Source organism: Lissotriton helveticus, chromosome 6 (genome assembly GCF_964261635.1).
Source record: "Lissotriton helveticus chromosome 6, aLisHel1.1, whole genome shotgun sequence".
Classification (NCBI taxonomy): Eukaryota; Metazoa; Chordata; class Amphibia; order Caudata; family Salamandridae; genus Lissotriton; species Lissotriton helveticus.
The window spans coordinates 256,132,059-256,276,237 of record NC_136067.1 but is presented as its reverse complement, the minus strand read 5'-3'; the positions used below and the strand labels follow the sequence as shown (position 1 = coordinate 256,276,237).

At 45.5% G+C, this 144,179-nt stretch overlaps 1 protein-coding gene across 1 annotated transcript; it reads right to left on the bottom strand.

Moving 5' to 3' along the window:
- Window positions 1-36,382: 36,382 nt before the first annotated feature.
- Window positions 36,383-128,497, bottom strand: TP53I3 (tumor protein p53 inducible protein 3). Its single transcript, XM_078647707.1, has 7 exons — window positions 128,365-128,497; window positions 128,160-128,259; window positions 75,357-75,499; window positions 73,290-73,557; window positions 67,466-67,678; window positions 41,069-41,265; window positions 36,383-37,188 (listed from the first exon to the last, which is right to left on the bottom strand). Exons 2-7 carry the CDS (start codon window positions 128,164-128,166, stop codon window positions 37,000-37,002), a joined length of 1,017 nt encoding a protein of 338 aa, XP_078503833.1. The 5' UTR covers window positions 128,167-128,259; window positions 128,365-128,497; the 3' UTR covers window positions 36,383-36,999.
- Between the last annotated feature and the right edge of the window lie 15,682 nt (window positions 128,498-144,179).

Below are 144,179 nucleotides of genomic sequence, written 5' to 3'. Positions count from 1 at the left end.
GCATAACAAGCACGGTATACCCTTGTACCTAATACTCGTAGTATGTATGATAAGAGAGTCTTTCATGCAACAAACTTAGGTTACCTGGAGGGTAGTAAGAGTAGGCTTTGCCTGGCCATCAAAGTGTAGAAAGAAACAGCACAGTCCTACAATTGCAAAATGCATACGTTATTCACAGCATACACTACAGTATCTCAATACAGTCCTAACTATTGTTCACATACCTATGGTGCTAAAGGCAGGGCTTCAACAGAGGGCAGAATGGGAAATAGCCAGCCAGGCGAAGCTCATTATACCCCTGTTGTGTAGAAGAAAAGCAAAAACAGCAGAGACAAGGTCTATGCTTAGTTAGGACAACGCAAAGAAAAAGACTTCAGTGTTACTGTCACACAAAGCCTTATAATCATGAAATGTTGCCTTTTGTAGAATCATGAATCACTGTAATTCAGTACCATTATATCCACACGTGACGAAGTTGCAGTGAAGGACCTGATACGTAAGACCAGGAATCAATATGACAGTTCTCGCTGTGTTGCAGGTTCAATCAAATAAGAAAACAGAAAAAACGCTCCCACAGCCCGTGGGTTAACCACTCAGTCCAAAGTACATGCGGCAAGGATGACTTCTCCCCGCCGACTCAGAGCTCAAAAACGGAGTCTCTTACAAGTTACACAAAGTCTCTAGGCATAGGAATGGAGGTCCAAACATAACGGAGCACAGTCAACGAGGCTCCGGAACCCGCCCAGCGGAGCCCTCACAATGAGCAGGACTTCCGCAAAGCGGACACAAGGAATAGTCTGTGCAAGAATACTAGTCACCAGAAAAGGATACGCTGCTCAACTCGCAGTGCTCGATCCTACCTGAACTGCCACCAGGAACCAGAATAATCGGCGAGGCGGTGCCGGATCTGCTCCGTCTTGAGGCGTCCGTGCAGTGACGTCATAACCAGACGCGTCGCTCGCCTCCAGGAATCATGGGATTTGTAGTCTTGAGATGTCAACCATGGCTCTAAGCAGTGTTCACGGTATCCCACCGCCGTGGGTCATAACAGTACATCCCTCCCCAGAAGAACACTGACAGAGACATGGTTTGTGAGGAAAACGTTTGTGAAACATCCGTACATATTTGGGAGCATGTACAACCGAAGCAGGTTCCCATGAATTTTCTTCATTTCCGTACCCCTTCCACGCCACCAGATACCACAGTCTGGTGCGGTAAATCTTGGAATCCACAATACCCCTCACCTCATGTTCCTCCTCACCATTGACCTCAACAGGTGTCGGCTTGACCTTTTTTTTTTTTTTTTTTGAAGACCTTTATTGATAGCATAGCCGTACATCAACATAGACATTTCGTGCAGTTCCACATTAGTTGGCGAATACGTCTGAAGGACCAGGTGGTCTATACTCAGGGAACACCATACACAGCCAGAATGCCGGCATCCCGGAGGCCCGGCGGCGAAATGCAGTGGAATCTAGGCAACATCTACTATGCATAATGCCCACTGTAAGCTTTAAGTATTATTATATAACCGTCGGCCGTCTCAATCACAGTCAGAGCATGTCGGTCTTATAACATATGAACAAGAAAAGTAAACTACCCTCAAAAACCCCCCCCCCAACTTCCCCCCGTTTGCTGTCGAGTGTATACGTGGAAACCAAACCAATCCCCCATTACTAACACCCCTGGGTGCGCCCCCCGAGTGTGCTGTACTATCCCTCCACCCGTGCCGCCCCGTACCCCAAATCCCTCCCTGCCAACCTCCCCTGAAGAGCATTCACCCACTCTGCCCCACCTACTCACAAACTCCAAACGCTACTCCACCCCCCGGGGTGAGGCTTCCAAACCCAAACCACAGTCCACCCCCTGATCCTGAAGCTCACCACTCTCAGAAGAGTCAGAGCCTCCCTCCTCCCCCCTGCTCAGGTGTTCCTTGTAAAGGTCCCAGAAGTTTTTCGGCCTACTTCTTGGTGGCAGCAAGTCACTGTACAATTCCGTTTGGGTACAACAGTATTGTAAGTCCCTAAGCCACCTCGTTTTGGCAGGTAGTGGCCCGCGCATCCAGCAGGAAGCGACCACTCTCCTGGCCAACAGCAACGCCATGTCCACAAGCTTGCGCAGTGAGGGGGCTAGCGGTTTGGAGAAACCAAGGAGTGCAAGTGCCGGAGATCTCTGCAGCGGCTCCCCCAGAATCCGGTCGAGCTCCGAAAATACCTCCTCCCAGAAGGACCGAACCCCAGGGCAGAGCCAAGCCAGATGGAAGAAATCTGCGACCTGAGCGCCGCAACGCTCACACTCCGCGGAAGCGCGAAGACCGTAACGCTGCAGCCGCTCGGGGGTGTAATACACCCGCTGCAAGTACTTAAAGTGCACCAGCCGGTGCCTGCCGTTTAGAGAAATTCTTCGAGTGCTGGAGCAGCAGTATCGCCACATCGCGTCATCTATGGGAGCCTGGAGATCCTGTTCCCACGCCACCCTAGCTTTAGAGGATGGTAGCGTCTGATGTGACACCCCCAACTTGTTAACCTGTGAAACCAGTTTGGTAGGCGCTTTAGTCTTAATAATATACGTCAGTTCAGGGATTTCCTCCGGTTCCTCCAGTGCAGGTCCCAGAATCTCCCGGAAAGCTGAGCGGAGTCTATGGAACTGGAATTTTTGTAGCAGGGAGGGGCCCGTAGTAGTGAGGGGGAGTTGTTCCCAGGTTTTTAGTGTGCCCTCCAAGAACAAGTCCTCCATTTTTACTATGCCTAGTGTTCGCAGGGCCTCTATCACGCCTTTCTCATTGAGCGGGTCCAGCCAGAGGGCCCAGGCCACAGGCATCAGCGGGGAATACATCAGTTCACAGCCTCGTGCTCTTGCCAGAGCGCGCCAGGCGTGGTTGGTCGCCTTGAGTGAGTCCATCCGCCCGACGGAGCGGTCCGTAGGAAGGCAGATCGTCGCAGGCAGGGGGAGCGGATCGGCAAACAGCCTCTCTAGTATGAGATGTGGCGTGCGTGCGTCACCGTGGATCCAGGAGTGTAAGTGAGTCGCCTGTGCCACTCGATAGTAGCGTTCCAGATCTGGGGCCCCCAAACCCCCCATCTCACACGGGAGAGTCAGGGTCGCCCATTTGACTCGGGGTTGTTTCCCCCCCCAGGCCAGTCTGATCAAGGCCTGCGTGAGTCGTCTGAAGAACTCCCTCGATAGGACCACCGGAATGTTAATGAAGAGAAAGAGGAATCGGGGCAGCACTATCATCTTCATGATGGCAATCCTGCCAAGTAACGAAAGAGGGAGTTTGATCCAGGCCTCTATGTCGTCTGTCAGTTTACTAAATGCAATTCCATAGTTGTCCCGGATCAGAATCTCTGGGTCAGTGTGCAGGCGTATGCCCAAATATCTGACCGAGTCGTCTGTCCACTGCAGAGGGTATTCCATGTCAAAGGGCCGTGTCACTGGAGTCAGGGGGAAGGCTATAGACTTGTCCCAGTTCACCTGGAGTCCAGAAAGCGAACCGAAGCGGACTACTTCTCTGAGAATCGGCGATAGATTGGTCTCTGGATCACGGACGTAAAGCAATGTGTCGTCTGCGTATGTTGAGATACCTATTTTATAGGTGGGGAAGCTGATACCTTCAAGGCTGTGGTATTCACGCATGGCACAGGCTAGCGGCTCCGCTACCAGCGCATAGAGCAGAGGTGACAGGGGGCACCCCTGTCGTGTCCCTCTGCTGATGTATATCGGCTCCGACACCCTATCTCCCAGCCGCAGCCGAGCCGAGGGGCGATGGTACAGTGCCCCTATCATCTGCAAGAACGGTTCTCCCAGGCCCAGTTTCCGCAGCACTCTAACCATGAACGGCCATTCGACAGAGTCGAACGCCTTTTCCATGTCCAGGAAAAGTGCCAGCGCGCGGTTTTCCTGTTTAACATGTTGCACCGTGCCCAGCACTGTGCGGATGTTATAGGTTAAGTTCCTGCTTGGGACAAATCCAGATTGCTCCGGCGCTACCAGCTCAGGGACCAGCAAAGCCAGTCTATTGGCCAGTATTTTGGCATATAATTTTGCATCTACGTTCAGTAAGCTGAGTGGCCTGTACGAGCCGCAGCGGTCTGGGGGTTTCCCCGGCTTCGGGATCGTTATCAGCAGGGCTTCCCTCATGGAGAGGGGCATCTCACCATTCTCGGAAACAGTGTCAAAGAGGGTAACCAGGTGCGGAAGCAGAAGATCCTTGAAGGCTTTGTAAAAGCCCACAGTAAGACCGTCGGAACCCGGGGCACTGCCCGTCTTCATGCCTCCCAAGGCCTCTAATATTTCGTCTTCGTGGAATGGGGCCGTCAGAAATTCCCTATCTGAATTCTTGAGGAATGACATGGAAATGTGATCCAGGTAATCGTCTATTTCAGCTACCGCCCCCCCTGCTTTGGAACGATAGAGTTCCGCATAATAGCACCTGAAGGTCTCCAGTATTTGACCCTCCTCAGCCACTCCATCTCCCTCCGGAGTCTGCAGTTCGTCTATCACCAAAGGCCTCCGGGAGCCCTTGACCATACGAGCTAGTAACGCCCCTGGTCTTTCCCCTTCGCCATATGCCCGAGCTGTGGCGTACTTGCCCATGTAAAGAACTTCTCTGTCCGCCAGCGTGTTATATTCCGACAGCAGTTGCGTCAGCGCTGAACCATCATCGCCACCGGGAGCCGCCAGCTCGCGGTTTTCTAGGTCTGCCAATTTCGTTTCCAAGTTGGAAAGGTCTCTCCTAATGGAGCGCAGCACACTAGAGTGTTTGGACATGGCCATTCCCCTGATGTACACTTTAAAAGCCTCCCAGACCGTAAAGAAGTCGTCTACCGAGCTAATATTAGAAGCGAAGTAATGCTCTATGTCCTCCGCCAATTCCCCGCGGAAGGCATCGTCCAGTAACGCGAAGGGGGGGAACCGCCAGGTATAGGGCGGAATCCCCCTCCTAGTGGTAGAAAGGTGAAGCAGCACAGGGGAGTGGTCAGAGAGGGTGCGTGGAAGAACCTCACAGGAGCTGACATCACTAAGGATCGGTGGGGAGGCCAGCCAGTAGTCTATCCTCGTATGTATGTCGTGGTATGCCGAGTAGTGTGTGTACCCTCCCTGCGTGGGGTGCTTGTCCCTCCAGACATCCAGCAGATTCAATTTGGTCATCTCCGCCTTCATATAGGCCGCAGATGCGACCGGTCTCCGGGCTGGGCCCGCGGAACGGTCCCTAGTAGGGTCAAACACGAAGTTGAAGTCCCCTCCCCACAACATTCTCGGTTGAGCGTGTGATCTGCATACCGCTGACAGGGTCGCGTAAAAGTCCGGACTATCATAATTGGGGCCATAGACATTCACTAACAACAGGTCTAGTCCTCTCCCCACACATCGAGCAAGGACATATCTACCCTCCAAATCCACCTGAACCGGGGTCAACTTCAGTCTCGAGGAGGGGTTGGCCCACGTAAGCACCCCACGGGCGTGGGTAGTGAATCCCGCTGCCACAATATTACCCACCAACCCTCTAGTTTGCAGCATCTTACTGTTGGTAGGCAGGTGGGTCTCCTGCAATAGGGCCACGTCCACGTGATGCCTGTGGAGATAGCTAAGGACCTTTCGCACCTTACGATAGTCATTCAATCCACGCACATTCCAGGTCAGGAGCTTTAGTGTGTTGTGGGTTTGTGTGCGGGCAGACATTACAGCATTAGACATTTCATCATGTTACAGACCACTGTGATATCCGAGGTAGGGAAAGCGCACCATTGTAGTGGGACATTATCAGACGCGGCTGGCCAGCCGCCCCATACATCGAAAATTCCACAGTTCCAAACACTCGCAGCAAACATCGGGCTCTCCAACAGTTCACAACAAACAACTTCGATCAACCTATCTTTTGTTCCCATCCCTCGAACCCACACCCCCCCACAGCTGACCACCCCCAACCCGGTCAGACAGGTCCCCACAGTGATCCCCATCAACCAGAAATAATAAAAGAACCAGAAACAATTAGTCAGTTCAAAACTCAACTCCCTAGGGAGTATATCAGCCAAAAGCACTGGGGCAGAGCGTGCCTAAGTTGCTCAGAACCACCAACGGTCACAAAATATACCTTCAGTTCGGTGCCTCAGACCAGCCCCAAGAACTCTTCAGTGCCTATAACGACTTGCCTTCAACGTTAAACCAGGGGGGGGAGAGAAGGATCTTCCCCACCCCCAATGCCCCCTAGCCCCAACCTTCCGTGTAAGTGTCCTTGCATCACGGCACCCCGTGCCGTAGTCCCCAGAATCCTTGCAAGGAAGAAGCTATACAGTGCTGTCGCTTCCCCCTCCCACCCACAACCCACAGACCCCGGATATACCGGACTTACTGCCCCCACCGGGGGAGGTGTATCACAGTTATGGCGGGGAATCAAGACATGGCCTCCGGGAGGAGGGCAACCCCTTCCAGCAGTGTCGCCTCAGTCCTGCTCCTCCATGTTCGATGCCGAGCCCGCCTCCTCATTTTGTTGCTGTCTTTGCTCCTTACGTTCCCGGGCCCACACCTTTAGAGATTTTTGTAGTTCCTTAGGGTCTGTAAAGAAGTATGACTTCCCACCCGTGTTAATTCTCAGTTTGGCAGGGTAGAGCATCGCGTAATCAAGCCCCAGGTCGCGTAGCTGCTTTTTATGTGGTGCAAACTGCCGGCGCTCCTCCTGTACCTTGGCAGTGAAGTCCGGGTATAATGAGATGTCCATGCCCTCCATCTGTAGCCTGCCCTTCTCCCTTGCCAGGCGCAAAGCAACGTCCCTGTCCCGGTAGTTCAGGAGCTTCGCAATGATGGGGCGAGGAGGTGCGCCGGGCTTCGGTTGAGGACCCAGCGTGCGGTGTGCGCGTTCTACGATGAACATCGGGGAGAAGGCTTCCTCTCCGAGCAGTACCTTCAGCAAGTTTTCAACATAGAGCTCCATCTTGCCAGTCCGAGTCGACTCTGCAACCCCCGTTATACGAATGTTCGATCTGCGGGAGCGTGCTTCCAAGTCCTCAGCCTTGTCACGGATTACTTGCAGCAGCCTGCCGAACTGCGTCCTGTCTTTGTCCCATTCGGTTTGAGCCTCCTCGGCCTCCGTGAGGCGGCGTTCCGCCATATCCAGGCGTTCCGCATGCTTATCTACTCGCTCCGCCATGCGGTCCATGCGGTATGATAAAGCGTCAATCTTGGAACCCACCGCCTCAATGCTGTTTTGGATGCCCTGTTCCATGGAAGCCAACAGATCCCTAAGTTCTGTAGTGGCCGGGGTCGCCGTCGCTGGTCCTTTAGGAGAGATCTCCGGAGCTGGCGCCTCGGACCCCTTTGGCCTGCGGCGGTCAAATGAGAGCTTCGCCTGGGTAGCATCGTTCTTCCCCATGTTCCCTCTTGCGCACAGTGGGGCGTGATTTCGAAGGGAGCCCCCTCGTTCCAGGACAGTTGGGGTCGCAGGAATGTAGTGTTAGTCGCCGACTCACCGCCACCAGTGGTCTTGCGTGGGCAGCAGGAGCGAGCTAGCCAAGATGGCGTCCCCCAGGAATATGTCGCCGCTGCTAAGGGTGCCGTACAAACCCCCTCGCTTCACTGAGCAGTCTTAGCCCCCCCGGTTCGCTGCAACCTGAGTCCGCTATCTCCTGCGCCGATGCTCTGTGGGTCCCAAACGTGGTGGGGTCCGCCTCTGCTCTCGGTCGCCTCAAAGTCACTGCGCTCCGCGCCGGTATGCCAGTGTACTCACAGTGCTCCGCCACGGGACTTCTGGGTGGGGGGCGCAGTGGGGGTGCTGATTTGGCCGCTGCGGGGTGTCTGGGGAGAGTGGAGGGATGTCCCGGCGGCAAAGCGTCTTGACGCGCGTCCACTCGCGGAGCCCCCGGCTCTTCCAACGTCCTGGGGCCGCACGTCGGGTGACGCCACTCGGTCCGTCCCGCAGGGCAGACCGCGGCTTCAGGCCTGGTCCGCTGCCTCGCCGAGTCGCAGACCTCCGCTGCCGCCTCTCAGAGCCGAGCGCTCGCCCAAGTCCGCCGGGCTTCGTGGTCGGGGCCGGTGGTGCCGGGGGGCGCAGGGACCTCACACACGGCAAATCTGGCACTTTTCCGGATACTTTAGACGGATATTGTGGGGCTTTGGTGAGGAGCCGAAAGCTCACACGTCCGACATCGACGCCGGCTAGCTCCGCCCCCGTCGGCTTGACCTTTTTACCCACATGTGTCGGTTTGACTAGGGAAACATGAAATGCTGGATGAATTCTCAAAGATGACGGTAAGGCCAGTTTCACCACCACAGGGTTCACCAATTTAAGCACTTTGTAAGGCCCAATATATTTTGGGTTGAATATACTGTACCTTCTAAATCTTATGTTCTTCGTGGATAACCATACATAATCACCCTTTTTGTACACTGGACCAGTTTGTCTGTGCTTATCTGCGTAGGCCTTGTACCTTGCCTTGGTTTGCACTAGGTGTCCCTTAACCTCCCGCCAAGTCTTCTGGAGGTTTTGTACTCTTTCCTGAACTTCGGGGACAGGGGAAGCAGAAGCCGGGTGATGGAATGGAGTGAAATTAGGATGAAAACCGTAAGTGCAAAAAAAGGGGGCATACTTCGTGGACCCATGAACAGCGCTATTATAAGCTATTTCTGCCAACCATAACCTATTCACCCAATCCTCATTGATAACATCCACGTAGCATCTTAAATACTGCTTCAGAGTTTGATTGGCCCTTTCTGTCTGCCCGTCAGTTTGTGGATGAAAGCTCGTGGAAGTGCTGGTTGTTATACCCAATGCCTTACACCAAGTTTTCCAGAATTTGGCGGTAAATTGACTGCCCCTGTCGGATATGATAACCCTGGGTAACCCATGCAATCTCACTATGTTTTGGAGGATCAGATGCGCCAACCTACTAGCTGAGGGTACCTTCTTGCATGCGATAAAATGCGCCATCTTAGTCAGATAGTCCACTACCACTAAGATGTGGTAGTGGACTAAAGCCCGGTGGCAGAGGGCTGAGGGCTTCGCGCTGAGCGTGGGGATTTGATCTCTGCTTTTAAAGACTATTTTACTCATGCTGCTGACTGCTAGCTGCTTCGCTTCACTGCTCTTCCTACCACCGGCCCGCTGATTACAAGCGGGGACCGGCTACCTGTGTGTTTTTTTTAAAAATCTTACGTCGTCCACCCCGCCCTCCTGACCCCTCCCCCTACCTGTCCTTGTCCATTTAGCCTGCTTTCTCCCCCTCGCGCGCTGACTAAAGCCCGGTGGCAGAGGGCTGAGGGCTTCGCGCTGAGCGTGGGGATTTGATCTCTGCTTTTAAAGACTATTTTACTCGTGCTGCTGACTGCTAGCTGCTTCGCTTCACTGCTCTTCCTACCACCGGCCCGCTGATTACAAGCGGGGACCGGCTACCTGTGTGTTTTTTTTTTTTAAATCTTACGTCGTCCACCCCGCCCTCCTGACCCCTCCCCCTACCTGTCCTTGTCCATTTAGCCTGCTTTCTCCCCCTCGCGCGCTGTCTAAAGCCCGGTGGCAGAGGGCTGAGGGCTTCGCGCTGAGCGTGGGGATTTGATCTCTGCTTTTAAAGACTATTTTACTCGTGCTGCTGACTGCTAGCTGCTTCGCTTCACTGCTCTTCCTACCACCGGCCCGCTGATTACAAGCGGGGACCGGCTACCTGTGTGTTTTTTTTAAAAATCTTACGTCGTCCACCCCGCCCTCCTGACCCCTCCCCCTACGCGCCACCACCTATTTAGCCGCCCATTATGTGTCAGCGCAGCGGACGAGCGCAGCGGGCGCGACGCAGGCGCGCCGGAGTTGCGCCAGAGTTAAGCCCGTCTGCGCCCGTCCGCGGCAGACCGGGGCTAGGGGCCACTACCTCTGGCTCTCACTTCCAGTATTCTGCCGCGACTTTGCTCCGACTGCGGGGTCATTGGCCCCTTGATCCCTGCACTATTCAGCAGATTGCTCTGCTGGGCTGTAACTCTCGCTGTCACGCCTGTCCATCTGGTTGCCCGCCCCCTCATGTATCATCGCCCTCTCCCGCCCCACTCATTACCGGTGATTCTTATCCTTCCTCATTATCCATCATACTACTCAACACTAGATCTGCTGTCAAACATCACCTTGAACTTTTCACTCTTTTAGATACTGTTAAACCTGACCTTCTACTGCTTACAGAAACATGGTTTACTGAAGCCTCCCTCCCTTCCCTTCTGGCTACCCTCCCTTCGACTTATTATGCCATCCGCGCCGACCGCCCTGGCGGGAAAACGGGTGGAGGCGTTGCTCTTATCGCCCGCTCAGATCTCCTGTTTCAAGTCCTTCCTTCCCCCCCCCCTGGCCGGAATCGACTATTTGGTGGTCCGCTCTTCCTCCCTTTCCCCCCACCTAGCTATAGTGCTTGTTTATCGCCCTCCTCAATTGACTCCCTCTTTTCTCCCGGTCTTTCAAGACCTACTTGGCACCCTGTCGGTCAACTATGCCTCGGTTTTAGTCCTCGGGGATTTTAATTACTGGCCTTCGGACCCTAAGGAGTGCGTGTCTTCCAAGGAATTTTCAGAAACCCTCCTTTCCCTTAACTTTGTTTCTTTTGTCCACTCTCCTACTCACACTCACGGGCACATCCTCGACCAGGTCTGGTCTCTTAACTGCACCCTCTCCACGCTGGTTGTTGCCCCCTGTACCTGGTCCGATCACTTTATCATTTCATTCGCCTTTAGTCTTTTAGTATCTAAGTCCCCTGTGCACATTAAAAACTCTTGGGCCCGCAACTGGGGCAAGGTCGACCTGCCCGAGCTTTCGGCCACACTCCTGGCCTCTCTTCCCCCCCTATCAGGACTTGATTCCGCAGCCCAAGCCTCAGCTATTGACTCGTGGCTCACGGAGGGAAGCGATCGTTTAGCTCCCCTCCGGCGTACCTCGATTAGGCGCCCTAAAGACGCCAATCGGTGGTTTAACACCGAGCTGAAGGAATTGAAGCTTACCGTCCGAAGGGCTGAACGCAAGTGGAGACTGGATTATTCCCCGAATACCAGGACCCACTACGTTCACCTCCTGGGGACCTATAAACAAAAAATCATTGAGGCCAAGAAAGCGTATTTCTCGGCGAAAATCTTAGCGGCCGAGAACCAACCAAAGGAGATTTTTACCATCACTCATGATTTGGCGTTCTCGGACCGGACCACACTTAAGCCCCCCCCCTCCCAGAAACTCTGCGATTCATTGAACCGGTATTTTGTCGATAAAATCGCGACAATTAAATCTAATATCCCTCCCCCTTCTCCCTCTTATGTTGACCCCACTCTTCACCCGTCCCCAGCCACTTTCAATTCCTTTCCTCCACTCTCCGAGGAACTTTTTCTGTCCCTCCTTCCGAAAATCAAGTCCGGCTCCCCATCTGACATATGTCCGGCTCATATTCTACGGCAGATTTACACGGTCTGCCCGTCGCCTCCCCTGAGCTTCCTTAACGATTCGCTAGCCCGAGGGGTTGTTACCCCATCGTTAAAAGCCGCTTCCATTGTTCCCATCCTGAAGAAGCCGGGAGCTGACCCCTCTGTGATGGCTAACTATCGCCCCATCTCCCTTCTCCCTTTCTTGGCGAAGGTGCAGGAGCGGCATGTGACATCTGCACTCAGCGCCTTCGCCGAGGAGAATGGGAGGTTGGCCCCTTGCCAGGCGGGTTTTCGGCCAAGGCACTCGACTGAGTCAGTGGTGGTGTCAGTATCAGACACCCTCAGAGAGGGCATGGACTCCGGTAGACCTCAGGCGCTGGTCCTTCTTGACTTGTCCGCCGCCTTTGACACGGTGGACCATTCCATCTTGCTCTCCCGTGTCAGGGCGGCGGGCATAGGAGGATCAGCCCTCATCTGGCTCTCGTCCTTTCTGAGGGACCGGACCCAGGCAGTCCATCTTGGGGAGTTTTCAGCTACCCCCTGCCAGGTCCAGTGCGGTGTTCCCCAGGGTTCCTCTCTCTCTCCTTTACTTTTTAATCTTTACATTGCTCCGCTCATCTTTTCTCTACAGCACCTGGAGGTCTCGGTATTTAATTATGCCGATGACCTCCAGCTTATCTTTAATCTCTCTTCCACACCTGATTCTATCTCTAATTTCCAATCTACTCTATCTTTCATCAGGGACTGGATGAACCTCAACCACCTGAAACTCAATCCCGATAAAACGGAACTTGTGGTGACGGGTGGTTGTTCCAGTCCCTGGAATTCACTTTTCTGGCCCCCCTCGTTTGGTCTTTCTCCTACCCCGGTTTCCTCTGTCAAGACTCTTGGTATTAAGCTCAATAATCAACTCACTATGCACTCCCAGATTGGTTCCGTGGTTTCTTCCTGCTTTCTCACTCTTCGCACTATTCGTTCTATCTCTCGCTTCTTCTCCTTTCCGGCACTCAAGTTAATTATGTCCGCACTGGTCCTGTCCCGCCTGGACTACGGGAACATTCTGTATAATGGTATCCCTCAGTACAGCCTCCGTAAATTGCAATTAGTGCAAAACCAGGCTGCTCGCCTTGCCTTTGGTCTCCCTAAATTCCATCACTCCTCCCCCCTCCTAAGAACTCTTCACTGGCTCCCGGTGCGGGAACGTGCCTTGTTTAAACTAGGCTGCATGGTGTTCCAGGCCAGGACTGGCCTGGCCCCCCTGTTCATATCATCGGCCATCAAGGCTTATGTCCCTGGCAGAGACCTCCGTTCCTCAACCCAACTTCTCCTAGCGGTGCCCCGCTACCGGAGAAAGAAACAGGGTGGTTCTAAATTTTCCACTCTTGCCCCCTTGTTTTGGAACTCGCTCCCTTTTTACCTTAGGTCCCTCACTGATTATTCCGCCTTCCGTAAAGCTTTGAAGACCTTTTTATTTCCTCAGGCTCTTCCTTAGGTTATTGTTTAGCTTCCAGCCATTGCTTCAGTGACTGTCCCCGTTCAGTGGGTTGTTCCCCTACTCTAGCGCCAAGAAACCGTCTAGGTGTATGTCGCGCTCAATAAATATTTTAAACTTAAACTTAAGATAACAGTACACCCCTGATCGACAGGCATGCCTACCACAAAGTCCATTGAAATGTTTTCCCACGGAACGTCAGGCGTGGGGAGAGGCTGCAATAAACCTGACTGTTTGGTATGGCTTGTCTTCATTTGGCTACAAATCGGGCACTCCGCCACCCAGTTTGTGACATCTTGTTTGATGTTCGGCCACCAGAATTGTCTCTGTATTCGCTCGAGAGTCTTGCAGTTGCCGTTATGTCCTGCACAAGGGGCAGTGTGACACCACTGGAAAACTTGCTTCCGAAGGGCCTGAATGGGCAATAACAACTGTTTCTTTCGCATAGGAAGGCCCTGCACCAATGTCCACTCTTTGTGTGCTTGTAACCATTTCTTCCAGTCCTCTCGCTGAATGTTTCTAAGGACACTGCGCAGAAACATCTGGGTACAGGTGACGCCTATGACCTTCTCTGGGCTGATGATGGCCTCCTCCTTTCTGTCTGTAGGATCGGTCCTAGTGTTCTGTCGAGACAATGCATCTGCCTTTCTGTTATCTTTTCCCGGCCTGTAGGTTACAATAAAGTCAAATTCTGCAAAATGCATCATCCACCGCATCTGTCTAGGCGTCAAATGACGAGCCGCAGCCATGTACTGTAAGTTGCGATGGTCTGTATATACAGTTACAGCATGTCTAGCCCCCATGAGATGATGCCTCCATTCCAGAAAGGCGGTTCTTATCGCTAGCAGCTCCTTCTCTGCTATCACGTAGTTTCGCTCCGCCTGATTCAATGTACGTGACAGATAAGCCACTGGATGTAACTGGCCCGTGTTGGTATGGCGTTGAGAAAGCACCGCTCCCACAGCTACATCAGAGGCATCAGCTTCCACTATAAAAGGCTTGCTGGGGTCAGCATGCACCAGCACAGGAGCCGACACAAAGGCATTCTTAAGCTCCTCAAAACTTCTTTGGGCTTCTTCGGTCCAAACAAAGGCTACCTTCTTCTTTAAAAGTCTTGTCATTGGGCAGGCTATAGCAGAGAAGTTTTCAATAAACCTGCGATAAAAGTTCGCAAACCCAATGAAGCACTGGATGTCTCTTACTGTTTTGGGTGTAGGCCATTCTTTTACAGCCACTATTTTCCTTTCGGACATTTCCTGGCCCCTTGGTGTGAGCATAACTCCCAAAAATTCCACTGAGGTGGTGTTAAACTCGCACTTACTGAGCTTGCAGTATAGATGATGCTCCAACAAGGTACGCAGCACAGCCCTCACATGACCCGTATGTTGTTCCGTGGTGGAGGAGTATATTAAAATGTCGTCAATATATACAACGACGAAGCGATCCAGATACTCCTTAAGAACATCATCCAAAAAAAACTGAAAGGCTGCCGGCGCGTTACACAGCCCAAAGGGCATCACTAAATATTCGTATAGGCCAAAACGGGTTTTGATGGCTGTCTTCCACTCATCCCCGGATCTCATTCGGACTAAGTGGTAAGCCCCTTTTAGGTCTAGCCTCGTGTAAATCACTGCATCCTTCACCTGCTCTAGTAGTACGTTGATTAACGGAAGGGGGTATTTGTTCTTCACCGTAATGGCGTTTAACGCTCTGTAGTCCGCACAAGCGCGAAGATCGCCATTGGCCTTCGGGATAAAAAATAACGGAGAGGCCCGCAGGAGATTTGGATTCCCTGATGAATCCGAGGTCTAACAGTTTATCCAAGTATAAACGGAGATGCAGGGTCTCTGGTTCCGTTAACGCATATACCCGCCCGGCTGGTATTTTAGCCCCAGGAATTAGGTCTATTTGGCAATCATACTGCCTGTGGGGTGGTAACGTTTCCGCTTTAGCCTCACTAAACGCCTCAGCCAAGTCGTGGTATTCGGCCGGTAGTTCCACATCATGCTCGACTGCCGTGGCAATATGATGGGTGCTTGCCAACGCCGTAGCAGGACTGTTTTTCGGAGGATAACAATTCTTTTGGCAGTACTCCGATGAAAAGTGTACTACTTGACTTTCCCAATCTATAGCGGGATTGTGCTTCCTCAGCCAAGGCAGTCCAAGAATCACCCCATACTGTGGTGCTTGTATAATGTTAAAAAACAACCTTTCCTGATGATCCAAACCCATTGACATACCTAGTTCCTTGGTTTGTAGCCTGATAGGTCCAGAATCCAACCTTCTCCCATCCACTGCAAAAACGGCTTCGGGAATTTCCTTTTCTTGCAGTACCAGACCGAGGCTACTGGCCTGGGCATGATCCATGAAGCAACCAGTTGCTCCTGAGTCCAACATAGCTCTAATCCATATTTTTTCCTCGTGTATGTCCAGACCTATATCCACGTAGAAATGTATGGCTTCTTTTTTCTCCACAGAAGGGATAAACAACTTACTTGAAGGGCACCCTTCATTCCTCTTCAAGCCTTCTCGTTTCCCGACTTCTGTTCGGCTGATATCACCGACACCTTCCGATTTTCATACCGGGTTTTTGTTCTCGTCGGACATTCCCTTATAAAATGCCCCTTTCTGCCACAATATAAGCACAATCCTCTTTTTCTTCGATATTCTCTTTCCTCTGCCGTTAGAGGGGATCGCACGGCCCCTATTTCCATGGGTTCGGGTCTGGTTGAGGATGTTACCTCTGTTGTCTTGGAGTGCTCATAACTGGGCGTGGTTTTGTCCTTTCGTCGAGTATCTCCCCTTCTATCGCTTAGGCGATGATCCAACCTCAATACCAGGCTAATCATGTCTTCGCAGGTACTGGGCTGAGGGTCTATTTGGGCCAGGACATCTTTCATCTCGCCCGTCAATCCTGTGTAAAAGATGGCTAAACGCTTGTCTTCGGGCCATTCTGTTTCAGCTATTAGCCTCCTAAAGTCATTCAAATAGGCTATCAAATCCCTGTTTCCTTGTCTTAACCCCAGCAGTTCCCTATCAGCAGACAAGGTGGCTGACCGGCGGTTAAAGGTTTTCTCAAAATCTGCCCGAAATGCCACCCAATCCCTTAACAAAGGATCATCTCTCTTTACTAGGGGGACTGCCCATTGAGCTGCATCCCCCGCCAAGTAGGATATGAGAAAGGCCACCCTGGCATGATTAGTGTTAAAGACCTTAGGCTTGCAGGAAAAGTGTAAAAGGACTTGAGTGAGAAATACTTGTACTTTATCACTTTCCCCGTGGAATCGCTCCGGAGGGGCCAAGGGTATCGGGGCGGGAACTTCCACCACCACGGAGGAAGCGGCCTGGGTACCTGCATTGAAGGGGTTTCTACTCAATCTATCCACCTGTGCCTGCAACGTGGCTGTTTCAGTCCTGGAAGCCTGCAACTCAGCCTGTACTAGGGCCAAAGCGGCCATGACATCTTCGAGGGTGGACATTGTATCGTACTACCGGGAGGACTTAATTCTTGGGCCGATTATTCTGTTACGTCCCAATTGTCCTCAGGATGGTACGATGCAAAAAGGGTTCCACCTCTCGACAACCCCTGGGTCTGATCAACAACAGACACACAGTGGTGATCAAGCGAGGGATAACAGGAACAGCAGGACTGCAAGGCTGGAACGGGAGGGCGGAGAAGCTGTAAGTAGAGCAAGATTATATAAGCATAACAAGCACGGTATACCCTTGTACCTAATACTCGTAGTATGTATGATAAGAGAGTCTTTCATGCAACAAACTTAGGTTACCTGGAGGGTAGTAAGAGTAGGCTTTGCCTGGCCATCAAAGTGTAGAAAGAAACAGCACAGTCCTACAATTGCAAAATGCATACGTTATTCACAGCATACACTACAGTATCTCAATACAGTCCTAACTATTGTTCACATACCTATGGTGCTAAAGGCAGGGCTTCAACAGAGGGCAGAATGGGAAATAGCCAGCCAGGCGAAGCTCATTATACCCCTGTTGTGTAGAAGAAAAGCAAAAACAGCAGAGACAAGGTCTATGCTTAGTTAGGACAACGCAAAGAAAAAGACTTCAGTGTTACTGTCACACAAAGCCTTATAATCATGAAATGTTGCCTTTTGTAGAATCATGAATCACTGTAATTCAGTACCATTATATCCACACGTGACGAAGTTGCAGTGAAGGACCTGATACGTAAGACCAGGAATCAATATGACAGTTCTCGCTGTGTTGCAGGTTCAATCAAATAAGAAAACAGAAAAAACGCTCCCACAGCCCGTGGGTTAACCACTCAGTCCAAAGTACATGCGGCAAGGATGACTTCTCCCCGCCGACTCAGAGCTCAAAAACGGAGTCTCTTACAAGTTACACAAAGTCTCTAGGCATAGGAATGGAGGTCCAAACATAACGGAGCACAGTCAACGAGGCTCCGGAACCCGCCCAGCGGAGCCCTCACAATGAGCAGGACTTCCGCAAAGCGGACACAAGGAATAGTCTGTGCAAGAATACTAGTCACCAGAAAAGGATACGCTGCTCAACTCGCAGTGCTCGATCCTACCTGAACTGCCACCAGGAACCAGAATAATCGGCGAGGCGGTGCCGGATCTGCTCCGTCTTGAGGCGTCCGTGCAGTGACGTCATAACCAGACGCGTCGCTCGCCTCCAGGAATCATGGGATTTGTAGTCTTGAGATGTCAACCATGGCTCTAAGCAGTGTTCACGGTATCCCACCGCCGTGGGTCATAACATGTACTACGTGGGTAGCCTCTGGAAATAAATCTCTTTTTCATGGCATCTAGGTTCGTTTGAAAGTCTCGGTCAGTGCTACAATTACGCCTCGCCCTTGTAAACTCTCCAAAGGGGATAGCTCTGATTTGATGGTCAGGGTGTGCACTGGCTGCATGAAGCCCCGAGTTACACGCAGTGGGTTTGCGATATAACCTGCCGTGTATTGTGTCATCTTTTACAAAAATTTCTACGTCCAAAAAGACGATACCACTTCTACTCCAATTATGTGTCATCTGTACACCCAAAGTGTTTGTATTGAGATATACAAAGAATTCCTGCAGTTTTTGCTCTGTGCCTGACCATAAAAGTAGGCAATCATCAATAAATCGCCCCCAGTACAGTATGTATTGACTGAATCCACTACCTCTCTCACTCCAGATCCACTTGGCTTCAAAGTAACCCATGAAGAGGTTCGCGAACGATGGAGAGAATTTAGAACCCATTGCCACTCCCCTCACTTGTTTATACCATTTACCTTCGAATGTGAAGCAATTATTGCTGAGTATTAGCTCTATCATTGTAATCAGAATCCTGCTGCGTTTCCAATGTCCTGCTGGTTTTTTACCAAAATGCCATTCCATGGCTGTCATGCCTAAGATGGGGTCAATATTAGTGTATAACGAGACCACGTCCAGGGAGGCTAAAATAATGTCATCATCCCAGGTGATGTCTGTTAGTAGGCCTAGAATATGCTTAGTGTCTTTGATGTAAGTGGGGAGATTTTGCACAATTGGTTGTAGAAACAGGTCTACATACTCTGCCACTCTTTCAGATGGCCCACCTATACTGGATACGATGGGCCTACCAGGCGGAAAGGGGAGATTTTTGTGCACCTTCGGAAGTGTGTACAGCACCAGGTATCTTGGTTTATGCACTTTCAAATAGAGATGTTCTTCAGTACTTAGAAGACCCTCATCATGCCACTGTTTAAGATGTTTATTAAAGAGCAGGGTAAGTGCGCTGATAGGATTGGCTTTGAGTGACTCGTAGCAAGAGGTATCTGCCAGTTGCCCCAAGATCTCATTGTTATAATCTACCCTATTCATGATAACAATGTTTCCCCCTTGGCACCGTCAGAATAGTGATTTGAGAGAACAGAATAACGTTACACACAGTAGGCGCCATTTTTGATCAACAACGAAAAACATGTTCCGTTGTCTTTTAGTATCACAGTGCGATTGTACAATCAGGAGCAAGTGTCCATGTAAACTGGGTTGATGCACCCATCTCCTGGTCCAAGTTAGTGCACCTCAAATGCGGCGCTGTCGGGTCGGAGCCCCTGGCTGGGGGTGCACAGTACCCTCCTCACCTGTCCCAGTAGCCCTACTTTGACGCCCACTACGGCGCCTATCCGGGGGGAGCAGGGGGTGATGCTGCTCCTGCCAGATTGTGCGTCCTCATCTGTTGGAGTGAGGACTCCTGGGCCAGTAGTGCGAGCTGCCCGCAGCTCATCCACAGCAGATGTGTCCTGTACCGGGTCCCTTGCCACGCCCTGGCTGTTGTGTGCCACCTCACACTGCATACAGATGCTGTGCCTTGACGGCACATTTGTTGCTGAGGACAGGCGGTTAACTGCCCGGGTGTAGAGATCTAGGCGCTGCATCTCCCTGCGCCTAGCAGCACGATCTGCCTTTAGTTCCCCACAGAGTGCCTCCAGGGCACCCGTCATACCCATGAAGCCAACCCTGATTTGCCTCTGTAATGACTTGATGTGTTTTGCCTGCAGGCGGTGTACTTCCAACATGTGTCCCTCCAGCCCGCCGAAGACTGTATCCTCTCCTGGGGCTGCTGCACTGGTGGATGCACGTGCCCTGCGCCTGGATGGAACTGGCGCGATCGGATCAGCACATGCTCGAGCACGGTGTTGTGGCTCTGGCTGTGCTGGGACTGGTTGGACATCGCCCTCGCAATCCTGGCCTTCATCCTCCAATAGGGGCAGTGGTGGCACTACAATCCGCCTGCGGCGTTTTGGAGGGATTACTGGGCTGTCCTCCTCCTCCTCCGTTTCCTCTTCTTGCCCTGTTTCCTCTGGGTTAGGAGATTCGTCCTCTCCTCCACTGACTGCTTCCTGTGTTTCTGATGGTGCTGTGGACGTAAAAGCACATATTAATTTTCTGTCCTGACTTGCACTTGTCATGCATTAAATTTCACTGTTTGGAATTACATGGCTCCTGTCTGTCTGTATTTTGCCTTTCCTGATGCGCACATGCTGGTAGGGACTGGATGGGTGTAAATGCACCACTGTAATGTGCATGTGACTGCATTGCTGTGTGTGCTTGTGTACCTGCACTGGACATTTTGCTTTGTTCTGCCCCTGGGTCACTCCTGGGTGTGTGGGGGTAGTTGGGGGGTATCAGGGGTGTGATGCCATGCTTCTTACCTTGTCTTGGTACCGGGGAGGGTCGGAGCTGTACAGGTCTGCCACGCCCATTACACTCTCTGGAAGCAGGGTCCCCTCAACCAGTTCCTCTAGTGGTGTGGAGTCAGTGGCAGTGAAGATACCAGCACCAGTCTTCTTGGCCTTCTCCAACCTGGCAGCTACCTTCTCTTTGGAGCGCTGGCTCATATCGTACCAGCGCTTCCTTAGATCTTTTTTTTAAATTCTTTTTCTTTTTTTTTTGTCCTCATTAGCCTTTACGCCACCCATTTCTAACCAAACGATACCGCCCATGTTTTTTTTATCTCATATACCGAGACCGTTGACAACCACACTGGTAGTGCCACTCAATGACCACCTCTCTACATATGCCACCCTTTGTAAGAGAATGGTGCATAGGTGAACTCCACCGTCACGTTGAAAAACACCACCGGCGAGATAGGCCAAGACCTTAATCATTGGACTGAATTATTTACAAATCCACCTATCCCCTATCCTTAAAAAGGAAAGACAAAACACTCTTCACCCAAAATGTGCCAAAAATAATGTAAAAAATTTACATTTATCTTTTGTCGGACCCAAAGTATCCATTTTAGCTGTGAATCTCATAGCTCACAACCAGTCTGAGATCCCTGGAGATAACGGGGACACCCACAGTTTACATATCTCTCTGCGACCCAAAAGTATCCCGTAAAATACAAGTTTAACTTTATCATCCATGTTTCTTATCTGCAAATTCAACCTTCCAGTTATAATAAGTTCAGGGCTTACCTTAATAGTATGGTCAATAGCTTGAGATATACAGCTACTTACTTCCTCCCAAAGCACTTTAATATTTGGACACTCCACGAACATGTGTATATCCTTCTCGTTGGGACTTCTACACTTTGGGCATTCCACCAACCCTCCAGACTTGAACTTTGAAAGTCTATGTGGAGACCAATATGCTCTGTGGAGTGTAAAAAGATGATTTTGCCTTAAATTTGCGGGTTTGACAATTTTATACAAAATAGCCATAGTTACTTGCCATTGAATGTCAGATGCGATGTCCGGCAAGCAATCCCACCACAGAGTTTCTGGCAGTGAGAACTGGCCGTCCGCCGTCTCCAACATTGACCAGTACCAAAGTCCTACTTCCTTTTTGTACACTTGACTTGAGTAGATCTTCTCTTCCAATTCATTCTGAAGTCCCACGATGGTTTCAGCTTTACCGGCCCAACTATGTATTTGCAGATATTTGAATTTCCGATATAGCCTGGCCCCAAATGGCCGCTCCCTGACTCCACTCAACCAGCTTTCCATCCGGAAAAAGATGCCCCCATATTTCTACCCCTGCTGATCCTAGAGGAATAGCCAGAGCATCTTTAGTCCATGCAGGAGATCCTGGGCTGTCCCAGATAGAAGTATAATATCCATAATACGGGATTTTTAGTAACCTCCTAATCCCGTACCAAAGTTCTGCTGCTTCCCGCAATACCTTAAGGCGCACTTTTTTAAAATACTTTGGATCCGCAAATTTATATAAAAAAACAGATTCCTTATGTTGGCAGCTTTTTAGCATTGCTGCCAACAATACACCAATACCCGAGGTCGGTGGAGTGTTCAAAAGAATTCTAAAGTTTTTTAACTGAAAAGCCCAACAGTATAACTGAAAATCCGGGGCTGACAACCCCCCTTTAAGCAGTTTTCGCCTTATCTTAGTCCATGAGAGACGAGATCCTTTTGCAGCCCATATAAATGTACTAACCTCACTCTGAAGCTTCTTAAACCATTCTCCTTTAAATGCAAGAGGGATTGTCTCAAATAAAAAAGTTAGTTTGGGAAGAACCATCATTTTTATCAAGTTTGTGCAGCCATATAGATTAAGAGACAAATGACTCCATCCTCTAAGCATTCCTCCAATTTCTCTTTTGATTCTTACAAAATTAGTTTTTGCTAGGTCATCCAAGTTCTGAGTAATCCTAACCCCCAAATATCTCATTTCTAATTTGCGTTTTATAGGGCCAGGATCCAAATTCCAGCTCATAATTTCCGTTTTATCTTCGTTGATTTTATACCCTGAAACAGCTCCGAATTCTTTAGTTATTACTGATATATTTTCCAGTGTCTGCTGAAGATTAGAAGTATAGATTATAATGTCGTCAGCGTATAGACCTATTTTCTTGGACCAGGCTTCTACTGAGAAAGGGAGGATCTTATCAGAACCCCTAATCCTACAGGCCAAAGGCTCTATATAAAGGTCAAACAATAAAGGGGATAAGGGACATCCCTGCCTGGTGCCCCGCATTACTTTAATCGAATTAGTTAGAATCCCATTAATCAGTACTCTAGAGGTGGGAGAATTATACAGTGATAGAAGTGTATTAGTAAAACATGAACCCAGGTCTAAATGAGTCAAAAGTGCCTTTAAAAAAATCCAGTTTACTCGGTCAAATGCCTTAGCGGCATCCAGTGCTATTACTGCTAGTGGGAGTTTATATGTCGAGGCCAGGTCTATCGTACCTATTAGAGAAAAAGTGAGTTCCTTAAGGAACCTACCTTTAATGAAGCCTTTCTGATCTTCCTGCACTAGTTTAGGGATAACCAAACTAAGCCTATCCGCCATTATCTTTGCAAATACTTTATAATCGCAATTTAACAGCGAGATAGGCCTATACGAATTAGGATCACTTGATGGTTTCCCAGTTTTTGCAATTAAAACAATAGTTGCCTCATTCCACGAGTCCGGCAGCCCCGCCTTTCCTCGAAAAATATCATTAAATAACTGAACCAATAAAGGCACGATGCTTTCCATAAATACTTTATAAACCTCAACTGGTAAACCATCGGGCCCAGGAGCCTTCCCTCTCTTAGCTGATCTTATAGCCTTTTCTACCTCAGTTGAGAGTATATCTCCATTCAATACCTGTTTTAACTCAGTTGGAAGCGGATCCACCAGCCTCAACCATTTCGCTATTTCGAGAGTACCAGGATTCAAATCGTCCTTATACACATTTGAAAAGTACTTAAAGAATGCATCCGCAATGCCCTTGCTCTCACTAATAGGCCCACTCATACCTGGCAAATTCAGTTCCTTAATAAAATTGCGTACAGAATCTTTCTTGGCCTTCCAAGCCAGTAGCTTTCCGCAACCTTCACTATAACTAAAATGGGCCAACTGACTAGATTCCCATTTCTCTCTGATTCTGTTGTTAATAATTGCTATTAGATCCAGTTTTAACATCTCTAGATCTTTCAGCATCTGCTCTTCCCTTATACCTTCACAAGAATTGATGCTAACCTCTAATTCTCGAATTTTCTTTTCCAAATCAGTAATTTTATTAAAGTAGGTTCTTCGTTTTTTTGCTCCATGGGCCCCCAGTCTGCCCCTCAAAAAGGCTTTACAGGTCTCCCATACTGTCTCTATCTTTGCAGTGCCTAAATTTGCATCCAAAAAAACCTCTAACTCTGAACTAATAATTTGCAAACACTCTTGATCTAAAAGTACAGTGCGATCGAGCCTCCAAGTTGTTTCTGCTTCAGATGTTTTAATTTTAATATTAAGTGTAATGGCCGAGTGATCAGAGATATGAACGCCTACATGCCCCACTGCTGTGACTGAGTCTTTTAATCTTAAATCCAACAACACATAATCGATCCGAGATTTATGCTTATATTTCTTATTATAATATGTAAATCCTAACTGTTGTCCGTAATTAAACCTCCAAATATCACACAACCCGAACTGAGTCATCAGCAACCTTATTCTGTTGGACATTTTGGGATTCATAAGCCCATGTGAGTTAACAGATCTATCTAATTTATAATCCAGAACTGCATTGAAATCCCCGGCCATTATAATTTTGCCAGCAAATCCTAGCAATTCTCTTGCCAAAATGTCCAGAGAGTCTACTTCATCAAGATTTGAGCCATAATACCCAACTATGGTTAGTAACTCAGAATCAATTCTTGCACTTAAAATGAGCCATCTACCTTTTGGGTCTGCTAAAAAAATTTCTAAACAAAAATGAACCCCATGTCTAACCAAAACAGCAACACCCTTTGTAACTATAGTCTGCGGAGTGCAAAACCCATGTGCAACCCACCTTTGACCCTGCACGACCTCCTTACACTCTGTTGAGGTCAAATGCGTCTCTTGCAAAATTATGATTTGGGCCTTTGAGTCCTCTAAGTATTTTAATATTACTCGTCTCCTAGATTTTGTACGTAATCTGTTAACATTCCATGACAAGAATTTTAAATCGCCTGAACTAGCCCCACTCATATTGATCTCTAAAAAACATAACACACATTTTGGTGGTCGCTAAGCTTCTTCGGACTTTTTTCCCCCTTTTCCCACCCCTCCCCTCCCCCCTAACAACCCTACCTCCCCAATTACTCCCACCCACCTCTCCCGTGGAAAACCCTACCATCCTCCCTTTGGCCAAGGCCATGTGGGTGCTTTATCGTGGCGGTGCATCATATTTTATTATATCATTTTGTACAAATGAGCACAGGCTTAATAGTAAACATTGTGTCAAAAATTTATCTTATACGGCAGCTTGCCGGGTCATATCTTGACATTGCTCAATAAATGCATCAACCTCCTCTACTACCCGGAAATTGTGCATCTTGTTCCGCCACATTACTTTTAAAAAGGCTGGGAATTTTAATTGAACTGTAGCCCCCAAAGCCCTGAGTGGTTCTATGCGCTTGCCTAGCTCCCACTGCCTGTTAGCTGTGACTGGTGACAGATCAGACCTCACCTCGATTTTTACGCCGTCAACCAAGACATTCTTTTTCTTCAAGGCGACTGACAAAAAATTTTCTTTTAAACTAAATGTCAGAAAATTTATCAAAACTTTTCTTGGCTTGGTGCGGTTAGCATTTAATCTGAAAGGATCTCCGTGGTCCCTCTGTATATCTGCATAGATCGTCTTTTCGTCCTCTTCCAGTTCCAGCTCAGATTTTAACAAATGGGCTACACATTTTTTAATGTCAGCCCCTTCTTTTCCTTCCGGCAATTTCAATATCTTTAAGTTGTTACGTCTCTGCATATTTTCAAGTCTCTCCATTCGCTCTTCCTGCGCCCTTTCTCTGAACTTGATTTCCTCGATCTCTCTATAATTGTCTGCAACAGAATCCCGGAGCTTCTTTGCCTCAACCTCCAAAACTACCAAACGTGAACTCAGCTCGCCAAATTTAGTCTCCAGGCTAGTACACGAAGCACGTATATTCTCCCGAATTGCCTTAGACTCCTCAAACCCTTTATGCATATCCAAGTCCAGTTTTTTCAAAAGGGCAATTATTGCCATATCAGAATTTTCCTCTCTATTCAGGTCTGAGGCAATCAGCTCGTTCACTCCCCCCAAATTCGAATCTGACAAAATCATCTAATTTATTTCCTCAAGTCCTGGCACTGCCGGCACATTGCTCGTATGCACCGGGTCTTCCCCCTCCATATCGGCCGTAAGGAGCTGATATCGATTAGGACTTAAAACACCAGACCAATCTATAGCAGTGGTTTCTATCGGTGGAGCACTGGCCCCCTCGTCCTCCGATGCCGGTGTAACACTCTCAGCAGAATTGACCAAGTTAGGCTTCAGTATTAAAGTTTTAGGGATAACCTTAAAAAAAGAATTAAGTGAGGGCGTTGTCTTGATTTTTTTCTCCAAAATATTGGTTTTCTTGCTGTTATATTTAACTGCTCTTTTCTTTATCGTTTTCTTGGAATTAACCTCGCGTGAGTTTTTATTTTTTCCCTTGCTGGGGGTGAAAGTCTTATTCTCCCCTTGTGCTCCAACAGTATCCGGAACTGTAGTAATTTTTGCCGCACTCCTCAAATTATATTCAGAGACCACAATTCCCGCTAGGTCTGCATCTTGCTTATGTTCTAACAAACCCCCATGCTCCTCATTGAAGTCTAAAGAGCCTCCATTGCTGATGTTATTATTAGGTTTATTAGTCAATAAATTATATTTACCTAAGGCAGTCCCTAATTGAATACCTCTACCAATACCACCTCTCCCTTTATATCCTACTTTTGCTGCTGCTCGGCGTCCCCTCCCAAGTTCATGCGCGGCTCTCCCCCAACACCCAGCTACCTTCAAGGGCTCGACTGAACCCAGACCACGCTCCTCTGCTCCCACTGCTTCCACCAGCACATTCAATCTGTCCTCACACCGAGGGCTATCTGCACCCTCTGCCGCCATGCACCTCACCCACTTTGCTTCTGTGTCCTTATACCGCAGCTGCAATCACCGAAAAGAACCTCCGCTCCCGTAACCTGCTGTCTCTCCTTACCGCCTCGTATTCTGTGGCTACGCGTTCTCCCCAGCGAACGTCGACTCCACCGACTCACTCTTCAGTCTCCGAAGCCACAGCACAGCAACACAATTCAGTTCTGCCTCCCTGTGGGGAGAAGACGGGGAGAAGACTTGGCAGGAGACACCGCCTGCGGTGAACGCCCGCGGTGAAAGCCGAAATCCGCCGGCTCACTCTCCGACCTCTAAAGCCGAAGCCTCAATGCCTCAGTTCAGTTTCCCCCTCCCGGCGGGAAGAAGACGCGGCAGGGGACCCCGCCTACGGTAAACACCCGCGGTGAACGCCGCCCGCGGTGAACGCCGACAGTACCGGCTTAATCTCCAGCCTCAATGCCCGTGACAAAAAGAAAAGAAAAAACGCTCCGAAAACCAATGCCTGTGCTGCCTATGCTGCCTACAGTTGCTCGCACCGCCACTCCAAACCCCCGCGACCCGCTGTTAGCCGGCCGCCATGTTTTCCCTCTCGTGCTTGCCTCTCCGCTTCCTTAGATCTTGACACGCTTCTGTTGGTGACGCCAACTGCGTTTACTTTGCGCGGGATCTCAGCCCAAATCCTCCGCTTGCGTGTCTCAGGCACCCGCAGGGACTTTTTCCCAAGAGGTGCTTGTGGCTTATCACCATTTCCTGGATCAGGACCTCCAGCTCAGTTTCAGAAAACTTTTTTCTTTTCCTCTGTGTTTCCCCCTGCTGCACTTTGTCCTGGCTGGCCATGTCTCCAGTGTCTGCCATTGTTTGTTGCACTGCAGAGTTCCCTCACCTCCACTCCTTCTCTCTCACTGTGCTTCAGAAACTCAGGTGCAGCATGGGTAGTCACACTTCCTGGTCGTGATGTCATCAAGCTGCACCTGAGTTTGCGATTCTCTAATGTGCGAAATTCGCAAAATGTAGATTTTTTGGAATAAGGAAGGGCTATTTGAAATCTCGCAATGAAACTAGCGATTTTTACGGAATCGCTATTTTATCGCGATTTTTTTAATTACATACCGTTTTGTAATTCTCAACTTGCGATTCGCAAAAAATCGCTAATTGAGAATTGCAAAAGGGGCATTTGATACATATGGCCCTTAGTGGTTTGGGGGTTCTACAACAGTTTGAATTGTGAGGTGTTTGCGCCACGTTAGTTAAAAAAGGGCCTGTTGAGCACGATACACCTGGAATTCTATTAATTCTCAGCTTTAATGTATCGGGCAGTCTGAGATATGGTTTGTTTAGGTCTCTTAGTTCCATACTGGAGTAAGCCAGCCTTGCCATTATGGTTACTAATGATTATAAGATACCCAGACAAGAGTTGACACTTAAAAAATGTTTTTAAACCAATAAAAAGACAAAATACAGGGTGGCAGCTGGCACCCTGTTTTTAAACCAATAAAAAGACAAAATACAGGGTCGCAGCTGGCAGCAGTCAGGTCTCCGGCGCGCCGCTGCGCACGTCCGGGCTGTGCCCCAATTTATATAGGTGGATGCTAATGGCGTAAAACTAGAGAGCTGACTGTGGCTTCCGGTCGGGCAGACGGAAGTGGTTTGGCTACCTGTGCGTCCCTCCATACAATCGGCACACGCCGTGACGGACCAGGGACCAGGTAGCAGGTCAGTGTAAGTACAGATATGGCTTTCTCTTTTGCTATTTTCATAGTTTTCTCTTGTAATACTTGTAACCTTTGTCTGAGCTGATCAGTGTCTGTTCTGAGTGAGGTCAGAACCCCAGGCAGTCTCTGATAGGGTGACCACCTCCCTCCAGGTCATTACAGATGTTGTTTCTATTCCTGGACTTTTGCATGATAGCCTAATGCATTATAAGTGTCATGGACTTGTTTTACTTCCATTGAACTAATTAGACTAACACACTTGAAATCAATGATTTGTAGATGAAAGATTCAGGGCTGGAGACAATGTCTGTAATGACCTGACATGAGGTGGTCACCAAGGGCACTGTGGACCACTGCTGGCTCTTGTCTGAGGTCCTCGTTCCATTCTCACATAAGATCCTGCAGGAGACCATTGATATCATTTTTTGTTAGTATTGTGTTTTTCTTTCAATTTGCCATTTTTGCTTTCTCTCCCGATTGGGTGGTGCCAGGAGGAGGCCCTTCACTTGTGTGGTCCCTCTAACAGTGAGAGCCTATGTCTTTTTGACCTCTGTGCACCGGTTAAGGCACAGTCATATATTGCAGGCTAGATGTCACACTAGCAACCTATCAGTTCTTTTCAAATGTATCTAGGTGTATTAACCAGTCTGTTAGTAATGTGCTCACTTTCAGGTTGTTACTTTAAAGTCCCCCCTGTGACCAGTCCTACTTTACTTTTGAAGTAACAAGGTTCAACCTTGTCTACCGTAAATGTTCATAGTACATTCTATTGTCCCCCCTTGTTAGTTCTAGTTGCTTTTGCTTGTTGACCGATCTTTAAGTTGACCCTGGATAAGGTCCTGCAGCTTCCGCTCGGGTATTTTTGCTTTGCGATTATTTTCTGTGCTGTTGCTGTGTAAAAGCGTGCTGCACCCATGCCAAGATCAGGCCACACCTCCACAGCTGTTTTCTGCTCACCTCTGGGTTTCTTTTGCCTTTGGAATTTAAATTACAGGTCACAATAGCATCTTATTTGCTGCACTGTACTGTGTACCATTCTAAGCATACTTACGACTATTAAAGCAACCACGCTCTGCTCATTATTGTTTTTTTTACATTACGGCAGCCACACTTCCTCAAATGTGGAGTTCTTAATAATGACCATCACATATATCTATTCCAAGATAGGTAGCAGTATATTGTTAAGGGAAATAGCTGTGAGATTAGAACAGTAATTCTGTACTTCCTATGTGTGCTTATCTTGAGGATATTTTGGAGTCGATATATGTGTTGATCGATATTCCCATTCTGTGTTTTTGTACTTCGACATACAACCTACTGGCATAGTCTAGTGCTATCAGGACAATAGCTCTGAGCAATGTTACCTTCTTTGTGTTTATAAATGAAGACTATTGCTTAGGGCTATGGCTTATAGCTAAAAATCTTAATTATCTTGGAAACTGAGAACCATTCTGGTCAAGCGAACCCCTCTGTATATTTTTTACTGACAGGCCCAAGGTTGGGGAATTCATTAGTACTTCAATCCAAGCAACAACAAAAACATTTTTGACTATGAAAACACAATCATTTGAACGATCAGCTTTGTCACCGCTCACTCTAAAATGTGCTCTCTTTCATCTACCTAAAATTGTTGACAACATATTTTTGGACTCACTCCACTCCTTCATTCCCTCTTTCCAACCACATCGCTAGCGGGGTGTAATTACAGTACATTTGGAACTCTTTACCACTTCTGCCAGGAGCAGATAACCATTAAAGATGAGGTGCGACAAACGCAAGCCCTGCAATACACTTCAGTTCTGTAATATAACTTCTGAGTAAAGAGACCCCAACTTACATTGCTGGAATTGATCAGTCTACCGGGAGCCTAGTGAGACTTTGGCTATCCAATTATTTCCAATCCCCACCTTTGATTGATCCAGCAGAATGTGCACCTGCACCATGTTGAAGGTAGCTGACACGTCCAATAGAATCATGACTGCTGGATGCTTCTGATCACTAACAAGAAGTATTTCTCTTTTGGAGGAAGGGAGCTATGGCTAGCTACTTCCACAGCTAGCATTAAATTATAGTTTCTTCACTTGAGAAATCATTCAGAGAATTGCATGAGTTATTCTTCCATTGCAGCAGAGGAGGTCACATATGAGCAGCATGGATGAGGTAACTTACAATGATGTGGGAGTAATAATGTCGAATGCCAACATACTGTACTATATGGTTAGGGCAAAGCCCTTGGGTATTTATATGTCCAACTATACTTAGTTTAGGTCATATTTAAAAGTCCTAGCAGTCCCTGCCTAAGAGGCTCTTGTGCACATTAATACATGGGGTGGGCATCAAGGGAGGAGAAAAATAGGATATTGCACCACTTCCCCCAAAAATAAAAATCTGTGATATAGATTTTAAATGTTGTTTTGATAATCTGATTATTTTAATTCTATAGTTTCCAGTAAAAAACAATGTGCAACTCTTCAGAGAGTGGGTAGCCAGTAACTCTCTGCATCAGCATGGCTTTAACCCCTTCCACGCTCATGACGAGCTGGTCTCGCCATGAGGTAGCCTCCTCGCACGCTCATGACGAGACCAGCTCGTCACGTAACATGCGAATCCGCAAAAGTCAGCGTGCGAGCGGAATTCCGCCCGCACGCATGCGGTTAAAAACAAGGGAATCTGTTGAATGTGGCTGCACTGTTTGCCTCTATGAATATCCACAGAGCATATGGCACCAGCAGTAGGGATAGAAGAAACCGCAACAAAAACAACATATAAAGAAACACACAGAAATGTCCTCTGTAAACGAATAGGGCAGTCTTAGTCACTAGGGGCCAGATGTAGGAGCCATTTACCGACCGGTAGCGGCCGATTTCGGCCGTTACCGACCGGTAAATGGGTTTTCGGTATGTAGGGGCACTTTTTTACAGAATCGGTAAATTTACCGATTCGGTAAATTTACTGATTCTGTAAAATACAGAATCGGTATTTTTACCGATTCGGTAAATCTCAGATGTAGGTGGGACTCTTCAGAGTCCCAAAGGCCCTACAAATTCGGTATTTTACCACCCAATCCAATTGGGTGTTAAAATACCGAATTCAGGTGTGCATGCACACCTATGCCATGTGACAGACAGACATGCCCTTAGGGCATGTCTGTGTGCCACATGGCGCACATGTCAATTTTCGGGGTGCCAGAGGGTGTCAAAGTGACACCCCCTGCACCCTTGCTAAAATCGGTATTTACCGATTCTGTAATTACAGAATCGGTATTTCCCATTGATTCCTATGGGCTTCACAGCCCATAGGAATCAATGGGAAATACCGATTCGGTATTTACCGAATCGGTAAATACCGAATTTTAACGATTCGGTAATTCCACATCTGGATTTACCTACATCTCCCCCCCCTCTATTTTACCACTTCTTAAATACCGAATCGGTAAAATTCGGTATTTAAGAAGTGGTAAAATAGATTTACCTACATCTAGCCCTAGGTGTTTTCATAACAGCATTCAGGTTTTGTAGCACTGCTAAAAATAGATGGCTTGCTTGTCAAAAAACACAGAAACCACCGCAGGCATAGGGATGCTCCGCAACTTGTGCAGATTTACTTACGAATTAACAAATTCACAAAACCCCACGGTACACTGCACTGAGAGTTATGGCTGTTATTGCCTCCTTGGAGTTATCCTGGTTTTTCAAATCTTACATTTTACATTGGCCAATCCGCATAACGTCCATGAATAAATTACACGTGCGGAAAATGATTGAGAGTCAATCACAGCAAGTACAGACAAAAGTCCCTGGGTACATATCAGTGCAAAGAGGAGTGTGGTTGTACAGTAACCCATTCGGAATGAATTTGCCAATTTAGGAAACTGCTCCCTGACTTGCAAAAAATGAGATATGGTCATTGGAGTTAAATCATTAATATCTGTTTTGAAAAGTCAATTTCGCAGATTTCAAGGAGATGTTTTTTTAGAAAATGCTTTTTATTTTTTATTTTAATTTTTTAAATTTTATTTAGCCATAAATGCAAATCAATGCACTGAGAGCGAGCACATCAGGAAATCGCGTTGACAAATTTTTAACAGAAATAGAAGGGAAGAACAAGGGAACATAGGAGAGAGAGAAAAACAAAGATAGAAAAAAAAGAGCACAAAGATTAATTATAAACTTGAATACATCTTACTAAATATGAGCCCCAGCAAGGTATGTAAAGCACACAGTTCTAATCCCACTGAGTACCAGACCACATCCGTTCAAATTTTCGCCACGAGCATGGACCTCTAGCTTTCGCGAGAGCCATTTCCATTTCATACATTTCACGAAGCAAAGACCAAAATTCATTGATACTGGGCCCTGTTTTTTGGATCCAAACCCAAGCTATACACAAACGAGCGCATATGATTAGAATTGATACAAATGGGCCCAAGAGACAGCCTCGGTCCTGCATTGCCCCCAGCACAATTTCCTTCTCTGTCAATTGAATACTGTGTCCAGCCAAGATTGAAAGAGCATGATTAACTTTAGTCCAAAATACACTCAACACAGGACACTTAATAAACATATGATATAAATCAGCTGCATGCATTTGACACTTTGGACAATATACTTTAAGTGAAGATGTTTGCCATTTGGAGATTACCTCTGGAGTATAATACTGCATAAAAATGATCCTATGTTGCTGTAGCTTCAAATTAAACTACTGCTGTATCTATAATTGCCATAGATTCCTGTAGTTCGTTACTGGTTATATTGATTTGGAACACCCGACTTAACATTGCTGCAACTTGTATGCCATCGTCACTAGCAGTATCTAACAGCTTCTTATAGGCTTTGCCGATTAGCCTCCGATCACAAGTCTGAAAAAGTACAGAAAGTATCTCTGAGGGACTTGGTAGCTGTGCTAGGCCAAAGCCGCGTAACAAATAGTCCCTTATTTGCAGATACTTAAAAAACGTAGTCTGTGGCAACCCATACTCCTCCTGCAGAGCAGCAACTGACCAGAACCCTTGCCCATCATACAGTTGATCGAGCTGTTCTATACCCCTGCTTTGCCACCTACTTCCAACAGAGTCATGAAATATTTTTGGCAATGCAGGATTCCCCCATAACCTAGTGTATACATGCCAGTATGTGAGGGAATATACTTTAGAGATATCTTGCCATATCTTATCAATATCTCTCACAATCTTAAATCGCACACTTTTGTAGTAGTTGAGATCCATTGTTTTGTACAACAAAAACCATGCATTGGGGCCACTCGCTATTTGATATGAAAGCCAGGTACTGCAGCTATTGGGACCATTAAACAGGCTTTGTATTCGACCAAAAAACGCAGTCCAAAAATATAATTTAAAATCTGGGAGCATAAACCCACCTTGGATATATGGTAGTTTAATAAAAGTAAGGCTCTCCTAGCACGTTGATAGCTCCAAATTAAGATCCCTACAGCACTCTCCAGGCGTTTAAAAAATGCCAGGGGGACCCTGTATGGAATAGTGTGAAATAAATACAAAAACGTCATCAAAATATTCATTTTGACAATTTTACATCTCCCCACAATACTAATGGGGAGCCTATGCCATCTGCGCATGTTTGAGACAACCCTCTTTAACAATGGTTCGTAATTCAGCGCGATTACCATGTCTACTTGGCTATAAATACAAGCTCCTAGATATTTTGCTGTTCGTGTAATCCCCAAAGCCGCTGGAGCTGCATTTGATTGATAGTTCAATATAGTTTGTGTTTTGTTTAAGTTTAATTTGAAACCTGAGAAAGACCCGAAGCACTGGGCTTCTGAGGTGATCTCAGCTATAGAGTCTTCAGGTGTACTAGAAAAGACTGCTACTTTGTCTGCATATGCAGTCAATTTGAGCTCTATGCCATTGAGAAATACTGGTGGAATCCTTGCATTATGTAGCAAGTGTTGTACAAAGGGCTCAATATAAAGAGCAAACAACAACGGGGGTAGGAGACACCCATGTCGCGTGCCCCTTTCGACTGCAAAAAAAGATGATTAGAGGCCATTAACTTTAACTGAAGCTGTCGAGATAAACCTCCGACCAAGACCAAGCGTTGTCATTGTTAGCCACAGTGATCCCCAGACCACTCGGTCGAAAGCCTTCTCAGCATCCCAACACGCTGTTCTGCCCGGCCACATACATCAAACACAGCAATAGCTGTGTTAATGTGGGCTGCCGTATCTCTACCGGGAACAAAACCGTGCAGCTGCTCTGACACCAAAACGTAGATAATCGGGGCGAGACGAGATGCAAGAATTTTTTTACGTTTTTTGGTGTCGGCATTTATCAATGATAACGGCCGATATGAGCTCAGCTCCTCTGTTGGTTTCCCCTTTTTTAAAAACACTACGAAATTAGTAATATTCCAGGAGGGCAGGACATCCCCCTGCATAATCTCGTTACATAGTGCTAGAAAAACCGGTAGGAGCCTATTTTTAAACATCTTGTAAAATTCCAATGGGATTGTATAGCCACCTACAGCTTTACAGGTAGGCAAAGTATTAATAGTGACCTCTATTTCCTCCAAATGGATTTCCCTTTATAAAGGTTAGGAAAGAGAGTAGTTCAAGATAGGCATAGCGCTCTCCTCAATATACCCTGCAGCAGCTTGGTAATTAAAGCAAGTTGAATTGTCGTACAAATTGGCATAATATAGTTTAAATTGTTCAATTATATCCTCTGATTTAGTGTAAACTGATCCGTCTGCCCCTTTAATGCACTTGATACTAGATCTAACCCTCATATGAGCAATTTGATTGGCTAGCACACGCTGAACCCTTTTCCCATACTCGTACTGTTTAGTTTTAAACTTATGATAAATATTTGCTACATTGTCCCTTAAACTTCTTTAAAGTTTGGCTCTGGCATCTATCACCTGATGATAAATCAGCTGTTCTCCGGGGTCTTTTAAAACAATAACCCTAGCATGCTTTTGCTCTAACTCTAGATATGTCTTGTGTCTTTGTTCGAGCACGAATAGCGCCTGTCTATTCTTTTTTAAGATCTGTTGCTGTGTAGCCCCTCTAACAAACGCCTTCATACAATCCCAAACCATTGCTGCTGACGTTGTTCCCTCATTATTTTCAATGAATTCCCCCAGTGTTCCTTGCATACATTTAACGTATTCTGGGCTATGTAGAAGGTATCTGGGGAAGGAAAAATCTCTCCTTGACTCTTTAACTCCCGAATGAAGCTGTAAGGTCAGCATCAGCGGATTATGGTCCGAGGTGATCTTGGGGCAAACCTCAATTTGTGCCCTCTCTAAGAACCTTTTACTAGTGAGAATCATGTCAGTTCTAGAGTATGTGCTATGAGGGTGTGAATAGAACGTATAAGCAGGCACGTATGATTCAATCTACGCCATACGTCCTCTGATAGATGTATGTGAAGAAGTTCAAATATAGCCGCCCGAACCTTACCCATCCTGGACCGAACTGAAATATTAGTGGCATCTATTTTTCAATCCAAGGTACAATTAAAATCTCCCATGAGGATCAGCTCACCGTCCCATTCCAGTAACTCAGTACATAAATATGAAAACAAATCAGGACAGTCAATATTGGGGCCATGTACTACACACAGCATAACTTTGTGCCCATAGACGAGTACCTGAGCTATTGCCCAAATCCCTTTAGAGTCAGCCAATGTACGTAGCACAGTAACCTGCCAATTTTGGGATCTTAGAATAGCCTTCCCCTGAAAAGAGATCGAATGCAACGTGCTAACCAGTACCTCATAACCAAGTTGTTTTAAGTGTGCTCTGTCTTTAAAAGCCAGATGGGTTTCGGAAAGTCCTAATATATGAGGTTTAAATATCCGAAGTTCCTCCGTAACTAACTGATGTTTCCCAGAATTATTGAGACCAGATACTTTCCAACACATATATTTTGTATACAACATTTAGCCATATTGAAAAAGCCCACTCCACTTGTTCCCCCTATATGCATTTCTCTTTCCCTTGTGCTCGATCAGTGTTGCCTTCCCCAAATTGTGGCTAATTACACCCCTCCCTCCCTCCTCCCCTCCTCACCCAACATGTTGTAAGATAAGTTCAAAACATCCAGCTCCAGATCTCACCCCCACCCGCCCAACCCTCCCCGTGTCCATGGAAAAGAATCGCTCCCTTATCTGCTGTCCCACACTGGCAGCATCTTGGGAAGGCGCTCTCCCTGTCTACCCCGCAAGCCCCAGACCACCACTCAATCCCACCATAGCTATCTTGATGCATATTGACTTTCACCCATTTGTTGTGCAAAGAGCCTCCATACCCAAACATTTGTTTTGCTCATGCATCAGCTGGAAAATCCAAGTACTCCTAAACACCGTCCTAGAATTATAACAAATATAGCTGTGCAACATGCTGGATAGTTACCCTCCCTCCCCCCCACTATCAATGAGGTAAATGCGTATTCGAAAATGAACAACACTGCAGTGCACATGTTTGTTATGTCCGCTTGCTGCTTTAATTGAACATACTTAATTAACAGACATAAAAGCAACCAAGTGGCTCTGGGGTGCAATGCAATGGATGACTTGTAAGAATGTCTCTATTTATAATGTAGCACAAGTATATTTAATAACTTGGATTTGTTTATTTTTTTCTGTACTTCAAGATCCCAAAAGCATTTCCCTTTCCCATTTTAGGGATTGCAGGGTATTTTGTATTCAATATCAGTTGCTTGAATCATTAAAGGTCACGAGGCTCCAATCCATCTATTAAGTTATTTCTTTAATTTCTGCTACTTTTTGAGAGGGCTAAGAAGGCAGTGTGGTACAAATAAGAGCATCAAGTATAAATTATAAGTCCAATAATGTGCACTCTTTTTACACTCTTTGATGCCACTATTCAAAAGCGACAGGCTCATCAAAGCAGAGAAAGAGAAACTTGAGATATTGGAGTGAAATGGGTAGTAGCTATTTTTAGGGCTTGTCCAATATCTGTGTTCAGTCACTGTACAAGCACTCTGAATGCAATCCTTATTCTAAACAGCAGGCACTGACTGAAGCACAAGATTCATTTGGATTCCTCGTGTATTATTATTTCTCCATTGCTCGTTTCATGCTGAAGAAGGCATTTCAATGATAATTTTCCCAGTGTTTTTATTTTCTTCCATACGTCTGTGCGCATCCCCAATTTCGTGCAGAGGATAAACGCTGTCCACGACTGTTTGAAGCTGCAGTTGACTGTTTGGAGAGTAGTAGGGCAGGGCTTCCTTCGTAAACGCCGCCACCAGTTCCTCTTTGTACTGCAGCACATAGACACAAGCACAGGTAACATTAGTAAACATGTGAAGGACACATCACAGAAGTCTGCAATGACAACTCTTTCTTTTTGCTCTCAGGAACAGACAGCAGCAAAGCCATCACTCATGTCACAGCTTTCTGCCCAGAGTGAGTACTTACAGTCTGACCTCCCTTCATTTAAAGTCTGTGAACTCTTTGCATTATGACTCGCCTCGTCCATAAAATAATGCATCAACCTGTTGGTTTACCATTCTACTGAGCAGCCTTTTGCACTCCTTCACAGTAGCATGCCTGTCATTCTACCAACTCTTTTCATCTAAACTTTGAGCTCTAAGCTCTAATCAGATTTTATTCATCCACATTATTGACATTCTCTCAAGAAGCTGTATCTCTCCAAACAACTCACTCTACAGGAACTGAGATCTCTGCAGCCTCTCCTTTTAAATTAAACATCTCTTCCTTCTTAAGCATCAGTTATTACATCTGCTCACTTCTAAAGAGCTGCTCTCTGCGTTTTCTCTTTATTGTTCACTCTACTGCCCTTAACACCTCACCACCATCTTTCTCCCTCGCGGTTTCTCACTTCCAGTTCGGTACTTATCTCTTTCATCTTTACCTTTAATGTATACAATTTGTTAAATGGAGCATGTATATATGTATGCCTTCCAGTATTAAGACATATAAAGCAGAATTCTACCTGGGGAAAAAATTATTGTGCACAAAAACTACTGGGAACACAAAGGATGGACTGTCTGTGCATTTCCTTAGAGGGCACAGGGAGCAGGGAGGGTCTTTGAAGAGATGAGCTTTCAGCTTCTTTCAAAACAGGAGGAGTGAAGTGTAGTGTCTGGTGGGTTAGCAATGATGGAACCCTTTTGGCTCCTGATGGACTCTGTAGAGCCGAGACGTAAGTGTTAGAGCGTAATGCAATAAAGGCTGGGTTAGATTGTTGAATTTGCAGTTACACGCAGAAGAATAAAATTGTGTAATACTAGGCTCCGTGTGTGACGTAGTCATTGGCAGGTACACAGGCTGAGGAGGACGCTAAATGAAGGAGACAGTATTTTAGTTCCTTTATTGCTGCACAACTATATTGAAGCCCTGATTATCAAAGATAAGTTACACATGTTAATAAGTTTACACATTGTGAATACGACTCCAAGTGTAAACCTACTATAAAAGTTCAAGTGACCTGTTTTCACCCCAAGAGTAATGCAGTTGGCTTACTCATGTGTGGGTGGGTGACATCCCTCTTTAATCTCCTCCATGACCCTCCCTAAACTCCTTCTACTCCTCCTTAATCCCATCCCCTTTAGTAGTACGTCTGCTCCTTTTCCCACCCTCTCATCTGTATCGCTCATACATATGTATACTTACATGTGCACAGACTCCCCAGTCGGGGGGAAGACCTCCGCATTTATAAGTATAAACAAAACATACACTTTATAGTATGTTTTGTAGTATTACAAAATGTACTACAAAGAGCAGTTTGTGAATCAGCCACAATGTTTTCAGGACAATTTCTGAGGTAGGAAAGGTATTCTTTGCACTCCTCACATCATCCTGACTTTTACCCTAGAATGTGCCTGCAAGTCAATTACTTTCAAACAACCTATTATCTTATTGTCCCATCCCTCAAATGGTGTCCTGTCCCACATTTCATCTACTGTTTACTCGCCTCCCAAACTGCCACCTGCCTACAGTGCCATCTTGCCTTCTACCTGCCCAAAGCCTTCATTAGCATCCCCGATGTTGCTCATGTCTGGCTTGCCACTACCTGCTCCTATTTAACTGCCTTGTCTGCCTTGTACCCTTTGCACGTCTCACATCTTCATCTCTGCATTGTTCATATCCTAAAACGTTTTCTTTACTTTCATCACTAGCTATTATATACAAAGGCTGCACAGACCAAACCCTAACAAATCCTCAACTGATTTAGTTGAACTTGATAGCACTCACTATCTCCCCCTTCTGCAGCTGGTCGTCAGAAGTCGGATTTGCATATGGCTAGGTCGTGGTGAGCTAAAAAACGATGGATTAAACACAGATTATTGACTGGGGGTGAAAGTTTGCATTGTTCAGCATACCGTCCATCATCTGTTTTTTTTGCATAATAGTTTCTCCACTCTCTGCTCAAAAGCCATAGCTTTTCATTCTCTCTAATAAGGACATATCATCCTCTCACTCTCCTCTCTATCACTAATAGCTGCCTATTGTGCCTCATATCCGGTTACTCCACTCATGTCTTCCTCTCTATTCCCTGTCTCCATACAATATCCCTCCCCAGCTTCCACCCTTCATTCATTACAGTCCCCTCTTCTCTCTTCCTGCTTACAGCTTGCAAGCTCAGATACTGGAACTGCTTCTTACGTTCTTCCTGCCTACAAATGATCACCTCTACATGCTTCCCATACAATAAAATTTCTATCGCTTTTCATTGTGGTACCATATACTTTAAAAAGTCCCCTAGCTTATTGATGTTACTGGTATACAAGCTGAATGAAAATTATGTGCATCCTGAAGACATTAACAAGCCCCATGCAGCGCAAAGATGTCGTATTTAACAGCACAAGTCATAGGCGTTATCAATTTTATAAGGATAATGATTCTTTCCAAGTATACTTTTCTATTTTGTCAATCATCACATCTGTCAAGAGGCGGGGCTGGAGTACTGATAACTGCTTAATGTGGCTCATGCACTTGGAGGCAATACTGCAAAACCACCCACGCTAGGTACCTTTTAGTGAAGGAAAGGCCTGCGGTGATCATAGAGTGCCAGACTGAGGCTGCATAAGCAGAGAGAACACACTGTACAGCAGTATGTTAGCAATGAATTAAGATTCTCAGCAAGTAATTCACTCCTGTGTGTTCTGTAGAGATAGCGGCCATGTTGGATTTTTGGTATACCTCCCCTTGTGGTTCAGTGTCCCTTGAAAGGCAATCGTGCAACAAGGATGCTGCAGAAAGGGCCTATATGGATTATGTATTTCCTTTACAAGATCTATTGCTTTCTAAAGGAATATTTTGCCGGTCAATTGGATTACAGAGAGGTGTCCTGAAAGTCGCGTTGCTGATGAAAATTGATGAGAACAGCCCTTGGACTATTCGCTGGATCATTTATTTCAACTATTAAGACCGTGATTGAATATTCTGCTAAATTTTCTAGTAACCACATACATTTGCTAAGATTAGGTAACACAAAAGGTTTAAACAGTAATGTTTTTTTGACGTTCTACTGAAGCGAAGAACAGAGTAGAATTCATCTTCCACGAATAAAGGAGCAGTTCACGAAGCTTGACACATAGGGAGAAATACTAGTACAGATATATATCTGACATACTTATTTCTCGTATGCTTAGGTTATAGAAAATATCAGTTCCTTGCCAAAGTACAGAGTTGGTTGCCCAGAGATAGTTTTCAAGTACTCCCATTCACAATCACAGTTACATTTTTCACACTAAATACGAAGTTACTTAAGATGTGCCGTTGTCTTGTACACTACATCCAGTAGACCCCATTGCATGGCTGAAGTTATTGGGCAGAGAGATGGAGTCCTGCGTCTGTCTAGTCTCTTACCCAGTCCCCTTTCCCAGCTTCAAGCACTAGCATGGTCACAGTTGGTGGTGGGGGGGGGGGCTGAGACATTGAAATGGGCCCGGCTCCCGATGGATCCTGTGCACATGTTAGTGCAACTTTGTAAGATCTTATTCTATGATGATTGTGTGGAGCTGTACATCGGCATTCAAAAGTCTTGCTTCAAATTACAAAAATATGTTATTTATGAATCAATCAGCTAGTCACATATTTTTCTCTGAATTCAGCCCAACAAAGAATGATTTTCAAACACTTCCATGATATGAGGTATTACTGGCATGAGCTTACCTTGTGCGAGCGAGACCTCAACAGACTGCACAACAGGTTTCCTCGTTTGCGAAGCAGCTTCGACAACAGATCACCCTTGATCTCACCGGTGCTCATCAGGCCATACAAAATCCAGCGCCCATCTGTATTCAAGCAGTCAACGTTCTTCTCCCAGTTGGATCCTCCTACACAGTCTAATATAATATCAGCCCCGGCACCTGAAACAGACCATATCGAACCAAGATAAGCTGTACGATATATCACCATTCATAAGTTTCTGAAACACTTGACATTTCAACAGTCATCCCGTCTCATTGTCCAAATTCACTTTACTTTTTAAACTCTTTTTTAAAGAACAATTGCTCAGTATACAGCAAATATGGTGAATGAATCAATCGTACAGTGTACACGTTACTCAGAGCTGACCATATCATGTACATGAAGGTAACAGTTGTCATAAGCAGAATCTTCCTAATTTACTTTTGTTTTTGCTTTTAAATTCTTTATTTTAGACATCCAGCACACACATTATATTTGCAATAAATACACTTAAACAATATACATTTCAATACGTATGTACTAGATGTCAGGTGTTCGTTTTTACACCCTCCCCTCCTTCTAAGCAAAACCACCCCGCCACCCCCTACCGTATCCACCCTTCCCCCCTTCGAACCCAAAGGAATTTTAATTTTGGGTTAAACCTTAAAGTGCCCTTAACCTTGTTGTTTGGTACGTAGTAGAATCTCGTTTCAATCTCTCTTTATTATCTCAATTAATCTCAATGAATCTTATGTCAACAAATCAGATAAATTAAATCAAATCAAATCGTAACCTCATTAGTCATAATAAATATTGGTAACCAAATTTCAAGCCCTCTTTTTTGGGCTTTGAGACCCCTTCGTTTGTATACCGCTTTTTTCCCAACGGTAAGTAGCTAGCAATTTCCCCAGCCAACAGTGTACTGAAGGAGGTTCTTTATCTAACCAAACACTAGCCAGGCATAGCCTGAACACCGCCATAGCTGCGAAAAGCAAAACTCGGTTTGGTTCAGTCATTACTTGATTGCTTACCCCCAACACAGTTACTTGTGGCGTAAGATCCACCTCAACCCCCAGCATAAGCTTGATATAGTTACCCACCTCGGTAACCAAAGATAGTTATCGTGGACAAGTTGCAAACATATGCACACTATCAGTGGCAAGACATCCGCATCGAGAGCAATGTATACCTGTAGAGCCACCCCATTTAAAAATCTGTGCTGGGGAGATGTACAAAATAAGCCAGGCTTTAAAGCATTGTACTAGTAGAATTGCAGAGAAAAATGCAGTCTGACTTAACAGTAAAGAATCCTCGCATTCCCCTACCCCTGCTTGCAACAAATCCAGTGATTGGTATGTTTCATGAAATCATCCCCCATTATATTGTTAAGAAATTTACAAAATTTAGATATTGGTGATGGAGCCCCTAATGCCACATTCAGTAAGGGAACTATGACAGCTAATTGCCTTCTTGGATAAATAATCTCTCACTTGTAAATATTTGAAAAAATTGTTATTTCCTATCCAGAATTTCCTCTTAATGGTATCAAAGGAGTGTGTTTTATTGTGCTCCATAAGATCACCAATATACCTTGCGCCCTTGTCAATCCATATTTTCATATATCAATCTTGAAAATTTCAGGCAATAGATCATTATCAGCCAAGGGGGTATATCTGTGTATCCTGCTTGTTTTAAATGTCTTCCTAACTGCCGTCCATACCTTAAGTGATCCAGGTAAAAAATTTAAATTTCACTCTTTTAAAATAAGCAAAATCTATATGATGCATGAGACAGCCATTGGCCTCCGCCCCTAATACTAGCCTAATACTAGCCTATATATATAGAAGCACTGGATGCTTCCTCTGTTGCTACCATCTCTTTCCCCAATAAGCCAGCCATCTGTTGTAAAGCTGCTGCCCAATAATAAACCTGGAGATTCGGAACAGACCGCCCCCCGATCTCTGGGTAGAGTCATAAATCTTAGCGCTCTACGGGGTCGTTTCCCGGCCCACAAAAATTTCGAGATTATTTGACTGAATTCAGAGAACCACATCTTGTTTATTTCGACTGGAATAGCTCTTAAAATGTATAAAATGTTGGGCAGGAATAGCATCTTAACAACATTACACCTCCCTAGGAGTGTAAGGTACAGGCCATTCATTCTGTTAGAATCTGCTTTAGTCTTTTGTAACAGAGGCTCCAGATTGATTAACACAATTTCGCTGATGTTGGCACAGATCTCAACCCCCAGATATCTAGCATTTTCCACTACCCGTATATCATCCAAGTCTATTCTATAATTTTTGACAATCATCATCTTATTCTCATTAAGATAATACCCTGAGATTTTACCAAAATCTTTTGCTTCCCTTTCTACCTCATTAATAGCCTCTAATGGGTTAGCTGTAATTATGGCAACATAACTAAGTCACGGCCTCCGCCTCAGAGGGCGACCCTACCCTAGATTCTCACACCCGCGACCTCGTTAACATGGCGCTGCGCCTCGCTTCACTTGACAGCCAGTTAGAAATGATATCCCAGGGCCTGAACAAAATCCTCAACAAACTCGGCAAGACCCGAAAGCCCCAACAACCCTCTCCCAAGGCGCCCACTCTGTCCAGCCCCAAGCTCCCTAAGCCCACTTCTAGGCCTGTAGTGACCCCCGCAACACAAACTCAAAGACCTGCCAGATTGGTCGCTAAGAACGCGTCAGAGAAACCCGTAGGAACAAAAGCCCCTTCGCCCAGGCTACAGAGACTCGTAGTGACCCCCGAAACACAAACTCAGAGACCCGTCAGATTGGTCGCTGAGAGCCCATCACAGAAACCCATAGGAACTAAAGCTCCCTCGCCCAGGCTACAGAGACTCCTAAAAACTAACAATGTAATCCTGACATCAAGACCCACAAGAACCAATGCCGCAATGTCCTTTGAAGAAGCGGCCAATCTAGCCTCATCATACGACTCCCCTCTAATCGCACTGTCCGGAGAAGAAGGGACTGATCTAGCCACAGCATTAGACTCTCCCCTATTGACTCCCCTAAATACAAGATCCAAGTGATCACCGGCTTCAGAAGAGACCGTCCCTTCAGAAATCACCCCAGACCCCCAACCCTCCTCACCTCCTCACCAAGGAACCCCCCTGGAAAGACTCATAGTAAAAAAGAGCTTTCCGCAAACTGCATGCTCATTAACTGCAGATCTGCCTCTATGCATGCAACTGAACTAGCAGAAGCCATCCTCTCGCAAGACATAGACATTGCGTTCATCACGGAGACTTGGCTCAATGATCTCTCCACTCCGTGCTTAGATATGCTTGCCCCCCGGGGTTTTACCATCATTAACAAAGAAAGAAGAGATCAGCGAGGGGGAGGGGTAGCTATCATTCATAAGGACAACATAGCCATCAAAGAAATGGATTCTTGTAAATACAACTCCTTTGAATGTCTTACCATCAACATCAAAACGAAGGATAATGGATCATTACTCTGCCATCTTCTCAATCACCCTCTAGGCAACACCACTGCATTCGGGGAACATTTGGCCGACTTGATTGCCCACTGTGCACTAAGGGAAGCTAACAACGTAATCCTTTGCGACCTAAACCTACGTTGGAATAAAACAAACAACCTGTTAATTCGAACGCTATCCAACCTTCTCCGTGACAACAACTTATCCCAGCACTGCTCAGAGGCAACGCACTATAAAGGAGCAACCTTGGATGCCATTATTGCTAAACAAGAGACTATTACGATCGACCACATTCTCCCCGTGGACTGGTCGGATCATCACTTGATCCTATTCCACATTAACCAAAAAACGCTTTCTCAACCACCCACGCAAGACCCCCAAATGGACTAGAAACCTCTCCCCGATTCCCATGGCTGCTATAGAAAACAGGTTAAGCTCGCTCCTTCCCAGCGCCATCGGCCACCTCACCATAACCGAATTCACCTCACTCTTCAACTCAAATTTGGAGGCCATGCTTGACTAACTAGACCCCATGAAGCTAAACAAAAGCAGAACCATTCCGTCCAGATCATGGTTCAACAATGACATTAACTCTGAAAGGAGAGAACTATGAGCCACAGAAAGACGCTGGAGGAACAATCCTACAACCACACTCCGAGAACAACTCAGAACAGCTCGCAGGAAATATATCAACCACATAAAGAACAAAAAATCATCGTTCTTCCGTGCCACGCTGGATACCGCAAAAAACAGGCCCAAAGAGCTATACAAGGTCATCAGGCAACAAACCTCCAAGCCCGCTACTTCTTCAATACAAGCGTCCAAAGAACTTTGCAACACTTTCGCCTACTTCTTTAATGACAAGATCACTAAGATTGAATTCTCACTAGACAGCAACATCACCCCGGCACAAAGAACAACTCGTCGGAGGTAGATGAGTTGGCCCCCCCCTCCCTCTACCACACCCTGGATACTCTTATGCCCCATGCAGGAAACCGAGATAATCAATCTCATCTCCACCGCCAAACCCTCATCTCATATCCTAGACCCCATACCACCCCAACTGACCAATAAGCTGAAGCTCTCCCTTGAACCGCTCTGGTGCACAATCATAAACAGCTCCATGAAAAATTGAGTTGTGCCAGACTGCCTTAATGTTGGGCAAGTCATGCCGCTGTTGAAAAAACCTGGCCTTGACACAGAGGATCTAAATAACTTCAGACCGGTCTCTAGCCTACCTCTTCTGTCCAAAACCCTAGAAAGATGCGTACTCCAACAACTAACCCAACACTTAGACAATATCAAACTTCTCGACTCCCATCAGTCTGGCTTCAGAAAAGGCTGCAGCACGGAAACCGCGATTCTTAATGTCATCGACGACATCCACAATTCACTCGACTCAGACCAATGCTGCCTTTTCATTCTCCTTGACCTATCGGCAGCATTCGACACGGTAGACCACAAACTTCTCATTAGAACTCTTCAAGAAAGAGCCGGTCTTGGCGAAGTGGTCCTCCAATGGTTCTACTCTTTCCTACACAACCGCACCCAAAAAATCAAAATCAAGAACTTTACGTCCAACCTGCATCCAGTCAATAAGGGAGTCCCACAAGGTTCAGTGCTCTCCGCAACTTTTCAACATCTACATGGAATGCCTCACCAAACTACTTAAAAAAGCCAACATCCGCCTCCATCTTTATGCAGACGATTCCCAGATCTACTTGGAAACCGCATCCATAAGGGACATTCAACTACTCAATGATGTACTGAGAGATGTCCAACAGTGGCTGTCAAGTAACCACCTTAAACTAAATCCCGACAAAACCGAAGTACTCCTCATCTCAAACAAAGAGGAGAACCCCCAAATTGCTGAATGGTTACAAGCTATTGATGCGCTCAGCGGCGTCCTCACCCTGGCCGGATCAGTCAAATCTCTAGGCATCACGCTAGACCCAAAACTCGGCATGTCCATACATATCAAGAACTCAGCTAAAAGCGCCTTCCTTAACCTAAAACTACTGAACAAAATAAAAACTTTCATCCCGCCCAATGATCTCAAACAGGCCACCAAAACATTGGTACTATCAAGACTGGACTACGGAAAAGCAGTCCTCTCACGAATAGCGAAATCACATCTTGCTCCTCTCAAAGCAACGCTTAACGCGGCAGCCAGAATGGTCACCGAAATCAAGAAATTCGACCACATCTCTCCTGCACTCAGAGAACTCAAGTGGCTCTCAGTGGAAATGAGGGCTAGTTTTAGAACAGCCTGTCTCACTCACAAAGCCTTGCACACGGGAAAATCCGAATATTTGGCGGCTAAACTCAAAAAAACTGGTCAGACCAGAAACCTCAGAAGCTTGAACTCTTCTACTCATCCCGCTGAAAACTCAAAAACAAAAAACTGCGGCTCGATCCTTCACCAGGAGTGCGCCCAAAATCTGGAACTCCATTCCCCCACACATCAGAACTATCCCCTCATTTATAAAATGCAAGAGTCAACTCAAAGCCTTGTTCCTAAACCGCTCCCTAGGGAACCGTTAGGAGCAGTTGGAACCCGAAAACAGGTCCGAAGTCAGCAAGACATCGAAGCAGAACTTGCCACCGCTGACCTCCCTATTATTGTTCTTTGTGATTACCTGCATTGTATCTTATGTAAAGCGCTCCAATACGCCCGGGTCTGGCCAGCGCTATATAAAATAAATAAATAATTAAATAACATGGCTTGGTCATCCGCATATGCTAGAATCTTAGTATCTCCTCCAATAGAGTGGATGGCCTGTATCTTGTCATTCTCCAATTTTTTTTTAAATTAAAGGATCTATATAAAGTGCAAATAATAGTGGGGAGCAGGGGCACCCTTGCAGCGTACCTCGAGTAATTTTAATTAGATCAAATGTGAAGCCCATCATAGCTATTCTAGCCACGTGTTCCTGATACATACATCTGATTGCTCCCATAAAACCCTTGCCCAAACCTTTCCTTTCCATAGTTGCTCATAGAAAGTGCCAGGAGACCCTATTGAACGCTTTTTCAGCATCAAGTAGTATTGCAGCCATAGGGTCTCCTTAAACCTTAGTATAATCAAATAGCGTGATTATACGCCGAATGTGTTCTGTCGAGCCCCTTCCCGGGACAAACCCATGTTGAAAAGGAGATACTAGCTTCTTAATAACTACGGCTAGCCTATTTGCCAAAATGTTAGATTTTTTTTTTACATCGCTATTAACCAACGTAATTGGCGGGTACAATCCCAATTCCTTGGTGGATTTATCTTTTTTAGGGACGACTATAATATTAGCAATTTTCCAGGAATCGGGGCCCACAGATCTGATTGTGCTCTACAAAATACCTCCAGCATGAGTGTCATAATCTGTGTCCTAAACTTTTTATAGAATTCTCCAGGTATTAAATCGGTACCCACAGCTTTACCTAATGGTATAGAATCTATTGCTGCTTTTAATTCGTCCATTGTAAATGGCAATTCTAAACTATCTCTCTCCTCAGGAGATACCTGATCAAAAATTTGCCCCCTTAGATAATCTTCAATTTCTGGATCCCTATACCGAATATCCTCAGTATATAATCTATGATAAAAATTTTGAAATACAGTGAGGATGGCATCAGGCTCACTTACCATACCTATGCTAGGATCTCTAATTTCACTGATCCGAGTTTGTAATATTTTCTCCCTAGTACGTACAGCAAGTAGATGACCCACCCTCTCATTATTCTCAAAAACCCTACTCCGCCACGCCATATACTTTCCAGCCGATTTCTTGATAGATATCTTGGTAATGGCAGATCGAGCAATAATAATCTTTGATTGGGCCATCTCCGGTTCTGCCCCTTCAGACAATACCTCTATTAATTCGGCTTCTGCCTTAACCAAATCCTCATACAGGGTTTGTAACAGGGCTTTATCCTTCCGTTGTGCCTCCCAGCCATACTTAGATGTTTCTCCTCTGACCCCTGCTTTTAATGTATCCCACACTATGCTTATATTAGTGCTCCCTAAATTCTCTCCAATGAACCTAGGAATCCATTCCTCAAAGTGCTGTATATACTCTTCTTCGCTTACTAGAGCCCTATTAAATGTTCATCGTGTCTGTGAGAATTCTAGCCTAATATGTATTTCTATCTCCAGAGGATTGTGATTAGATATAACTTTGAGATACTTTCTTATCTTGCAACCTTGTAAAAGCTCCTGTGACACAAAAATAATCTAATCTTGCATGCACTTGATGTAGTGCAGAGAAGTACATGAAGCCAGGATCATTCCTCTTTTGTTCTGCCCATACATCTAATAGCCCATGCAAAGATCTAAGTTGTGACAGTGATTTAAAAACTTTTGGTTTCTGACCTTGGTATGTCCCTCCTTTGTGGATGGCTTTGTGGATGGAAACATGTTAATATTCACATCTCCGAAAAAAATAAGAGGGAGAGGCCAACCAACGTGCTCATTATTCAGCCATTCAAATAATGCAGGATCAACCAACACTGAACCATATACTGAGCAGAGAGTAAACATATTATTATCAAAGCAGCATTACGTAATTACGCATCTACCTGTTTTATCTACAGATGAGCGCGGAAAACTACCCATTCCCTTCCATGCCAGTACCGCCACCCCTCTTGTCCTAGTTTCCTGTGTAGTGCTAGCAATAACTTCATAACCAGCCATCTCCAGAACCCCCTAGAATCTTCCTAATTTGCAAAGATGTCAGTCTCCCCCCAGGTGGGATTCAACAAAGGCAATTCTCCCTCCCCTATTCATCTCTAGCTATTTAATAGACTTGGTAAGTGCGCCAACTACCCCACACCTTATCCCATTTCTTTGATAGAGTACTTTCTCTGGTCGCTGGCACCAGTCCATATTATTTTCCCAGTCTTCAATACAGGGGGCATCCCTACTCCCCAGACACACGTTATGTTGCGTTTTGTTAGCCTTGCAACCACAACCAATCATCAGGAGGTGCCTTTAGCAACTAGGGGAACTGCTAGACCAGTGACTTGGGCCTTTATCTAAACTACTCCCGTCCACTACCATTACATTTCTGGGCATTCCCATATTATGTGAAAAAAGGAGCCCACCTGCACACAGTCCCTGAAAGACAGGACAGAGACACTCTTCTCCAATCGATGTAGAAGTACTCTAGAGTAGTATGATCTCCCTAGTATAAGTAATTGGACTAAGTAAAAATGGGCTCATATTGCCAGTTCTCTAGGACTCTGCACTGCCTCACCCAGTCATCGTCTTCAATTGTCCCAATAGTCCATTCCCATGCTTCTCTCAAAGCTGTCAATGGGTCAGGAGAATTAGTCACTAGTTTCTTGTATATGATTGAGATAGCCTTGTCCATCAAGGGGTCTAGTAGGAAATGATCCTCCAGCATTGCCGCTTCTGGCAGCTGCACTCTTTCTAAAATATGCCATCGGAGGGCGTGCCCAAGCTGTAGGTGTCTGAAAAGTTCAAACTTTGCCAGCTTATGTTCATGCTGCAGGGCCTCAAAGGTCACCAAGGCCTGTCCTCTCCATACGTCTTCCAAGTGCTCTACTCCAATCACTGCCCATCTGGAGAAGCCCTCCAAGCTTCTGACTTCATGCAGGAGATCACTATTTCACAAAGAGGTTCTGTTTGTCAGCCTTCCCTCCCATCTCAGATACCTAGTAGCCTTGCCCCACACTCTCACCACATTTTGCGTATGTGTTGGCAGATCGCACTCTCACCCCTGCCTATAGAGAACCTGCGGATACCCCTTGCTCCCCATAGCCTCTCTGTCCACTTGATATGCTGGCTCAGTTCAGTATGCATACACCTAGTCTTGAACCACCACTAATTGTGCAGCCAAATAGTATTTGAACATCTGCCAGATCCTTATCATAGACATGTTTCTAAAACTTACAAAGTGCTATGCGCGAGCTGCCCACTTCCCATAACAATAGCCGTACCTCATTGTCAACCTTTCTGGAAATGTTTGGGGGGAATCATGAAGGGAGTGTTTTGTAGAACTCAGTGCAGACAGTCATCATTTTTAGAGGGCTGCTCTACCAGTCAAGGATAATGGGAGTGTCCGCCAATGCGCAAAATCCTTATGGAGTCGGTCTAACTGTGGGAGCAGGTTTTTATTTAGAAATTCTCCTAGGTCTCGGGTGACATAGATGATAAGATATTTAAAACCAGTGCAAAAACTGTGCATCTCGAGGGGAGCTACGGGATCTCCCCTCCAGTGGAAATATTTAGGACTTTTCTCAGTTGTTACAAAACCCAGAATCGTCCTAAATTTTCTTTTTTTAAAATTGCAATATTCTGTGGACAGAGAGGACAGGCTTTATGGTGTAGAGAAGTATATCATCCGCGTTTAGGTAAATCCGCTCTCCCCATTCCCCATCAGTAAGAATCCGCTGACAAGGGGATCTTGTTGAACCCAGATTGCTAAGGGATTGAGCACCAACGCAAAAATCAAAGGGGATAAGGGATACCCTTCATCGTGAGCTTCTGCAGAGCGAAGACTCGGGACAATGCATTGTTGACCTGTACTCACGCTAGTGGGTACCGGTTTAGCCGTTTGACCCAGCCACAAAACTTGGGGCCGAAGCCCACTTTGTTAAGGCCATTCTGCCGTCCAATGATAGGAGCCCAGCCCACTCAGTGTGCGGTGCTTTGATCATGTGCAACAGCCCAGAGAGATGCTACAGGTTAAGATGTGTTTCTCTATGTGGCATAAAGTCTGATTGGTCTGGATGGACCACTTTGGTGATTCCTCCCCCTCCCGCAGCCTGTTCGCCAGAGCTTTCGGTAAGACCTTAGCTACCAAAGCTCCCCTCCTCTTGTGCCATTTGGAATATATCTAGCATCTGCTCTGCTGCCACCTTATTGGCCATGCATTTGTATAATTCCACTTGCAGACCGTTGGGGCCCACGACTTTCCCTGACTGCATGTCCGTATTGCCCATGCTATTAACTCTACTGTCAAATCTTGAGCTAGGGTGCCCCTATCGTCATCTGTGAGCATAGGGAGAGTTAGGTGCTTAAGGAGTTCGGCACAGTCCTCCACAGATATGGTAGTCGTGCAGGGGCTATCCCCTCATAGTATGTACGTAGGATCTCCAGGACCCAATTCCACCCCTTATCTCTCTTGTCCAACCACGCTAACAATTTGTTAGCTCTATCACCTGCATCATACATTCGGTGCTGGGTCGCCAATGCATTAGCATGTGCCCTATCTTCCTCCAGTTCCGGCAACTCATGCTGCTTGAGGCGTAGTTGGTGGTGGAGTTAGAGGTCGATCGTCTCTCCAGCTAGTAGACAGGTCTCTAAAGAGTCAATGTCTCACTCAAGCACCTCACATTTATTTCCCCGTTCTTTCCTTTTCCCTCCTATCACGGTCTGTGCAAGACCGTGGATGACAGCCTTAAAGGCTTCCCATAATAGAAAAGCAGAATTAACAGTTCACTTGTTTTCCTGGAAGTAGTGGTCTGCCCGTTCCCTTAATTTATCTTTGAGGGCTCTGTCCTTTAAGGGCAAAGGATACATTCTAGGAGGGGCCACAGAGACCACCTCCAGTGGGGAATGATTCTCAATTCCGCACGCTTAATGCTCTATGTTCCTAAATTTGTCCGCATGTAGCTGCTCAGTAAAGATGTGGTCTAAGCGGGAAAAAGCTGCTGATAAATAATTAAACTGTCTTATCCTGGGGTTATGTTCATGCCATAAATCCACCAAGCCCATTGCTTCCATAAAGGCTTGCAAGCCCATGGTTGCAAACTTAGTTCCTCCATCTATACAAGGAGCTGATACAGAAGTCATGTCCACCCCTAATTCGAGGATCCCCAATGGGATATCTAAGAGTAAGGCGCTGAGGGCGGGGAATATCGCTGTACGTAGTTGGGTGGTGTATATATAAAAAGAGCAGATGTTCAGCGTCTGACCCTCCCAGCTCCCGAACTGTGCCACAGATCTAACTAGTTGGTTACTCCACATGCGAATAGGCACCAGGGCACTGATTTTTGATTTAGAATGCCCTTTCTCCTCGAATCCATTGTGTAGCCAGCGTGTGCCAAGTGGGTGTATCAAAATCAATCCAGAGCTTCGTATTGGCTGCATTTAAGGTGAGTCTTTTGCAGGAGAAGCAACTCTGGGGCATACCTTAGGAGATATTGAAGCACTATAGTGCACTTCATTTTACTGTCCAGTCCAGTTTAAATTCACTATAGATTCTAAAATTATGTGGATTTGTACTTTCTGAGCTTTAAAAGTGATATGCACAGATCTCTTAACTAGATAGGAAAGTAAAAGAAAATGTTTTTAGAAGACTAGCCTCCCAAGATTGGCCTTTTATACGTCTCAATTGATTAGTCAAAAGGATTAATAAATCAAAAGGCACTTTTATCATCAAAATTTGCAATTGCTAACATTCTATTTGGCTGCCCTCACAGAGGAACGTGCTAATCTATCTATACTAATATAATAAGGAGAGAGCCCAAACCTTTGAGGCGGGTAATCTCAGGAACCACAGCACCAATCACAACACCCAATACAGCGTTGGAAAGGGCAGTTGCAGCAGAAGGACATAGGCTATGCAGACGCCCACCATTTACATTTAAAAGGTAAAAGAAGCATGCCAGCAAAGTAGTCCCTTATGGGCGTGGCTGCGTTGTGCTGTGGGCGAGTGCTGGGGGCGTGTGGTACGTTCCGCCCTTCATGCCATGTCTCATATCGTGTGCTAATCCCACCCTGCTCCCTTTAAATACCCCTGCACCCCATAATCATAACCCACCCATACTCCTTAAAATATCCCAACACCCTTAAACACTAACCCATCTTAACCCTATAAATATACCCTGTACACCAAAACCCAAACCTATCCCTAAACCCTAAAAATACCCCTGTACCCCAAAACCCAAACCTAGCCCTGAACCCCTTAAATACCCCTGTACCTCAAAACCCAAACCTACTCCTGAACCCTAAAAATACCCCTGTACCCCAAAATCCAAACCTACCCCTGAACCCTAAAAATACCCCTGTACCCCAAAACCAGCCCTGAACCCTAAAAATAACCCTGTACCCCAAAACCCAAACCTACCCCTGAACCCTAAAATACCCCTGTACCCCAAAATCCAAACCTAGCCCTGAACCCTAAAAATACCCCTATACCCCAAAACCCAAACCTAGCCCTGAACCCTAAAAATACCCCTGTACCCCAAAACCCATACCTATCCCTAAACCCTAAAACTACCCCTGTACCCCATAACCCAAAACTATATCTGAACCCTTAAAATACCCAAACACCCCAAAACATATACCTCAGTACCCCAAAACATATACCCATATACCCATACTTACCTTATCCAAACATTAAAAAAAAGGAATATGTACTTACCAGTATGCATCTGTTCTTGACATGTAGGGCTGCTGACATTTATATCTATGCATAGATCGCCACCTAGTGTTGGGTCCGGATGATTGCACATTGTTGTCCTGGAAGAGTCTTCGAAGTATCACGAGATAGGTGGCTCCTCCCTTGGACTACAGTGCGAATGGGCATCCTCTCCATCTTCAGATTGTTTTTCGCCATTGCGGCAGAGATGGAGTGTAATACAGTAAGTGATGACCATGCCTGAGAATGATTCTGAGTGCTACAGCTGCGACAGGCACCGGGGAGGAGGGCGGGCGATATAAATGTCAGCAGCCCTACATGCCAAGAACAGATGCATACTGGTAAGTAGCATATTCCGTTCGAGGCATGTGGGCTGCTGAATTTATATCTATGCATAGAATAAATAGCAGTATCCTCCTTAGCGGCGGTTGCCCGTGCCAGCTGCGGCAGTCTGAAAAAAAGTTCTGAGAACAGCCTGACCAACAGCAGCTTTCTGTTTGGAGTGTACATCCACGCAGTAGTGTTTGGTGAATGTGTGTATGGTGGTCCATGTGGCTGCTCTACATATATCCTCTAGAGGAATGTTACCTAGGAAAGCCATGGATGCCCCTAACTTGCGTGTAGAATGCGCTCTTGGGGGAACTGTTAATGTGCGTTTTGCTTTTTGATAACAGATTTGTATGCACTTAACGATCCATCTGGCTATACCTGACTTTGAAATGGGGTTGCCTTTGTGTTGTGGAGAGAAGGCAACAAACAGTTGCTTAGTCTTCCTGAAATCCTTTGTCCTGTCTATGTAATACAGGAGAGCTCTTTTGACATCTAGCGTGTGCAGGGCTCTGTCTGCTACCGAGTCTGGATGTGGGAAGAAAACGGGCAGTTCTATGGTTTGGTTGATGTGAACTGCGACACCACCTTAGGCATGAATTTCGGGTTGGTACGCAGCACCACCTGATTAGCATGAATTTGTATGAATGGCTCTTGGATAGTTAGGGCTTGAAGCTCACTAACTCTCCTTAGCGATGCGATTGCCACTAGAAAAGCCACTTTCCATGTTAGAAACTGTATCTCACAAGAGTGAAGAGGTTCAAAGGGTGGTCCCATTAGTCTGGTGAGAACTATGTTTAGATTCCAGACAGGGGAAGGAGGGTGTCTGGGAGGAATCACTCTTTTGAGTCCTTCCATAAAAGCTTTAATGGCCGGCACTCTAAAAAGAGAAAGATGCTGTCTGTTCTGAAGATAAGCTGCCATTGCAGCCAAATGTATCCTAATGGAACTATATGCCAGATTACATTTGTATAGGTGCAACAAATAACATATAATGTTGTGCGTGGATGCATCTAGTGGATTTATGTCATTAGTAGAACAGTAAATGACAAATCGCTTCCATTTGGCCGCGTAGCACGCCCTGGTTGTAGGCCGTCTTGCCTCTTTGATGATGTCCATACAGTCAGGGGGCAAGTTGAGATAGCCAAACTCTATGACCTCAGGAGCCATATCGCAAGGTTTAACTTTTGCGGATTTGGGTGCTGAATGTCTCCACGGTTCTGAGTGAGGAGACTGGGCTTGAGGTGCAGCCGTTGGTGAGGCACCACTGAAACTTCTAGGAACGTGGTGTACCACGCTTGCCGTGCCCACGTTGGAGCAACTAGGATGAGCGTCATGGAGTGCTGCCGCAGTTTGCGTGCCACTAGCTGTATGAGCGGTGCTGGAGGAAAAGCGTACGAAAATCTGCCTGACCAGTTCATCCATATCGCATTGCCCTGAGACTGCGGGTGTGGGAACCTGGCGGCGAAGGTTTGGCATTTTGCGTTTTCCTTTGTGGCGAATAGGTCTATCTCTGGATGACCCCACTGCTGGAAATATGGTTGGAGCACTGAGGGGTGTATCTCCCACTCGTGCATCTGGTGGCTGTGCCTGCTGAGCAGGTCCGCCATCTGGTTGTCTTTGCCTGGGAGATGTTCCGCCATGAGGAACATGTTCCTTTGAATGGCCCACTTCCACATGCTCTGGGCTAGATGAGACAATTGTGGAGAGTGCGTGCCTCCCTGCTTCTGGATGTAATACATGGCAGTCATGTTGTCCGTCCGGATCAGCACGACTTTGTTGCACAGATGCAGCCTGAAGGCCTTCAGTGCCATGAAAATTGCCATGAGCTCCAACAGGTTGATGTGCATCTTTTGCTGTTGCGCTGTCCATAGTCCCTGCACTGTATAATGGAGGACATGCGCTCCCCAACCCTGGAGAGATGCGTCCGTTGTCAGCACTATCTGTGGAACAGGCTCTTGGAACGGTCGTCCCCTGCAAAGGTTTTGTGTGTTCCACCAATGCAGAGAGTTGTATGCACGACCGGTTACCAACACTAGGTGTTTTAGATGCCCTTGAGCCTGGTTCCACTGTCGTGCCAGGCATTCCTGAAGCGGACGCATGTGTAGCCTTGCGTGAGGGACTATAAAGATGCAGGAGGCCATCATACCTATCAGCCGAAGGAAAACCTGAGCTGGGAGCGAGTGTTGTGGCTTGAACTTCTGAACGAGCAATTGCATGCGGTTGACTCTGGCTGCGTTTGGGTGCGCTGTCGCTGTTAGTGTTGAGTGTCGCACCCAAGTATTGTTGCACATGTGCGGGTTGAAGGTGTGATTTTGGGTAATTGAGCGAAAATCCTAGACTGTGTAGGAGGTGAATTGTGCGGGACACGTGGCTGGCACATTGCTGGGCTGACTTTGCTTGAACAAGCCAGTTGTCCAGATAAGGATAGACGTGGATGTGTTGTCTCCGAAGGTGCGCCGCCACTGTTGCTAAGCACTTTGTGAACACCCTGGGGGCAGTAGTGACCCCGAAAGGCAGGACCTTGAACTTGTAATGCTGGTTGTTTATGGTGAACCTGAGATATTTCCTGTGTCCTGGGTGAATGGGAATGTGGAAATATGCGTCTTTTAGGTCTAGGGTTGCTAGGAAGTCTCCCTGATTGAGCAATGGTAGAACTTGTTGTAAAGTCAGCATGTGAAAATGTTCTGACAAGATGTACCGGTTCAGGGGTCTGAGGTCTAGAATGGGCCTGAGAGACCCATCCTTTTTTGGGATTAAGAAGTACAGTGAGTACACCCCTGTACCCTGCTGATTTAAAGGCACGAGTTCTATGGCACCTTTTTTCAGCATGCAGAGGACTTCTTGCTACAATAAGTGCATGTGCTCTGCGGACATAGGACGGTGCCTTGGGGGTATGTTGGGTGGAGTGGAGGTTAGTTCTAGACAATAGCCGTGTTGTATAATGTCTCTCACCCACCTGTCTGTGGTTATGCCTTCCCAGACTGGCAGGAACTGCTGGAGTCTTCCCCAGACTGGTGTTATATGGTCGGGGCAGTGACAAGACGTCACTGTTTATTGGTGGAGGAGGATCTGGTATTATTATTTCCGCGTCCTCTGCCTTTGGTGCTGTTCCCACGATAGCCACCCCTATTGTTTTTGTTATATGTGGTCTGCGAGCCCCCTCTGTTGTATTGGGCTTGCTGTGATGCTTGACCTCTGGAGGCTCCCCTGTTACCGGAGCGATGAAAGGAACTGCCCCTGAACTGTTGTGACTGTAGAGCCCCCATGGATTTTTCTGTCTGTGTGTCTTTTTTAATTTTCTCAAGGGTTGTGTCTACCTCAGGGCCAAGGAGAAAATCAGGGTTAACCAGCTGGTTGAGTAAAGTAGTTTGTATCTCCGGCTTAAAACCAGAGATGCATAGCCAGGCATGCCTTCTAAGCATCACACTTGTGTTTATGGCCCTAGCTGCCGTGTCTGCTGCCTCTAGCGCACACTTGATGGATGCATTGGAAATTAATTTCCCCTCCTGTATCAGCATTTCTGCTCCCTCCTTATAAGCCTCAGGCAGGTGTTGCAGTAGCTGCTCTAACGTGTCGTAGTGTGCCCTATCGTATCTGGCTAATAGGGCTTGTGTGTTGGAGATCCTCCAAATATTTGCTGCTTGAGCCGCTACTTGCTTGCCAGACGCCTCAAAGATTTTGGATTCTTTGTCCGGAGGGGGAGCATCACCACTGGTTTGAGAGTTTGCCCGTTTACGAGCATTAGCCACTACGAGGGAGTCCAACGGGAGCTGGCCTTTGATGTACATAGGGTCCACAGGTGCAGGCCGGTACTTCTTTTCAATCCTTGGGTTTACAACCCGTGCCCTTGTGGTCTCCTTGAAGATGTCAGTAGCGTGTTTAAGGACACCTTTTAGCATAGGCAATGTTTTTACTGATCTTTCTGAAGTTAAGAAAGTATCAAACAAAAAGTCCTCCTCTACTGGGTCAGCATGCATGTCCACATCATGGTTTTTGGCTGCCCTTTCAATCAAAGCATTAAACGCAGCAGTATCTTCAGTAGGCGAGGTTTTGATGGTATAGGACTGAGTGTCAGGTGTGGTCTATGGCTCACCAGGGTCAACAGGGTCAGTCCAGGTTTGCTGTTCATCCTGATCTGTGTCAGCAGGATAATTGAACTCATCTTCATTGTATCCCTCCCCTATATCTTTATAGGTGCTTGTGGGTGAATAGGAATAGTCTTGTTCATAGGACTCCACAGGCTCAGAAAGAGCAGGTGAGGTTGCTGAGTCTCTCTTTCTTTTCAGAGGGTTCTTGAATCACTCCAAAGGTCTTTCTGGAGCTATTTTCCGTTTATAAATGGTGAGTCTACCTGTATCCGAGTCGATGAACAGTTTCGCTTGATTCTCATAGTAGGGTGGTTGGAAAATGACATCCTCTTCAGTGGACTGACGCCTGGAAACTGCTGACACTGTTTTGGTAGTGTCTGTGCTTTTTTGTGGCTCAGCGGTTTTTGGTCGAGCGGTTGGGGGCAGTCCATATTTAATAGGTTGTGAAAGCAGTGGAGACGAGCCGACCGTTTTTGAGGGTGTCGCCGTCTTCGATCCGACAAACTTTTTAGGATCACTTGGCTGCTTGTGGACTTGCGTCGATTCGAGCTGTCGGTGCGCAATAGGTACACCTTTTTGCTTCGACGCGACGTGCTCTTTCGGGTCGGGTGTACTTTTCGACTCGAAGGCCTTGCTGGATATCGGCGCCGAGGCTGGAAGTTTCGGATCGACAGTCTTCCTAGCCTTGAGTCCTTTGCAAGTGTCGCCAGCTTTGGGCGTGGGCGTTGACAGCGTCAGCGTAATGTGCTTGACGGCAGAGACAGGCTTCGGCGTCCTGTGTTTTGGGTCGACGCCCCCTTGGGACCCCGAAGGGTTAACAACACTTTTAGATGGTGTTGGAGCCGACGACTCCGAAGCTGTCGATCCGAGGACTGACGTAAGCAGTTTCGGTTTCGATACAGTTCCTGCCGGTTTCGGTTTCGATTTTGCAGTCGAAAGTGGCTGATGGACCGATGGCTCTGTAGAAGTATTCTTAGCCGGGCCTGGACGCGGGGCTATAGAATGCGGGTAAAGATCTTGGCTAAGGCCTTCCGGCGATGCCTCGACCTGAGCCGTAGAGAGTATAGTGTCAGTATCGGGCCCTGCGATTGCGGATGGGCCTTGCTCATCGCTTGAGTCGTCATCAACGGCTCCGATGGCGTCTGCGTCGTCTCCTACCTCGACGATGTCTTCTTCATGGACGTAGTCTTGTTCTTCGTCCACACTATATTGTGAGTCGTGCTCCGATGCAGGGTCCGACTGCCGGTCTAGATCCTCTTGATCGGCGCCCTCGATGACGTCTGCCTCGAAGATATTTTCTGGGTCTGGCGCTGTTTGCTGGGCCGACTGCCTCGCGGCGCGTCGAAGCGAAGTGTTTTTTTTCGACCGGAACTTGGAACAGGCCATGCGGCTGGCCTCGTCGTGGTCCGGGGATAGGCACTTGTGGCACACCGGGTGCACATTGATGTGAGGGTATTTGGAGTTGCAGACGGGGCATCTCTTGAACGGGCTCCATTCCATCGTCGATGCTAGTTGGGGCCTAGCTGTCGAAAGGCAATACGGCCTTCGACGTCCTGTTCGAAGAACTGGATGAAGTATTGGGCACCGAACGAGAGACAATACCGACGCCCCGAAGGCCTTTTGGCCTCGCAAAACTATTTAAAGTATATTCCGAACTGGAGTCAAGAAGGTACATCCGAACCCAATGGCGGAAAAAAACAATCTGAAGATGGAGAGGATGCCCATGCGCACTGTAGTCCAAGGGAGGAGCCACCTATCTCGTGATACTTCGAAGACTCTTCCAGGACAACAATGTGCAATCATCCGGACCCAACACTAGGCGGCGATCTATGCATAGATATAAATTCAGCAGCCCACATGCCTCGAACACATGCTTTTACATTCATGCATTTACAACGAATTTCGTTGTAAATGTATGCGTGGTAAAAGCTTATAAAATGTAATGCCATGCGTTATAATGGCATTGCGGAGTCATGGTACTTTCGTAATGAAAGTATAAGGAGTGATGGTATGCGGAAAGAAAGTTGCGGAATAATGGGTGTTTACCCTCCAGTAAGTACATTGGTGGCACGGCGGCCCACATCTCCAGCAACATACTCATATTTTTTCACCACCCATTTGAAAAATGCACACATCTCTCTCATTGATGGCCAGCACCGACATACACTTTTAGACACACCTCCCGCCACAAGTTCTAGAATTGCGAACTTTAGAGCTGGGGAGCTACGTTTGAATCTCGGCATCAGCTCAACATCCTGTGATTCCAGGCAAATCACGGTGTCTCCCCGTGCCTACCACAAATGAATGTGTTCTTCTGTAATGTAAATTGTGCTCATGCCATGTTGTCGAGTTCACGCTATATAATATTGCAAGGAAAAATAAAGTAGAGAAACTCGAGTTCACACACTACTGAACGCGCACTCCTTAGTGCATCAGCAGTGCAGTGTGTATCGGAGCGTTTCACAGGCCTGTCACAGATAAGAAATGCTATCAAAACGAAATCCTACAAAACAATATACTACTGGCCGGCAGCAATTCATACCTGGACAACGACGGGACGGGCTGCTAGTTAAACATATAGATAAGTAAGCATATTGTACCTAGACTCTAAATTCTAGGGCGATCAGGCATTTACAAGTTTGTGTACGAGTTCTGGAATTTGCCTGTGCAAAAATAAGAATACCTCACAATACACAATGACTCCTGGGATGGAATTGTTTAAAAAAACGGGTATTTTCTGTTTCTGTTCTGCATAAGGAATAAAGTATGCAATACATGTTAGTGATTATGATTGGCACTAGGAATCTTTACTGAATTGAGCGACTTGGGTTTTAAGCTTTCCAAAGGAGTTGTAATTCTATTTTGCCTTATTTGCACAGGTCAGTGTCAGTCTAACATATGTATACAAGAATGTATTCTACTTTGGACTTCATGTAAAGAGTGTTGACTGATTTGAGGATATACCACGATTCAGGTGGCAATGCTATCCCAATTGTTAAATATGAAACGAATACACATTTAGAAATCGATGACGAATACTTGCACATGCATACTTTTTCTTGTACTAGTTACACCAATAAGCAGTCTTCACTAATGGGCATCACACAAGAACGATGCCCGGGGTCAAATATACACCACAGGGGTGTCATGACCCCGATCCCTCCTCCCCCGCTAACCATTTTTGCGATTCAGTAATAGGTTACCGAATCGAAAAATGGGTTTGATGCCTAGGAAAATAAATGTTCCCAGTCGCAAACAGCCTAATTCTAAGAATCAGGCTGTTTGCAACCTAAAAAAACCTACGTACATGTGGCCCCTGGTTCAAAGTGGGGGTATTTTAATTTTCTGGCTACTCCCTGGATACACCATCTAGAAATAACTGCGTAACTCTGTTTTTACTCTGCGTACACCATTGAGCAGTGGTTCCTAACCTTTTAACTTCTGTGGACCCCTGCTTAACCGTTACTGGAATCTGGGTAGCCCCCTATGGGTTAGGGAACAAAGCTGTCACATGAAAGTTACTCTTCGTTAGTTTGTTTAGTCACCCTGGAAAGTGTTGCTGCAGTCTATGGTGCAGGTGGTGTCCACCCACTAAGGAGCTCTAAACATTGAACATTTTGGTTTTCTTCTGCAATTCATTTAATTTGATTTCTCCATGGACTGATTCAAAACACCATCAGTATTATTGCAGTTGTGATCATAAACACGTTATTTGTTACCAAAAGATAAACAGGGTCATTTAGAACCAGCTTGCTCAGTCCACCCATAATATTATGACATGCCCACCTCTCTGGTGAGGATCTCACTGCCTTCAGAGCATCTCCAGATGTGGTGGATGCACTGAAGTCACATGAGTGGCTTGTCTTTTGGCCTCAGTGTGCATACTTTTTTGTTTTAGTAAAACAACTTCCCAAAGTAGAAGTGTGTTGCACTAAAACAAAAGAAATCAGTGCCCTTGGCACAAAGGGAGCTTTCTTGTGGGCCGTTATGAGTTTTCACTGCTTGGGGCTGCCATGGCTCACATGAAGAACACACGCAGGAAAAACAAATGATGGCCACCCCACTTTATATAGGATGGGGTGACAACCATTGCGATCTCGCCATCCACTGGAAAGCAGGCTGTCAAGTAAGTAAATTGTTTCTAGCAGAGGAGCCAGCTGAACCTCTGCAGTCAAAAGCCCTCGAGGCACCCCTACATCTAATTCAGGCATGGAAACTATGAGTTTGGTGGGGCCCACCCTACCTAACTATAAAACAAAATATTGAATTAAAGTTGCCCAGGGCTAATGCACCATGTATCCAACTTGTTGCCCCCATTTGTTTTAACCATATTCCTACAAGAATACGGCAAAGGGCTTCCTGGCCACAACACAGCAACAAAGCACTGGTTCTTCAGGTCTATCACAGAGTTTCAAGTGGGCAACGTCATGGTAGAGGTGGCTAATTCTACTCATGCTGAGCTAGTCAGGGAATATGCCGGTCCATTAATGGAAGTCATGTTAGAAGCACTCTTTAGCACAGATAGCAATTGATGGTCTAGAGGACTGTTAACCACAGAAAGACCAAAGTTTGTTGCTTGGAGTTGGTAAAGTACAGAATATGGCCATTGAATTGGTTCTCCAAATAGCCTAGAGTCAAACACAATCAGCCAACTGGAAGGCTCAATTAAGTGTGGACATGGGAGACTAATTTAATAAATAATCCTCTTATATACTGTTTTTGCCCTTAATGGTTTCCTGGAGTGGAAACTGCACTTTTTCTGGGCATCTTGGCAAATTGTAGATGTGTTGTTCCTATTAATGAATCCCCTGGAAAACAGGTTGTACCTCCTTATAAATCAAATGTAATCTATTCAATCTGAGAGGCAGGCTGCAGAGTCTCAGTATTTTAAACAACTCAGTTGTACCTTTCACCATACTGTCAGGAGATTATCCTCTGGTATTCAACTAAAACACAGTGAGGCTCATTTCCACTATCAGTTTGTGTGTCACCTTGTTAGCCTTTCTTTTGACTGGCCAGGTCTGACCTGAGGCCAAATGAGAGGTCCCTGGAAGAGAAAAGCTTAAGGATGTACCATAAACTGGTGGGAATCAATAAAGCAGCGCCCTACTTCTTAAGAAATACTACAGACACTGCCAAATAATGAATACAGGCCTGTACATTTCACAACCTGAGCCTTCCACCCCTGCTGGAACTCCTCACTCCCACTGGGTGCTAGACATGTTGCCTGGCCATAGGTCATGGGCCACCCTCCTTTGCCAGCTAAGGCTGTGCACAAATTGGACACGTGCATTGTCTCTAAATAACCAGGGGGTCAAAGTGGCTAATTTGTGTTTCTTAAAGCTGAAAATCCTGGCAATTAGGCTATCTTTCCTTAAGTCCCAGTGGTCAATGACCTTGATCAATGGCCTTATTTAGACTCTGCTGGGGTATTGTAGCGACATATATCTTCAAGCACCAGTAAACCTTCAGCACTGTCGTCAGCTGGTGCAGAGGGAAGCAACTCGCTTGGATACAGAACATTCCAGACATGAGTACATTACGTATGTACGGAACCTACATTGGTTGTCAATTTGCAGCAATGTCTTTTCTAAGGTCATGATTATCATGGACCAAACAACCTACTAGAAAATTACTGATTTCCGAGACCTGAAGTTCAACCCGCACACTCTAGGATAGCTTTTATGATGTACCCATCAAACCCTTTTCTCTCTGCCAAAAGCTAGAGCCATACATATGGCCATGCGGCTTTTTACATCATCCCTGACAGATTTTCAAACTATATTCTCCCTTTTCTTCCATGGGCAATCCAATGCAATATGCCAAAAAGTAAGGTAATATCTGAACAATTTCTCTAATAGCCCAGTTAATCCTGATTTTCCTGGCAATTGTCATTGGGTTTGCTATTGCTACTTGAAAACCAACCTTTTCAAAGCTAGCACTCGGAAAGACATCCCCTCATAAAAAGGCATGATTGGGGCCTATTCCACACATCTGGCTCTTGGAAAACATTACACGAGGTCAGCCTGAGTTAGGCACTCGGTCGAAAGCATGGGTGGCCAATTCAGCAGTGCGAGCAGGGAAAAGACCCTAATCCAGAGAGCACTCCAAATCTCATGTACCAGATACCAAAGAATGACTTACTCAAGTCTTGTAGCACGGATGCATTGATACTCTCAATTATTCATCACCAGTGCTAATGAATAGACTATTTATGTTCTCCTCGCTTTTCTGTTGATACCTCATTCTCAGAAGGACCATGATGCTACTCTCCTCCACACAGGAAGGTCTTAAAAGTGCCAACAGAATAGTCACGGCCATTCATTCTAATGCAGACCATGGCACACTACCATCACGTTCATTCTTACAAATTCCTAAAGGTTCTCATCTTTTGCTTTGGTTTACCCCAGTCATTGTGGTTCTTTAGGATAGGCTTAGTAGTTGATGTTTCAATAGTTGTAGATCTGTGAGTGTCAATTTCTTGCCACCAACAATTTGCTTCTACTAATTTCGTTCTACAGCCAAGGGGTCAGTGTGGTGACAGATTAATGTATGCTCCAATATTCTCTCTGCTCAAGCTCAAAGAATCATCCTATTTCGCTGCTCTACAACGTATTGGTGCACCCTCCATATAGCAACAGGCTTATCAGCTTAAAAACCAGCTGGGACTTTGGCATCAGTGTTCAGGACAGAGTAGTGTGAGCCCCTTTGCCTACTAGGTGGTCCATGGAACCATCAATGATTCAGGTGCTTTTCTGCTATTGTGGATTAGGAGGGAAACATTCTTGTGGTATTCAGGGGCGGCTCCACCGTTGGGAGCAGAGGGGCGTCGCCCCACTTAAATGGCCCTCAAAAATGACAAATAAAATGGTAATTTTATTTTTCATCCTCTCGTCCTGAACCGAGAATCAGGGCTGGGGCATGGCCATGGCTGAATGACAGGAGCAGGGAGGAGGGTAGGCTGTTTGTGCTCTTTTCAAAGTGCGCATGTCTCTGACCGGCCGTCTTGCGATGGCCAGCCAGACATACACAATTTGAAACCTCTAACTCAACTGTCTTAAGACAGCTAAGTTAGAGTAAGTGCAGGCCTCTGGGGCTGGGGAGCGCCGAGTGAGGCTACTTGCTCCAATCAGGGCACGGCTCACAGCTTGAGAGCAGCGCCAGGAATGGTGCCCACCCAGCAGAATGCAATTCATCCGAAGAGATCCGGAGCTTACATACCGGCACAGTACATGCCAGCCACCACTGCTCTTGGGCCAACATAGAGCAAGCAGCTTGGGCTGAAGGTTGTTTGGCACACATCCATCCTTCTTATGGAATAGCTGTGTGCCACAGAGGTAGCTTCTGCCGGCCTTGCAGCGGATACTACAGTAAACCTATGAAAAATATCCCTCTTGCTCAATCTCAAAGCACCCACAACCATACACATTCTAAGAAAGCATGGAATAAGGGAAATTAAATCGGAGGAAACGGATGAGATGTAAAGCCCAGCACAATATGTCTGCATGCCAGACGACTGAAAACCCTCTTTCACGGATATGCCGGTCATTAACGTGGCTGACAGAAGAAGATGCTTGACAAGAAATATCAAAGTTGAGCAACAAAACATGCTTAGGCAGTTCAAGCAAGCATTAGGAATACTGAGCGGAATCACCTCTTTTCATATTTGCATTTAAATGGTGTCCTTCCTTGAAGAAAAATGTATTATATTCTCTTCTAAATATTATTGTATATGTGAATACAAGTATTGCATTTAAAGTTAGTTTGTAGTTGTCCATGCATGTGAGAGTTGCACAAATAAATTACATTCAGGAACACTGGTTATATCATCAATTAAATGCATTTCATGAAGATGATTATTTTAACCAGGTTCACATTTTTGACCACTGTGATAGGCTAACCATTGTTTTAATGTTCTAGATTACGTGATACCCAGGCTTTCATGAAAGGGTCTTCCTTGCCTTATTGTCTTGATATAAATAGAGGGGGGAATGTTACACTGCGCACACCCAACTCCCTTGGAAGTAGAGGGTCACAAGTCTCCACCTGCATCAAATGATGGCAAGCATCCAACAGGAAAGATTTAACATTATCCTGCATAAAAAAGTGTGTTGAAAACAATATCTGACGCAGTTGTATTTGCACCAGTTTTAAAAAATAAAAATCACCTTTGTCATCATGTGTACCCGTACTTTTCTGATGTTGACATTTACAAGTCAGCAGTCAGTTCTCTTGAGAAAATGTTTCCTATGTATGCGCAGACAGGAGGCCTGTGGTTTTCTACACCCGAGGAACATTGTGCATTATTCTGGTTCCAGGGGTTTAATTGAGGCTCACTGTTGTGCACCCGACTGCCTCATGCAAGGTCTCCTTGGTGAGTATGGGCACTAACACCATACAAATCAAGGCAATGACCATTTATGTAGCACAAACCACCCTGCCTGCTGCGAGGCTAACACAAATAAATAAAATGGCATGTCAATGCCATTTTATTTTGCCACCAGATTACACTGTGCAGCGCGAGCGTGAGGCTCAATCCTGCAATTGCAGGATTACTGCTGCCCCTGACAAAGTGCATGTCAGATTAGCTGGCTGTCTACAGCCCTCCTATCTGTCATGTGCACTGTAGACCCAGCAATCTAAGGGCTGTAAAACAGCCGGAAGATTGCTGGCACAGGCCTCAGCCTCAAAATGAGCGCTGGGTTAGCCTGCTCCAACCAATCCTGGAGCTGCTCTCTTGCTGAAAACAACAAGAAAGCAGCTCCAGGGTTGGTTGGATTCGCATTCCACGAGCAGGAAGGAAGTCTTTTCCTTTCCTGCTCGTGGACACAAAGATCTCCAGGAAAGAAGTCCTGCACCGGGCAGGAGTCGCCACCGCCACGTTTATGGTGAGTTGTGTGCCATCGCGTCCCACTACATTTTCTTACTGCTAGCCGCCACTGTCAGAAGGATAGCCACAGATTAATTTGAACCTCGTAAGTCCCTCACAGGGCAATCCAGTTTACTAAGCAATGTTCTTCGTAGGGTACACACCTAAATGCCATGGGAAATAATACTTGGAGCCCTTGTTCCTTTCTAAATGTAATATTGTAATATGTATTTTAATCTTACCTTTGGTGAATTCCTGAACCTTTTTACTAAAGTCCTCCTCCTTGTAGTTGAAGCCTGCAGCCGCCCCAAGCTTTGCAGTCATCCCAAGTTTTTCCTTAGCGCCTGCTGTAACAATGGGGATCGCGCCTGCCAATCGGGTCAGCTGAATTGCCGCTGTCCCTACACCACTGGCTCCAGCATGGATCAGCACAGTCTCTCCCTTTTGTACTTTGCCTGAATCAAAAGGTATGAATAATATTAAATACAGTTATCTACTATGTGATATCAGAGTGAATCCTAATGTAGTAGAGCAGTACAGTATAACAGCTAGGCACTATTAGACACTATTTGTTGAGTTGAAGTAATCACTGTGTCTAGAGACACCCAGCAGATGCCTCCATACACTCACTAAGGGAGGGCCAGATGTATCGATAAAATAGTGAGAAATTTAACAATTCACACCACAATGCTTTGTATGCTGCAATCTGCTTAAGCCCATCAGGCCGCTGGCCTCTCTTGATTGCATTTGACATCAAACATCCTATCCAGCCTTTGGTTTTCCCTTATGGATTTTGTTGGCACTTCTAACCTACGACATAGTACATGATGTGTACTATACACCTAAGAATTTCTGCTCTAGAAAGCTGGAGGAGATGGGTGGTGCCCAATGCTCCTCAGAAAGGTATGCACATTTAGTCCTTACCATGGAGAGAAAATCATTTGCGATTTTAAAAGACCCGAGAGAGAATAACATGGGGTAAAATGAAGGCAGCAATGAAAATACAAACATATTTAATAGTGGAACCACTAAAAATAGAAAATAATATAAAAGGGGTACAAGGCCAGGACACAGGCTGAGCCTGACATGGGGCATCACATGCAGGGTACAGGGTACCACTAGAATGGATAAGAGAATGATAGCTCATACTTTGACCTGCAGGATAGTACTAAATTAAAAAGGTGTGAGCACAGATAAGAGGAGATCAGCTTATGGAACTCTTGTACAATTAAGGAAAGAAGCATTGTAATAGCGGGGGTATTAGGCTATACCGGGCAGACACTCACCAGACGATCAGAGAAGGTAGGTAGTGCTGTCACTGCATTATGAGGTATTATATGGTGGTAACAAGTATGACCTACAACAAGGTTTGTTAGTATGTCCTAATAAAAGGAGGCATTTAATGTAAAAAGTGTAGTGCTGTGATGCATGATCAGTAGTTTTCAGTAGTGAGTAAGCGCCCTTGATAATCCAAGAAGCCAAACAGAGCTACGATTGACTTTTTGATCTTTATCGATAAGCTCCAAATATATCAGCATGATTTCCTAGATTTACTTAAGTCAATGCTACAGCTGTAAATGCTTACTTGCCAGCCTCAGAACAGAAACCCCCTTCTATATGGTAGTCTTCATAGCCAGAAAGAGGTCATTGGGGTCACTGTTTCCTAACCCACACTTCCAGCTGATTGCCAGTGCTCCATAGTATGCCTTCTAAAAATATGCAATCGACTAAAGAGAGCAGCATTGAATCTAAACTCTTCGTCTGCAATGTTTAAGCTGGAGAAGGCGCACTCTGTTGTGGCAGTTCATCTTTGCTTTCAAGAGGGTCTCTAGCTTCCTTACTTTACATGGCTGGCTGGTGAAACCTATTCAGAAGAATGTTTAGACAGCTCTGGAAAGTGTGCCGCTCTATACCCAACTTGGGGTTCCCCATCTATGCCTGTAAATCCCATCTGGTTTCATTCCACACATACATGGGGGCAGCAAAACAGTTCATTTGTGACAAAGTCAGTGTCAGAATGGAGACCGCAGGCCCCATCGCCTATTGAACTCATGTTGTTCCTTTGGTAAGTTTGCAAATGAGAACTCTTCAGCAGCATCAAGCTCTAAACAACTGCCGTCCAGTTGTCAAGAGGAGTGAAGAGGTCAGCCTTGTGTTGGAGTGTCTCCTGTCATGGAGACCATCCAGGGTCTGTCTTTTTCCTACTGTGTCAATTCACGACGACTCAATTTATCTTGGTAAAACTAAGCTGAAATGCATATTAACTGAAGCATGTGATACACTGTTCTTGAGCTATTCAGGACAAGCTCCTCACATCAGCCAACTAGAACTTTATTCCATTTTCCTGGAACTCACATCCTTAATTTCTCTACTCTGGGGAAAAGTATTTTCAAGTCCTTATGGAAAACTGAGCAGCAATAGTTTTGCTGAAAAAGCATTGACGGGCAATGCCTCATCCCGTTTGTCATCTAGAAGATACTTTGAGCAGATTCTATCATGCATCGCAGAAACGGGTGTTAAGTCACATTGCGTTAGTTTTCAAGAACAGTAGCTTTCCTTTGTTGTCACTGCTTGCCGGAAGTTTGCCATTTGTTTTCAAACAGAAGTGGAAAAGTCTTGATGCTTTTCAACAGATTCCTCTCATGCATCTAACCAGCTCGATATTGAAGAGCAACAATTCAAAAATTACCGTGCTTGTCCCATTTGGGCCTTGCTAATTTTGGGTCACTCTTGCTCCTATTGCAGGACAACTTTCCAGATCTGCATCAGATTCAAGATCTCCCAATTCACTAAAGGGGTCTGACATTTCACTTCTCCATTCAGTTGTCAACCTGACAGCCTGTCCATGCCATTTCTGAATTTAAGATCCTGGTTACTAGTTTTCAGACATTTAGGAGCTACAGAAGAAAATACTGACATCATATGTTCTGCTAGATAAACATCAACTGAGATGCAGTATTGAAGCAAGTGGATTAACGTCTGCTACTGGGCTTTGGATGAGACTTGAATCCTCCGTAAACTGCACGTCTAGCAAAATAATAAGCATATTCTTGCAACAATTATCTGTAAGCTACTGTAGCCCTCTTAAGCACACCAGATAATACATTTTGAAATAAAAATGAGACAGCAATCCATTGGTTCAAAGGATTGTTGCATCTTCATAATCTTATTAAAGAGGCTGCACCTCAAGCCGGATTTAAATCTGGTCCTAGTCATTTCCATGCATAAATTGTTTGAGCCAACAGCTTCCAGCAACGCAAAATTACTAACATCAAAGACAGCTTCTCTGGAGACAATCTTCTCTGCCACCGCGATCACTGATTTTCATACTCTGTGCAATAAAAGCTTTTGTTGGACAAGGAAATTGTGATTATTCAGGTGACTGCTTCTTTGATTCAAAAAGTGCTAACAGAATTTAATTGAAATCTCCCTTCATTCCAGCCTAGACCTGATGCATCCTCTTTTGAGGAAACTGCGCACATTTAGCATTTCATAAGCACCGAAATGTTAACGTAAGAGAACACATTCATTTATACATCTTTCATGTGACCATTATACAATCATACAGCAGCTCAGTTATCTTAGGAGGCTTCATGCAAATTTCACTAAAACAAAGGTGGGTATGCTGGTCTTTAAAAGACAGGTACCTACTGTAGACAACTGTAATACAGCAACATGCATTGCTACTCATGCTTTCAGTAATTATTTTTTCTGGACACATCTTCCAGGAAAAGGGCACCTCTCATCCAGAAAGTTCTGCACATCCGATCGGATTCAAGTGTGGTCGGACATATGTGGTCCTCTACCCCAGAACTGTTTGGGCATTAATTAAGATTCTCAACCAGTTAGAAAGAAAGGCAACAGAGTAAGCAAAATGTTCAAAATGTAGATCGCAGTATTTTACAAGCTTGCGAGTTCGAAAAAGAAAGTAGGATAGGGCAGTTGGTGCACAGGTGGGACTAGGGTTCAGGCAAACTGAAAGACACTTAAACCCTCAAAGAATAGTGACAGTGTTCTCCGGAGATTTAATTTCTTGTAGTACTTGCCTTGTAAAAATGCCAACCTACTGTGAAAGATTCAGAACAAGAATTAAGAGTATCAGTATTATAATGGCTGTCATTTTCATTAACTGTGGGTATCAAGGGTGTGCTTAACAGCACATGTAAGATGTTTGTATTCACACAATGTGTCTGAAAGTGAATGTTGGGCTACAACAAATTGAAGCAAACAAGAGAGAGACATCAGTCAAGAAGGCAAGAATGAATGGCTCATTGACCTTTGGACCTCAGACAGGAAGGCTGCCAAATGTATTTGGGAATAGGGAGGGGTCTGGGCTAATTACTGACAGGTTAGAGAGGAGTGCTGAGGGTACAGCAGCTGAACATGAGAGAGCATTTTGCCAGCCAACCCAAGCCCTTAAAGTTCAGTTTCTGCATATGTATGTGTATTTTCTGTGTTTGGGTGTTAATTCTCTAATCTGAATCACTGTGACACATGTTGATGTATATTGAGCCTAATAAATAATTTATTAAAAGTAAACTACTAACAATACTATTTAATTTTTCTGATCAGGGATTTATGATCCGGTGCACATGGAAGAGAGATAGCTAATCCTAGTTTAAATTTACTGAGTCTGCACAAGTTAATAATGTACACTTCAAAAGTAAAGCACAACATGAAAGGAACACCAACCCCATGACCCGGACAGCATACAATTTCCAGTGTGCCATGATCCGATAGGTGCCGAAAGGATGTGAATATGCTAAGCAAGGAGAGAATTCAATTACTATTTTACAAATACAAGTACTCAGTTGCCTCTGGAGCACTATAAGAAGGCAACTCGGTGAAGGGGAAATAATGTTAGCCTAAGAACTATACAGATAAAGTGCAGGGGAAGAGCAATGCCCAGATAAGCTGTTTTTATTTGGCTCTTTCTTAATTTATTTGGATGTTTATTAAAAACGAGCGTAAACAAGGCTTCTCCAACAGAGTAGCTCGTGAGCCACTGGTAGCCTTCCCGCTACCTGCAAGTTGCTCTCATGTATGGAGCCCAGCTTACTAAATCAGAAGCTTTGGCTTGGTTCAATCAATATACATATAACAACATCAAGAGGGTTTATTCAAGACAAAAATGTGTTTATTTTGAGAACTCATACGCTGATATTTGAAGAAAAATGGATGAATTTCCAAAATATATTTAAAGCTGATATTTGCGTGATAACTTTAGTGGCATTGGGAGGCTTTTTTCAAATGTTATTACCTTGGTACCAGAGGCATTACAGCTTTGGCCTATATGTATTACTCATGTAGAGGCCTCCCATATTGACAAAGCCTTTTGAACATTAGTGCTGGATGCACTGATGCACTGAGTTGATCGTTGGTAGTAACCTTGCAATTGATGGCCACTAATGTAATCTTATCTGATGTGGTCACTTTTACAACACTAATAATATTAGTAGTTCTCGATGAGTTTCACTGAACATAAGAAGCTCTCATTACAGAAAAGAATGGAGACCCCTGGCCTACACCAAGGGGCACCAAAGCACTTTCCATAAGGGATCTTTGACTGTTATAAATACAAAATGAGGGATCTACATGTTTACACTGAGTTATTCAATCTCTGATAATTCAACATAGGTGGATTGTGGTTTGAAACCAGAAGGGAGACCCCGTGTTGCTTAGGGTGAAGGAGGACTGGGGACTGAGTGGAGAAATATATGCAACCCTCCTACTGAATACTTTAAGACACAAATATAACTGGAACCCACTGACGCAGTAGCTTGTAGATCAATAGCAGACCTCTGTGGACACTGGATATATTTAACTACAACCGTTTGACAACTGGGTGATTATGCCAATTTAACTTTCTCGGAAGTATGATACACATAACATGGGTATGTGTTGTGCTGATAGACAGATAGACAGATAGACAGATAGACAGATAGACAGATAGACAGACAGACAGACAGACAGACAGACAGACAGACAGACAGACAGACAGACAGACAGACAGACAGACAGTAAACAGTAAACAGGTGCAATTTCCTGGAAGGTCTTGTATCTTACCTACAAAGTGCAGCAGTTGGTAGGCAGTAAGCCATCCTTCAGGGATAGAAGCAGCCTGAGCATAAGTGAGGCCTGCTGGGATAGGCATCACATACCCCTCCTGCACTGCGGCATACTCTGCATTGCCACCTCCGGCCATCAGTGCCATGACCCTATCCCCGCTCTTCCATCGCCCCTCACAGCCAGGCCCAGATCCAGCCACAGTGCCAGCAGCTTCGAGTCCCAAGAGTTCACTGGCTCCTACTGGTGGAGGATACTTCCCCTGCCTCTGTAAAGAATGCACATATTTGGCACACATTTAGTTTTTGTAACTTTATCTGTCATATACAGTCACTCAAACAAAACATAATACACATTAATCCACTTACAACTGCTGGCTCCCCCCACCAAGCGCCTTGAAACCCTCACGGGTGAGTAGTTGCGCTTTTTAAGACTCCGATCGATTGGTTGGTTGATTGGCATGTTTCCAGAGGCACACGTCGATTCCCCTTACAAATGTTTGTGCTGTCATGATATAAAACCTCACTTTCAAAATCGCTTCATCCTTTCAATGTATCCACTAAAATCTTTGTAAAAGTGATTCGCGATTTGCCCACACTGTACTTTGTATATATCTGGCTAAGCTTGAAACTGCACTTGTTTTGCACAAAGCAAAACGTTTCAATGAAACTATCTATTTGTTATTTAATTTTGCCGCACATTCTTTCAAAAGGTAATATCACTTTTATCAGCCCAAAACGAAAACAACTGGATTTTAGTAGGAGGTGAGGGAGCAGAGTAACTGATTGTTATTTAATTTTGCCGCACATTCTTTCAAAAGGCGTGTGCTCAGACCACAAAACTACATTTGAGGATTAAAGTAAAACCAACCGAACTGGGGGCTTATAAGCAACTGAAACAAGCCCCTAAAAAGAAGTGTGTAGTATTCTGTTCTTGTTAATATTCAGCCATTATATCACCACCTGCTCAGACAGTGGGAATGTGCTGTGTGCTGCATGGAATGTTGGAGTGATGATGTGTTTTTGGAATGTTGGGTGCCTGTGAGGTGAAGTGGGCAGTTGAGAATGGGCTGAGCAGCAGGCAGGCTGCTCCTGGTGGGGCTGCTTCACAAGAACCTATCAACTTGCTGTTGAACTACTCTACATGTAACTTAATAAATCTACTTAATCTACATCCTACCTGCGTGGACTTCGTTACTAGAAAGTGGTTATAAGGAAGTACTTGATCCCATAAATGTGGTCAAATTACAAGGTAATGCCATCATTTCAGTTGGAGAATGGGTTAGTTGGGATGTGAAAAAAACCTTAAGATGTAGGGTAGACATGCCAGGCATGCTCTTGACTGTTGCAGTAATGGATTCATGGCATTAAATTGTTATCGTATTATGCGGAGTCACTATGTTGAGCTGTTGTAATCTTGTTTTCTCAAATATGGAAACACTATATATAAGTATTTAAATTAAAGATATAAAATGGCGTCACGAACCGAGCTTGAGGCTGTCTCCTGCTTACATCTTTGACAGGCCTCACAGCTATATCACTCGGTGGGGGAAGGGTGGTGTGGGGCTGTAGAATAACGTTCTCATGACTATGGTGGAAAATTCTATACATTTTCTACTGGGGCGCAATAGTGTTGTATTTTTATCGTGCAGTAGCAAGAACAATTTGGAATGCAAGATGCATATTTATTCACAAGACTTCGAGTTCTTGCTCTAGCAGAAGGCATTTACATTAGGAAATCAATAGAGAGAGGTTGTTTCAGAGTGAAGACAGCTTAATGTATAACTTCTGATTCTCTCAGCCACGCCAATTCTAATAAGGTATTATTCCCTTTATTTGTAGGGAAACACAGTCCAAAACAAATATTTGATATTTGAACAGTACTTTTAATTTCGGGGGACTGTTTACTTTCTAAAGCTAATATCACTTTTATCAGCCCAAAACGAAAACAACTGGATTTTAGTAGGAGGTGAGGGAGCAGAGTAACTGACCAGTAAAAACACACAGTAGCATTACTAATTAACAGCCATATATAGCGCACAGAGTAGCTTTAGAATAATAGCTCTACCTGGAGTAGGTCTGCTCTGTTGAGGGCACTGGCATGCACCTTGATCAGGATTTCACCTTCTTTAAGTTTGGGTTTGGGGACTTCTTTGACGTACAGATTTTCTGGGCCACCTGGAGTGTCAAAGAAAGCTGCCAACATTGACTCTGCAGAAACACAAGGATACATTTTATCTCAACTGGTGGGCCTATGAACAGAGTTTTAAACACACAAGTCAAGTATCTCAGTTGTTAGTGACTGTAGGTTAAAGTGTTGAGAGGAATTCAGAACACTCAGCAATCAGATTTGGTAAACTATTTATTTTTTAGTGAGATCTGACACATTTGTTTTTGGTACATATCCTTAACATATTTATCCATGTGACGACAAGTTGCATCTACCTCAACAATTTCTAATTGTTCATTCACCTGCATCAGCTGTGGCTTGCCCCATCTTCAGGTGCTGAAGCTATCCTTAACCTCCCATCAGATCCCACCGCTTCACAGTTTACTACTGGTAATGCTGGCTTTGAAATGTTATTTTTAATTACTAATACAGCATAAATGTGTTACTGTAGAGGTGTATCCGCGTGAATGGCCAGGAGGTTCCCATGAGAGCACGTACCTTTTGGAAGGGAAGGTTCAATTCCCACTGCAAGACCAATCAGCCTAAACCTGTCTACAACGACACAGTTACCACAGGAATCCAGCAGGCATCACTCTGAAGGCTTCAGGTGCGTTGCAGGTTAGTGAAGAATCAGGCTAATGTCCCCCCAACAGACACTGGTCGACTCTGGCCTTGGTAAAGGCTAGGAGGGGCCCAAGGTCAGCCCATATAGCTGGAAGGAAAAGCCTGGACCATGGTGCGGCTCCAGGTGCCACTCAAGGAGGGCTGAAAACTATCGGCCACCACAGATAATTCTGTAGGTAGGTTAGAAATGACCTGAAGCCAGATCAAGGACATGCGTTATCAAGAAGGAACTATAGACAGAGAAAGGAGACATAGCAGGAGGCCTTGCTTGGCTCCTTACAGATGGTACCATGCCAATAAAATAATCAGGTGAAACACTTCACCAGTGGAAAGGAGCTCTCTGAGGATGACATTTAGCCTATAATACAAAGGAACCAACTTTCCAAGGGGATTGGCGGTCACGGCTCCCATTCTACCCTATGGCTGAGCAGAGCACGTACAGAGCTGTATCTCTCTCTCTCTCTCTCTCTCTCTCTCTCTCTCTCTCTCTCTCTCTCTCTTCCTCTCTCTCTCTTCCTCTCTCCCTCTCTCTCTCTCTCCCTCTCTCTCTCTCTCCCTCTCTCTCACAGCAAGCTGTGCACTGCAGAGCTATTCCTTTCCATTTCCCACTGTGAGTGTGGAAGCCAGAAGGGTGCCTGCACCTTACTAAGTGGAATGGGGTGGTGGCCACTGCACACCTTTCATTTGGGAGACTCCAAGTCTGCCTGTATTCTCATCCAGCACATGCTTCTTTGCATACTTTTGAGTTTTCTAGAAAGGTAGGAAATAAACGTGTGCTACCGATCACACCAATTTAAACGCGCAGGTGTGTCCCAGGTATTATTTATGGGGCAGCACTTTGGGGCATTCGAGATAGCCCAAAACTACAGCTGAAAAAGCATCGTTTCTGTAGGCAACTGCTAGGACTCCCACCATCAAGCACGCACTTCTGCACACCTGAGGAGCTGGGGATACACATGTTGAGGATCACATTAACCTTACTATTGTGGAATAAGCAGGCTCATCTGAATAGTGAGGTCATTGATGACTATCTAGCATCTGATCGGGCCTTTAAATTCCATGGCTGACATATATTAAGGATATAACAGAAGTCCTGAGTAGACCAGACCTGTTTTCATCTCCACTTTTGATTGTTAGGTGATGGAGTAAAGGTTAAACAAATATGATGTCATTCTCCAGGGAGAACCGAGAAGCACATGAACTGAAAAAGCCCAGTCAGCAAGATTAAACCTGTGCTGGTATGGAACCTTACTTACATTTTGTGAAAAACTGTGTGGGAAGTTCTAGCTAGAGACATTCAATCAAATCAAGCTTTATTCGATCATATGCATATAATCATAAAATCAAACATCAAGGTCTATAGAATAAATAAATCACAGTATAAAAATACAGATCTAGCGAGAATGATAAAACTATACATTTTAAAATATTTATACAAATAGGGTTTAAAAGGGAAAAAGCCCATCAGGGTTTAAAAAACATACTTTTCCTCAGCCACACAGCTTTCTTTAAAAAACTAGAAACACTCCAAGCCACATATTCATTCTCTAAATATTGCAATCGCACGAGGGCTGGACGACATTGCCTTAGGCCAAAGGAACTTAAAATGGGAAGTATCCAGAATTTCCTTAATTCATTAAAAATTTACAGAAGAAGAGTAAGTGAATGGTAGACTGTTCCGAGGTAGAGTCACACATACACCGAGGGAGTTCTCTTGACCAGTCATTCATTAACGGGATAGTCAAAATTCTATGGACTATTCCTAATCCGAATCTTATTAATAACATTCTGTCATGGTCTTTGGAAACAAAATTTAAGTACGGTTCCATGTCGACGGTTGTAAGCCTTAGTTAATGGTATATGACTGTGGGTTTTGGGGCTTCGACCGCTAGTCTCGCAGATCCCAATATATCCAAACAAACCTTCTTCAGAGATTTCCTTGACATTTGGGTCATTGAGTTCGGTTTTAAATAATACTCAGGATGGCCAAGGTCTTTGGCAAACTGGAATATGTACCTGAGCCAAGGAATTTTCAATGCTCCATCTAACTTCATGCAATCGTACAAGATCTCACGATTTAATCGGGTCTGTTCGCTAGACCAAATCCTGTGCCAAAGGAGTATGGGCTCGAGTTTAATAAGATCCGTAATATATGAAAGACCCAATTCCTCATGGCAAACATAAGAAGACGTACCTGGTGGAACACCAAGAATATAACGAAGAAAGAGATTTTCTACCTTTTACAGGGAAGAGGGATTAGAAATGCCCCAAACCCCAGCCACGTATACCGCAGCCGATACACACTGAACCTTGTATATATGTGTAAGCTTCCTGGGGGGTTTCCTCCCTAATCTTTTGGTAAAGGTAGTCAAGGCACTAATGGATCTAATAAAGGATAATTTTTTCGGGGCGATTGCTTGGGTCCAAGTATCGTTGTAGCTAAAAAGGATACCAAGATATGAAAAGGTCCTTGTATTAACTATCTTGCTTCCCTCCAGAAAAATATCTTGACCAGTAGTGCTCCGGCACCCAGATACACAATTCATTGTGAAGGTCTTAGAAAGATTTATTTTTAATCCCAGGTCACCCATAAACGCACTAAAAATGGTCAGGACTTTTTGTAGGCCATTACCTGTGCGCGTTATGAGGACCGCATCGTCAGCGTAGTGTAGTGTAGTTCCTATAGTCCCAATAGGCTCTGCGCATTGGAATAATATCTTCAGTAGTGTAGACGTAGGACTGAGGTTAACTAGGTCTCTACTGACTATATTAGACTTAAGTTTTTTGCCAGCTAGCTCAGAGTTCACTAGAAACTTTCTCGAATAAGCGAGGAGGAGTTTAACCTCCCTGGATAGACAAGAAGGGATTTAGTTTCTGACAACCATAAAACATGACAACTTTGCTCTCCCTGATTAAGAGTATATCTCTAGAGTCGTGTGAAAACAAAAGACAGCTATTTCACTCAGTCAAAGGTGCGTACTTAGTTTCACCAGATTGCAGAGAAAAAGAGAGACTGGCGTTTTCAATAAAAGGTGTTATTTATTGAGCAGTCTCTTTCCTCATACAAGAGAAATGAATTGCTACAATTGCAATACTTATAGTTAAGTAAAGTGCATACAGTAAAAGCAGGATTATGAAATAATACTGTAAAAGCATAGATATGGTTTCTTAGCCATATGATACTTTAAAATGGATAAAATAGATACATACATATATACATTGACTAATCGTACTCAACTGGTGCTTCTAACTACGCCTACCCCGGTGTACCTGACCTAAGCCTAATACGTGGGAAGGAGTAAGTAAGTAGCAGTTTAAGTTAAGAATCTGACTCAAGAATTCTCTGTAAGGGTTTAGTCAGTTCAGTCCCTGGGTATTAGAAGGCAGGAGGGCTGGTATCTCTCTCTCAGGACTCGGTATCCCAGTCACCCGCAAGGGTAGGCTGGAAACGCCGGAGGCTGAATTTCTCGGCAAGAGAAAAGACAGCGTCTTTCTCAGCGCGTCAGAGGGGAGGGGCAGCATCCGTGGGCTCTCGCATCAGCTGGGCTCTTCGGAAGTAGATAGCTGCTCTGCTCCAGGATTACCACCGTGTGTTTGCTTAAGGCAACGTTGGTATATTTATACCTGAAAGGTGCCGGGTTTGACGTAAGGCTGGACATAAGACGTCAATAAAGATGTCACTAAGAACTGGTCGTTCTTACAGTGCTTTACAGGAGTTCTCGGACGAAATCAAAACAAAGCAGCGGGGATTTCCCAGGTTGCTGGAGGCTTGGTTTTGTTTAGAGAACTCGGTGTGCTTTCTAGCAGGCTGGAGGAATAGGCTTGCTTAATGTGACAGCATGCGCTATGACTGAATTATGAAAAGGGTTTCTATGCCGTTGTAGGGATATTATTGATTTATAACCGGACAAGGGCAAAGAATAGGAATATCGATTCAGGTACCTAGATAACACACTACACCCACTCCATGAATTCATGTCCATAATTACTAAACTAAGCAATAGTAAACATATCTAACGGTGCATGTGTATACCGATCCACCCCAAAATACATTAATTTGCATCTGAAATGGTATATGCGAAATACACGAAAAATGAGTATAGGTACAGTATTTCAAGCAGAGTAATCATTCATAAAATAGGATGCATAAATATCAGCGGAATGATTTTGCGAAAATTACACATGAAATGGCTCTTAATACAGAAAAGAAAAGTGCGAGACCATTTCATCACATATAAATACAGTTTTTTGTAAATATGCTAGAGGCTGAGGTAATATATTGTCTCTAGAGTTCCTAAAAATAGAAGCTCTGTTCTCTAAGAATAGTTCTACTTTAAGCAGAGGATGAGTGCCAAAAAAAAGTAAATATTTTGGAATCGGGAAAAAAATAACTTCGCTTTCAGAGAGAAAAAAATATTGTTCCAAACATGTTCAGAAGCTTTTGTTTTTCAAAGCTGAAGGCCAAATTCAGAGTTGAGGGAACGCTGAGTGCTCGTTTGCTTAAAAGTTTATTCTTTTTGTTCAGGGGAAAACATCATTTCAGACAGACTTTCAAAAAAGCAGTTTACCGCTTCAGGTGAAAGTTCGACCAAGTTGGAAAATGCCGCAACTGTGCAGTCGTGAGAATGATTGCTATCATCGATGACAGGTTCAGCAGTGCTCACAGAAGGTCGTACCTGGTTGATGCTGCTCTCATCTTGCACTTCACTACCCTTTAATCGCAGTGGTGAAGTTTCAACGAATGCCGTCATCAGGATGGGTAACCGCTGGGGACAACACGATGCATGAGCCGTTACAGGACTTAGCAAAGTATCTGTATCCAATGGTACTTCTGATTGTAGTGTGAGACAGACGTCTAACACGCATCCTTCTCCGCACAGCATACATCTTAACACAGGTAAGATACAATTCTGCCAGATGGGTCTGAATGAAAGAAACCAGGTCATATTCAGATCTCTTAGCCGGGCTAATCCAAGGACTTTAGTTATGTGGTCCCGATAGCGTATAGCTAGGATCGTTTCTTCCATTGTTGCTGGAGTATTGTCTGTGACATGGCTTGCCATAACGAAGCAAGAGTATCAAAAATAAAATGCCTGCTACGAGTCCCAACAGGAGTGGAAGGCCGCCAAAGATCGAATGGACAAAATTAGGAAAGATGCCCAGGACTGCTTTGAAAGGTGTCAACAGTCACGAAAAAATTGTCTTAAATACACTTGCGATACCATTCGTATCTGAAATGTTTAAGATTTGGTTTAGCATTTCTGCGAAATGTAAGGGGCAATTTGTTGATAATAGTGCATGTATCTCAGTTGTCGTCCTTGCAACCTGGAGATCATACGTTTCTTTTGATTACGTCAAGGGCACAGGCGTCTGTAGAAGAACAGACTTCATTCTGCTTAAAGTATCAATTCGAATAGAAGAGATTTTCAAACTGGGCCAAATTTTTCCCTCCCTGTCTGGAGTGTCGTTCGGATACAATACTTGCATACAGCAAGTGACCATGGAAGAAACGCTTACTAGATAAGCTTTTCCTGGCACCAAGCCACAACATCTGTGGTCCACTATTAGAATGTAGCTCCCGTTCGAAAGCCGTCTAAAGAATGGCTCTATTCGAGTTGCAGGTGTGCCAAGTTGGTGACATGAAAGGTTATTTGAAGTCCCCTCACAGGCCCCATGTAGATTTATACCCTGACACAGAAGTATACCACTTAGTGATTTTTCACATTTATCACCACTAAGAAATACATTCTGTCCTTTTTCACTATAACATGTGTGTGTGTAAGGTAATTTCCATGTTGACTTATTGTATCCTTTACCCAACCTTTCATACTGGCCTGCCTGTATATACTTTTGGCAGTATCGAAATTGGAAAGTTGTTATCGGAATAGCTATGATTCCGTGTATTATCCATTCGATGACAGGTCGTTCTGACATTGTCAATGGTAATCTCTCAAGTTTTTCAATGCTCAGAATTGTATACTCTGCTCCTTTTTGTGCCAAGCTGATTTGTATATCAGTAAGGTTAAAGATAGAGAACAGTGACGTTGTGTTGATTAAACGCCAAGGCACGTAGCCTGAACGCAGATTTTGTAACGTCCAGCCAAGCTGTACAATAGAACGCAATTGGGACTGACCATGTTGTAACATTAGTAAGTCCTGCTCTATTATATCGATTGCAGATGATACAATACTGTCCAGTGAATATATTCTGGAAGACAGAGTCATTAACCCATTGTCCACAACAGAAAGTGATTTTTCCAAATTAATACGGTCAATTTCCCGTATTTTCTCTGCTGTTACAATTTGAGTTTCTTTCCAAGCTTCGTTATAAGCTGCATATATAGAGGCCGCTATAAAACGTTTTTGACGCTGTTTGCGTGGTCCCATATTGAAATCATGCAAGTCAGCACCTTCTTTAAGTAAAGTTAAGTGTTGCTTAATTTCTGCCAGTGTGGATGTCTGTAGCCATTCGAGGCAGAGTTTTCCTACACTGTATGTTGTTACTATCCCTGGATGTTGTCTCTGGGAGTATCTAGGGTCTGGCTTGGTCAATTTGAACCCCTGTATTTTGTTCAGGAATCTATCTTGACAGTTATTTGTGTCTGTGGGCCAGATCAACCATTTCTTCCAATCAGGATGTGTTCTGTTTTGGTTTAAAATATGGGATACGTCTATCTCAACATCTGTAGTGCTATTACTGTCAGGTGTTGGCTTTGGAATAGACGATTTGTATAAGTCTTTAATTTTGGCTTGGCCAAGACAGGTTGTTTGTTGAATTGTGTCATTCAAAAAATAATTTGTTCTGGGATCATGCAGGCTCTGAATAATGATTCTATACCTTGGACTTGCCAATCTTTGGTACCCCAGATTGTTTTTGTTTCAATATTATTTTTCCAAAAAACAAAACCAAATGTATTCATTTTTTCACAAAAAAATTCTGAATATATTAATTTTGTATTTGTCAGCATGGTTTTCATTCCTGTCTTATTTAACAGTTTGAAATAAAACGTTTCTGCTTCACTTGTGTTATACCCTGAGAAGTATGGGAATTTCTCATAAAAAATGTTTTTGAACTACCTTTTGGTGGAGTTGCACAATATTCCCATTGATTATAATTTAAAACATTTCTAGGTTGAGCAGATTTATGCAAATAATGGTTAGCATAGTGGTTGTAGCAGTACATCTGATCATAATTCGATGAACCTTGTAAATAATCATGTTCTGTAAATTTTGCTGACATAACTAAGTCTGACATCATATCATTAATACTTTCAAAATCCCATTCATCAGAGAATGTACTCGGTTTTACAAAGTTACTTAATGAAACCTTAAATTGATAAGGATACTTCAAGAGCTCGACCGGGCCATATATATCGTAATCTGTTTTGTCCCATGCTACCCCACCGGGTATCGGATTGGCTGTGAAGTTTACTGACAAAAGTTCTCTTTTCTCGATGTGTGAAGACTTGTGTGGCTTTAGGACCAAGTTGATATTCTGGCTTGCTGTGTCCATTGTAACATATTTTCCCTCAATGTGGTGTCCCAAGCATAGCACCATGATGAGCCAAAGCAGGAGGAAAAGTACACCTAGCACCACCCAAAATTCAATCCATGGGGAAATCAGATAGGTTTCTAGTAGTTGATGAAAGAGTTCTTTAGTTTTGTCTTTAAAAGTTTTTGTTGTTGTTGGCTGTTCCTCAGGTTCGCTCGGATCCTCAGAAAAGTCATCAAAATTGATGAAGTAGCCTGATGCAGTTCTGTCAATTATTGGAATTGCTTCTGGATTTTTCTTTGTTTCTTTAGAATAGTCTGTGGCTACATCGTTATAGACAGGTGTTTCATGACGAATTGTTGCAATTTGGGTTTCAAGAGGCATAAGTTCCATGGCTTTGTTGCATAGTCCTTGTTGATTCACTGTAGGTTTATCAAATGTGATTAGTCTATCAGTTTGAACCTCTTGATTTGTAGCAAACTTTGGTGTTCTGCTATTTCTTGGGAGTCCACTTGGCCTACTACTTATTATTGGCCACATGATTGTGGTTTAACCAGGTCGATGGATACAACTCGGTTCTCCTTTTTACCAGCAAGGGGCGGTAGTACAACTGATCTTGTTCCGTTGACAGCTAAGACAGGTACTGCTTTTCTGTAAGAAGGCCCAAATTCCTTCTTCACTGCGATTTTCTCTCTGACCAGATCCCCAATCTTTGGAATCCAGACAGGCCTTGCTGGGACAGGTGGTTTCTCTTCAGTGGCTGTTGGCTGTTGTTTCAACTTTATGTTGCTCAGGTCTTTTCTTGTTTCATTTAAGTCCTGTAAAATAGCCAAACGATCTTTGATATCAAAGCATTTTCCTTCTACCACTGAAGTCTGACTATCGAGATCCTGGATATGCATTCTAGTCCCGAACAATAGTCTGTACGGACTGAAACCTTTTAGAGAATTTCTTGGCAGATTGTTAAGACTACGTTGGACACTTATTAGGACACTTATTAAATGTTTGACCCACCCAACCCCCGAACCTAATACCTTTGCCGTTATAGATTGCTTTATGTCTCGGTTTTTTCTTTCCACAATCCCATTTCCCTCAGGAAGGAAGTGATAAGATTACCGCAATGCAATGCCCATGCTGGTCATGGCCTCCTTATAAGCTCGAGAGCTAAAAGCAGGACCCTGGTCAGAGTGTAGCATGCCAATTGCGTTTATGCCGCTATAGACTCGCAAATCTTTTATAACAGTTCAGACGTCAGCCGAGAGCTGGGGTCTACATTTTAAGTGAAACTAGTCTTAAATAATATTAATGGGACGCATTTTCTCTGGGTATTTCGTATTGATATTCTTGTGATATCTAAAAGAAGGGCAATGGTAATACTCCGGGCAGTTCGCCACTGCGATCTCTGTTGCAGTTTTGACAGTAAAATGCAAATGTGTAGTTTTGCAGGCTCATTCCCGGCCACCAGTATATTGATTGTAATTCTTTCAGAGATTCCTTAATCTTAAGGTGTCTTAGACCCTCACCCATATGTGCGTCTGCTATTAATAAGTTTCTCCTGTTCATGTTTGGAATTACCCTATCCCCCACTCCAGGGATTTGAGCAAAAGGAACGGAGTTTGCATCGATTATGTATGTATAATTGAGTGGATAGTTGACGGGTAATGCTGCGCAGTCGCCCTTTGAAGACGTTTTTACCGCCAGCATCGTTTCCCCGTCTACGTATTTTCCTGAACGCTTTTTTGTAGCTACGGAAGCCGGCTTAGTTGCTTCCGATGTGGCTATCTCAGCCAATGAATTCCCTGAAACGTGAACGCCATCACGTTCATGACTCAATGAATGTATCACGTGAGTCTTTGGTAGTTCTTTCTGTAAAAGAACTAGTTGTTCCCAAAGCGAGTTTTGCTTGATTGTGGCACCTTTGTCATCTTTGTAACCATTTTGAACCCATTTCTGCAAGTTGTTATTGTATGATTTGACGCAGTAATATGAATCGCACACTATTAGTGTCGGGAATTCACGATCGGCATTATCTAGCGCCATTTTTAACGCTATTACTTCAGTTTGTTTATCTGAATTATTTTCTACAGAGTGTGATTTTGTTACCAGAGGTCTCAATTTACCTCCGCGCCACACATATTTAACAATCTCGCATGTGGCGTTATAGGCTTGTTTTCCAATTTTTTCATGTTTGGGCCAAAATAGTATTTCACTTTGTCTGTCGCAAGAGAATTTTCCCATTGTATCCATTTTGGATTTAATGCCACGGTAGTTAAATTACATGGGCTTGTTAATGCCTCAAAGGCTGATTCTGCTGTTATAACAGTAATCCGTCTGCCTTCGGCTTGGTCTCTTTCTTTTGCTACAGCTGTTTGAACCGCATGAACAATGTTTTCCTTAATACTGAATGTTTTTTCAGCTTCTGTGTACAAATGTGATTTGTATGCTATTGGTACCGTTTCCCCCTCATTAGAGGTTAGGTATGTGAATCCGCATCTTCCTGGGATGACCCGGATCACAAGGTTGCGTGTGTTATCGCGTGTTTGCAATTTTGTTTTAGCTAACATGTCTGTTTGCAATGATCTCAAAATTTCTGTGTGTTTTTGAGTCCAATTGATTGTTTTAAAATCTGGTTTTATTAGTTCATAGAGAGGTTTAACCCTCTCTGCATAATTTAGAATGTAAGTTCTTCCGAAATTCAGGAAACCTAGAATTGATTGTAAGTTTTTCAGCGTTCTTGGTGCTTGATTACAGCACATTTCTCTAAGAAATTGTCTGCTATGCTTTTGCCTTCACTTGATAATTCATATCCTAAAAACAGGACAGTTAGATGGGCAATTCGTGACTTTTTAAAGTTGAATTTGTAACCCTCTGCTGCGAACCCAAGTATTATGGTGTTCACTCTTTTCAAGTGAGTATCCAAGTCATCATCTGTTAGATAGATGTCATCGACATAAGATAATGCCTCATCATCATACATTTGTAGTAACTCTGTTACTCTTGCTGAGAATAATCCTGGGCTGTTCTTGAACCCCTGTGGGAGTCGACAGAATTTTTTCTGCGAGCCCATTATTGAGAAAGCGGTCAAATACCTGCTTTCAGGTGCAATGTTTTGACAAAAGAATCCATTAGAGATGTCTAATGTTGTTTTGTATTTTTTGCGCACAATGTTATTCATTAGTGCTGCACTATGTGAGTTTTGTACTGCAAAAGTATTGCAACATGAGTTTAGATGTCTGTAGTCCAAAACTAGACGATATGAATCATCTGGCTTGGTGACAGGAAACAAAGGATTGTTCATTTGAGAGGTGCATGTTTCAATCACCCCTTGGTATTCAAGTTGATCTAAGATCTCCCTGACCTGTTTTTTAGCTTTTTGCTTAATTGGGTACTGCCTCTGTGCAGTTGGTTGACATTTTAACTGGATTTTGTGAGAAGGAGAGTCCTCATCCCATCCAACATGGTTTTTATATAATGCAGGAGCTTGGGCTACTGCCCACTTTCTTGCAAGTGTATATTTTTTATGAATTGGAATGTGATTTGAGAAGGCAGGCATAATCATTTCTTCGCCATGAGGGCACTCCCTGACAAACTCCGGTGGCCAGTCTTTTTCAGCTAAAAGGATGTCATAGCCTTTGGAGAGGTTATCCCAAAATAGACCCCTTATTATCCTAGTCTTATCTCCCTCTATACGTAATGTTATTTTGTATATTTTATGAGGTTTGCTAACTCTGGTGTCTGCAGTTTCCACCTGAATGTATTCATTCGTCTCTAGATGATTCATCAGGATCTTGCGAGCTATGCTCACTTCTGCTGCGCTGTCTAGCATTGTCTGAGCCCACTCTCCGTTTTTCAGTTGTGTCCTCAGGATCTTCGGCATGTTTGATTATTTTAATACTGGCTACCTTCTTTTTTGGAAATTGTAGTTCTTTACTTTGATGAACAGGTTCTTTGTCTTTGGACTTGACGTGCTCTTCCCTGTGTTCTGACCGTCCTCTTCTTTCCGATTTCTGCAAGGAAGTCTGAAAAGATCGAGAGGGACGTGTATCAATATCTTGATATCTATCAGGTTTCTTCATATTATCCCTATTTCTAAGGTTGTATCTTTTCTCAGAGGGCTCCCTCTGGGGAGACTTGTGTCCTTGGTCCGGAGATCTTTCTCTCCGCCGAGGAGAATTTCCTCTGGACTGGAATCTTTTTTCTTTGGGAGTGGATTGTTTATTTCCATCCCAGCTCTTTTTTGGAGTGTTTAGATTATTTTTAATAAATATCTTTTCAGGATTTTCAGTTAGTTGGGGTTTTACTGGTTTTCCACCCAAACTATCTCTTCCTAGCTCTTCATAGGATTTTTCTATGATTCTGGCCAGTTCAAATGGTTGTTCTGCTATATCTGTTTCTTTCAATTTCTGGCGGATCGCCACAGATGCTGCTTCTCCTTTTATGTTAGATAATAATAAAGCTGAGACCTGCTTGAAGTCTTTCAGTAATTTCATACCCAGAGTTAAAGCAGGTTCTGGACCGTATTCATTTTGAATCTGTCTTAGCACATCCGGTATTACCGCCATGGACGGAACACCATGTGTTTTTGTGTAAATGGAAGCAAAGACTGTGCCCCAAGTGTCACAGTCCTCCACATGTGGTGTGATCCCCATTGGAAGGCAGATAGTCAGAATTCTGTGTTTCTCAGTAGGGGTAGTATCCGGAAATACTGCCTCTATTTGAGTGATTTTTTGTGCTAACCAGAATGGAATTTGTTCCCGTTTTGCGGGTACTTTACCCAGACATGATTGTATGTTCTGTGGTGTAATTTTGTTTGTGTTCCCCTGATGAGGGGTCAGCTGTGGAATGTTAATAGCTGGTTGGACTGTTGAAGTCCGCAATACATATTGGACTAATTGTCTATGTATTTTAATCAGTTGTTTTAACTGTACTAAAAGTTCTGGTACTGACATTTTTTCGATGTCGGGATGTGGTGTGTAGCTGGCTAGAACCGACCACGTTGCTCCTGGTCTACCTAGTGGACCGAGCCTGGTGATGTGATTATTATGTTTTAGGGCGCCTTTAAACCAGAGCAGGTGCTCTTGGTATTTTAATGGGATTTCCACCTCCTCGAAAGGAGTGTAATCATCCGGTGGTTCCTCTATTTTGTAATAGTGGAATTCATGTGTGACAGCGTTTGCTGCTGGAAAGTTTATCCATGAATAGAATACCTCTGTCTGCCGATATTCATGTGCCTCAATTACGAATATGACTGTACCACCTCTCGATGTTAGTCCATTTTCTATAAGTTTAATAGTTATAGTTTTTCTTATGTTGACCGGGATGAGTATTGCATCCGGGTCAGTCTGCAGGAGACTTGTGTCATCCTCTAGGAGACGAGCTGCTATTCTAGCTGCCTCCCTCTCTTCTTCAGTTTCTGACATTTTTACTGACAGAAAGGTTTTTGTTGCAGATCAGGTTTTCAAGGAAACAAAGATTAGGTGCACAATATTTTGGAACACTGTATCCTTCAACGTTGAATAAACCAAAAACTATACATAGAAATCTCTTCCTACTAAGTTCCGGCGGATTTTTAACCTTTGACCCACTCCAGACGTCTTTGGAGTATTTACGGGAGAAAGGGTCTGTGTGAAAAAGCACGACTGAGTTACTCTAACGTCTTGCGTTAGATTTATCGCCTTACCAAACGTTGGGCGCCATGTAGTGTAGTTCCTATAGTCCCAATAGGCTCTGCGCATTGGAATAATATCTTCAGTAGTGTAGACGTAGGACTGAGGTTAACTAGGTCTCTACTGACTATATTAGACTTAAGTTTTTTGCCAGCTAGCTCAGAGTTCACTAGAAACTTTCTCGAATAAGCGAGGAGGAGTTTAACCTCCCTGGATAGACAAGAAGGGATTTAGTTTCTGACAACCATAAAACATGACAACTTTGCTCTCCCTGATTAAGAGTATATCTCAAGAGTCGTGTGAAAACAAAAGACAGCTATTTCACTCAGTCAAAGGTGCGTACTTAGTTTCACCAGATTGCAGAGAAAAAGAGAGACTGGCGTTTTCAATAAAAGGTGTTATTTATTGAGCAGTCTCTTTCCTCATACAAGAGAAATGAATTGCTACAATTGCAATACTTATAGTTAAGTAAAGTGCATACAGTAAAAGCAGGATTATGAAATAATACTGTAAAAGCATAGATATGGTTTCTTAGCCATATGATACTTTAAAATGGATAAAATAGATACATACATATATACATTGACTAATCGTACTCAACTGGTGCTTCTAACTACGCCTACCCCGGTGTACCTGACCTAAGCCTAATACGTGGGAAGGAGTAAGTAAGTAGCAGTTTAAGTTAAGTTTGTTTTGCCAAGAATCTGACTCAAGAATTCTCTGTAAGGGTTTAGTCAGTTCAGTCCCTGGGTATTAGAAGGCAGGAGGGCTGGTATCTCTCTCTCAGGACTCGGTATCCCAGTCACCCGCAAGGGTAGGCTGGAAACGCCGGAGGCTGAATTTCTCGGCAAGAGAAAAGACAGCGTCTTTCTCAGCGCGTCAGAGGGGAGGGGCGGCGTCCGTGGGCTCTCGCATCAGCTGGGCTCTTCAGAAGTAGATAGCTGCTCTGCTCCAGGATTACCACCGTGTGTTTGCTTAAGGCAACGTTGGTATATTTATACCTGAAAGGTGCCGGGTTTGACGTAAGGCTGGACATAAGACGTCAATAAAGATGTCACTAAGAATTGGTCGTTCTTACAGTGCTTTACAGTTCTCGGACAAAATCAAAACAAAGCAGCGGGGATTTCCCAGGATGCTGGAGGCTTGGTTTTGTTTAGAGAACTCGGTGTGCTTTCTAGGGGGCTGGAGGAATAGGCTTGCTTAATGTGACAGCATGCGCTATGACTGAATTATGAAAAGGGTTTCTATGCCGTTGTAGGGATATTATTGATTTATAACCGGACAAGGGCAAAGAATAGGAATATCGATTCAGGTACCTAGATAACACACTACAGTAGAGGAGAGCAGGGATTCCTCTCCCACCAACCTGCGGAAAATCTGAGCCCCCCTTAAGAAGTGCGTCAGCCATACCATTTATATATAGATTAAAAAGAAAGGGGGCCAGCACGCAGCCCTGGCGCACCCCTCTTCTTACAGGAAATCCCAAAGTGCATTGCCCCTTCGTCCCGAATCTAACGCTGGCTGAAGCTCTCTCATAAAAACGGTGCAGGAAAGCGATTAGACCATGCCAAAATACCAAATCATATCAAAATCAATTTCAAAGGTAGAAGCAGCATCGTTTAGTGTTACTGAAGTAGGTAAAACGATGGCATCTCCACAAAGTGTATCTTGTACGCTGGCAAGGGGTGTGGCCACTATGTAAAGAGATCCAAAGCGAATCAGTAACAGGAAGTAGTGACTAGGTTTACCTGTCCTGGAAACCTAGATCAATGAGGGTCTACAATCAATGAGGCTCCACCCCAAGATCAATGAGGGTCTCCCATAGCCTCGCATGGACAACAGAATCAAAAGCTGCAGTCAAGTCAACGAAAACTAGGTATAGTTTCCCATTTTTTGCTCGTGTGTATTTCCCCACTATCATAGCCAGGTTAAGACTTTGTTCAAGGGTACCCAGGCCCTCCCGGAGCCCATACTGCACATCAGATAAAACATTGGATTTGGTTGCCCAATGCTGTAGCCGTTGCAGGATGACTCGACCAACCACCTTTACCATAGAGTCAAGAAGGGAGATTGGTCTGTAGCAAACAGGATCTTGACGATCTCCCTTCTTGAAGATTGGCATGATGATTGATTCAGACAAAGTCTTAGGGAAGGTGGAGCAGTCACTGGCATTAATCAGCTGTGTTAAAAGAGGGGCTCATAACGTAACATCTGACTTAAACAGGTCAACTGGAACCCCATCGGGACCAGGGGCCTTGCCCCCCTTACTGCGCTCAAGGGCTAACATTGTTTCATCCAGAGTAACATGAAGGTTGCCCTTGTATTTACACAGGGACTGCGGAAGTGGATACTCATTAAAAGATAGACCATTGTAGAGAGCAGAATAATGGGTTATCCAGTCCTTTTCTGAAATGGCCAATTCAATGGTAGGTCTCCCATCCCCTATCGAGGGTGGTGTTCTTCGAATTTTCAGAAGGCCGCAGAATCCTGTTTTTGTGCGGCCTCATGTAGCTTCCCCCACGCTTCTTCCCTCAGTGATCTTTTTCTATCAGCTATTGCCTTCCGATAAGTGGCTCTTGCCCTCATTACCTCCCGTTGGGATCTGGGTTGTTCATGGAGTTCCAGTTTAAGACTGGAATACGCTTTAGAGCAAGCGCTGTCGAACCAACCGCTTGTTTTAGGGGCAGAACCACGTTGGACGGACAGTAGCTTTTTGTCCTCATTAGTTATCTCGTTAAAAGAGGAAGTAATTTCTTCCGGAAAAGAGGACTCACTGATGCAGATATCGAAGGCAGTTTTATGGGTAGAGATTAGCCGCTTGGTCAATACCTTGGGTTCAACATTCGACCAGCGATTAGCATATCCATTGGTTATATTAAATTCCAGTGTGCCCGCCATATTTTTAACATTTTTATTCCTCACAGGCCCAAAAGCTTGCAGGTGGAACTTAAGGCAAAGCGGGTAATGATGACTCAAAACCACAGTCCCTATATCAAAAGATAGCAGACTAGAGGCAAATGTAAATGAAACCAAAATAAAATCAATAATAGAGGATAAACCTCTTCCATTAAAAGTAGCAGACAACGAACAGGAGAAGGAACTAAGTCATTAGCGAAACCCAAATCATAATGAGACATCAAATCATTAAGGTGGTCGCCCAGCTTAGAATGTGTAAAATGACAATTAAAGACTCCCTGATCCATCAGGTACCTGCAGATTTTTTAACTCAATGGTCTACATGATGCGCAATTGAAATCCCCCAGCCATAAAATAGTAGAGTCCACAGTGGTCAGGGTGCAAATAGCATCCAGGGTCTCAGCAATGCGAGAGAACTCAGCCCCCAGATTCACTACATTATGAAAATTCACCATGTGGATTCTTTTTGTGCTTGTGTTAGACCCGGGGTTACCAGTCCACATGGGGTAGCCTGGCACAGAGTAGGAAGACTAATCCCAGAAGCAATCGTGTTATGCTTGCGTCGCACTTATCATAGTAACCCAGCGCCCATCCACTAAAAGAAGACACCACACCTTGTTAGAAAAATAGAAATGCTTTATAAAAATCTTTTGTTAGGTTTACTCCTTCAGTAGTTGAAACTTTTAATACATTAAGCACTTCCACCTTTTTCTTATTCGCACAATGGAACACCACTTGGTTTTGTCTTATATGTTACACTTATTTTCCAGTACATAAAAGTTCAGCAAACTCTTGGCATTTCATTCTTCCAGCAGTTATTTTACATTAACATTTTACTGTTACACTTATGATGTACTTGTCCCTGAGTTTACACCCTATGTTCCAACTCTCATATTTCTAAGACTCTCCCTGTAGCTTTATGTCAGGCTAGTGAGAGAATTTGTCACTACCCATTGCTAAAGCACCATAGCCAGTAAATATTAGCCGTTAGCATACATCAAAGAAAAGCCTTCAATGACATTAGTGGTTTACAGCAACAAAGCATCCAAAATGCCTTTTCCCTTTCAGTTTCACTTTCTTCACACTTCCACATAAGCAAAGGAAGAGGGTTGTCAAAATTTGGCATACATTCAAAGGTGTTAACCCTCCTCCCTTGAAAGCACTGCCACCTTCAGTTCCTTTTCCCTAACTAGCACAGTATATGTTGTTTCCACAGTACTCCCTTAGTTTTCCGGCCTGTTATGCGTGAAGGGAGAGGTTTCAATATCCACTGTATCCCAGCCTGCTACCCTGCTTACTGTTTAACAGATTCACCCGGCCGATGCCAGCAGACTGAAGGAACACGGCGTCAATCCGGGAAGGGTAGGGGTTAATTCTGGCCTGGATTGTTAAAGCGGCCACATCTATGTCGGAAGACTCCGTGGTACTGGAGCGCCTCAGCGTTTGCGCTTCCCTTACTCCCCACGCCCCTCGGAAGTTTGGGCTCCTCCCTTCCTGGCCTCTCCCACTCTTGCCTTTCCCTTCCGGGCTCAATTCCGCAGCGCCAGGCCAGCTTCGATGTCAGGATTTCCCACGGACTTGCAGGCTCACTCCGACGGAGAACAAGTCACGCACGGGGCCGCCTCTCACCCCGCCCTCGGCTACTTCACCTATGGCTCTCACTGGGAGGCGCTGCCGTCCACAATTCCTCAGCGCAGCGCCCCCACCTCACAGGAGCCCTTACGGATCTGGCGATATGACTCACACAGGTGCAGGAAAACGGCCACCGCTGGGAGCTCAGGCCGACCCCGGTAAGTCTACAGCCACGATGGGAGAGGGGGGGGGGGCAGATTCCGGCTAGGCTCACAGTCGCTGTGGGGAATCTTGGTGCCCTGCCACTAGGAACCACCAGGTTGGGAATTGACTTCACGGGAGTTCTTTTTGTGGTAACCCCTGATATACGGCAGTCCCAGCCACGCTTACTTTCCAGATTTACATAAATCTTTCCTAGCGATCTTTATTGGGGGAAAGTCTCTCTTCCCTGATACCTCAAGTATGTCGTGAAGAGACAGCTCTGCCGGGTCAGATCCACAGTTGAGGGGGGGTATCAGACAGTAAAGAGGAAGCAGCCCCCAGAGGCTGTCAGACCCTTCACTGCGCGCCCACCTCCTCGCTCCTCAGCCTGGACTCCAGCTCGCCCTTGACCTGAGTATCACCTCCCTCAGCTCAGCTCTCTCTACAAAATGGCCGCACCACATTCCAATATTTATAGCCCAGGACCAGAGGGTCTAGAGTGGACCAGAAAGTTCTGGAACCCCTCACTTTACCCAATGGCCCCAAGCCCTGAGGTAGCATTTGGCAGTTGGCAGGACTCCATTTTGTGACTCTGTACACGCAATATTGTGAAGGCACCAATGTCACAAAAAGGGGGTTGAGGCACAGTAACACCTAGCCCCAAGGACAACACCATAAAAAAAACTTAGTAGACATAAAAATGAAAGGTACTAGGAGGCAAAAGGGGAAAAAATAAATAAATAATAGGAGGGACCACCCAAAGGGCTGTCAGGTCTAACAGCTTGTTACTGAAAATTGAACAATCTGATGGTAACAATCCCCCCCTTTAGTTAAAATCCTTTCCATACATAATGAGTTGGATACATACGTACACAGTCCTCCCTTGGGCCTACCTCCTAAACCTCTTACTGCCGGAGTATTTAAGGTCAAATAGCCCTGAATGTGAACAGGTTCCAACGCCCAAGTTTCCTGAAGGCAGATGATATCTGTTTTTTCTATATATCCAACCCATACTGGGTTTGTAAACTTTTCACGGAGTGTCAGGTTCACGGAGGGGAGCGAACCGGCCACCCGCTGTATTACTATTCACGAGACAGCCGCTAGCAGAACTACAATCCCCAAGCCCACCGCCGGAAGGACTACCAATCCCAGAGGGCCTAGCGCGGAGCATGCACAGGCCCCTGAACACACAAAAGGAAGTCGGCAGCAGCAACCGGCGACGGAAATTGAGAGTCCGTACGAGTCTGGATTTGCGGTGTTCTACAGGTGAGACGCTTGTTCTCAGGGATTCCTTCTGGTGGAATATAAACAAGGATTCAGATTCTGGCAGCAAGGTGAGCGACTGCTCCCTTGCGGTAGGCGGTAGGGGTTCACTCGAGATTGTGCCAGTCGTGGCATTAGAGTGGAGGACGCCCACCGTATTTACTTTGGAATTACCTAGTACTATCCTTTGCCCACGCGGTCAGTTCTGGGGGGAAGAGGATCGAGTGGCATTTTCGGACACTGCTTAGCACTGTGCCCTCCGTTGGAGAATTGCCGGGACCGGCATTCATGCAGAGGACGGTGTGTCCAGGAAACCTTGTCCCGGTAATGCTAGACTATCCTTAGGACGGAACTCGAGTGGCATTGTCAGCCACTTATTAGCACAGTGCCCTCCGTTGGAGAGTTGCTGGGACCGACACTCATGCTAAAGCTTATACAGAGTTCACAACGAGATTTAATGAAGCTGAAGCAAGAATCTCATGTCTTGAAGATGAACTAGTCGCTCAGAAGTCACTGACTGATTCTCTACACTCTCTAAAAGACGATATACACTGAAAATTAGCCGACATAGAAAATCGCTCCCGTAGGAACAATCTTAGAGTCTTGCAAATTCTAGAGGGAGTGGAAGGACAAGACCTTCGTCAATTCATTATTGACTTGTTCACAGAAGCCTTTCTTGAGCTGGATAAATGAGATTAGGCAAGAGAAGTAGAAAGAGTACATCGCTTTCCATTCAACCTTTGTCCTAGATCTGGTCAAGCTTTAGGCAGACCCAGAGCGATTTTGATATCTTTCAACAGCTTTTTGGCTCGGGAAGATATGTATTCCTTGGCACATCTTGATAAAAAATGGGCAGGGAAAGGGCTGGAGTTCTTTGTTAGGCCTGACTTTTGCCACCTAACTGTGGAAAGGCGCTGGCATTTACGCCTGCTTATCGCACCATTTCAGGCCAAAGGGGCTCAAGTCTTTCTACTAAACCCAGCTATACTTAAAGTTACTGTCAAAGACCAAACCCGATTCTTCTCCTCTGAAATACTTGCAAAATAATTCTTGCAATCTTTATAGAAGATGTCTAACTTGGACACTATAGTTAAAATCAATGCCAGGCTCCGACTTAAGATGTAGTTGTGTAACTATTCCTGTTTCCCATTTATTCCCATTCATTTTGTTCCCTAGTTTTTTCTTCCTTCCTTTATTTCTCTAACTCTCGTACTATCTCACCCTATACTTGATTGGGTAATCCATATAGGTTAATTGACATTGGCAATATGTATATGGTTTCAGAATGCTGTAAATTCTTACTTTCTCTTTTTATTGCCATGATTGATTTATAGGGTGGGGGGGTGTTTTGGGGGTGAGCACCTGGGAGGTGGGAGCGTGTTCTCACAGGGACCATGGGTCCCAAAGCCTTGTTGAAGGGTAGGGGTAGGGTTTGGGGTATCTCGGGGGGGGGGGGGGCAGGGGTTGAGGGAGGTCGGGGGGGGGTGGTTGGCCGTGGTGGGGTAAAATAAGGAAAATAATCCACAGTATTGGTAAAGTCTTCCGCCTAACAGATCTGACGTTATTTTTTAGAGTAATGAGTATTGGTTTGTCCCCCTATTTCTCTAATGGCTAGATCAGGACTGCAAATATGCTCCCTAAATGTATGTGGCCTAAATAGGGATGTATGACATGACAACGCGGGCTTTTACCCCGCGCTGTCATTACGATGCTGCTTTTACAATGCAAGTCGTTACAACCACTTGCGCTGTAGGCGCTGGATAGTGGAATAGTTTAATTTTCTATTCCAACTCCAGCCCATATTACAGTAGGGAAGGTGTTGGAATAGAAAACTAAACTATTCCTTTTCCAACAGCGCCCTCCAGCGCAAGTCGTTGTAACGACTTCCATTGTAAAAGCAGTGTCGTAATGGCAGCGCGGGGTAAAGCCCGTGTTGTCATGGCTGCTTACCCCTAAATAGCTATAATAAGAGACAAAGGGTAGCTGCTGAACTCCGTGTGATTCAACCAGACTTGATCTGTTTACAAGAAACTCATATACCATGGGGAAAGCGGAAAATGTTATCTGAAATGGGCTTTGTGCTCTCAGCCGCCTCTTCACAATCTTCAACGACTCGGGGGGGGGGGTGGTGGTGTTAGCCAAACCTGCTATACAAACCTCATGATGTGTATCAGCTGATACAATTGGGCGTAGGCTTATCATGGAATGTGTGACGGGGAGAAAAAATTCACGTGTTCTACTGTCTATGGCTCCAATCTTGATGAAGCTATGGTTCTGGAACAGCTAAATGTGGAGCTCGCACTTCGGCAACCCCCCAGGTGCTATGTGGGGACTTTAACATTAATTTGTTTAATAAGGAAATTCACCTGGATCCACAAAATTATACGGGTAGGAAACCAAGGGTTTTTAAGGCGTTTTTTCATTTACTGACGGACCACGGGTTGGTCGATGTCTGGGATCATCTCCGCATGGACAATCCTGGTTTCACATTCTAGTCCCACCCCCATCAAAAATTGGTCCGCCGTGATAATTTTTTTGCTTCACCTTTATTATTTAAAGATGTTAAAATTCGAGTCTTCCCAAGAATTACATCAGATCATGCACCAGTAGTCTTGGACATTCCTGCATTAGGTTCCTGTATAAACCCACAAACTTTTACTTTCAATAGGAAACTCCTTCTTGATCACACTTTTGTAGATTATATTAAGAGCTGGATTAAGGGTTTCTTTCAAGACAATCAACATTCAACTTCCGTTGGGGTTCTGTGGGATACTTTTAAGGCTTGCCTTCGAGGGGAGATCTTGAGTTATGGATTGTTCCAGCAAAAGAAAGTTAAATCCCTAATGCTGGAATTGTATACAAAACTTAAGACTGCAGAAGGAAATCTAGCACATGGGATATCGGATAAGAATAATATTGCCGAACTCCAAACTAATGTCGCTAGATATAAGGCTAACATCAACCTATCCTGGAGTAAGGATATTGCAGCAAAATATTTGGTATACAAAAAGGAATGTTATGAGTATGGCGAAGCAGTAGGACCCTGCCTGGCTAACAGGTTACTCTCTAATGAAGCTGCTCATAGAATAGCTGGTATGAAAAATCTGTCTGGCGATACGGTGCATGATCCCCAAGAAATTCTTGGGATTTTCCATAAATTCTACGAAGATCTCTATCTGGGAAAAGAGCCAGAGCTGCATTTTGCGTACTCTGGGATACAACAATTAGTGGATCAGGTCGGTCAGGAGGAGGCAGAGATATTGGGGAGCCCTATTACTATGGAAGAGCTAGAGCTAGCCATAAATAGTATTGCGATTGGTAAGGCAGCGGGCCCCGATAAGCTTCCCTCGGAGGTCTATAGGGCCTTCTTTCAAGACATCAAAATAGACTTGTTGGCCGTCTTCCAAGCAGCTCAGAGGGGGAGGGCACCACAATCGTGGGACGCCACCAATATTGTTATATTTAGGAAAAAAGATAAGCCACCGAACCACCCAGGGTCATATCGCCCAATTTCTCTTGTCAACTGCGATGGGAAGATCTACGCCAAAATTTTGGCGAATCGGCTGGCAAAAGTTATTTCTCCCTTGGTCTCCCCAAAACAACAGGGCTTTATCCCTGGTAGGGGGACCGTGAATCATATTAACAGAATCGTGACGCTTTTCGATATCGCTCATGCTAAATCCAGGGACCTAGGATTGATTTTATTGGATGCCGAGAAGGCATCCAATAAAATCATGTGTAGCATGGGACTTCCTTTGAGGGGTTATGCAACAGATGGGGCTTGGTCAGGGGTTTATCCAGGCTATAAGAGTACTTTATCGCTCTCCTGCGGCTAGGATCTGCTCTATGGGGATTGTATAAGACCCTATTAAAATTTCAAGAGGCACACTGCAGGGGTGTCCATGCTCCCCCCTGCTGTTTGCCCTATACATTAATCCCTTTCTAAGAATGTTAGAAAGCAGCACCCAGATTAAACCCTTTCGCGCTCTGGAATATAATTTCTGCGTTTTTGCATATGCCGACGATATCACCGTTACAACATCGGATCCTGTCACTGCTATATCTGAAGATGAACAGCTAGCATTTGAGTATGGCGCAGTCTCGGGCTATACGATGAATATCTCTAAGACCCAGATCCTCTGTACGAAGGATATTATGGCTAGCGATCCGAGAGCGGTCATGGAGGTCACGTATCTTGGAGTTAACATCCGAGAAAGTTTGAAAGATCTGGTGGACGTTAACTGGGGGGATATTAAAGCAATCATTCGAAAGATGGGAGTGTTTACATCTATCTTTGGTAGGCAGAGCCAATATCCTTAAAATGAATATACTCCATAAGGTGTTATTTATTTTAGATCTGTACCCTTAGAGGTATCTCACGGCCAGCTACAACATCTGCATGCACTCTGTTCAAAATTCTTATGGGCTCGAGGGAAACCTTGAAGGGCTATGCATTTCATGACTCTTCCTAGAGAGGGGGGGGTCTGGTCGGTTGTCGACTTCACAATTTATTATTATTTGTGTCTCTTATCAAATATGTGGATAATGTTAACTGGAGAAAGTGTAAGTAATGCTGCTGAGGCTCCCTCAATTTATCAGATGCTGTTAGGTAAAGAGGGCATGAACTGCCTGTTCAAAAAGCTGGATAGGAGTTACTACAAAAGAATGTGCTTTAAAGTCTTGGCACTAGTAACAAATGGGGTCGGCTCTAATCAGTAAGGCTGAGCCCAGTAACTAAACAACAAAAAGGAGATGCCAATACTGATGCTTAATTTCTAAAACAACTCAATTCCCAATGTAAAGATAACAATTCAATACAGGAAAATGCTAATCAATAGCTGTTTATTTTGATAAGATTTTTGTTTATGCATATTTTTAGAATTAATGCAGTGGTTCAGAAACAATTTCTAGAAGAACAAAAATGAAGACACAACAAGTGAGATAAAAACTTCATACATACCATCACTCATAATTGCTCAACACATATCACAGTCAAACCTCTTACATTCCAACATTCACACAATGTACTCCACATATACTGGAGGGTCAGTGAACCAGTCAGTGAAGTGCTCGATCTGCTTATCCAATTCAAAAATGTTTTCCTATAATTCAAAACAATACACTACAAACAATGCAGTTGTTAAATCAAAAATTGAAATCACAATTTTCAACATTAAAGTGTAAGGATGCTAGTCTAAGTGCGGAACCAATGGGCACCAAGACGCAACAAAGCAGACCAACAGGCCTACGCGTTTCGAATCCTTGAAGATGACAGGATTCTCATCAGGGCCAAAAAGCTCTGTAAAAAAGAAGAGAGACAACAGTCTAATCTCTAGTATAAAAGAATCAAGAATCAAGAATCATAAGGAGCGCTACTACACCTAGGTACCCTATCAGCTTACCACTTAATCCTTTTGCCAAAAGGTGTCCTGTTTCTAGAGTGGGTCTCCTGCAAAGGGAGTGCGGGGGAAGGAAAGGAAAGAAAAGAAGGGGGGCAAGGATTAATCAGACACACATTTAATTAGAGCCCTAAAGTAATAGGTGAGGATGCATGGCGGCAAAACCGGTGCCTTACCTCTCAGGGAGAGCACCCTCCTCTACAGAAGTCGTAATCCTGACTGAGAAGGAATTAGTTGGGTGTATTTCAAAACCTGCGGGTACAAAAGGAGTCACCCTAAGCATACAGGTGAACGGGGACCGGGGTGCTACAAGAAAGCACAAGGCACAAACGGCAACAAAAGATATTTCTTACCGAGTGGATCGGTGAGCCACAATGCAGCGGGGAACCGAAGAATCTGGCGTCATCCGAAAACGGGGTCACCCGGGCAAAGAACTAAACAAAGAAACAGCCAGTTAGCTGGGTCTTTGCAATCAAAGTAGGGTTTAAACGGGGGATAATCGGAGTTGCAGGGACGTGGCACTTGCCTGTACCGGGAGAAGCGACAGCGTCCTGGATTCAATCAAGGTTGGTTGTACTGCGCAGGCGTTCATGCAGTTCATTCTGGGTAATGTAGACTCAGTGGGCTGCGTACGCATTACGTAGTGCGTGGAATCATGGGTGAAGTAGTCCCCCAGATGGCGCAGAGGCAGGGGGGAGGGTCTCAGATGAGAAAAATAACGGTGAGGATGAACCTATAATTGCGGTCACAAATAAATTGGATTAACTGGATTAATGTGAGAAAATTCATACCAACGGGCGTGTTGAAACGCCCTCGCAGATCGCACATGGGGTGGGTTGGATTTGCAGGATCTAATCACAAGACTCGGTCATGATGTGCTATCAGTATTACATAACCATAGGGGTTATGCAGGCTGGCAGGACAGAACAGGCATTCTAATAACATACAGGACTCTATAATTTATAGATCTCAGATAATTCATTTAAGCCTGATACAGCCGTATCAAACTTCACGATCAACAGTGCCTCCCCTTTAGATAGTTTTAGATCATGATCACCTCCACATCCCAACTCAGACCGCATCATTACGGGAGACTTCAACACAAACCTGTTTCAGGGGATTGCAGCAGGGGATTGCAGCAGACACGGAAGGGCCGGACATGACTAATATCATTGAGGCCTTGATTCAATCTAAACCTCCGAAGCAACCCCCAAACATATTAGGTGAGCTCTCTGTGACGAGATTCTATAACGCAGGCTACCTGGTAGTGAATGGAAGGACAACAAGCGACTCACCCCCAAACTGGACCTGGTCGAAAGGAAGAAAAAATCTTATTTAGATTTCACTATCTGCAATTCAGAACTACTTTTTAAACTGAACTGTTTTTGCATCCACCCACGGTCCGAAAGCGACCATAGGCCCCAGGTCATCACTCTCACTACAAACCCGGAACTCCATAAAGCGGCTCCCATAACCTACAAGTGAATCCACACCAAAAACCTCAAGCGCCTGAAATGGAATTAAACCAATAGCCAGAGTGTTTTAAAAGCAAGCAAGGACTACATAACAGGCAGTCTTGAAAAAGAAGCCATCCCGATATGGAAATGGTCGCAGTTGTGCCTCCACCTGATTAACTCATATCCTGCGACTGCACAGAGCTCAAACCATTCGCCCCCAGTAGGGGCCACAACCTCAGCCGCCATTAAACCACTAAAGAGAGCAAGGAACACCGCACTGAGGTTGATTTTAAAATTCCAGCGGAACAGTGCCTTCCTTGCTACATATCATCACGCCCAAAAAGCATTCAGGAGGGCAGTTTCCCAAGAGAAAAATTTGTGTGGGAAAGCAAGCAAAAAAACACAAGGAAATTCTGGTCACTTGTTAACCGCACCACTCTAAACCTAACAAACCTTGGCTCTGCAAACATCCAGGAAGCAGAATGGGTAACATATTTAACAGATCACTTCCAGGCACAAGATAACCACGACAGCTCTAGACCACCTAGGGGATGCGGGACCGCAGACGACGAATCATTGAATATCTCCTTGGATACAAACGGGGGACTTACCCCTGCATACGCACTAACCGAGGAACGAGTCGCCAAAACAGTAACACAAGGGAGACAAGATGGAGCACCAGGCCCGAATGGCCTGCCACAAAGGTTATTCAAATCGGACATCCCTTTTTGGTCCACGGTGTTATTAAACCTTTTTAATTACACCCTGCGAACACTGTCAATCCCGGACTCATGGCGGGGCGCAATAATTCATCCCATCCACAAATCTGGATCACGAGCTACGCCCAACAACTACAGATTAATCGCCCTACTGGACATAGAGGCAAAACATTTTGCAGGACTCATTTTGGAGGATCTAAGGCAATGGGTAAATGACCACGATCTGATTCCTCTAAACCAGACAGGGTTCGTTGCCAATTCAGGAACTATGACAAATTTACTGGCAGTTTCCATTATAATCTACAAAGCTTTATCAACAAGCAGGATGGTTTTCTGCTGCTTTGTCGATTTTAAAGCAGCGTTCGATAGAGTGCCCAGGGCGGCCCTCTGGAAAAAACTGACTCAGTGGGGCATTCCAAATAAAATACTGAACCCAATTATTCAACTCTACTCTGATACATGGGTTCGAGTGAAGCTAGGGTCCGGCTCGCATCTCTCGCGAAAAATCATGACCTCACGCGGTGTCAAGCAGGGATGCGTGCTGGCCCCTCTTCTCTTTAACCTATTCATAGCCGACCTGTCAAGCACTCTAGACAAGGTAAATAGCCATCCACCCAAAATAGGAGGTGCGGCACTATGTAACCTTTTATACGCCGACGACTTGGCCTTGTTTAGCCTCACTAGAGTAGGGTTACAAAGGCTCCCTGCTGCCCTATCGCAATACACGTCTGACAACCAGCTAGAAATTAACATGGAGAAAACCCTGATAGTCCCATTTGGCAAGAAACATTACAGTGGCGGTGGTTGGTCAATTAACAAAACAAGCCTTTCGATTGGCCAATCATACAAATACTTAGGCGTCCATCTGGACGCAAGGGGCAGCTTCTCAAAGCAAAGCAGCGTGATTGCAGCTAAAACAACGGCCCTAGTGGTATCCTTAGCCAAGCTATCGAAGCAACTCTCAGGCCCAACTTTCGCCCCTTTACTAGAAGTCCTTAGAGCTAAAATTGGGCCAACACTATCTTACGGCATACAAATTTTCAAAGGCAAAATAAACACTGCCCTCAAACAAACATACAACTAAAATCTACAGAAAAGTACTTCATCTACCGAGCATTGCTTCCCCGGCACAGATTAGGTTAGAGCTGGGATTAATCAACTATGAAGCCTCTAACGTTGGCACTTACCTTAAGCTATGTCATAAATTAAGACAGGCCGAAGCAGGCACACTAGAATTTCTAACATGGAAAGAAATCAACGAGTCTAATCCAGGGGGAACATTCGGGCGCCTTCTGAACGATTATATCCATCAAATGTCAGCTGCCGACCTTTGGGCTCTTAATCCCAGTCAGACTGTTTTTAAAAACATAATCAAACAAGCATTAGAAATGCAATCGGGCTCGGATTTATTTGAGTTTGAGCTAATGGCATTGTAAATGCCAATGTATTGTTGCTATGTGTTATGGAGTGTGTTCATGTGGTGTGTACTGTACTGCTAGTGATCTCCTTGTGAATGTGCGAATATTGCACCACTTGCCTGTGATGTCCTTCTTATGCACCGCCACTCTGCACCGCCACTCTGCACCGCCACTCTGCACCACTGCACCGCCACTCTGCACTGCCACTCTGCACCGCCACTCTGCACCACTGCACCGCCACTCTGCACCACCACTCTGCACCGCCACTCTGCACCGCCACTCTGCACCGCCACTCTGCACCGCCACTCTGCACCGCCACTCTGCACCGCCACTCTGCACCACCACTCTGCACCACCACTCTGCACCACCACTCTGCACCACCACTCTGCACCACAACTCTGCACCACAACTCTGCACCACAACTCTGCACCACAACTCTGCACCACAACTCTGCACCACAACTCTGCACTCTGCACCGCCACTATGCACCGCCACTCTGCACTCTGCACCGCCACTCTGCACCGCCACTCTGCACCGCCACTCTGCACCACTGCACCGCCACTCTGCACCGCCACTCTGCACCGCCACTCTGCACTCTGCACCGCCACTCTGCACCGCCACTCTGCACTCTGCACCGCCACTCTGCACCGCCACTCTGCCACTCTGCACCGCCACTCTGCACCGCCACTCTGCACCGCCACTCTGCACCGCCACTCTGCACCGCCACTCTGCACCGCCACTCTGCACCGCCACTCTGCACCGCCACTCTGCACCGCCACTCTGCACTCTGCACCGCCACTCTGCACCGCCACTCTGCACTCTGCACTGCCACTCTGCACCGCAACTCTGCACTCTACACCGCCACTCTGCACCGCCACTCTGCACCGCCACTCTGCACCGCCACTCTGCACTCTGCACCGCCACTCTGCACCACCGCACCACCACTCTGCACCTGCACTCTGCACCACCACTCTGCACCGCCACTCTGCACCGCCACTCTGCACCGCCACTCTGCACCGCCACTCTGCACCGCCACTCTGCACCGCCACTCTGCACCGCCACTCTGCACTCTGCACCGCCACTCTGCACCGCCACTCTGCACCGCCACTCTGCACCGCCACTCTGCACCGCCACTCTGCACCACCACTCTGCACCGCCACTCTGCACCACCACTCTGCACTCTGCACCGCCACTCTGCACCGCCACTCTGCACCGCCACTCTGCACCGCCACTCTGCACCGCCACTCTGCACTCTGCACCGCCACTCTGCACCGCCACTCTGCACCGCCACTCTGCACCGCCACTCTGCACCGCCACTCTGCACCGCCACTCTGCACCACCGCACTGCCACTCTGCACCGCCACTCTGCACCGCCACTCTGCACCGCCACTCTGCACTCTGCACCGCCACTCTGCACCGCCACTCTGCTGCACTGCACCGCCACTCTGCACCGCCACTCTGCACCGCCACTCTGCACCGCCACTCTGCACCGCCACTCTGCACCGCCACTCTGCACCGCCACTCTGCACCGCCACTCTGCACCACCGCACTGCCACTCTGCACCGCCACTCTGCACCACCACTCTGCACCACCACTCTGCACCACCACTCTGCACCACCACTCTGCACTCTGGACCGCCACTCTGCACCGCCACTCTGCACCACCGCACCGCCACTCTGCACCTGCACCGCCACTCTGCACCGCCACTCTGCACCGCCACTCTGCACCGCCACTCTGCACCGCCACTCTGCACCTCTGCACCGCCACTCTGCACCGCCACTCTGCACCGCCACTCTGCACCGCCACTCTGCACTCTGCACCACCGCACCGCCACTCTGCACCGCCACTCTGCACCGCCACTCTGCACCGCCACTCTGCACCGCCACTCTGCACCGCCACTCTGCACCGCCACTCTGCACCGCCACTCTGCACCACCGCACCGCCACTCTGCAATGCCACTCTGCACCACCGCACCGCCACTCTGCACCGCCACTCTGCACCGCCACTCTGCACCGCCACTCTGCACCGCCACTCTGCACCACCGCACCGCCACTCTGCACCGCCACTCTGCACCGCCACTCTGCACCGCCACTCTGCACCGCCACTCTGCACCGCCACTCTGCACCGCCACTCTGCACCGCCACTCTGCACCGCCACTCTGCACCGCCACTCTGCACCGCCACTCTGCACCGCCACTCTGCACCGCCACTCTGCACCGCCACTCTGCACCGCCACTCTGCACCGCCACTCTGCACCACCGCACCGCCACTCTGCACCACCGCACCGCCACTCTGCACCGCCACTCTGCACCGCCACTCTGCACCGCCACTCTGCACCGCCACTCTGCACCGCCACTCTGCACCGCCACTCTGCACCGCCACTCTGCACTCTGCACCGCCACTCTGCACCGCCACTCTGCACCGCCACTATGCACCGCCACTATGCACCGCCACTATGCACCACCACTCTGCACCACTGCACCGCCACTCTGCACTGCACCGCCACTCTGCACCGCCACTCTGCACCGCCACTCTGCACCGCCACTCTGCACCGCCACTCTGCACCGCCACTCTGCACCGCCACTCTGCACCGCCACTCTGCACCGCCACTCTGCACCGCCACTCTGCACCGCCACTCTGCACTCTGCACTCTGCACCGCCACTCTGCACTCTGCACCGCCACTCTGCACCGCCACTCTGCACCGCCACTCTGCACCGCCACTCTGCACCGCCACTCTGCACTGCCACTCTGCACCACCGCACCGCCACTCTGCACCGCCACTCTGCACCGCCACTCTGCACCGCCACTCTGCACCGCCACTCTGCACTCTGCACCGCCACTCTGCACCGCCACTCTGCACCGCCACTCTGCACCGCCACTCTGCACTCTGCACCGCCACTCTGCACCGCCACTCTGCACTCTGCACTGCCACTCTGCACCGCAACTCTGCACTCTGCACCGCCACTCTGCACCGCCACTCTGCACCGCCACTCTGCACCGCCACTCTGCACCGCCACTCTGCACCGCCACTCTGCACCGCCACTCTGCACCGCCACTCTGCTGCACTGCACCGCCACTCTGCACCGCCACTCTGCTGCACTGCACCGCCACTCTGCACCGCCACTCTGCACCGCCGCACCACCACTCTGCACCACCACTCTGCACCACCACTCTGCACTCTGCACCGCCACTCTGCACCGCCACTCTGCACCGTCACTCTGCACCGCCACTCTGCACCGCCACAAAACCAACAGATTTTGTATAGGAGAGTCCTATTTGCTTTGCCAATGCTTGTTTAGCCTACCTCAGTCAAAGAGCAGGCGCGGGTTTGCCGGCACGCACACAGAGCTCAAGGGAAAAAAAACACAGCAGTGCACACGCTCCCAGCACCATCTGCCTTCAATTACCGGCACCTCGGACAGCTGGTAATTGAGGATTTATGTATTCTTCTGCGCGTGTCCGAACACTTTATGCAGGAAGTGGACATTGCAAAAATTCCAAAGCCCTATGGCGTGCTGCCTTACTTAAACACAGCCTTGCCTGGACCAATTACCATTCACATGGCAGAATACCACACGCAAAAACCGCGCGCTTTCTGGAATGCGGCAGACCACAGCCCTTTCTGAACTTTTTTTTTTTTTATAACATTAGAGCTCGGAAGCCCCGCCCCACTTCGTGAGACGTAGGCCCGAGCCCTAAAAATGTGTAAGACTGAAATCTCTGGCTTCAGACAAAGCCCTTGTCATGAAACGCAGTCATTCCTGGGCGGTAGTTAACTCCTACAAACGATTGACCCCTGCCGCCTACCTAGCCACGACATTTTCGCTTTATCTAAAACGCGGTCTGATTGCCCTAAGACTGGGAGATTGGCGCTTTCTCCAAAATCTACCCAACTGGCGTCGTAAGAAGGAAGACACAACATGCAGAGGATGCAGGTCAGCAACAGAAACAATCTTGCATGTGCTCTACATCTGCCCCTCATTTAATTTCCAGCGCAGAAGCCTGCTCAAGCCAGAATGGAACAGGCTGGGTATTCGGACCTGCAGGCACGCCATTATCGCTGCTCTGTCCCCAGATAATACTGTTTTAAACATAAACCTGTCAAAATTCCTTCAACAAGCTTACCGCAACCTGGATAAAATGGACATTGTTGAGGCCAGATAGCTGATTGACAAGATTGAACATGTACTTTAACCCCTTCGATGCTGATGACGGAGCGGTTCCGTCATCAGCATCGGTTGGGCTGTGCTGATGACGGAACCGCTCCGTCATCAGTACAGCCCTCGGGGGGAGCGCTGTCGCTCCCCCCCTGGGGCTCCGATCGTGTTTGTTTTTTGGGGGGTGGCAGCGGAAGACTTCGCGCTGCTCCCCCCGAGCCCCCCCGCACTTCCTGGTGACGTCAGCGCGCTGTCGCGCACGCCGACGTCATCAGGAAGTGCTGGATGCTCTGGAAGCCATTTCTTTCCAGTGCGTCCAGCTAGCAGGTAAGGTTTCTGCTCTCCGGTGGGGCGGAGGGGCCATTTCTTGGTGCCTTGAGGCATCGGGGGGGGAGGAAACACTGTTTCCTCTCCCCTGATGTCCCAATGCAGGGTATTCCTGGTTCAGGATCGCGCACAGCGTCGCGATCCTGCACCAGTAATGCCCCCACTAGACACCAGGGATGTTTTTGTCTGAAAAGGAAGCGACCCCTTGGGCAAGGGTCGCTTCCAGGGGCTACATTTTTATAAGTCAGACTTTTCTGCCCCCCCTTGGGTCGACATCGCTCGTTTTAGCGAGCGATCTCGACCCAGGGGTGGGTCAGAAAAGCCCACTAGACACCAGGGATGTTTTTTTTCATAAAAGGAAGCGACCCCTTGGGCAAGGGTCGCTTCCTAGGGCCATAATTTTGTAATTCAGACTTTTCTGCCCCCCCTGGTTCGACATCGCTCGTTTTAGCGAGCGATCTCGACCCGGGGGGGGCAGAAAAGCCCACTAGACACCAGGGATGGTTTTTTTCATAAAAGGAAGCGACCCCTTGGGCAAGGGTCGCTTCCTAGGGCCATAATTTTGTAATTCAGACTTTTCTGCCCCCCCTGGGTCGACATCGCTCGTTTTAGCGAGCGATCTCGACCCAGGGGGGGCAGAAAAGCCCACTAGACACCAGGGATGTTTTTTTTTCATAAAAGGAAGCGACCCCTTGGGCAAGGGTCGCTTCCTAGGGCCATAATTTTGTTATTCAGACTTTTCTGCCCCCCCTGGGTCGAGATCGCTCGTTTTTGCGAGCGATCTCGACCCAGAGGGTCCCCCCTTGGGAAAGTGTCGCTTCCTGTGGCATTTTTTATTCGTTTAGACTTTTCTGCCCCCCCTGGGGGCAGATCAATCGTTTTATTCGGGAATCTGGACCCGGGGGGGCAGGAAAGCCCACTAGAAACCAGGGATTGTGTTTTTATTCGTAAAGGAAGCGACCCCTTGGGCAAGGGTCGCTTTCAGGGCCATCAAAATGTAGTGTAGACTTTTCTGCCCCCCCTGGGGGCAGATCGCCCGTGTTAGCGCGTGATCTGGACCCAGGGGGGGCAGAAAAGCCCACTAGACACCAGGGATTTATTTATAATTGTAAAGGAAGCGACCCCTTGGGGAAGGGTAACTTCCTAGTGGCCCATATTTTTTTTTAATCAGCCGTTTTTTGGGCCACATCTGGACCCAGGGGGGGTAGAAAAGCCCACTAGACACCAGGGATTTTAGTATATTTATAAAGGAAGCGACCCCTTGGGCAAGGGTCGCTTCCAGGGGGCATTATAAATATTGTAGGCTATTCTGCCCCCCCCCACCCCCCGGGGGCAGAGTGGCTGTTTTTTTTTTACAGTTTCTGGTCCCAGGGGGGGATAGAAAAGCCCACTATACTCCAGGGTTTTGTTTTTTATAGGGAACGACCCCTTGGCCAAGGGTTGCTTCCTTGGGCCCATTTGTTTTCTGTATGTTCTGCCGTGTCTTTATTTGGCCTCTCTGCCCTCCGTAGGGTTGCTTCCAGGGGGACCACGTTTATAATGATTTATAATCTTCCCCCCTTGGGGACAGACACCCCATTTGTGACATACCCTGTGACATAGCCTGTTGTAATGTGTGTTGTTTTTGTTTCTTCTAATGTGTATTGTTTTTTTTTCTCTTTAGATTGTTGCAGTGTGCGGTTCTGTTGCTGGTGGTTCTGTTGTTCTGCTGTTTCTGTAGTTGCATGTGTTTGGTAAGAGACCTTTTTTTGTTCAATTGTAATGTAATTGTTTATTTTGCAAAGTGTGTAGTAATACGAGTATGTTTTGTTTCTGTTTGTTGTGATTGTAAAACATGTTTTACATTTGTTTTTGATGTGTCCTTCTGTAGATGTAAGTTTTTTTTCTTCTTTCTAGTGGGATATCGTTGCCTATTTGCTGTGTCTTTGCAGAGTAGGTGCTGGTGAGTGTAGTTGTGTCTTGTAAGTGAATTGTATATTTTTTCTAAATATAGTTTTTTGTGAAAAAGTCTTACATTTTTTATCTTACTTTGCGCAGTGTTGGGGTTGTTGAGTTGTTTGTGCAGACTCCTTTATTTGTAAGGATAATGGCTAGCCGCCGGATTACTGCTCAGCAAGTTGTTGGAATGCTTTTTGATTCTTCCTCTGACCATGGTCCAGAGTCTGACTCTGATTCTGAGCCAGAGGTGGGAGGTGAAGATTCAGGTAGTGAGTTTTCTCTACACATGGCTTCATCTGATGATGAAGACACTTTGAGTGCTGATGAAGCTACTTTTGGTGTGGATGATGTGCCTGTGGTTGAGGAGGACATTGCTGTGGTTGGGGAGGACATTGTTGTGCCTGTGGTTGCGGAGCCAATAGTGCGGCAAGAGACATCTGGGCTGCAGCCTCGGGCTGCTAGACTTCCAGTTGGTGTAGTGAGACAAGAGGCAGCTGGGTGGCGGCCTGCGTCTGCAAGACTTGACGATGAAAGTTCTGACCTCTGGGTTGCACCAGGCATGGTGCAGCCGGCATTGCCTGAATTTACTGGTGTTCCAGGTTGTAGGGTGAACACTGAAAACTTTTTGCCTATTGATTTTTTCAAGTTGTTTATGGATGATGTGTTTTTGGCAGAGATTGTAGAGCAGACTAACTTGTATGCTGAAATTTTTTTGAGGGTGAACAGTGCCAGCCTTAAGCCCCACGCTAGAGCTACCCGGTGGACTCCCACAAATTTGGAGGAGATGAAAAAGTTTTTGGGTTTAACTTTTTTGATGGGCTTGCTTAGGAAACCATCAATGGCTTCATATTGGTCTACTAGTCCCTTGATGGCAACAGCTATATTTCCGGCAGTCATGAGTCGTGATAGGTATTTGCTTCTGCTGCGGATGATGCATTTTGTTGACAATAGTCTTGCTTTGCCACGAGATCACCCTGACTGTGACCGTCTTTTCAAGATTCGGCCTGTCATTGATCATTTGGTTGATCGATTTTCTGAGATCTTTTATCCTGGGAAAGAAATTGCAGTGGATGAGTCTTTGCTGTTGTTCAAGGGCCGCTTGGTATTTTGGCAATACATTCCTAGTAAGAGGGCACGCTATGGAATCAAACTGTATATGCTGTGTGACAGTGAGACTGGATATGTCTCTAATTTCAAGGTGTACACTGGTAAGGAATCCAGGATTAACCCCCCTGGTTGTCCGTCGACTTTTGGAGTGACTGAGAAAATTGTGTGGGAACTTGGTCGTGGATTGTTTAACAAAGGCCATCATTTGTATGTCGATAACTTCTACACTGGTGTGCGGTTGTTCAGGGAATTGGCCAAAGTGGACACTGTTGCTTGTGGCACAATCCGCTCAAACCGTAAAGGTTTCCCAAAAGAACTTGTTTGTCGAAAGCTTGCTCGGGGACAGTGCAGTGCATTGCGTTGTGAGGAGCTTCTAGCTGTGAAGTTTACAGACAGGAGAGATGTCTACATGTTGACTACAATACATGATGAAAGCACTGAACCGCGGACTGTTTGGGGTCAGGTTGCAGAAGTGTGCAAACCTGTGTGCATACTGGACTAAAATAAGTACATGGGTGGTGTTGACAGAGTTGATCAGAGGTTGGAACCGTATGCTGCTCTTTGTAAGGCTTACATTTGGTACAAGAAGTTGGCTATCCATCTTTTCCACTTGGCAACCTTTAATGCTTTTGTTGTGTTCCAGAAATCTTGTCCCCAGTCAAAGATGACTTTTGTAAAGTTTCAGGAGTCTGTAATAGGCAGCCTTGTTTTAGTGGAACAGGCAAGTGTTCCTAGAGTTGGAGTGGTGGAGGATGTTGCCAGATTGAAAGATCGCCACTTTCCTGATACAATTCCTCCTACAACCTCAAAAGACTTTCCCAGTCGGAGATGTAGAGTCTGTTGGCGAAGAGGTTTGCGGAAGGAGGTTCGCATGTACTGCCCCGACTGCCCTTCAAACCCCGGGCTGTGTGTACCTGCTTGTTTTAGATTGTACCATACGCAAAAGAATTTTTGGGAGTATCAATGAGTGGTAAAGTGAACTGGTTGGTCTTTATTCTGTAAAACTTATTGTTCAGTTTCAAAGTTTGTATTTGTGTAGTCTTTTTAGATTTAGTTGTGGAGTTAGTAGATTTGTATCAATTTGCAATTTGTTTTTGTTTCTCTTTTTAAAAAAAACTAAAGTATGATGTTGGTTCGCGTGTAGTGTCCATTGTCTGACTGTGTGCATGGTTTGGCGCTTGGCTGCCGGTGTCTGTGGACTGGTGCTTGTCTGGCGGTGTCTGCGGACTGGTGCTTGACTGGCGGTGTGCGTGGTCTGGTGTTTGGTTGGCGGTGTGCGTGCTCTTGCGCTTGCCTGGTGTTGTGTTTGGATTTGTCTTTGGCTGGTGGTGTTCGTGGAGTGGTGCTTGGCTGGTGGTGTGTGTGGAGGGGCGCTTGGCTGGTGGTGTGCATGGAGTGGTACTTGGCTGTCTGTGCACGGAGTGGTGCTTGGCTGGCGGTGTGTGTGGAGTGGTGCTTGGCTGGCGGTGTGTGTGGAGTGGCGCTTGGCTGGACGGTGTGCGTGGAGTGGTACTTGGCTGTCTGTGCACGGAGTGGTGCTTGGCTGGTGTTGTGTTTGTGGAGTGGCGCTTGGCTGGTGGTGTGCGTGGAGTGATGCTTGGCTGGTGGTGTGTGTGGAGTGGTACTTGGCTGTCGGTGTGCGCTGAGTGGTGTTTGGCTGGCGGTGTGCATGGTCTGGTGCTTGGATGGTGGTGTGGGTGGACTGGCGCTCGGCAGGCGGTGTGTGAGTAGTTACTTTCTGTTGGTCACTACACACACTGCTAGTTGAGTGACACTCCACACAGTCCATCATTTTGTGTAGTTGCAGTGTCAGAAATGTGGGCGTGTGAAAGTGATGGGCCCTTGAATGGCGCTGTTTGCTGGTGTGAGTGTTGAAATGTGATGGGTCCGCGGCTGGCGGTGTGAATGTTTTGTATGTGTGACGCGTACGAAAGGTGTATGAATGGCCTGTAAAGAGGTTGGTGCCTTGACGTGGCTTTACAGCTCACGAGCTGTGAGTCAGTGGTTCCGTTTATCATACTTTCAATTATACACAGTGTATTTCATTTTTGTGAAATTACTTGCGTATACAATTGTATGTACTGAATCATCACTCACCCTCGTGCCAAATCCAACCAGTATGTGTGTGTGCTTGCGGATTAGATGGGTGTGCAGTAATAATGGTTTTTTTCTCTTTCTGCAGTAGGGTGTACCTTGTCCCTTATTGTGATTGTTGTTATGTGTTGCTTTTCCATTCGGATGGTGTCAATGGTCTGGTTTGTATCAGGTATGAAAGGTGCGTGAATGGCCTGTAAAACGGTTGGTGCCTTGTCGTGGCTTTACAGCTCACGAGTTGCGAGTCACTGGTTCAGTTTTTATGCATTTATTTATTGACAGAGCATTTCATTTTTTTGAAGTATCTTGTTAATAAAATTTTATGTACTGAACCATCACTCGCCCTCGTGCCAAATCCAACCTGTATGTGTGTGTCTTTGAGGAATAGATAGCCGTGCTTGAATGTTTTACTTTTGAGTAACTCTGTTAAGGTGTGGTATCATTTTACTCGGGAGAACAAGGGGAACGCTGGGTGGTAGGACATTTTTGCCGGCACGGCGATCCCACGCCAAAAAGTTTTGAAAAGTGCAATTTTTACCTAATTTTAAGGTTTGCAAGGAGTTCTGGGTAGGAAAACATTGGGGGACCCACGCATGCCATACCTCCCTGGACTCTCCCGGGTGTCTAGTTGTCAGAACTGTTTGGGTTTGCTACTTTCCAAAGAATACCACCCAGCCCCGGGCCAAAAACTCAGGTGCCCCCCCCCCAAAAATCAAAGTTATATTGCTTCAGGGTATTTTGAATTCACCACCGTACGATTTGGACCTTTTCCTGTTGCAGCCACTATGGCTACCCACGCAAGTGAGGTACTGTTTTTATCGGGGGACCTGGGGGCACGCTGGGTGGGAGGTAATTTGTGTGAGCCCAGTGATGCCACGCTTTCCCACACTAAAACGTATGAAAAAATTCCTTTTTTCCAGCTAAAAATGAGGTTTGCAAGGGATTCTGGGTAAAGGAACGTTGGAGGATCCACGCAAGCCATACCTCCTTGGAAGCCCCCGGGTGTCTACGTTTCAGAAATGTGTGGGTTTGGTAGGTTTCCATAGATGGCTGTCTCGCACGGGGCCAGAAACCCAGGTAACCCCTCTTGCAAAAGCTGGTGAATTTGACAATTGTGACAATGTCAAGTCCACTAGCTTTTGCAAGAGGGGTTACCTGGGTTTTTGGCCCCGTGCGAGACAGCCATCTAGGGAAACCTACCAAACCCACACATTTCTGAAAAGTAAACACCCGGGGGCTTCCAAGGAGGTATGGCTTGCGTGGATCCTCCAACGTTCCTTTACCAAGAATCCCTTGCAAACCTCATTTTTAGCTGTAAAAAATCAATGTTTTCACACGTTTTAGTGTGGGAAAGCGTGGCATCACTGGGCTCACACAAATTACCTCCCACCCAGCATTCCCCAAGGTCTCCCGATAAAAATGGTACCTCACTTGCGTGGGTAGGCATAGTGGCTGCTTTAGGAAAAGGCCCAATTCTTACTGTGGACACCAAAACATTTCCTTTAGCTAAACAATCTTATTTTTTGAGGGGGTCACCTGAGCTTTTGGCCCAGGGCTTGGCAGGCATCTTTGCAAACTTCCAAACCCAAACAGTTCTGAGAACTAGACACCCGGGGGAGTCCAGGGAGGTATGGCATGCGTGGGTCCCCCAATGTTTTCCTACCCAGAAACCCCTGCAAACCTTAAATTCCGGTCAAAAAACCCACTTTTCCGTACTTTTTTGGGTGGGATCTCACTGCCGGCACAAATGTCCTACCACCCAGCGTTTCCCTTGTTCTCCCGAGTAAAATGATACCTACTTGTGTGGGTGGGCCCAAGGCATGTGACTCAGGCTGGGGGGCTTAATTTGTAAAACTTAAATACTACTAAATACTACTTTTTTCAAAATTCATTTTTGGCGTGTTCTGCTTTGGGGCACCCACACAAGTGAGGTATCCTTTTACTCGGGAGAACAAGGGGAATGCTGGGTGGTAGGACATTTTTGCCGGCACGGCGATCCCACGCCAAAAAGTTTTGAAAAGTGCAATTTTTACCTAATTTTAAGGTTTGCAAGGAGTTCTGGGTAGGAAAACATTGGGGGACCCACGCATGCCATACCTCCCTGGACTCTCCCGGGTGTCTAGTTTTCAGAACTGTTTGGGTTTGCTACTTTGCAAAGAATACCACCGAGCCCCGGGCCACAAACTCAGATGCCCCCCCCCCAAAATCAAGGTAGTTTTGCAATAGGGTAATGTAAATTCACCACCGTACGATTTGAACCGTTTCCTGTTGCAGCCACTATGTCTATCCACGCAAGTGAGGTACCATTTTTTTCAGGAGACCTAGGGGAACGCTGGGAGGGTGGAATTTTGTGGATCCACGCAGATTCCAGAACTTTCCACCACAGAAATGTGAGAAAAATGTGTTTTTTTGGTGAAATATTTCGGTTTGCAAGGGATTCTGGGTAACAAAACCTGGTGAGAGGCAGTTGAGTCACCCCATCCTGAATTCCCCTGGGTGTCTAGTTTTCAAAAATGTATAGGTTTGCTAGGTTTCCCTAGGTGCTGGCAGAGCTACGGCGCAAAAACAAAAGGTAGTCTTTTTGGCCAAAACGTGCTAGATTTCACTAGGAAATTGAGGTGCAGCCATGTTGCATATTGCGCTGTTTCATGTCGCAGCCACTATGCCTACCCACGCAAGTGAGGTAGCATTTTTTTCGGGAGACCTGGGGGCACGCTGGGTGGGTGGAAATTTGTTGATCCACGCAGATTCCAGAACTTTCCACCACAGAAATGTGAGGGAAATGTGTTTTTTTGGTCAAATTTTTAGGTTTGCAAGGGATTCTTGGTAACAAAACCTGGGGGTAGGCAGACGAGTGACCCCATCCTGAATTCCCCTGGGTGTCTAGTTTTCAAAAATGTATAGGTTTGCTAGGTTTCCCTAGGTGCTGGCAGAGCTACGGCGCAAAAACAAAAGGTAGTCTTTTTGTCCAAAACGTGCTAAATTTCACTGGGAAATTGAGGTGCGACCATGCTGCGTTTTGCGCTGTTTCATGTCGCAGCCACTATGCCTACCCACGCAAGTGAGGTACCATTATTTTTGGGAGACCTGGGGGCACGCTGGGTGGGTGGAAATTTGTTCATCCACGCAGATTCCAGAACTTTCCACCACAGAAATGTGAGGAAAATGTGTTTTTTTTGTCAATTTTTTAGGTTTGCAAGGGATTCTGGGTAACAAAACCTGGGGGTAGGCAGACGAGTCACCCCATCCTGAATTACCCTGTTTGTCTAGTTTTCAAAGATGTATAGGTTTGCTAGGTTTCCCTAGGTGCTGGCAGAGCTACGGCACAAAAACAAAAGGTAGTCTTTTTGTCCAAAACGTGCTAAATTTCACTGGGAAATTGAGGTGCGATCATGTTGCGTTTTGCGCTGTTTCGTGTCGCAGCCACTATGCCTACCCATGCAAGTGAGGTACCGTTTTTATCGGGAGACCTGCGGGCACGCTGGGTGGGTGGAAATTTGTTGATCCACACAGATTCCAGAACTTTCCACCACAGAAATGTGAGGAAAATGTGTTTTTTTGTCAAATTTTTATGTTTGCAAGGGATTCTGGGTAACAAAACCTGGGGGTAGGCAGACGAGTCACCCCATCCTAAATTCCCCTGGGTGTCTAGTTTTCAAACATGTATAGGTTTGCTAGGTTTCACTAGGTGCTGGCAGAGCTACGGCGCAAAAACAAAAGGTAGTCTTTTTGTCCAAAACGTGCTAAATTTCACTGGGAAATTGAGGTGCGACCATGCTGCGTTTTGCACTGTTTCATGTCGCAGCCACTATGCCTACCCACGCATGTGAGGTACCATTTTTTTCGGGAGACCTGGGGGCACGCTGGGTGGGTGGAAATTTGTTGATCCACGCAGATTCCAGAACTTTCCACCACAGAAATGTGAGGAAAATGTGTTTTTTTTGTCAAATTTTTATGTTTGCAAGGGATTCTGGGTAACAAAACCTGGGGGTAGGCAGACGAGTCACCCCATCCTGAATTCCCCTGGGTGTCTAGTTTTAAAAAATGTATAGGTTTGCTAGGTTTCCCTAGGTGCTGGCAGAGCTACGGCGCAAAAACAAAAGGTAGTCTTTCTGTCCAAAACGTGCTAAATTTCACTGGGAAATTGAGGTGCGACCATGCTGCGTTTTGCGCTGTTTCATGTCGCAGCCACTATGCCTACCCACGCAAGTGAGGTACCATTTTTTTCGGGAGACCTGGGGGCACGCTGGGTGGGTGGAAATTTGTTGATCCACACAGATTCCAGAACTTTCCACCACAGAAATGTGAGGAAAATGTGTTTTTTTTGTCAAATTTTTAGGTTTGCAAGGGATTCTGGGTAACAAAACCTGGGGGTAGGCAGACGAGTCACCCCATCCTGAATTACCCTGTGTGTCTAGTTTTCAAAGATGTATAGGTTTGCTAGGTTTCCCTAGGTGCTGGCAGAGCTACGGCGCAAAAACAAAAGGTAGTCTTTTTGTCCAAAACGTGCTAAATTTCACTGGGAAATTGAGGTGCGACCATGTTGCGTTTTGCGCTGTTTCGTGTCGCAGCCACTATGCCTACCCACGCAAGTGAGGTACCGTTTTTATCGGGAGACCTGGGGGAACGATGGGTGGGTGGAAATTTGTTGATCCACGCAGATTCCAGAACTTTCCACCACAGAAATGTGAGGAAAATGTGGGTTTTTTGTCAAATTCTTAGCTTTGCAGGGGATTCTGGGTAACAAAACCTGGTGATAGGCAGTCGAGTCACCCCATCCTGAATTCCCCTGTGTGTCTACTTTTCAAAAATATATAGGTTTGCTAGGTTTCCCTAGGTGCCGGCTGAGCTAGGGCTCAAAAACAAAAGGTAGTCTCTTTGTCCAAAGAGCGCAAGATTTCACTGGGAAATTGAGGTGCAACCACGTTGCATTTTGTGCCGTTTCCTGTCGTAGGCACAAGGCCGACCCACACAAGTGAGGTACCGTTTTTATCGGGAGACCTGGGGGAACTCTGGGTGGGTGGAAATTTGTTGATCCACGCAGATTCCAGAACTTTCCACCACAGAAATGTGAGGAAAATGTGTTTTTTTTGTCAAAATCTTAGATTTGCAAGGGATTCTGGGTAACAAAACCTGGTGGTAGGCAGACGAGTCACCCCATCCTGAATTCCCCTGGGTGTCTAGTTTTCAAAAATGTATAGGTTTGCTAGGTTTCCCTAGGTGCTGGCAGAGCTACGGCGCAAAAACAAAAGGTAGTCTTTTTGTCCAAAACGTGCTAAATTTCACTGGGAAATTGAGGTTCGACCATGCTGCGTTTTGCGCTGTTTCATGTCGCAGCCACTATGCCTACCCACGCAAGTGAGGTACCATTTTTTTCGGGAGACCTGGGGGCACGCTGGGTGGGTGGAAATTTGTTTATCCACACAGATTCCAGAACTTTCCACCACAGAAATGTGAGGAAAATGTGTTTTTTTTGTCAAATTTTTAGGTTTGCAAGGGATTCTGGGTAACAAAACCTGGGGGTAGGCAGACGAGTCACCCCATCCTAAATTCCCCTGGGTGTCTAGTTTTCAAAAATGTATAGGTTTGCTAGGTTTCCCTAGGTGCTGGCAGAGCTACGGCGCAAAAACAAAAGGTAGTCTTTTTGTCCAAAACGTGCTAAATTTCACTGGGAAATTGAGGTGCGACCATGCTGTGTTTTGCGCTGTTTCATGTCGCAGCCACTATGCCTACCCACGCAGATTCCAGAACTTTCCACCACAGAAATGTGAGGAAAATGTGTTTTTTTTGTCAAAATCTTAGATTTGCAAGGGATTCTGGGTAACAAAACCTGGTGGTAGGCAGACGAGTCACCCCATCCTGAATTCCCTGGGTGTCTAGTTTTCAAAAATGTATAGGTTTGCTAGGTTTCCCTAGGTGCTGGCAGAGCTACGGCGCAAAAACAAAAGGTAGTCTTTTTGTCCAAAACGTGCTAAATTTCACTGGGAAATTGAGGTGCAATCATGTTGCGTTTTGCGCTGTTTCGTGTCGCAGCCACTATGCCTGCCCACGCAAGTGAGGTACCGTTTTTATCGGGAGACCTGCGGGCACGCTGGGTGGGTGGAAATTTGTTGATCCACACAGATTCCAGAACTTTCCACCCCAGAAATGTGAGGAAAATGTGTTTTTTTGTCACATTTTTATGTTTGCAAGGGATTCTGGGTAACAAACCCTGGGGGTAGGCAGACGAGTCACCCCATCCTGAATTCCCCTGGGTGTCTAGTTTTCAAAAATGTATAGGTTTGCTAGGTTTCCCTAGGTGCTGGCAGAGCTACGGCGCAAAAACAAAAGGTAGTCTTTTTGGCCAAAACGTGCTAAATTTCACTGGGAAATTGAGGTGCGACCATGCTGCGTTTTGCGCTGTTTCATGTCGCAGCCACTATGCCTACCCACACAAGTGAGGTACCATTTTTTTCGGGAGACCTGGGGGCACGCTGGGTGGGTGGAAATTTGTTGATCCACACAGATTCCAGAACTTTCCACCACAGAAATGTGAGGAAAATGTGTTTTTTTTGTCAAATTTTTAGGTTTGCAAGGGATTCTGGGTAACAAAACCTGGGGGTAGGCAGACGAGTCACCCCATCCTGAATTCCCCTGGGTGTCTAGTTTTCAAAAATGTATAGGTTTGCTAGGTTTCCCTAGGTGCTGGCAGAGCTACGGCGCAAAAACAAAAGGTAGTCTTTTTGTCCAAAACGTGCTAAATTTCACTGGGAAATTGAGGTGCGACCATGCTGCTTTTTGCGCTGTTTCATGTCGCAGCCACTATGCCTACCCACACAAGTGAGGTACCATTTTTTTCGGGAGACCTGGGGGCACACTGGGTGGGTGGAAATTTGTTGATCCACGCAGATTCCAGAACTTTCCACCACAGAAATGTGAGGAAAATGTGTTTTTTTTGTCAATTTTTTAGGTTTGCAAGGGATTCTGGGTAACAAAACCTGGGGGTAGGCAGACGAGTCACCCCATCCTGAATTCCCCTGGGTGTCTAGTTTACAAAAATGTATAGGTTTGCTAGGTTTCCCTAGGTGCTGGCAGAGCTACGGCGCAAAAACAAAAGGTAGTCTTTTTGTCCAAAACGTGCTAAATTTCACTGGGAAATTGAGGTGCGACCATGTTGCGTTTTGCGCTGTTTCGTGTCGCAGCCACTATGCCTACCCACGCAAGTGAGGTACCGTTTTTATCGGGAGACCTGGGGGAACGATGGGTGGGTGGAACTTTGTTGATCCACGCAGATTCCAGAACTTTCCACCACAGAAATGTGAGGAAAATGTGTTTTTTTTGTCAAATTCTTAGCTTTGCAGGGGATTCTGGGTAACAAAACCTGGTGATAGGCAGTCGAGTCACCCCATCCTGAATTCCCCTCGGTGTCTACTTTTTAAAAATATATAGGTTTGCTAGGTTTCCCTAGGTGCCGGCTGAGCTAGGGCTCAAAAACAAAAGGTAGTCTCTTTGTCCAAAGAGCGCAAGATTTCACTGGGAAATTGAGGTGCAACCACGTTGCATTTTGTGCCGTTTCCTGTCGTAGGCACAAGGCCGACCCACACAAGTGAGGTACCGTTTTTATCGGGAGACCTGGGGGAACACTGGGTGGGTGGAAATTTGTTGATCCACGCAGATTCCAGAACTTTCCACCACAGAAATGTGAGGAAAATGTGGTTTTTTTGTCAAAATCTAAGATTTGCAAGGGATTCTGGGTAACAAAACCTGGTGGTAGGCAGACGAGTCACCCCATCCTAAATTCCCCTGGGTGTCTAGTTTTCAAAAATGTATAGGTTTGCTAGGTTTCCCTAGGTGCTGGCAGAGCTACGGCGCAAAAACAAAAGGTAGTCTTTTTGTCCAAAACGTGCTAAATTTCACTGGGAAATTGAGGTGGGACCATGTTGCGTTTTGCGCTGTTTCGTGTCGCAGCCACTATGCCTACCCACGCAAGTGAGGTACCGTTTTTATCGGGAGACCTGGGGGAACGATGGGTGGGTGGAAATTTGTTGATCCACGCAGATTCCAGAACTTTCCACCACAGAAATGTGAGGAAAATGTGTTTTTTTTGTCAAATTCTTACCTTTGCAGGGGATTCTGGGTAACAAAACCTGGGGGTAGGCAGACGAGTCACCCCATCCTAAATTCCCCTGGGTGTCTAGTTTTCAAAAATGTATAGGTTTGCTAGGTTTTCCTAGGTGCTGGCAGAGCTACGGCGCAAAAACAAAAGGTAGTCTTTTTGTCCAAAACGTGCTAAATTTCACTGGGAAATTGACGTGCGACCATGCTGTGTTTTGCGCTGTTTCATGTCGCAGCCACTATGCCTACCCACGCAAGTGAGGTACCATTTTTTTCGGGAGACCTGGGGGCACGCTGGGTGGGTGGAAATTTGTTGATCCACGCAGATTCCAGAACTTTCCACCACAGAAATGTGAGGAAAATTTGTTTTTTTTGTCAAATTTTTAGATTTGCAAGGGATTCTGGGTAACAAAACCTGGGGGTAGGCAGACGAGTCACCCCATCCTGAATTCCCCTGGGTGTCTAGTTTTCAAAAATGTATAGCTTTGCTAGGTTTCCCTAGGTGCTGGCAGAGCTACGGCGCAAAAACAAAAGGTAGTGTTTTTGTCCAAAACGTGCTAAATTTCACTGGGAAATTGAGGTGCGACCATGTTGCGTTTTGCGCTGTTTCGTGTCGCAGCCACTATGCCTACCCACGCAAGTGAGGTACCGTTTTTATCGGGAGACCTGGGGGAACGATGGGTGGGTGGAAATTTGTTGATCCACGCAGATTCCAGAACTTTCCACCACAGAAATGTGAGGAAAATGTGTTTTTTTTGTCAAATTCTTAGCTTTACAGGGGATTCTGGGTAACAAAACCTGGTGATAGGCAGTCGAGTCACCCCATCCTGAATTCCCCTGTGTGTCTACTTTTCAAAAATATATAGGTTTGCTAGGTTTCCATAGGTGCCGGCTGAGCTAGGGCTCAAAAACAAAAGGTAGTCTCTTTGTCCAAAGAGCGCAAGATTTCACTGGGAAATTGAGGTGCAACCACGTTGCAATTTGTGCCGTTTCCTGTCGTAGGCACAAGGCCGACCCACACAAGTGAGGTACCGTTTTTATCGGGAGACCTGGGGGAACGCTGGGAGGGTGGAAATTTGTTGATCCACGCAGATTCCAGGACTTTCCACCACAGAAATGTGAGGAAAATGTGTTTTTTTTGTCAAAGTCTTAGCTTTGCAAGGGATTCTGGGTAACAAAACCTGGTGGTAGGCAGTCGAATCACCCCATCCTGAATTCCCCTGGGTGTATACTTTTCAAAAATGTATAGGTTTGCTAGGTTTCCCTAGGTGCCGGCAGAGCTAGGGTGCAAAAACTACAGGTAGGCACTTTGCCAAAAAAGGGTCAATTTGTAACTGCAAAATTTAGGTGTGACCACGTTGCATTTTGCGCCGTTTCCAGTCGCAGGCACAAGGCCGACCCACACAAGTGAGGTACCGTTTTTATCGGGACACTTGGGGTAATTCAGATTTGTAAATCAACTGTTATTACCAATTGAGCTTTTATGCATTTCTCCCTTTCAATGAAAGACATTGTGTAAAAAAAAAAATCTTTTTGAAAAATGACCAATAATTCTCATGCTAGTATGAGTATTCCAAATTTTGAAAATGTGCAATTATATACTGTTTCTGAACTCTATAATTTGTACCCAATTCAGAAATACATAGGTGTCTTTCATACAGATTATTCCATGTATACATTTTCCAAGACAAAGTGCTCTATACCCAGTAAATGAAAAAATACCATTGCAAGTTGCTGCTCAGTTTTTGGATCTGGGTTCGTCGGGTTCTTGGTGAAACTACAAGTCCTATATATCCCCACAAACAGGAAGGTCTAACGGATGTAACGGTAGATTGCTTTCCAAGAGCTGTCAAAATTAGAAAAAGTTATAGGTGAAAACGTTGAGACAAAAGGCTGTTTTTTTCAACAAATTTTCAATTATTCCAATATCTAACTGTTAGTTACTATAACGAAACCTTCATGGATTTAGACTAATGACCCCTTTCTGAATTCAGAATTATGTCTACTTTTCGAAAATGTAAAGCTTTTCAGGATCCATTATTGCTTTCAAACTCATTTCTACCATTAACTGGAAGGAGGTGGAAAGCTCTAAAAATAGCAAAAATAGGCTATGTCCCAGAAAAATGCCAAAACTGAGTGAAAAATTTCGGTTCTCTGACAAAAGACTGTCATTCCCTAAAAGCTGAGAAAATGGAGATTTCAGCCCCACAACCCCTTTTTTGATACCATTTTGAGGGAAAACCCCAGAGGCTTTCATTTGCAGCCCGTTTTTCCCATTTTTCTGAAAAAAACAAAAAAATCACTATATTGTGGTTAATTTCTGGGACCCCTCCAAGGGAATCCACAAACCCTGGGCGCCTTTAGAATCCACATGATGTTGGAAGAAAAGGACGCAAATTTGGCGTGGATACCTTATGTGGTCAAAAAGTTACAAGGGCCTAAGCGCGCACTACTCCAAAACGCCAAAAAAAGCCTTAGCACAGGAGGGGAAAAGGCCTAGCAGCGAAGGGGTTAATAGAACCTGTGATAATGGGGAGAGTTAATTTACAAATTGAAAGGTTTTAACTAGCACGCTTATGGCCACATTTTATTCTTTTATCATCTTTTATTCATAAAATCGTACACAATGTATTTTGTGCAATCTTTTAAAGATATGTTTTTTACATCTAAATAAAGAATTACTACCTACCTCCACGTGGATCTTTTTCAACTTTAGAGATGACTGTCCATTTCAGGTCACTAATTTGGTGTTTTAATCTTGTCCAGTGATTCACCAAAGGTGCTGTTTCCACTTTATTTTTAATTCTGGATTTGTGTTGGGAAATCCGCTGACGGATTTCCTGATTCGTCTTGCCAATATACAGAAACCCACATGGGCACAATACTCCATATACAACATTTTTAGATTTGCAGTTGCTGAAGGCATCATGTTTCCATGAAATTCCTTTGTGTTGAAACAATGGCACCATAGAAGGGCCATTGTTTCAACACAAAGGAATTTCATAAACAGCTATTGATTAGCATTTTCCTGTATTGAATTGTTATCTTTACATTGGGAATTGAGTTGTTTTAGAAATTAAGCATCAGTATTGGCATCTCCTTAAAGTCTTGGCGTCAGCCTTTAAGGTTTGGAGTATGGTACAAAAGAATCTACAAATTCAGGGATTTACTTTCTATACCCCTACCACGGCCATAGGTATATTACCATCAATTTTCCAGGACCAAGTGGCCAGTAGCTGGAGACATAATGGTATCTCCCAAATCGGAGATTTCTATGAGGCTGTGGGACTTTATGGATCCTTTGCAGACTTAGCTAATACATTTCTCCTCCATAAAAAAAGTTTTTGAAATGTTTACAAATTCGTGATTTTTTGAGTAAACAATAATAATAATAATACTGAAGTTTATATAGCGCAAACAGCTACCTCAAAGACAGAGGTATTCCGGCGCTCTAGCAGCAAGTAAAAGTAACGTATGCAGGTAGTTTCGGGAGCTGGGGCCAGACCTAGTTATTGCTAAAAAGCAATGTCTTCAGTGCTTTCCTGTATCAGGTTTCTGTGTTTGCACAGCGGAGGTACCATCCATAATGACGGGACCTCTTAAACTAGTTGAAGCTATTAGGAGACAGGGAAAGATAGGGCTTCTGTATAATATCCTGTTAGCTTCAAGGAGGGATGATTTAGATAACCACAATTGTAAATGGGAACTCAAAGTGGGAGAGCCTAGTCTTTCTATGGTGAAGGCGGTTGCTATTGCTGGGGAAATCTGCTTGTCAGCGAATCTTAAAGCCCACTTTTATAAAACCATATTCAATCTACATCACACGCCTGCTAGAATGATGAAATGGGGGAGGGGGAACGATGGCAAATGTTTCCGATGCGGTATGGACAACGCTGACAGTCTCCACATTTTTTATGTCTGCTCTAAAGTCGCCCCATATATAGAACATATAGAGAAGTTTCTGACGGAGATCTCGGGGGTGGTTGTCAAGATCTCGGCCTCCCTGATGCTGCTAGGGGTCGGTGAGGATTTTGAGCAAGGGAAACCTATGTATACATTTCGGTACCTGCTTTTTATTGCTACGGCAGTAGCACGGCTGTGTGTAGCGTCTTCTTGGCTCAACCTGAAGTACCGTCTTTCGAAATGTGGCGAGCCCGGTTTTATAATATTTACAATTTAGAATACAGTCTCTATGCTAGCAAACGATCAAGGGAACGCAAACTAGGTATTTATGTATGGGGGCAATGATCGATCATATGAACTGTTGAAGGGGAATATCAATATAATTTAATGTAACAATGTTATGTATAATTGAATTAAATTAATTGCTTTTATGCCTTTTTAGATCTATATGTGTATGTATTTAGAAACATTAAAAAAATAATTAAAAAAGAGAGAATGATCCGATTCCGAGCACATAACAGGCATGCTGGGCAGATGCTTTAATTTAATTTAAAGTTGCTGAGATCAGACAGCACAGAAGGGGCGGTACCGGTTCATAGTGCACTACCCACGAGGTCCATATTTTATTTTTATTTATGCATTTTTATATAGCGCGGACTTTACCCGAAGGCGTCAGAGCGCTTCACAATAGGAACAGAAATGAAACATCATGAGAAACATTACACAAGAACAGATTACAAAAGCATACGTTACGTTACATAAGGTAATAGTGACAATTGTGAGCAAACAAAATACATGAGGTAGTAAAAATTGTGAGCAACCAAAAATACATGAGGTAGTAAAAAGTGCACAAGAGGAAAAAGTGACAAGTGTGCAGTTACAAGAGAAAACAAAGTATAATTTGAGGTATAATACTGCAATAGGTGCTAGACACTTAGGCACAAAAACAAGCGTTACGTAGGCAAAGGTGGCACTTGTGCAAGTATCAAAGGTAAAAACATGTGAGAGGTAGCAAACCGTGTGATACAAGGGCAAAGTGGTGTGTGCATGTTACAAAAGGGCACCAAACACAAGTACATGGAAAATACTGCAAAAAGGCAGACACTCCAACCACAAGAACACACTGGGAAGGCACTTCCATGGTCATGGAAAGTAGAAATTTTCAGTAGTGGGAAGTCTTCCTCCAATAACATGAGGACGTGAATTACTTTAGGAGGTGTCTCTGGAGGAGGAGAACTTTGAGGTCCCTTTTAAAGGCCTGGGAGGAGGCGGTGGTCCGGAGCTGAGGCGGAAGTGAGTTCCATATTCTCACCGAGTTGCCTGAAAAGGATTGGGCCATTGTTCTCTCCTTCTTGAAAGTGGGAGGTTCAAGCAGTAGCTTCTCCGCATTGCGTGAAGGTCTAGAGCCTCCAGAGAGTTTCAGTTTATTCGCCAGGTAGTGAGGAGAGGAGGAGTGCAGGGCTTTGTGAGTGATACAAGCAGTCTTGTAGATAGCTCTAGCCTCGAAGGGAAGCCAGCAGAGGGTGGATAACATCGGTGTGATATGATCGCTTCTTTTGGCCCCAAAAATGAAGCGAGCTGCTGAATGGAAAACAGACTTAAGTGGGGACAGGTGAGATTTGGGGAGGCCAGTAAGGAGAGAATTGCAGTAGTCTAGTCTGGAGAGGACCAGCGATTGCACCAGGGTTATAAGGTCCATACTCCTCTCGCCTGGAATCCCAATGACTACATGATCTTTTTTCTTTTGTTTTTTATTTCAATATATCTTTAGCAGTTTAACAAGAGCAAATCACAAGTGTAAAGCACAGTATCGTGATTAATCCAAACTAGGAAGGCAAACGGACTAAACAACGAAACAGTGTCGTTAGCACGTACTTGTGACCTAACCAAAATGTATAAACATTAGTTTTAGATGGAAAAACATCATTAAGTGCCTTAAATTAAAGTTCTGAAAATGCCACTCCTTACAGGGCCGGACTGGCTACCGGGCATTTTAGCATTCTGCAGAGCTGGGGGCTGATGTCACTGTGGTGGGCCTAATTTCGTAGATGGAGACCTGCGTGTGCTTCGAAATCAACAATGCAAAACGAATTTCGTTTTGCACACGCAGGTCCCCATCAACGAAATCGGCCCCCAGCTCTGCAGAATGCTAAAATGCCCGGTAGCCAGTCCGGCCCTGACTCCTTACTAAAATATGTGCAGTGAAAAGTTCGCACACGGTCAGTGGTAAAGCCAGTGCTCACTGACGAAACAACGTGTGCTTTACAAGCACGGGGAAGTCCGTATTTGTCTTGTGATGTATACAATGGACATCTGAAACTGCCTGGCACCTTTGCCAAAGTAGAAAGTCTTACCGCCCATCTCGCCTTCTCGTTTTACTCAGACGTCGGTGAACGCTTCGCCTGTCAGACGCGCATCTGGAAGAAGTTTCACTTTGGTATACTATGGCCCTTCCTGCATGGAAAGCAGAATAAACCATTTCGCTTTTGCAAAAGAGGGGGAGCCAGTTTTGTACCTATAAAGTATGCTGCAGACTACGGAGATTAATTTGACACTTACCGTACAATAATTTATCGACAAACATTACTTGTTGGTTTGCTTCAAGGCTGATATTTCTCTCGTTTCAAGCTCAGTCGGTTCTTTCAGTTCACCCTTTTATGAAACGGCGTGGTTGCTTCCTGTTCAGCTTGCCTCAGCCTCAACTCACCTCGCACAGCAAACAGAATGGGCGTGCCCGCATCTCAGATGAAGAGGTTGATACATGTTCACTGATTCTGTATTATGATTTACTGACGTTTTGTTTAAAAGACATGAGACATCAATTGTCCCTTGTTGCAATATAAAATGTATTTGTTACTTTTTTTAAAGATTCAGAGCTCGCTATCTTCTTTTGTCATTTATTTGTCTGTTCTGTTTCAAGTTATTATTTTTTCCAGTTTTATTTAGCGCAAACTTGGCCAAGGGTATTGGAGCGCTTTACGTTAGCACCAGATTACATTACACATTTTTTTTTTAAATCATGGGGGGAGTAATTTGCTCAGAATAACAGGATGTTGAGCTGAGGCACAAATCTGGCCCCCAGTTTCAAGTTCCAAGCATTCCTCCCATCTCCTTTTGTGTGTTTCATGTGCTGCCTTAAGTGGGAGGGGTGTACCCAGAGGTGGGTCCCGTGCTCACTCTGCCACTGGAACCAAGCTACACACAACTGAGGACCAGGGAGAGTCCCAATCTTGGGTTGCTTGTGTTTGGTTCAGGAAGGACCTGGCCTGGCAGTTCGGGATGGACTCTTCCTACTGCTGCAGGGTCAAGACTGATTTGCATATGGCTGGGTCCACAATGAGGTGGCATGAAGAGCAAAAGAACAATGGGTTAGAATGCTACTCCGAGCAATTGCAGTGCTTATACTTACTGAAATATTCCTCCCATTACCTTTTGTGTGTTTGATATACTGCCCTAAGCGACAAGGGTATTCCCAGTCGTGGGTCTCGTGCTCACTGTGCAACTGGCACCAAGCTACTACCCGACTGAAGAGCCCCAAATAGAGTGAAACTGGTCTTGGATTATACGTGTTCTGGTTCAGGGAGGACCTTGCCTAGCAATTCGGGCTGGACTGTTCCTATTAGAGCAGGGTCAAGACTGATATTCATATGGTTGGATCCAAACTGAGGTGGCATGGAGGGAAAAAGAACCGATGGTTTGGAATGCTACCCTGTGCGATTGCCTGTGGTTAGACCTATTGCAAGCTTTCCTTCCACTGTAAGCACTCCTCACTTTTGTGTTTGTTTCCAGGTCAGAAGTTCTGACTGTAAGCCTCTCTGATTTGTATTTTGAGGTCAATATAAACTCTAAATTCCACATGTTGTTAGTTTGATTAATGTTTTGTATAGTTAGTGTGACTGGAATAATTTGGGCGGTTAATAATCTGAAGGATTTCTGGATATTGCGTAGTTTAGATGAGACAGCTCTCCCTAATCTATTGCTGGATATGCATATGAGGCTTCTAGCAAGAAGTAGTTGACTTAGTTGTTCCTTTCCATCCTTTTCAATACTGTGGTGGACAACAGTGTTGGCTCTTTTGGTGAGCCACTCGGAAACGTAATGGAGCGTATGCATTTCACACACACCTGAAGGCAGGAGTCAGTTGAAGTGTTAGATAAACAGGAGTGGGACTGCTTGTGGCCATTACCACACTCAATCTCCATGTGTCTTTGTTCTACGAACCAGTGCTGCACTCCCATGGGCAAAGTGGGCAATGGCCCAGAGCCCCCACCTTCCAAGGGATGCCCTGGTGATGTGATCTTTCTATCACTCGGTATCACCTTTGTCATTTTTGTCTATATTTCTTCCTTCATTCAGGCTCGAATTGGCAGTAAATAGGAAATAAAATTCAAGATTGTTTTGAATGGGTACCCCCAAAATATGTTTGGCCCAAGCCCTCAAAATTAAGGTAACACTGCTGCACACACTGACCCCTCTGCCTATCTTGGACCTGTACAGTGGCTACAAGGATCCAGACCAGCGTGTGCCCGACAGCTTCACTACCTATGCTGAGGAGGTCACAGAAAAAGGTAGATGACCTCATCACAGTACTGCCAGCCACGGACTGTCCCCGAGCCGCTACAGTGTACAGATAAAGCGTATGTATATCACGAAAGGGACTCCCACAACCAAGGCTGGTGGCTCAGTGGACTAATGCGTCTACTGCAGGGGCATGTGTTTGACCTCATGGTCACAGGTTCAAATCCCGGTGGGTCCACTCAGCCTTTCATCCATCTGAGGTTGATAAAATGAGTACCATTGAGTTGGGTAACAACAAACATCTGTTATTCAGTGCCAAGATACCCGTAGTGGTGAACGTGTGCTTTACAAATACTTATGTTATGTTACAACCCCTTTCACTGGGACAACAAGGAGTGCGCACCGCAGCAGGGGAGGAAGAGCAGAAGAAAAGAGATGAGTTTTTTTGGTCCCTGTGCTTCTGCTTTTCTTTTGCCTAATTGGTGCATGGAGACTGGGCCGGGCAGGCCTTTTATTCCACAGGGCATTTCTCTGGTGGGCCAGAGCCCTTGGAGGTCAGGTTTGAAAGCAGTAGGACCACTCCTTGTGCCTCTGTCACTTTTCCCAGCTCCCTGAGGTTAATTGCAGCAGGCATGGGGAGGCTTCAAGAAAGAGAGAAACAGAGGGAGGGAGAGGGAAAGTAATGAGAAGGCAATCAGAGAGAGAGAAGAGAAAGAGGAGAGCAGCGCTTAATTTGTGCCACTGGTTTCCTGTGCTCAGCACCGGCCCTTAATTGTCAGCACCGGCTCAAGTGACAGCCCACCACATGGTGGCGTCGTCTTTTTAATTTTGAGATGAGCACAACAACCATGTTTATTAAGTCATAATATATTGAAAATGAATAACACCAGGCACTCATGCCATTATGTAATGTAATGTAAGGTGGTCTTATAAAGCGCACTACCACCCCACGGGTATCTTGGTGCTAAGGTTGCATTGGCTACCCTATTTGCACAAATTACCACAAAGAGGACTGAATTGCTTGGATTGCACTACACCCTTGGGAAGAGCCAAGTATTAAGCTACTTCCTGTAGTGTACAAAATCTTCTATGTGCCTGAGATTAAGTGGAAGTTTGTTCCATAAATGAACGGCTGCAGAGCTGAATGCTCTTCCTCTAAATCTGGTGGTTCTCACTCAGGGGGTGCTAACCAGATGAGCTGCACAGGATCGAAGGTTTCTTGTCGGGGCATACCAGTCAAATTTTTTCTGCAATGGTGTTGGCCCAAGTCCATGCAGGGCCTTGAAAACAATACATAGTGATTTGAACTGTATCCTCTGTGGTATTGGAAGCCAGTGGAGCTCTTTAAGAAACAGAGATGCAGAAGATCTGCATGGTTCCTTTAGCGCTAGCTTTGCAGCTGTAGTTTGAAATCTTTGAAGTTTCATGATCAGAGAATTTGGTGCGCCCAGAATCAAAGCATTACAATAGTCCAACCGACTCAGAATAACACTTCTTGCCACGAGTGCCATGGCTGTCATTGGTAGCATTGGGAGTATTTTCCTCAATGCTCTGATAAGGGAAAAGCAAGTTCCTACCGTTTTAAGCGGGCTTCTATGCCCAGCTTGTCTTCAAAAACCAGTCCCAGGTTGCGCACTGCCATGGAGGGTGTTGGGGGCTTGTCTGTAGGAATGGGCCAGAAATTAGCCTGGAGTGGAAGAGGAAATTTATTGGCCGTGCAGTAGAGAATTTCAGCATGCGGGGAGTACCCCACTGCTCAGGGACTGGCAGCAGATTTAACGGAGCTGTGGGAAGAGCTCCTCACTGAGCTCCTTACATACCCTGTGAGGGAGGGGATCCATAGGGGACCCTGAGGCAGTTCTCAGAGTGAGTCTAAGAAATTCGTCCTCTGAGTGGGTTTCAAAGTGATCTAGAGTTGCTGACTTATCCTCCCTTGCCCCTTCCTCCTTCAAAATCACTGGCGGCACCTTTGTCGCTATGGTTTCGCATTCACTCTTGTTTGCCTGATCAGCTGCAAGACAGAGACCAATGATTATTTTAGAAATGTTCTCCTCGAAAAAAGTCGCAAGACCGTTACATAGGTCTTGGGTTGCAATAATCTTGTATTTTATGCAGTCAGCCTTAGAGAGGTAATTTACTATTTTGAATATGCTTCTGGCTTTGTTGGATGCCTCTAAGATGGAGTTTGCATAATACTCTGCTTTCGCTTTAGCGATTTCTCCTTTGTAGTTACCCTTTGTTACCTTCGGGGCTATTTTGTCAACTTCCTCGTAGAATTTTCTCCATTTTCTTTATGCTTATTTGCAACCCTTCCTTAGATTTTTTAAATTCTCATTAAACCAAGGGGCTGCTTATTCTTTAGTTTTTCCATCGGAATGGTTTAATCGAGAATGTTAGTAATCTGATTACAAAATATCGAGTAGTTATCCTCCACAGATTTACTTCAATCAAAGTCAACTATGTCAGTAAATACTGGGGATTGTTTTATTATCTTTAGTAGCTTGTTCCACTCCCTGCCTTGACGATTGTTTCCCGTGACAGGGGAGGTCAGTGCTCTTTCTAAGGTTGGACACTGTAAATGTGCTGAGGAAGTGGTCAGTCCAGCACAGAGGTAGAATTACTTCCACTTTGGCCACGTTTTCCTCAGAAAAAATCAAATCTAGAATGTAGCCACCTTGGTGTGTGGGTTCCTTCACCAGCTGCTGTAAATTTAAATTCTCGCAGGATTGAAGAAGGTCTTTAAGCGCTGGGCCTAAATTCCCATTAGCCCATAAATTAAAATCTCCCAGAATAACCATTCTGGAGTGAGTGAGTGACATATTGTAAAAAATGTCAATCAATACCTGTTCTTGAGGGCTGGCTGGGCCAGGGGGTCTATAGCATACTATGCATGTAAACATGTGGCTCTTAGAGTCCTTCAGGGAGAACCCCAGGAGGTTAATACCCTTGGTTTCATCAGTGGTGATCTGGATGAAGTTCCAACTATCTTTGAAAATTAGTCCCACTCCCCCTCCTCTCCCATTGGGCAGTGGCTTGTATAGCACCTTATAGCTTTGAGGACATATCAGCCCCAGTTCGATCTGAATCGGGGCGTGTCCATGTTTCTGTTAGAAACAAAGCATCCAGTTTGAGGGATTCTACCAGAAGATATATGATGGTTCACGAGGTATCTAACATTGATTAGTCCACATTTGAGGCTGTCCACTTTTACTATCTTCGGGGGTGTTTTCACCTGCGACGGGTTAGTATGCGGGGGTGTTTTCACCTGCGACGGGTTAGTATGACCGTGAGCATCATCCCCTTGCTCACCTAACATCAGGAGCTGTCCCCCTGTGTGTTTGTGATGGGTGCTGCTCTCTGTAGAATCTGGTCCCAGACCAGCAGCATGGCTGGGGCTGTGAGCGGCCGGTGCGCGGACAGGCACAGGCAGACTTGCTTTTGGCGCGGAGGCAGCATGCCCGCTGCACGCGTCCGCTGTGCGTCGTGAATGGCATTGGGCTTAAGTAGACAGCAGTAGCTGGACTGCTGGCCGTCAAGCTCTGCCCCGCCTTAGGGGCTTATATAGCCTGAAATAGTCTGAATTGTCACACTTGTAGAGGTGCAGTGGTTAGGTGTTATGTTGGTACTGTCATTGGCAGCACTGGCAGAGTATAGGTGGAGCATGCTGTAGTGGCCTTCCGAGAAGGGCCCTGGCACTTAAATTGTTACAAATTAAGCACTGATAGAGGGAGAGAATAGATGAATGGAAAGAGAGATTGAGTGAGAAGATGAAGGGAGCAGGGCTGGCTGGAACATTTTTGCCATGGCAATAGCACCACCTAGTGTGTTCAAAAAGCACCACACACAAGAGACTCCTAGCGCTCTCTGGAAAAAGGCGGAAGCAATTGAAGAAATAAATTTAAGAGACGTTGTGACTATCTTTTTGTGCCAGAACAAAGAGGATCCTGACAAAAGGACCCCACAAGAGGAAGCCCCCCCCACCACTATCTCCCCAAAGGAACAAAGCAAAAGGAGCTGATATCATGAGAATCAAAATGGCACCTGCCACCACCTAGTCACAGACGAGCCAGGCCTGCTGGGCAACCAGATGCAAAGACCTTATTCCCCCACCCTCATTGTACTTCAGCCATGGCAGACGACTAGCAAAATTGGAACAATCATGAGCTAAACCGTAACATCGGCATGCCAGACATTGGCACACTCATCAGTAGGGCACTGCAACCCTTTAGTGAACTGTCAAACCTGGCCATAGCCGCCTCAAGGTGGAACACATGACTCAGCAGGCTTGACAACTAATTTTGCACCTCTTGCAAAAGGGACACGATTGTAAAGAGGTCACTATTCCGCCTCTTTGCAGGTGAGGGGCACACACTGTTTGAAAACCTTCCTAACAAAAGAAATGATCCTCAAACCAACCTGGACTACGAGAGATTTAAACTGCAAGAGGCCGAGGCAGCAAGAGGGGGAAGCAACAGATTGCTTGTATGTAAGCCTACACAAGCTGGCCAGCACTGCATTAAATAACGACCCTATAAAGGAAGTCAGAGCTCAAATAATTCAGGGATAGCGCTTTTCAATACTATGACCTTTAGTGCTATGTGGACCTGGCATGACACTAGAGAACATATTGGTGCTGGTCTGCTCCAATAAGCTATCAAATAGACAGACTGAACAAATGGAAGTGACACTGTCGGAAGTGTCTATGAAGTCTGACTACATTACGCTTCCAAAGGTGAAAGGAAAAGTTGATGATGCGGTACAGAGGAGAGGAACACCCCGAACAACTACCAGCCCTGCACCACGCCGAGACTGTGCAGCAATTTTGGACTAGAGCCTGACCCGCTTGCATGATGCCCAGCAAAAGGCAAGACGTGCTCCAAATGAGGGAAGTTGAACCATTTTGCACAGGCATGAAGGAGAAGCGGAAATCATAAAAGGAACTCTATCGGGTGATTAGCCATGCTATATGAATCCTGATTGATTGAATTTATTGTGAAACCTAGATTATTTCTGACTGTATATATAAGTGATAAGGACCTCCACTATTTGTGTAATATTTACTTGTAAGCCCTTCTACTCATTATGATTGCCATTTCGTATATTTGATATATTACTGGGATGGAGGAATCAGAGGCCGCCCACTTTCCTCTCATTTGCTCTCCCCTGGTGGGGATATTAGTGATTTGATTTTTTAGGCAGACTAAATCTTGGAAGGTAAATTGTAAGGCGAACCATCAGCCACCAACCTTGGTAGCATGCTATATTCCTCAGCAATTGTTATACTGGTGAATGGGTTCTCTGATTACAGGCTGTACTTTTCAGGTTCGTGGGATCCATGAGAAGCAGACAAAAAATCCCTGTACCTCTGCAACGAAATCATTTTATTCTTGGAAGGCTAAAGGATGATTAAAGGTAACTTAAGATGCCTAGGAGAAGTATTACTCCTGCATCTCCTTGGTCAACATGAAAAGGCCCTATAGAGGTGATGGAGCAAGGATTCGCATGTGAAGTGACTTGCTTGTATTCATGAACCTCGAATAACGTTAAAATACTAATCAACATGTTTGTCTTACTAAAATCGCATTTTTTTCAAAACACTGGGTGTCCGAGAGAAGCTTGCTTATGTGTTTTACTAACCATAATACGCTTGCATCTCAGATTGGCTGCTGCTACGCGAGGGTTTCTACTGCGCATGCGTCTGTCATACTCACGTGACATGACGTATTCTATGCTTTGGAGGGAATCTTTTCGCTTCTGCGCACTAGTATTAATATGGCTGCTCTATGTCTTCACATGCAAGAAGCTTGCACTGCTGCTTTTGCCAAATTCGTTTTTCCTAATCCTAATGCTATAGTTAAATATAAAATATAGTTAAATATAAAATGATGGGTATAGAGTAGAGATACATGGTATACAGTGTATTCATTTATTCTGTGTTCTGATATTGTTTCTCTTCTACTTTTCATATATCGTAATCTTTGGGCCTGAGAGATTCTATTACTCCATCTTGAAAAGCCAATCTGCGCATGTGAAAACTCCAGAAGGAGCTATGTCATTTGTCATTGAAACTCGGCCAAGGCACGACTTGCTAGAAGATGTTCATGGGAAAGTCAACTTCTGACCTCTGTGAAGGAAACTGAACTGAAATATAGACTACATTGTAATCATTATTGATACAGTCACTGCCGGGTGGAATAAAACATAAGTGAGAAAAATAAAATGATGGGCGGGAACGTTATTAGAATATTCAAGGGAAAAGTTTCAAATTTGGTGTGGTGTGATGATCTCTCCTCACTCTTTGTCCAATCAAAATTGGGGATCCTTACACTTGCAACATTGGGGGGTGGTACACTGACCTGAAAAATAGTATAACTAGCGTAGGTTTAGCTAGAGAAATTGTCCGACTTGTCCGAATAGCTGACCTGTCACTGACCCAACGCACTCAATAGGTGATCGAGAGTAGAGGTGCTGCGGAGCACTCTGTCAGAAGATTCACTGACCCAATCGGGGTCCGGTAAGCTGAGGTGCTGGCGAAGCACTTTGTTGGAGAAATCGATAACCCAATCGGGGTTCTGACTATTAGCTGCAGGGAGGGAGTAGCGCAGGCGTTGCAACTGAACTGCGGGTGCTGGTCTTAACCTTTGGTGGTCCTGTCTTGATCCGAATCTGGTTATACCTGTCCTGACTCTGAATCTGCACCTGCAAGCCTACTGGTGACTGCAACGTTCGGGGGTTCTGTCCTTTAAACTGACCTGTGGCCAGGGTTAGTTCTTCACACCATTCCGAAGTAAATATAAATTGTGTGGGCTCGTCATTTTCTGTTTCCTCTTCTCACCCTCCCTAAGTTTAAATATTTGATAATTGTGCTTGCATATTATGTTCCTTCTCTTTACCCTTCCTATTGCTAAAAGTTGATATGTTCCTTTTTTCCCTTCCCTTTTATTAAAAGCTTAATTGATTTGATCGTATTTTATGTTCCCTTTCTTTACCCTCCCTATAGTTAAATTCTTAACATCATTTTGATTGTATATTAAGTCCTTTTTCTTTATCTTCTCTATAGCTAAATGATTGAAATTAGTTTATTGCATTTTCTGCATAGTTACATTTTGATTCTGATTTTCATTATTGAAAGTTTACTCGTGTTTAATCTTAGGATCATGACCATTTAAGAAGCTTAGATAAAGATTTTAAAACTTCCTGAGTCTGTGGTTATTATATGAGTGCAAAAGTATTTTCCTATTATGCTAACACCCTGATCCAATAGGTTTACAGGTACCAGTGACAAGGATTGGTAAGTCAATGGTATAGGACCTAGTAGGTAAAATAAACTGGTAGTAGAGCGAAGGTTACCTGATTAAATTATAAGTTATTGATTATGGGCCCAGGTGAGTATGGTAAATTCATAGTCGGGTGACCTGCGCGCTCTATCAGAGGGTCCCCGGCTTTCATTGGGACTTGGATCCCTGTAGAAATTGACGGATCACCCATAATTACAATACAATACAAAATAGCATGCTGCGTTCACACTAGAGGTCATTCATGCAATGCATGCTACAATGCTCATAGTTTGAAATCGAGTCGTTGGTGAGGATAGCCCTGTAATTTACAGACAATATTAGGTACATATATATGAGACAACATTATAAGGAAGCTAGATGCTGCAAGTAATCACTTCATGCACATGTCTTGTGCCACAGCAAACCTGGAGAAAATGTATGCTGCAAAACATACACAAACAAGTGTAACAGACATATGGGCTGTGTAGAATACCAGTCACACTCAGAATGCAAACATTCTTACCCTGAATCAGTGATAATTAGAGCCAATGAAGTGTACACCTGAAGCAGAAATCAGAAGGGTATAATAATTTATTGAATGTGGTTTTGTCAAGTAGAGCTCAGTATATTCACATCGTCAAAGGGACCATCCTAATTCCATCCTACAATAATGTGTGTTGCCCTTTGATTGTTAACACCTTCAGCGCTACCGCGTTTACCTGCCCTGCGCTGAAAGAGGAGCAAATGGCTTGTTTGTGACAAAGCCAGCTCGTCATGAGCGCAGGGCAGGTAACGCCCATGACGAGCTGGCTTTGTCATTAGCGTCGAAGTGGTTAAAGATTAGGGTGGTGTGCATATAGGCAAGTTAATGGGTGGAACCCCACCCTTCCGTCAATGTGTGACGCATCACATCATAACGACATCACCCATGTCGTGGAGTACATGGAAAGTGTAGTTTAGACAGCCGTCAGTGCATCGTTTACTACTGTAAACAACTCCTGCCAACAGTAATCTGAACATCATTGGAAGCCAAAAAAAGGATGTTTCTTTGAAGAAACATTTTCTATGTACTCTACCACCTTGAAGTCAATTTGGGACAAAGAACCATCCATCAATGTGTGTGCATAATTTCAACTTGCTTGCTAGTTGTGTATGTGTGGAATCAATCTGAAATAAAAAAAATGATCCTTGAAGACCAGTCACTCTGTTCAGCCGGCCTCATCTGCCTGGGAGGGTACCCCATTGGCTGATCTATCCTGTCTAATGTCTAATGATATGTTATCATTATGAAATACTCATTTGCAACCAAAGAATGTCATCATTGAGTCCCTCTGTATGTGTCTTGAGGCAATATATCCATCTTTGTTCCTTGTTAAGGAGAGTCTGTTGGATGGTTGGCTTTTGACACAGTTTGACTTTTTCCAGGACAATCCATGTTATGTCATCCTCAGTGTGTTTTTTCTCCAAGTAATGGGTAGTCATTTTAGCAGAACGCCATTTACACCTTATATAACTGTGGTGTTCCCCTATACAGCTACAAACCTTCTTGGAGGTAATACCTAGGTATCTGTTTAGGCTTGGCCACTTACCCATAGTATGGTATGAGTCTTCTGGTGACTGTTTTCATAAACCACAATGTCAACACACTGAAATATGTGGTAGGCACAGAAGCTGCCACCTTCTCAGCAGGAAATAAACAAAGTTATAGAAAACCTCCTTCCTGGACGAAGTCTTCAGAGGGTTGAAGAAAACCAGTAGTCCGTAATCCAGTGGTGGAATTACTCAGAAGCAAGTAGTCAGGATCAGCAAGTCGAGGGAGTGAGGAAAAAAGCGAAGGAACAAACCTTTGCAGCAACACACCTTCCAACAAGACTGAAGCCTTTATATAGTAAAATAACAGGAAACGGAAATGACAAATATAGAATTGGGAAAACCAGAAAGGAATCAATGAGGAAAAAGACATGATGGAAAAGGTAGATGAAACAGGAACAAAAACCTGAACTGGAATAGCTATGGAACAGCTTTAAAAGACAGCTGCAAAGCAGGTGATTGCCATTTTGGGACAGGAGGAGCAAGGAGCAGCACCCATGGAACCAGACGCACAATGGAAGGCAGCCCCAGGTTAGTGAAACTCACAGCCCCCAGCTTTGGACTTCATGTTGCATTTCCTGAGACCCAGGAACCGCAGAGCATCACAGATGCCCAGGTTGCCGAGACGCCACCGCTGCAACAGTATCTTAGACCGCAGGGACAAAAATTAATCTCGATTTTATTCTCACTATTATAATTCATGTGTGTATAGATTTCCCATGGTCTGTCAGTTTCCAATACAACGTTCTTAATGGCACACCTGAATGGACAGACTGAACATCTACCTCACGGGTAGGGTAGTTTCCAGTAACTGGAGGGAGGCCACATAAGGTGCCGGACGATACTGGGGGGGTGTATGACTGATTGTAGCCATTTATAAAGAGCAAACAACTATTTCCAATAAAGTGTCCTTGTGCTAAAGGGGAAACAAAAGGCAGACAATAGACCCTACAAGGTGACCTTCCCAAAATTGGACAACGGAGATGGCAACTAGAGCTCGCACAGAGCTTCAGTTGCTAGAAATTATAGGCATACAAGAATGTCTTAAGCCATTTCATAAGGGTGAGCAGACTTGGTTGAGCGCAAATGACTAGTGGTAGAGAATTCCACATCTTTTCCCTAGCCACAGCCAAGGAGTATTAAACAGAAACAGGTGTTTGGATCTTACTTCTCGGGAGCGTACGTTCCATGAAAAAGAAAAAGCTATATCGGTGACCGTAAGTGTGTTATAAACTATTCTGTGGCACAAGCACAAAGCCTTAAAAACCATCTTGTGTATTGGCAGCCAATGTAGATTTTGTAAATGTATGTTGTCTGTTTGGAGTGTACTAGCAAGCCTCTGATGTTTCATTCTCATTTGAAAGAGGAAAGGAGTGATTTCAAATGGTTACTCTTAATGGTTAGTAGTCCTCAATATTTAGTTACGATCTTTTTGACTTTATTGGGGACTAGCTGCCCGTCCCGACGTTATACGGGTATAAAAAAGATTAACCTAAAGGACGGCAAACTTTACCGAACGCTACCCCACCGCTTTCCAATGCAGCAGGCGTCTTAGAATGCACACGCCCACACACAACAACGCTGAAGGGCACACACACCTCACGACGTGCACGAACGGTAATCTCATCACAGTGAGATTAGCGTTCATGCACGTCGTGAGGTGTGCTTGCTGTTCAGCGTTGTTGTGCGTGGGAGTGTGCATTCTGAGACTTGTGGGCGTGTGCATTCTGAGACGCCTGCGTTTATCCCCGGTTGAGATCGGTAACGCTTATTCCCACAAAGGTTGCTTCGCAACATATGTTATTAACGCCGCCTGAATGGCAATGTGTGTGAATGCGGCGCAACTTGTGTCTTCTATACGGACGTGTGAGAAGTTATTATAACTCGTGAATGGAAAGGCGCGCTACTGAATGACGCGGCCATTTTTTTGTTATACAATTTGTGGCACGCCCCTCTGAGAACGCTGTTGTGGTACGCCCCTCTCACAAAGTATAATGTGTGTACTTTGATACGGCTACGACCACGCCCCGACACGCCCACGGCCCTCTGAGTGTGTAGTTTGACACGCCCACACCCCTCTGACAACGGTTACGGCCACAAAGTAAAATGTATGTAGTTTGACACGCCCACGAACACGCCCCTGACACGCCCACGCCAACGCCCACGCCCACAAGGGACTACTTTACCCCATAGGTTCTTTGACGTTTCTAATGTATAGGGTGACCACCTGTATAGCCTATGTCCGTCTGCTGCAACTCCCCTTTCCAATGCTGTATTGGGTGTTGTGATTGGTGCTGTACTTCTTGAGTTTACCCGCCTCAAAGGTTTCAGCTCTCGCTTTATAATAGTAGTATGGATGGATGAAAATGTGGTCACACAAGTTATTTTATCATTAGTGGATTCGAGATGTGTTTCCATTAGTGTTTCTCCGTTGTTATTCCCTCTTTTTAGCAATGACAGAATACTCTGACTCATTGTATGGATACGTTTGAGGTACAGGTCTATCCCATTTACCTCCCTAGGTGACAAATTCAAGAGCTACAGTGACATCTCTTCTCCAAATAATAAGTACATCATCTATGTACCAGTGTCACAGCCCTAAATGAGGTTGTATAGGTTTGTCTCAGAGTATACAAAGTCAAGTTCAAATAGGTGGCCATAGAATCAGGCCTCAGTGGGGTCAAAAGTGCTGCCCGTGGAAGTCCTCTGGATCTGGTAGTAAACAGTGCCATCATATTCAAAGACAATATCCATAAGGGCTAAATTGGTAAACTCTGTCACAAAGTTTATGGGGGTAATGTAATTCCAGTTTGTGTTGGAAAGGATCAATTCTACAACAAAATGTGTTTGCTCTTGAGGGATGCTCGTCTAGAGAGCCCGAATATGAAGACAAAAAAATGCCAGTTTCTGACTTGATGGTGAGATCCTACAGTATTCATAGGACATCCTCTGTATCCTTAAGGTATGAGGGATTAGCGCTGACTAGTGGTCGAAGAAACCAATCACAAAATTTAGATAAAGTTTCCAGAATGGAGTTAATCTGTGGCACAATATTTCTACCGGAGGGGGAGAACTGTGGTTTGTGGAGTTTTGGTAAGGAATAGAAACACAGGGATTTGGGGTTTATAGCCACCAGAAAGTCTTCCTCATGTTTCGAAATCCAAACAGATGTTTCTGCCTCTTCAACTATGCTGTATATAATGTCTCTAAGTCTAGGAGTGGGGTCCTCATTTAGGATCTCGTAGTTGCCTCTGTCAGAAAAATGTCTAAGACATTCATAATTACATATCTTGTGGGACAGAACCACGATAGCCCCACCCTTATCTGCTGGCTTTATATCTAAATTGTGGTTATTGTGGGAAATAAGCTCCTCCTGTTCTATTCTTGAAAGATTATGAAAGACTTCTTCCTATTTTTCTTAAATAATCTCCATCGCTGTCATGATGGCCTGTGTGAACGTTATCACTTCTGCATTATATGTGTATGGGCTGTTGACACTTGCATCTGTTTCTGAGGCCTTTGTTTGTGGTCGAAGGCTGACCGTCAGTGTTAGTTGGAAAGTGCTTTAACTCTATCCTTGCGGAAAAATGCCAATTTAGGAGTAGGAATGAAGCCAAGGCCTTTGTTAGGGACCCATAGTTCCATCTCAGTCAAGGAAGAGGTGAGATTCACTACCAGTGAGGGTTTTCAGTCGACCCTGCTTAGTTGTCTTTGCCATTGATCCGCATGGTCATTTTCACTTCCACTGTCAATTATAATAGTGTTGTCTTTTTGTCTGCCTATTCCTCGTTCTATATCTCTTACTGAAAAAGGAGGTCTACCTTGAGGAAAGTGAAATCGCGGAGGGAAGGATTTTTATGGATCGGCCAGTATCCAAAAAGGAACATGGGTTGTGGTACAGAGGGCGAACCATCTGGGTTGATTCCTCCCTGATCGCCCTTATCGCTACTACTGATCCAGTCATCAAAACTAATGGCCAATTCTGTGGAGTGGCGCTTCTCTGTGGTCCTTGCTTCTGTTGTGTCTGTTATGGGGAAGTGCTGTAATATTTTGTCTGTCACATAAGGAAATATAGTAGTAGTAGATAAGCTTTATTCGATAAAAAGTTTATCATAAAAGCATAACATATAAAATCCACATTGAATAAACAACCATCCTTTAAAACCATCGTAATGTTCATTGATTTACAGCCATTAAAAACCACAATATGTACAAGCTTAAAAATGACGATTGAATGTATGAATCCATTATTACAAGTCTAGAAAAAAAGGGAGTAGCAGCTTAACGTTCTTATTCTTTTAAGAGGGTATTACATCAGGTCTGTCACCCCATGTCTGTCAAATTTGAAGACCTATCACATTCTTGCCTGGGACTTTGTTCGTATCAGCCAGGCGCATCCCAAATATTTACATAAGGAAATGTTGTTTCATGACTAAACTTGCATATGCCTTTTTGCAGTTTCGAAATTTTGACTGTGTCAACAGTTCCTTGTGCTGTGTTGATCCAATCTCCTCTCTTTTTCAATATGAGAACCATGATCTTGAGACTGTTCTTGCTAGCTTTAATTTTAATAAGCATCCGAAATGTGTTTTACAGCGTTGATAATCAACACTAGCACATTTCTGGTGCATATTGGTCCACTCTTTTCGAAAAATACATTGTCCAAAAAACAAATCTTGGTTCACTGAGCACTATAAAACCTCTAGGTGCAGTCAATGGAATGGAGATGAATAAAGGTTAACCCCGTCTACAATTAAAACTTCAGTCTTTGCTCCATTGAAGTAGAGGAAATACTCCATCATGAAGTGGATTATTGCTTTCAGCATTCTGTATTATGTCTGTGATCTCCTATATGCCTCCATATTGTAAAAGTCCTACTTTCCCTTTTGTAAATCAAAGACCTATATTTTTTCAAAAATATTACATAGATTGAACAATTGAGCATATTTATTTGCAAGACAGAGTATCTGATTTTCAAACCCACTGCCA

Excerpts from the sequence above, each read along its gene's own strand:
- TP53I3 (XM_078647707.1), bottom strand. Across the intron at positions 73,558-75,356 it reads ACAGAGCAGACCTACTCCAG|AGGCAGGGGAAGTATCCTCC; the intron begins GTAGAGCTATTA and ends CATTCTTTACAG. Across the intron at positions 67,679-73,289 it reads CCAACTGCTGCACTTTGTAG|GCAAAGTACAAAAGGGAGAG; the intron begins GTAAGATACAAG and ends CTTTTGATTCAG.